This window comes from Cibotium barometz, chromosome 14 (assembly GCF_041138505.1).
Source record: "Cibotium barometz isolate CiBa-2024 chromosome 14, ASM4113850v1, whole genome shotgun sequence".
NCBI lineage: Eukaryota > Viridiplantae > Streptophyta > Polypodiopsida > Cyatheales > Cibotiaceae > Cibotium > Cibotium barometz.
The window spans coordinates 38225277-38369455 of record NC_141059.1 but is presented as its reverse complement, the minus strand read 5'-3'; the positions used below and the strand labels follow the sequence as shown (position 1 = coordinate 38369455).

Here is a 144179-nt window from a genome sequence, read left to right as displayed (position 1 = left end):
GTGCACCCAATGATGGCTTGTGAAACTTGTTGTTGTTGTGGTGGCTTATCATTTACGTTCGTACGCTTCGGTTAGTATGCTCGTGGCTAAGGTTGGTATAGGCATACGTCTAGGATAATATGCCCGTGGTAATTTTGTGAAATTTGAATTTGAATTTTAAATTTGGAGGAAAGTAGTGTGAGACAACTAAGACTCCCTCATTAATTCTAGGCAGGTGGAAAAAGGCTAAAGTTAGAGGCTACCTCTAAACTAGTGGATTTAGAGGTACTCTAATTTAACTAATGATTAATCTTCTTAATCCTATTGTTAATCACTTTTTAACCCTATTCTTTGCCCTCTACTTACTCTTCTTGATTAGTGAGGAGTTTAAGCATGGGGATTTGATAGGTGGATTAGCAATGTTTAGGCTAATCCAAAGATGTGATTATCCCTAAATAATCTCACTAATTAGGTCTCTAATTAACCCACTCAAAAGAGAGAAAATTAGATAAAAGAGACCTAATTAAGGCCTAATGGGAGTGGAATAAACATAGATTTGGATCAAGGCAAGTGTTTAGAACACTAATGCCACTCCAATCAGTCCTCAATTAATCTAATTACAAGCAGTTAGTCTAATTATTCTAATTACAAGAAATTAGTCTAATTATTGTAGTTACAAGAAATTAGTCTAATTATTGTAATTACAAGCAATTAGGCTCAAATTTTTGGTTTTTTACTCTCTTTAAGTCCACTAATCACACTAACTAGTAGATTAGTGATAATTAGTGAAAATTAAGAGATAGTTTATGGTTTTTTTAAGGTTTTTTGATGGATTAATATTCTATCTACTAACAATGCTAACCTACCTATGCAAAGGAATTAAGCAAAAGAAACAAGATTGAGCTAAAAACTAAGAAAAATAGTCTAGGTTCAAGCAAAAACCCTCTTAATTAGGATCTTCAATCACCCAAATCTCAAGCTTTTTCACTCAAACAAGTAGTAATCTTACTCTAAACATAAAGCTATACATGAATCACAACAAAAACCATGCAAAACATCAAAATACATTAAAAAATTTAAAAAACTACATGTCAAAGAGCTTACTTGGCATTGGGCTATGGAGACTCCGTCGGATTCGAATCAAAGATGGCGTAGATAAGTAGCTGCTCCCCGGCAACGGCGCCAAAGATGTCAAGGAAACCCTATCCTAATGTGTCATGGGAAGTTGCCTATCCACCAAGCTCTAGCTAGGCTCAAGAGCACTCCGGAATCCTGTCTGCTTTATATCGCTTGGTACCGACCCCATTGTCATAATGTTTTTCGTGGAGTCAGTACCAAGCATTTCGAAGCCCTCTAGAGTCCTATTTGTTTTATATCGCTTGGTGGTGACCCCATTGTCATAATGTTTTCCATGGGGTCAGTACCAAGCAATTCAAAGGCCTCCGGAATCCTATCTACTTTATATTGCTGGTGACCCCATTGTCATAATGTTTTCCATGGGGTCAGTACCAAGCAATTCAAAGGCCTCCGGAATCCTATCTACTTTATATTGCTGGTACCAACCCCACTGTGATAACGTTGGTCATGGGGTCAGTACCAAGAGATTCTAAGCCCCCTGGACTCTTGTTTGTTTCATATCGCTTGGTTCCGACCCCATTGTCATAATGTTTGTCGTGGGGTCAGTATTAAGCGATTCAAAGTCCTCTAGAGTCCTGTTTGTTTTATATCACCACTGTGATAACGTTGGGGTCAGTACCAAGCGATTCAAAGGCCTTCGAAATCCTATTTACTTTATATCTCTTGGTACCGACCCCATTGTCATAAAGTTTTTTGTGGGGTTAGTACCAAGCAATTCGAAGCTCTCTGGAGTCATGTTTGTTTTATATCGCTTGATGGCGACCCCATTGTCATAATGTTTTCCATGGGCTCCGGAATCCTGTCTACTTTATATCGCTTGGTATCGATCCCGCTGTGATAACGTTGGTTATGGGGATAGTACCAAGCAATTCTAAGCCCTCTAGACTCTTGTTTGTTTCATATCGCTTAGTTCCAACCCCATTGTCATAATGTTTTTCGTAGGGTCAGGTACCAAGCGATTCGCAGCCCTCTGAAGTCTTGTTTGTTTTATATCGCTTGGTATCGACCTCACTGTGATAACATTGGTCATGGGGTCAGTACCAAGCAATTCAAAGGCCTCTGGAATCCTATCTATTTGAGAGCCAATAATGTACTTGCAAACTGCAGCATATACTGTATAATCATACATCGTACTTTATAATTGATTAGGGTTGGGAGGAAGCGAGCTTGATGAGAGGAGGTAGGCTTGATCTTCTTCAATGGTCTTCTTTCTTCTTCATCTTCTTCTTCAACTTCATCTGTGGGGAGATCTATTCTTGTGGGCACTTGCACCTCTAGAGGCAATAGTTCTAGAGAAACACACTGGCTCTTTCTTGTCCTCATTAGATATCTTTTCCCATAAGGAGGCAATGTGTCTGGTTCATTAATTCCTGCTGCAAGAGCATGGGTTGTGTATGATAGGTGATAGGGGCATCAAACACCCACCATAATGCAAACTATTTCTCCACCAGCACCACTTTCTTAGCATTCAAATGCACATCATATCCACCACAAAACCTGGAGAGTACTTTCAATGTGAATAAAGGAAATTTTGCGTTGTCTTTTGATAACTCTTTATGAAATATAATGATCTATGCATCAAAATTATAATCATCATGATTCAAGTAAACTTAGTGTCAATTAGAAGCAAGTGTCATAAATTGTATGTACCTTTTGATGATTAAAATGCCTTATTTATTCAGCAAGACCAGCATCCTTTCGATGACCTGTTGATTTTGAACTACTAGCACCGGATCATCTTGAGCCTCTTGCTCTCTTCAAGAAATCATCATCATATACAAAAACCTGTAAGAAATGTAATACATTTAATCGACAAAATACATGTAAAACGAATACTAATAGCTTTAAAAAAATTCAGTATTGCTACCTATTGATTTTCATCACCCTCAAGCATTTTTCTTATCCACAAAGGGATCGTAGACTTACTATCTTCATGTACGGTAGCAACTATATATTTGCCCATATCTACCAAACCAAGATGGTCTGCATTTATTGCAGCCTCCTCCTCAGAAGGCAATTGGGTTTTTATATGTCCTAGCTTCATTGAACATGTCCTTTAATATCTCCTTTCCAAGAAAATACTCGGAATCCTGGACTACAAAATCAACTAGGAGGTGTTTGTCAACTCCTTGCTCTACCCACCCCATGTCTGCTTCACTATGATTTGCTAAAGTAGCCAAGCAATAGTCTTCACGAATATTAAAACGATGCATAATGTCTGTTAATAATATAAAATCAAATTGGTCAGGCATAGTAAAGCTGGGCAAAGAAGGAAGTGACAAGTCCTTTGCTCATTGTCATTAGGTGGACTGGCTTCCAATGTGATTATACTCATAGGTGCTGTTGCATCGACACCAACAAGGGATACCTGCTTTGGCAATGGCGACGACAATGGCGGCAGGGGATCTCGACACCAAGGCAATGGGGCAAGGCAGAGGTTAGACAGTGGCGATGGCGATGCAGAGGGATGGGTAGAAAGCTCGATGTCCCCAAGGAGATTCGGGCCGTTTTAGACCCACGTGGTGGTCTTAGCACCACGGGTGTGGTGTGTCCTGATCATAAGTGGAATTATAAGGTCTCACGCACATTTATAAGCCATTTTACCCTTCATATAAGGCTGCCAAAAAATTCAAGGGTGAATTTTTCAAAATCCCCTTGTTACATATAGGGAAAAAAAGGACATAATAGAATTAACCCTTCAAATAAATGTTTCATCCCATGCCTTAAAAAATGAGCATACATCACAGTTTACAAGACTATGGTTCATTAAAACATCACATAATTTTTTTCTTTCTCTGTAAGGTTGTTGGAGACGGAGCAGAATTTTTTTCTTTCTATAAGACTGTAAGGTTGTGTCTATGTGTGCGTGTTCAGAATGAATATTGTGAGTGTTTAAGTGTGTACATTAATTAGAGAGAGAGATATAGAGAGAAAAGCAAGCCTGTAGATTTGATTAAAAGCTTCAGTTTGCTTCTAGAGATAGCAGAAGAAGAAGGGGCGATGGTGATGCATAGGGATGACACGAAGGGCGATGGCAATGAACTCGACACAAATGAATGAAGCTCCTGAGGGAGATAGAGGCCATTATAGACCAACATGGTCCCGTCCCACGTGGTCTTAGCACCACTCATGTGGTGTGTACTAATCATAAGTGGCATTTATAAGATCTGACGCATGAATGACATGTTAATATGGTAGGTACTCACTCCTCTCCTCTCCTACATGTGTTTGATTTATTTTAGGAAACGTTATCGTAGTGCCCTATTGCCTTTGCCTCGTGTGACTACTATTGCCATTGCCTCTACATACATCACATCTAGAGGTATTTTGAGATTTTTTAACCTAAACATAAGGGTTCGTTCAGGGGTTAGTACCGTGTGATAAGGGGCTCGCATACACTCCGCAAGCTCTTTATCACCCGGTAGCGACCTTCCGATAACGACCTTTTCTTAACATATTACGATCTGTCAGGGTAATGTTGCTAACAAGATCTACACTAAGAGATAAGGGACTCATTAGCATCCTACTAGCCCCATATTGCTTGTTGGTACCGAACCCCCTTAGGGTCATGCGACTCGCGAGGTCAGTACCAAGTGATATGAGGCTCATTGGCATCCTTCTGGCCTCGTGTCACTTGGTACTGACCCCCTTGTGGTCATTTTGCTCACAAGGTGAATACCAAGCGATAGGAGGCTTGTGGGTATTGTGCTGGCCCCATATCACTTGGTACTGACTCCCCTTGGGACACGTTGCTCACAGGGTCATTACCAAGCAACACGAGTCTTATTGGAATCCTCCAGGCCCCATATCGCTTAATACTAACCCCCTTTTGTGGTCATTTTTCTCACGGGGTTAGTAAGTTAAGCGCGATATAAATTTATTTTTATTTCAAAAGAGTTATTCTCATCAATTTTCATTTTATGCATAGGAAGATGCATAAAGAAATTTATTTTTATTTCAAAAGAGTTATTCTCATCAATTTTCATTTTATGCATAAGAAGATGCATAAAGAAATTTATTTTTATTTCAAAAGAGTTATTTTCATCAATTTTGATTTTATGCATAAATAGATGCATAAAGAATTTATTTTTATTCCAAAAGAGTTATTCTCATCAATTTTGATTTTATGCATAGAAAGATGCATAAAAAATTTTATTTTTAATTCAAAAGAGTTATTCTCCTTAAAATTGAAATTATGCATAAATAGATGTGTAAAGAATTTATTAACTCTCTTGGGACTTGTTACTCACGGGGTCAATACCAAATGACACAAGTCTCATTGGTATCCTGTGAAAAGATGCAGGGGAGAAGAGAGCTTGAGCTCTTGCAAGCACACACACACTCACAAAACCCTAAAAGAGAACACACAAGGTGAGAGGCTGAAAATCTTCTTCTTCTTCACACAACATTCAACACACCATATACAAAAATAAGGTACTTAACCAAATACATGCTAGGGTTCTCTATAGTGTGAACCCAACTAAATGAGCTGGTGCTATAACTATGCCAATCTCTAGAATGGCTGTCACCAGCCTGTCATCCCACTGGCCGCATATCACCCATGATCTCACCAACCATGCCAGTGGTGTAAGTGTGGGGCCTATCCCCTAAGCGGGTCATCAGTGTCCACTGCCTCACTAGATGAGCTCGATATCTCAATACTCCCCCTCGAGCTCAACTCCATCTCATGTACACCAAGCGAAGCCCTGAATCTGCGAAGCTTCTCTGTACCCAATGCTTTGGTGAAGATGTCAGCGACCTGATCCTGTGTGTGCTGACATAAACAAGGTCAACGTCTCCTGCCAAAACCTTCTCTCTGACAAAATGGTAGTGGACCTCTATATGCTTCATACAAGCATGAAAAACTAGGTTCCTGGCTAACTGTATACTGCTAATGTTGTCACAGAAAATGATAACTTGTCTATCCACTAATAGACCCAAATCTGCAAGTAGCTTTCTCAACCGAGCTCCCTCACATGCTGCCATAGCAGCACCTACGTACTCGGCCTCTGTAGTGGATAGAGCAACCGTAGGCTGCTTCTTGCTGCTCTAAGTCACAGCAGCACTCCCCCCCAAAGAAAACATGAAGCCACTAGTAGATCTTCTATGTGAGATACTACCAGCCCAATCAGCATATGTGTACCCACGTACACATATCTCTATCCCAGTTTCATAAAATAGTCCACAATGCAAAGTAGAGCTCACATACCTCAGTATGCATCTCAATGCATCCAAATGCGGCTTCCAAGGAACCTGCATAAACTAACTCACCAACCCAATAGCATAGCTCAAATCTAGCTTGGTGATCGTCATGTAGATCAAGCTTCCTACTATGCACCTATACATAGTAGGATCCTCCAAAATCTCTCCTAAATCTACACTCAACTTGCCATTCTGATCCAATGGCACTGAGATAGGCTTACAGCCTGTCATACCATACTTGGACAACATGTCCATGCCATACTGTCTCTATAGTAATTCAATACCATGTGGTGACCTAATCACCTCAATGCCCAAGAAATATCTGAGCTCCCCAGATCCTTCATCTCAAACTTCTGTCTAAGCAATATCTTTACATCAAAGATCTCTGCATCATGGTCCCCCGTAATGATCAGGTCATCTACATAGATGACAACAAGCACAACCCCTCTATCACTATGTCTCACATACATCGAGAAATCTGCATTGGCTACATGAAAGCCAATAGTGACAAGATATTCAAAAATCTTGTCAGACCATGCTCTTGGTGCTTGTTTTAAGCCATACAAGGCTTTCTTCAACCTGCAAACATGCTCGGGGTGACTCACATCCTCATAACCAGGTGGTTGCAACATATACACCTCTTCCTATAAATCCCCATGCAAGAATGCATTCTTTACATCCATCTGATGTAAAGACCATTGTCTTAACGCAGCCACTGCTATCACAACTCTCATTGTTGCCATCTTGGCTGAAAGTTTCCTCATAATCAATGCCATATGTATGTGCATATCCTTTGGCTTCCAATCTAGCTTTGTACCTGCTTATGTTTCCATCACTGTTATGTTTTACTTTGTACACCCACTTGCATCCAATGGCTTTCTTGCCTTCAGGCAATTGCACTAAATCCCAAGTCTCATTTTCATATAGTGCATCCATCTCCTCATCCATAGCTTTCTCCCAACATACATTTCCAATAGCCTCATCAATGCATGTGGGCTCTACAACCTACACAACTTTTGCCATGTATGCATAGTGATGTGCCACATAACCTCATAGGTAAACCTCTGCACAGGATTCTTCACTCTCCCAGATCTTTGGAGCTTTGCATTCATGGCTTCCATAGCCTTCTTTACACCAGGTGTTCTCATAGCTGGTATCCCAAGATCCTCATCAAGGCTCATCTCTGAGCCACTAGACTCTCCATCAACATGAGAATGCCCTGCAGAAATGTCAGGCATACTAAGGGGCTCAACCACTTTCTCTTTGCCTTATGTGATGTACTAATCACATCACAGGACTGATATTATGACGCAGCCTTCCACTCCATGGTCTATCAATTGAACCACTAGATGAGGACTCTCCTGGTCCACTCAAAGACTATGATTGCTAAATTGTATTCTGTGCAACCACATTTCCACTCACATCAGCCCCAACAGCTTCTTTTTCAGCAGTATACCGACTGCTCATCTCATCAAAAACAACATCCCTGCTTACCCTCAACTCACATGTAGCAGGGTTATAACACCTGTATCCCTTTTGCTCAAGGGAATACCCAATAAACACACATTTTTCAGTTTTTGGATCTAGCTTAGTTCTCAGCTCATCTGGCACATGCACATATGCAATACATCCAAAGACTTTCAGATGAGACAAATCAGGTTTTCTGCTAGTAAACCTCTCCTCTGGTGGAGTTACATCATGTATGGCTACAGTTGCTCGCGCAATCTCAGCAATGTGCCTGTTTTTCTGCTCAGCAACTCCATTTTGCTACGGAGTGTATCTGCATGTAAACTGTCTCTGAATACCATTCTTCTACAAAAATTTAGAGAACTCATTGGAGAAGTACTCTCCCCCTCCATCTGACCTTAGGCACTTTACATGTTTCCCTGTTTGCTTTTCAACCATAACTTTGAAATTCTGAAAATGAGTGAACACCTCACTCTTCTCCTTCATGAAGTATACCCACACTTTCCTTGTGTGGTCATCAATAAATGTCACATAATACCTGCAAAAGCAACCTCCCATAGACATGGTCTTCGTAGGACCTCATACATCTGAATGCACAACATCTAGTGTATTTATGCTCACATTTCTATCACGTGGAAATACATGCTTTGTTTGCTTTCCAAATTTGCATGCTCATACCTAGCATTAGAATCCATGGTCTAGTAGCCCAAATACCTATGGCGTCTTCATGTCCCCACATGAGATGGTGATGTGAGTGGATTAATGGTGTAGAGACAACTTTGGCACAAATTTCTAGAATGGACATTACCTCATAATAATTCACAGATAGGATTTGTATACTTTTTTGTTAGATATTATGGTTTGGGGGGGGGCACAAACAAGATCCTATATGGTTTTTAATGGTCCTAAAAGCTATTGGTACCAAATGGTTAATACCAACCAATTTGCACCTACCAATGATTGAGGAGGGCAATCAAGGCCAAACATATGTCACACAACATAGTCACACTCCACTTAGCAATTATCTACATTACAAACAATTGCACCTTATCTTCTATTAGTATTACAACCTCTATCTCAGTAGCTCTTAACTAACCATCAATACTCCCATAGAAGCATACACATGTGGGTCTTAACCATCTATGATATCACATCAATAATACAATATTATTCCCCATCTTTACTACTATGTGAAATTTGAGTCTAATTTTTGTGATATAAAATATCCCACTTCTTACATTGTAATTTATAACCTCTTACATGTTATCATAGATTTGGCTTGGTATGTAGCTACTTTATACTACTTGTTATCTAGTAGAAAATTAGTGTTGATAGAATGCTCAATGGTACTAAGCACCCTCTATGGAAGTTCAAGCTCAATGGCACTAAGCATCCTCTATGGAAGTTCAAGCTAAATGCTATTCTATCCATTAAGACTTGTTATATTGATGATGATGTTCCTCCACCAACAGCAGCTAATTTGCAAAGCAATCTAGTACCAGCAATTGTTTATCTTGCCTTAGCTTTGGAAACAATAAAGACATATTAATGCTTTACATTCCATCATTGATAGCATGGAAGATAGCATGGAAACAACAAAGACATATTAATGCTTTACATTTCATCATTGATAGCATTGAAGATAGTATGGTTATGTATATATAACACTAATAGAAAATTTAATATCTAGCTTGGTATTACAAAACAATATTAGACTCCTAACTATATTTTTATATAAAGTCTCACATCCTTAAAGGTATAAAGTTTGATGAACGATTTCAGGTCAACTTTTCTCAAAGTACCATCTACCCTGCAGTCTCAACCATGTAAAAAATGCTTTATCTCCATTGCATAATTTTGTTGAAAATTAAAAATGTTGCTTAGATTTTGCCACACCTCAATCCTATAATAATGCATAAGACTAGGCTAAATTGTCTTGATATAAACTTTACACTACTCATGTGTTATATTTGTGAGATCTTTTTTTAGTGACCCCTTATCAAAATAAGGTCATACACATAGAGAACAATGATCATATACATGACTTTATCACAAAAAGAGATACAACTTCTCATATAAATGGTAGCATGTCAAGTGTCTTTTTGTATCTTGTATATCTTACTTTTGGAATTGCAAGTTATGAAGCCTAGTGGGGGCTACTCCATGTATACCTCCTTCTTGGAGTTTTCATTGAGGAAATAAGATTTTACATCCATTTGCTATACATGCCATCCCCTTGCTACACTGCCAAGACTAGATGGTGTGAATTTAGTGAATCTCTCGATAGCTATAATACCATCTAGAGCGACTAATGTTCTTAATTGATTTATATGCTCACGATTTGCCATTACCCATTTTTGGCGATTGGTCTACCATATGGAGCTTGGATGATGTGACTCATGTTTTCTAGACACTCCCTTTCTCATTTTTTTGGGAAAGTAGCTCCCCAGAGCTCTACATGTATGTCAAAGGTGATATCTAGAGTGACTCACTTTCTTAATTGATTTATATGCTTAGAAGTTGCCATTACCCATTTTTGGTGATTGGTCTACCATGTGTAGCTTGGATAATGTGTCTCATGTTTTCTAGACACTCCCTTCCTCCTTTTTTCGAGAAAGTAGCTCCTCAGCTACATGTATGCAAAGGTGATCTCTTTTACTTGCCTGATTATATGGATTTCGCTCGTTGGATGATTTCGCTCATTGGATGATATGGCTCGTGTTTTCTAGACACTCCGAGCATTTTCAATGAGGAATCTTGGTGGAGAGAGCTTTTATTGGGTACATCTCTCTCTTTCTCTAACTCTCCCCACCACCATCTCCTCTGTTAAAATCCTAAGATCTCTCTAGATAATTGTTATGCATAAACATGCATAAATCAGGCATAAACCCAACCACCCCCGAGCCCAAGGGATGCACACATGAATAATAATGAAATACATCATACCTCTACCTTGATGTCCCATACCATCAAGAGGTATAACTCCAATCCAATAGCATATAGCTATAGTGTGAAATGGTAGATGAGTAGATATGAACCTCTACACACAAGAGAGCATAACATAGCCTTGGCCTCATAAGCCCAAGCCTCCAAGCCTCCCTTGAGTGTGCCCCATGCCCCTATTATATAGGAGGACCCTCAAGTGACTCTTGACTCTCCATTTCCCATGTGTGACCCTTGGATGCCTGACCCTAACCTTAACCCTTAAGGTTAGTCCTAACCCATGCTCCACTAGAGCGTGTTCCCATGCTCCCATGCTCACAAGCCTAATGTGGGTCAGCCTCCTAGTATATGCACACATAATGTGCATATAACATAGCACATATAATGTACATATAACATACTTCCCCTCTCTCAAATCATTCCACTCTTGCAATGAAAAGAAGGAGAACTGCACTGAACAATCTCAATCGACTCCCAAGTCGAATCCTCTATTTTCCTATCTTTCCACCTAATTTTAACCTCAAGGATTAGTCAATTACAAAGTTTTCTTTCCTTGAATTCAAGTACCTTATCAGGTTCATGTGGAACATAGGATAATTCTTCTACTTCAACGAGTTCTTGAGGAGTAACTGTGTTATCCTCACCTCCCAGTTTTCCTTTCAATCTATTGATATGACAGACTGGATGAACTCTAACATGTGGAGGTAGTTTTAAGTTCAAAGGCAACCGTGCCAATCCGATGTATAACTCGAAAATGGACCACAATATCTAGGAGATAAATTCGAGCATTTTTCTATTGACAAAGTTTGAGAATCTTTAGGAACATTAAAATAAACCAATGCTACTGGTTCAAAAGACCGAGATGAGCGTCCCCTATCAGTATAAAATCGTGCCCTATCTTGAGCACTCCTACTGATAGAATCCCGAGCTTCGGTCAAAATTTCTTACATGTCACGCAAGAAATCCCTCGATGCATCAAGCTCGATGTCCTTATTAAGACCGACATCAATAGGTGCCCTGGGTTAATACCCATACATAAGTATGCACGGACTAAAACCGATAGCCATATATTTAAAACTGTTAAGCAAATTCCATCATTGGAAGATATTTTTTGCAATATGATGATTTTCTAGAGACATATGCACGAAGCATATACACTATAATCTGATTCATACGCTCTGTTTGCCCATCAGACTGCGGATGATCAGAGCAATTCACATTCAAAGCAACTTCCTCATTTTATAAACCATTTGGAATAAAGTAGGAAAACATGGCATTTTAACAACAGAAACCAGGGATTCATCGGTGCCTCGACATACCCACATCTGCATATGGAATAATCGATGTCCCGAATTACCCATATCACCATGGAGACTCATCAGCGTCTCGATGAGTCACATATGTCGATCCGTAAACCATTAGGTTGACTTTATAAATCACCTAAAGTACAAAACTAGAGAAAGAAATGCCAACAAAGGAAGAATCCAAATTTCCTTATCTTAACACAACAAGATAAACTTGTTTGAACTCTAAAGAAAGAGATTTCAACAAGTGAAAATGCCGATGAGATTACCCTCATCAAAACATGCAGGCTATAGATAAAAGAAGTTTATCTAGAGAATGCCCACACTATAACTTCTAGTGAAATTAGAAAATGAGATTGTCTTTGAATGTTGAGGTCAACATTCTACTTATACTCTTGTATATATTCCAACTCGGATACCTAGTTGTTTATATATCTAGGTGAGTTATTTTTCTACCCTAATTTTATTGTGTTTTGGGTAGTCATCATTAGAAAGGCGCCAATAATTCAATTTCTTTTCTAATGATGTACTCAGAAGGAGTTATTCCTTGATGTAGTCCCTCAAGTATATAGAGACAGGTTTTAGTATGTGAAAGTCTAGATAAGGCCATCTTATTCCTTTTATACAGGATTTTATTCGTATTTCCTAGACAGCATACTAGGGAGTTTTCAAATTGTTAAGGTATGTATGGGTGGTATCATGGTGGTATGGGACGCTAGTGATCCCTCACATATATTATCTTATGGGATAATTTGGGCTCAAGATTGTTGCTTTGGTTACATCACTTAGAATGTTGACCTCAACATTCAAAGACAATCTCATTTTCTAAATTCACTAGAAGTTATAGTGTGGGCATTCTCTAGATAAACTTCTTTTATCTATAGCCTGCATGTTTTGATGAGGGTAATCTCATCGGCATTTTCACTTGTTGAAATCTCTTTCTTTAGAGTTCAAACAAGTTTATCTTGTTGTGTTCGGATAAGGAAATTTGGATTCTTCCTTTGTTGGCATTTCTTTCTCTAGTTTCGTACTTTAGGTGATTTATACAATCAACTTGATGGTTTACGGATGGACATATGTGACTCATCGAGACGCTGATGACTCTCTATGTTGATATGGGTAATTCGGGATATCGATTATTCCATATGCAGATGTGGGTATGTCGGGGCACCGATGAATCCCTGGTTTCTGTTGTTAAAATGCCATGTTTTCCTACTTTATTCCAAATGGTTTATAAAACGAGGAAGTTGCTTTGAATGTGAATTGCTCTGATCATCCGCAATCTGATGGGCAAACAGAGCGTATGAATTAGATTATAGTGTATATGCTTCGTGCATATGTCTCTAGAAAATCATCATATTGGAAAAAATATCTTCCAATGATGGAATTTGCTTAACAGTTTTAAATATATGGCTATTGGTTTTTAGTCCGTGCATACTTATGTATGGATATTAACCCAGGGTACCTATTGATGTCGGTCTTAATAAGAACATCGAGCTTGATGCATCGAGGGATTTCTTGCGTGATATGTAAGAAATGCTGACCGAAGCTCGAGATTCTATCAGGAGGAGTGCTCAAGATAGGGCACGGTTTTATGCTTATAGGGGACGCTCATCTCGGTCTTTTGAACCAGCAGCGTTGGTTTATTTTAATGTTCCTAAAGATTCTCAGACTTTGTCAATAGAAAAATGCTCGAATTTATCTCCTAGATATTGTGGTCCATTTTCGAGTTATACATCGGATTGGCACGGTTGCCTTTGAACTTAAAACTACCTCCACATGTTAGAGTTCATCCAGTCTGTCATATCAATAGATTGAAAGGAAAACTGGGAGGTGAGGATAACATAGTTACTCCTCAAGAACTCGTTGAAGTAGAAGAATTATCCTATGTTCCACATGAACTTGATAAGGTACTTGAATTCAGGGAAAGAAAACTTTGTAATTGACTAATCCTTGAGGTTAAAATTAGGTGGAAAGATAGGGAAATAGAGGATTCGACTTGGGAGTCGGTTGAGATTGTTCAGTGCAGTTCTCCTTCTTTTCATTGCAAGAGTGCAGTGATTTAAGAGAGAGGAAGTATGTTATATGTACATTATTTGTGCTATGTTATATGCACATTATGTGTGCATATACTAGGAGGCTAACCCACATTAGGCTTGTGAGCATGGGAGCATGGGAACAAGCTCTAGTGGAGCATGGGTTAGGACTAACCTTAAGGGTTAAGGTTAGGGTCAGGCATCCCAAGGGTCACACATGGGAAATGGAGAGTCAAGAGTCACTTGAGGATCCTCCTATATAATAGGGGCATGGGGCACACTCAAGGGAGGCTTGGAGGCTTGGGCTTATGAGGCCAAGGCTATGTTATGCTCTTTTGTGTAGAGGTTCATATCTACTCATCTACCATTTCACACTATAGCTATATCCTATTGGATTGGAGTTATACCTCTTGATGGTATGGGACATCAAGGTAGCGGTATGATGTATTTCATTATTACTCATATGTGCATCCCTTAGGCTCGGGGGTGGTTGGGTGGTTGAGTTTATGCCTGATTTATGCATAACAATTATCTAGAGAGATCTTAGGGTTTTAACAGTGGTATAAGAGCAATCTCTATTTAATTCTTATTGATTTTTTTTAGTAAATTTTAATATTTACTAATAAAAATATTATTTTGTTGATTTGTGTTGATGAATTTTACGTGGATTGTCGATATGGTGATTGGAATGCGTGTTACTACAATTCAATGGACGAATCGACGTTGATGGGAAATTTCGTGAGTTTAATGCTATTTTTTTCTTTTTTTATGGTTTAAAAAAAAGTATTAATGGTTTTTTTACAAAAATACCACATATTTTATGGTGGATATTTTTGGTAGAATGGATTTCCTGAATTTCTAGAATTTTTAGAAAATTTTTCTAATTTTTTTGAGCATTTTTATGATTAAAAATGTATTTTTTATACATTTTTGCAAGTTTTTTCCGTGTGTATGCGATCAAATTTCTATCTATTTTCTGTTGAAATGCAGTAGGGGACAGCATGTTGATGCATGAAATGCTCTCCTGTGTGCGTGGGGTCCTCTCCGCCTCTCAAATCTAATGTTTCCTTCTTTTTTCCATGAGAAATTCTCTTAAAAATGATTTTTAAACATTGATCATAATTAATGTTAATTATGATTAAGTAATGTTTAATTAAAAACTTTAATCAAATGATTAAAGTTAACCCCTCTATTAACAGAGAGGGGAGGAGAGAGAGAAATGAAATTAAGTAGGAGAGGAGTGAAGGAGTGGAGATGGAGAGGAAATTGTTTTTATTTTCCTCTCCCATCTTTTCTATGCGCAGGCGGGGCTGCGCTGCCACAAGCCGGCGAAAAATCGTCCCCCCCTAAAAAAATCAAAAGGTTTTAAGCTAATAAAAGCTTATTCTTTTTATTTTATTTTTTAATAAAAAAGAGTTTTTTATTATAAAAAAAGCTTTTGATAATATTTCAAAAAAAGCTTGAAAAAAGCAAGAAAATGTGAAATTTGGGATAAAAATTCTCTAAAATTTTTTTGAAAATTTCTTTTTGAAACTTTTTGGCTTTTCATCTTCCGAAAAACCTTTGGCTTTCCGTTTTCCCAAAACCTTTTGGCTTTCCGAATTCTGAAAAAACTTTTGACCTTCCGTATTCCGGAAACTTTTGACCTTTCACATTCCGATTTTTTTTGTCTTTTCATTTTTCCAAAACTTTTGGCTTTCCATATTCCAGAAAAACCGTTGGAATTTGGAATTTTTTTGACTGTTCGTATTCTAAAATGCATTGGGATAATTTAAAATTTTTTAAAAATTATTAAAAATTAGTGGAAAATTAGACAAAGCTTATTTTAAATTTCAGAAAAATGTGAGGTTGGTTTTTGGCATGTGGTGTGTTCATTCGGGCGCCCGTGACCATTCAAAATTCCTTTAAAAATATATTTTTTGACCTAAAAATTTAGACAAATCCATTAAAATTGTAAATTTTCATTGGATTTGAGAATTGTCGGGCGCAATTGGAAATTTCGTGAACGATGGGATTCTCAGGAAAAATTAGAAAATTTCTAGAAATTATTTTTAAAAATCCTAAAAATTGGTATTTTAAAAATATCAATGGTATTTTGGCAAAATTAATTGCTATTTTTTTTGGAAAAATATAGGTTTGGAATGCCATAAGATAGGTTTGGTGGAATTCAAAATTATCATATTTTGAGGCTCTAGAAAATTAGAAAAAATTAGAAAAAAATCATGATAATTCTTTTTCTCGAGAATTTAATATTTTCGAGGGTTATTTAATGTTGAAGTACGTTTTCTCATGCTGACATTAGATAGATACGGGTTATTCGCATATTATTAATATGATTATACCTCGTATTAATGGATATTTATGTTTGGATTAATTCTTAACGATGTATTCATGATTTTTTACCATTGTTTAGCCATTCTTTTTGGACATGTTCCTTAATTTCTTTTGATGGCTATAATATGCGTTCAAAGTGTGTTTCACCTTTGACACTTTTCCATGATAATTTATTTTGCACTTATTTAAGTGTGGTTTGTGCTTAATTTCTTAAGCCTAAAACAAATTCTATCATGGGTTAGTTGATCGGTTTGTTTTGGTGGATTTTTATTGGATGTTTTTCAAGTTTTATATGGACTCATCAGGTTCTGCCTAGATCACTTGTGTCTAGGGGTTTTTTAATTGAGTGCTACACACATGTGTTTCACTTGCTTACTTTGGAGTTTTGCTTGAACGACACAATGTTCATATACTCCGGAGGATTGATGAGTTGGCCACCAATTTTAATGCTTCTTTTGGCATGATTAATGACCATTAGATGGCATGCATTGATTTTTATGATCAACTATGGCCTTTATGGATTCGAGGAGCTTCTATGCTTTTATCCATGGTTTTATAAGGATCTTTTGATCTTTTGAATAATTACATGTGCTTTGAAGGTAGCATTTGCCTTCGTTTTTTTGCACGTAATTTTGGAGTATATTTCTTATACTCTTGTATATATTCCAACTCGGATACCTAGTTGTTTATATATCTAGGTGAGTTATTTTTCTACCCTAATTTTATTGTGTTTTGGGTAGTTATCATTAGAAAGGTGCCAATAATTCAATTTCTTTTCTAACGATGTACTCAGAAGGAGTTATTCCTTGATGTAGTCCTACATGCACTACACTCAACCCCCCCCCAAAAAAAAACTACCCCTTCATAGGCCCTTTTAATTTTTCCTAGACAGCATACTAGGGAGTTTTCAAATTGTTAAGGTATGTATGGGTGGTATCATGGTGGTATGGGACGCTAGTGATCCCTCACATATATTATCTTATAGGATAAATTGGGCTCAAGATTGTTGCTTTGGTTACATCACTTAGAATGTTGACCTCAACATTCAAAGACAATCTCATTTTCTAAATTCACTAGAAGTAATAGTGTGGGCATTCTCTAGATAAACTTCTTTTATCTATAGCCTACATGTTTTGATGAGGGTAATCTCATCGTCGGCATTTTCACTTGTTGAAATCTCTTTCTTTAGAGTTCAAACAAGTTTATCTTATTGTGTTCGAATAAGGAAATTTGGATTCTTCCTTTGTTGGCATTTCTTTCTCTAGTTCCGTACTTTAGGTGATTTATACAGTCAACCTGATGGTTTACGGATGGACATATGTGACTCATCGAGACGCTGATGACTCTCTATGTTGATATGGGTAATTCGGGACATCGATTATTCCATATGCAGATGTGGGTATGTCGGGGCACCGATGAATCCCTGGTTTCTGTTGTTAAAATGCCATGTTTTCCTACTTTATTCCAAATGGTTTATAAAACGAGGAAGTTGCTTTGAATGTAAATTGCTCTAATCATCCGCAGTCTGATGGGCAAACAGAGCGTATGAATCAGATTATAGTGTATATGCTTCGTGCATATGTCGCTAGAAAATCATCATATTGGAAAAAATATCTTCCAATGATGGAATTTGCTTAACAGTTTTAAATATATGGCTATCGGTTTTAGTCCGTGCATACTTATGTATGGGTATTAACCCAGGGCACCTATTGATGTCGGTCTTAATAAGGACATCGAGCTTGATGCATCGAGGGATTTCTTGCGTGATATGTAAGAAATGCTGACCGAAGCTCGGGATTCTATCAGTAGGAGTGCTCAAGATAGGGCACGATTTTATACTGATAGGGGACGCTCATCTCGGTCTTTTGAACCAGTAGCATTGGTTTATTTTAATGTTCCTAAAGATTCTCAGACTTTGTCAATAGAAAAATGCTCGAATTTATCTCCTAGATATTGTGGTCCATTTTTCGAGTTATACATCGGATTGGCACGGTTGCCTTTGAACTTAAAACTACCTCCACATGTTAGAGTTCATCCAGTCTGTCATATCAATAGATTGAAAGGAAAACTGGGAGGTGAGGATAACACAGTTACTCCTCAAGAACTCGTTGAAGTAGAAGAATTATCCTATGTTGCACATGAACCTGATAAGGTACTTGAATTCAGGGAAAGAAAACTTTGTAATTGACTAATCCTTGAGGTTAAAATTAGGTGGAAAGATAAGAAAATAGAGGATTCGACTTGGGAGTCGATTGAGATTGTTCAGTGCAGTTCTCCTTCTTTTCATTGCAAGAGTGCAATGATTTGAGAGAGGGGAAGTATGTTATATGTACATTATATGTGCTATGTTATATGCACATTATGTGTGCATATACTAGGAGGCTGACCCACATTAGGCTTGTGAGCATGGGAGCATGGGTTAGGACTAACCTTAAGGGTTAAGGTTAGGGTCAGGCATCCAAGGGTCACACATGGGAAATGGAGAGTCAAGAGTCACTTGAGGGTCCTCCTATATAATAGGGGCATGGGGCACACTCAAAGGAGGCTTGGAGGCTTGGGCTTATGAGGCCAAGGCTATGTTATGCTCTCTTGTGTAGAGGTTCATATCTACTCATCTACCATTTCACACTATAGCTATATCCTATTGGATTGGAGTTATACCTCTTGATGGTATGGGACATCAAGGTAGAGGTATGATGTATTTCATTATTATTCATGTGTGCATCCCTTGGGCTCGGGGGTGGTTGGGTGGTTGAGTTTATGCCTGATTTACGCATGTTTATGCATAACAATTATCTAGAGAGATCTTAGGGTTTTAACAGTGGTATCAAAGCAATCTCTATTTAATTACTGTTGATTTTTTTAGTAAATTTTAATATTTACTAATAAAAATGTTATTTTGTTGATTTGTGTTGATGAATTTCACGTGGATTGTCGATATGGCGATTGGAATGCGTGTTACTACAATTCAATGGACGAATCGACGTTGATGGGAAATTTCGTGAGTTTAATGCTATTTTTTTCTATTTCTTATGGTTTAAAATAAGTATTAATGGTTTTTTTTACAAAAATACCACATATTTTATGGTTGATATTTTTGGTAGAATGGATTTCTTGAATTTCTAAAATTTTTAGAAAATTTTTCTAATTTTTTAAGGAATTTTTTTGAGCATTTTTATGATTAAAAATGTATTTTTTATACATTTTTGCAAGTTTTTTCCATGGGTATGCGATTGAATTTCTGTCTATTTTCTGTTGAAATGCAGTAGGGGACAGCATGTTGATGCATGAAATGCTCTCCCGTGTGCGTGGGGTCCTCTCCGCCTCTCAAATATGATGTTTCCTTCTTTTTTTCGTGAGAAATTCTCTTAAAAATGATTTTTAAACATTGATCATAATTAATGTTAATTATGATTAAGTAATGTTTAATTAAAAACTTTAATCAAATGATTAAAGTTAGCCCCTCTGTTAACAGAGAGGGAAGGAGAGAGAGAAATGAAATTAAGTAGGAGAGGAGTGAAGGAGTGGAGATGGAGAGGAAATTGTTTTTATTTTCCTCTCCCATCTTTTCTACGCGCAGGCGGGGCTGCGCTGCAACCAGCCGGCGAAAAATCGTCCCCCCCCCTAAAAAAATCAAAAGGTTATAAGCTAGTAAAAACTTATTCTTTTTATTTTATTTTTTAATAAAAAAAAGTTTTTTATTATAACAAAAGCTTTTGATAATATTTCAAAAAAGGCTTGGAAAAAGCCAGAAAATGTGAAATTTGGGATAAAAATTATCTGAAAAATTCTTTTTGAAACTTTTTGGCTTTTCATCTTCCGAAAAACCTTTGGCTTTCCGTTTTCCCGAAACCTTTTGGCTTTCCGAATTTCGAAAAAACTTTTGACCTTCCGTATTCCGGAATCTTTTGACCTTTCACATTCCGATTTTTTTTGTCTTTTCATTTTCCCAAAACTTTTGGCTTTCCGTATTCCGAAAAAACCGTTGGAATTTGGAAATTTTTTGACTGTTCGTATTCTAAAATGCGTTGGGATAATTTAAAATTTTTTAAAAATTCTTAAAAATTAGTGGAAAATTAGACAAAGGTTATTTTAAATTTCAGAAAAATGTGGGGTTGGTTTTTGGCATGTGGTGTGTCCATTCGGGCACCTGTGACCATTCAAATCCCTTTAAAAATATATTTTTTGACCCAAAAATTTAGAAAAATCCATTAAAATTGTAAATTTTTATTGGATTTGAGAATTGTCGGGCGGAATTGGAAATTTCGTGAACGATGGGATTCTCAGGAAAAATAAGGAAATTTCTAGAAATTATTTTTAGAAATCCTAAAAATTGGTATTTTAAAAATATCAATGGTATTTTAGCAAAATTAATTGCTATTTTTTTTTGGAAAAATATAGGTTTGGAATGCCATAAGATAGGTTTGGTGGAATTCAAAATTATCATATTTTGAGGCCCTAGAAAATTAGGAAAAATTAGAAAAAAATCATGATAATTCTTTTTCTCGAGAATTTAATATTTTCGAGGGTTATTTAATATTAAAGTACATTTTCTCATGCTGACATTAGATAGATACGGGTTATTCGCATATTATTAATATGATTATACCTCGTATTAATGGATATTTATGTTTGGATTAATTCTTAACGATGTATTTATGATTTTTTACCATTGTTTAGCCATTCTTTTTGGACATGTTCCTTAATTTCTTTTGATGGCTATAATATGCATTCAAAGTGTGTTTCACCTTTAATACTTATTCATGATAATTTATTTTGAACTTATTTAAGTGTGGTTTGTGCTTAATTTCTTAAGCCTAAAACAAATTCTATCATGGGTTAGTTGATCGGTTTGTTTTGGTGGATTTTTATTGGATGTTTTCCAAGTTTTATATGGACTCATCAGGTTCTGCCTAGATCACTCGTGTCTAGGGGTTTTTTAATTGAGTGCTACACACATGTGTTTCACTTGCTTACTTTGGAGTTTTGCTTAAACAACACAATGTTCATATACTCCGGAGGATTGATGAGTTGGCCACCAATTTTAATGCTTCTTTTGGCATGATTAATGACCATTAGATGGCATGCATTGATTTTTATAATCAACTATGGCCTTTATGGATTCGAGGAGCTTCTATGCTTTTATCCATGGTTTTATAAGGATCTTTTGATCTTTTGAATAATTACATGTGCTTTGAAGGTAGCATTTGCCTTCATTTTTTTGCACGTAATTTTGGAGTATATTTCTTATACTCTTGTATATATTCCAACTCGGATACCTAGTTGTTTATATATCTAGGTGAGTTATTTTTCTACCCTAATTTTATTGTGTTTTGGGTAGTTATCATTAGAAAGGTGCCAATAATTCAATTTCTTTTCTAATGATGTACTCAGAAGGAGTTATTCCTTGATGTAGTCCTACATGCACTACACTCAACCCCCCCCCCCCAAAAAAAACTACCCCTTCATAGGCCCTTTTAATTTTTCCTAGACAGCATGCTAAGGAGTTTTCAAATTGTTAAGGTATGTATGGGTGGTATCATGGTGGTATGGGACGCTAGTGATCCCTCACATATATTATCTTATAGGATAATTTGGGCTCAAGATTGTTGCTTTGGTTACATCACTTAGAATGTTGACCTCAACATTCAAAGACAATCTCATTTTCTAAATTCACTAGAAGCTATAGGGTGGGCATTCTCTAGATAAACTTCTTTTATCTATAGCCTGCATGTTTTGATGAGGGTAATCTTATCGACATTTTCACTTGTTGAAATCTCTTTCTTTAGAGTTCAAACAAGTTTATCTTGTTGTGTTCGGATAAGGAAATTTGGATTCTTCCTTTGTTGGCATTTCTTTCTCTAGTTCCGTACTTTAGGTGATTTATACAGTCAACCTGATGGTTTACGGATGGACATATGTGACTCATCGAGACGCTGATGACTCTCTATGTTGATATGAGTAATTCGGGACATCGATTATTCCATATGCAGAAGTGGGTATGTCGGGGCACCGATGAATCCCTGGTTTCTATTGTTAAAATGCCATGTTTTCCTACTTTATTCCAAATGGTTTATAAAACGAGAAAGTTGCTTTGAATGTGAATTGCTCTGATCATCCGTAGTCTGATGGGCAAACAGAGCGTATGAATCAGATTATAGTGTATATGCTTCGTGCATATGTCTCTAGAAAATCATCATATTGGAAAAAATATCTTCCAATGATGGAATTTGCTTAACAGTTTTAAATATATGGCTATTGGTGTTTAGTCCGTGCATACTTATGTATGGGCATTAACCCAGGGCACCTATTGATGTCGGTCTTAATAAGGACATCGAGCTTGATGCATCGAGGGATTTCTTGCGTGATATGTAAGAAATGCTGACCGAAGCTCAGGATTCTATCAAGAGGAGTGCTCAAGATATGGCACGGTTTTATGCTGATAGGGGACGCTCATCTCGGTCTTTTGAACCAGGAGCGTTGGTTTATTTTAATGTTCCTAAAGATTCTCAGACTTTGTCAATAGAAAAATGCTCGAATTTATCTCCTAGATATTGTGGTCCATTTTCGAGTTATACATCGGATTGGCACGGTTGCCTTTGAACTTAAAACTACCTCCACATGTTAGAGTTCATCCAGTCTGTCATATCAATAGATTGAAAGGAAAACTGGGAGGTGAGGATAACACAGTTACTCCTCAAGAACTCGTTGAAGTAGAAGAATTATCCTATGTTCCACATGAACCTAATAAGGTACTTGAATTCAGGGAAAGAAAACTTTGTAATTGACTAACCTTGAGGTTAAAATTAGGTAGAAAGATAGGGAAATAGAGGATTCGACTTGGGAGTCGGTTGAGATGGTTCAGTGCAGTTCTCCTTCTTTTCATTGCAAGAGTGCAATGATTTGAGAGAGGGGAAGTATGTTATATGTACATTATATGTGTTATGTTATATGCACATTATGTGTGCATATACTAGGAGGTTGATCCACATTAGGCTTGTGAGCATGGGAGCATGGGAACAAGCTCTAGTGGAGCATGGGTTAGGACTAAACTTAAGGGTTAAGGTTAGGGTCAGGTATCCAAGGGTCACACATGGGAAATGGAGAGTCAAGAGTCACTTGAGGGTCCTCCTATATAATAGGGGCATGGGGCACACTCAAGGGAGGCTTGGAGACTTGGGCTTATGAGGCCAAGGCTATGTTATGCTCTCTTGTGTAGAGGTTCATATCTACTCATCTACCATTTCACACTATAGCTATATCCTATTGGATTGGAGTTATACCTCTTGATGGTATGGGACATCAAGGTAGAGGTATGATGTATTTCATTATTATTCATGTGTGCATCCCTTGGGCTCGGGGGTGGTTGGGTGGTTGAGTTTATGCCTGATTTATGCATAACAATTATCTAGAGAGATCTTAGGGTTTTAACAATGGTATCAGAGCAATCTCTATTTAATTGTTGTTGATTTTTTTAAGTAAATTTTAATATTTACTAATAAAAATGTTATTTTATTGATTTGTGTTAACGAATTTCACGTGGATCGTCGATATGGTGATTGGAATGCGTGTTACTACAATTCAATGGATGAATCGACGTTGATGGGGAATTTCGTGAGTTTAATGCTATTTTTTTCTATTTTTTATAGTTTAAAATAAGTATTAATGGTTTTTTTAACAAAAATACCACATATTTTATGGTGGATATTTTTGGTAGAATGGATTTCCTGAATTTCTAGAATTTTTAGAAAATTTTTCTACTTTTTTAAGAAATTTTTTTGAGCATTTTTATGATTAAAAATGTATTTTTTATACATTTTGCAAGTTTTTTCCGTGGATATGCAATCAAATTTCTGTCTATTTTCTATTGAAATGCAGTAGGGGACAGCATGTTGATGCATGAAATGCTCTCCTGTGTGCGTGGGGTCCTCTCCGCCTCTCAAATCTGATGTTTCCTTCTTTTTTTGTGATTAAAGTTAACCCCTCTGTTAACAGAGAGGGGAGGAGAGAGAGAAATGAAATTAAGTAGGAGAGGAGTGAAGGAGTGGAGATGGAGAGGAAATTGTTTTTATTTTCCTCTCCCATCTTTTCTACGCGCAGGCGGGGCTGCGCTGCAGCCAGCCGGCGAAAAATCGTCCCCCCTAAAAAAATCAAAAGGTTATAAGCTAATAAAAGCTTATTCTTTTTATTTTATTTTTTAATAAAAAAGAGTTTTTTATTATAAAAAAGCTTTTGATAATATTTCAAACAAAGCTTGGAAAAAGCCAAAAAATGTGAAATTTGGGATAAAAATTCTCTGAAAATTTTCTGAAAAATTCTTTTTGAAACTTTTTGGCTTTTCATCTTCCGAAAAACCTTTGGCTTTCCGTTTTCCCGAAACCTTTTGGCTTTCCGAATTCCGAAAAAACTTTTGACCTTCCGTATTCCGGAAACTTTTGACCTTTCACATTCCGATTTATTTTGTCTTTTCATTTTCCCAAAACTTTTGGCTTTCTGTATTCCGGGAAAACCGTTGGAATTTGGAATTTTTTGACTGTTCGTATTCTAAAATGCGTTGGGGTAATTTAAAAATTTCAAAAAATTCTTGAAAATTAGTGAAAAATTAGAGAAAGGTTATTTTAAATTTCAGAAAAATGTGGGGTTGGTTTTTGGCATGTGGTGTGTCCATTCGGGCACTCGTGACCGTTCAAATTTCTTTAAAATATATATTTTTTGACCCAAAAATTTAGAAAAATCCATTAAAATTATAAATTTTCATTGGATTTGAGAATTGTTGGGCGGAATTGAAAATTTCGTGAACGATGGGATTCTCAGGAAAAATTAGAAAATTTCTTAAAATTATTTTTAGAAATCTTAAAAATTGGTATTTTAAAAATATCAATGGTATTTTGGCAAAATTAATTGCTATTTTTTTTGGAAAAATATAGGTTTGGAATGCCATAAGATAGGTTTGGTGGAATTCAAAATTATCATATTTTGAGGCCCTAGAAAATTAGGAAAAATTAGAAAAAAAATCATGATAATTCTTTTTCTCGAGAATTTAATATTTTCGAGAGTTCTTTAATGTTGAAGTACATTTTCTCATGCTGACATTAGATAGATACGGGTTATTTGCATATTATTAATATGATTAATGGATATTTATGTTTGGATTAATTCTTAACGATGTATTCATGATTTTTTATCATTGTTTAGCCATTCTTTTTGGACATGTTCCTTAATTTCTTTTGATGGCTATAATATGCATTCAAAGTTTTCCAAGTTTTATATGGACTCATCAGGTTCTGCCTAGATCACTCGCGTCTAGGGGTTTTTTAATTGAATGCTACACACATGTGTTTCACTTGCTTACTTTGGAGTTTTGCTTGAACGACACAATTTTTATATACTCCGGAGGATTCATGAGTTGGCCACCAATTTTAATGCTTCTTTTGGCATGATTAATGACCATTAGATGGCATGCATTGATTTTTATGATCAACTATGGCCTTTATGGATTCGAGGAGCTTCTATGCTTTTATCCATGGTTTTATAAGGATCTTTTGATCTTTTGAATAATTACATGTGCTTTGAAGGTAGCATTTGCCTTTGTTTTTTTGCACGTAATTTTGGAGTATATTTCTTATACTCTTGTATATATTCCAACTCGGATACCTAGTTGTTTATATATCTAGGTGAGTTATTTTTCTACCCTAATTTTGTTGTGTTTTGGGTAGTTATCATTAGAAAGATGCCAATAATTCAATTTCTTTTCTAATGATGTACTCAGAAGGAGTTATTCCTTGATGTAGTCCTACATGCACTACCCTCAACCCCCCCCCCCCCAAAAAAAACTACCCCTTCGTAGGCCCTTTTAATTTTTCCTAGACAGCATACTAGGGAGTTTTCAAATTGTTAAGGTATGTATGGGTGGTATCATGGTGGTATGGGACGCTAGTGATCCCTCACATATATTATCTTATGGGATAATTTGGGCTCAAGATTATTGCTTTGGTTACATCACTTAGAATGTTGACCTCAACATTCAAAGACAATCTCATTTTCTAAATTCACTAGAAGTTATAGTGTGAGCATTCTCTAGATAAACTTCTTTTATCTATAGCTTGCATGTTTTGATGAGGGTAATCTCATCGGCATTTTCACTTGTTGAAATCTCTTTCTTTAGAGTTCAAACAAGTTTATCTTGTTGTGTTCGGATAAGGAAATTTGGATTCTTCCTTTGTTGGCATTTCTTTCTCTAGTTCCGTACTTTAGGTAATTTATACAGTCAACCTAATGGTTTACGGATGGACATATGTGACTCATCGAGATGCTGATGACTCTCTATGTTGATATGGGTAATTCGAGACATCGATTATTCCATATGCAGATGTGGATATGTCGGGGCACCGATGAATCCTTGGTTTCTGTTGTTAAAATGCCATGTTTTCCTACTTTATTCCAAATGGTTTATAAAACAAGGAAGTTGCTTTGAATGTGAATTGCTCTGATCATCCACAGTCTGATGAGCAAACAGAGCATATGAATCAGATTATAGTGTATATGCTTCGTGCATATGTCTCTAGAAAATCATCATATTGGAAAAAATATCTTCCAATGATGGAATTTGCTTAACAGTTTTAAATATATGGCTATTGGGTCAGCCTCCTAGTATATGCACACATAATGTGCATATAACATAGCACATATAATGTACATATAAGCACGGACTAAAAACCAATAGCCATATATTTAAAACTGTTAAGTAAATTCCATCATTGGAAGATATTTTTTCCAATATGATGATTTTCCAGAGATATATGCACGAAGCATATACACTATAATCTGATTCATACGCTCTTTTTGCCCATCAGATTGCGAATGATCAGAGCAATTCACATTCAAAGCAACTTCCTCGTTTTATAAACCATTTGGAATAAAGTAGGAAATCATGGCATTTTAACAACAGAAACCAGGGATTCATCGATGCCCCGACATACCCACATCTGCATATGGAATAATCGATGTCCCGAATTACCCATATTAACATAGAGAGTCATCAGCGTCTCGATGAGTCACATATGTCCATCCGTAAACCATCAGGTTGATTGTATAAATCACCTAAAGTACGGAACTAGAGAAAGAAATGCCAACAAAGGAAGAATCCAAATTTCCTTATCTGAACACAACAAGATAAACTTGTTTGAACTCTAAAGAAAGAGATTTCAACAAGTGAAAATGCTGATGAGATTACCCTCATCAAAACATGCAGGCTATAGATAAAAGAAGTTTATCTAGAGAATGCCCACACTATAACTTCTAGTGAATTTAGAAAATGAGATTGTCTTTGAATGTTGAGGTCAACATTCTAAGTGATGTAACCAAAGCAACAATCTTAAGCCCAAATTATCCCATAAGATAATATATGTGAGGGATCACTAGCGTCCCATACCACCATGATACCACCCATACATACCTTAACAATTTGCAAACTCCCTAGTATGCTGTCTAGGAAAAATTAAAAGGGCCTATGAAGGGGTAGTTTTTTTTGGGGGGGGGGGGGGTTTTGAGTGTAGTGCATGTAGGACTACATCAAGGAATAACTCCTTCTGAGTACATCATTAGAAAAGAAATTGAATTATTGGCGGCTTTCTAATGATAACTACCCAAAACACAATAAAATTAGGGTAGAAAAATAACTCACCTAGATATATAAACAACTAGGTATCCGAGTTAGAATATATACAAGAGTATAAGAAATATACTCCAAAATTACGTGCAAAAAAAATGAAGGCAAATGCTACCTTCAAAGCACATGTAATTATTCAAAAGATCAAAAGATCCTTATAAAACCATGGATAAAAGCATAGAAGCTCCTCGAATCCATAAAGGCCATAGTTGATCATAAAAATCAATGCATGCCATCTAATGGTCATTAATCATGCCAAAAGAAGCATTAAAATTGGTGGCCAACTCATCAATCCTCCAAAGTATATGAACATTGTGTCGTTCAAGCAAATCTCCAAAGTAAGCAAGTGAAACACATGTGTGTAGCACTCAATTAAAAAACCCCTAGACACAAATGATCTAGGCAGAACCTGATGAGTCCATATAAAACTTGGAAAACATCTAATAAAAATCCACCAAAACAAACCGATCAACTAACCCATGATAGAATTTGTTTTAGGCTTAAGAAATTAAGCACAAACCACACTTAAATAAGTGCAAAATAAATTATCATGGAAAAGTGTCAAAGGTGAAACACACTTTGAATGCATATTATAGCCATCAAAAGAAATTAAGGAACATGTCCAAAAAGAATGGCTAAACAATGGTAAAAAATCATGAATACATCGTTAAGAATTAATCCAAACATAAATATCCATTAATACGAGGTATAATCATATTAATAATATGCAAAAATTCGTATCTATCTAATGTCAGCATGAGAAAATGTACTTCAATATTAAATAACCCTCGAAAATATTAAATTCTCGAGAAAAAGAATTATCATGATTTTTTTCTAATTTTTTCTAATTTTCTAGGGCCTCAAAATATGATAATTTTGAATTCCACCAAACCTATCTTATGGCATTCCAAACCTATATTTTTCCAAAAAAATAGCAATTAATTTTGTCAAAATACCATTGATATTTTTAAAATACCAATTTTAGGATTTCTAAAAATAATTTCTAAAAATTTCTTAATTTTTTCTAAGAATCCCATTGTTCACGAAATTTCCAATTCCGCCTGACAATTCTCAAATCCAATGAAAATTTATAATTTTAATGGATTTTTCTAAATTTTTGGGTCAAAAAGTATATTTTTAAAGGAATTTGAACAGTCACACGGGCGCCCGAATGGACACACCACATGCCAAAAACCAACCCCACATTTTTTTGAAATTTAAAATAACCTTTGTCTAATTTTTCACTAATTCTTAAGAATTTTTTAAAAATTTTAAATTACCCCAACGCATTTTAGAATACAAACAGTCAAAAAAATTCCAAATTCCAATGGTTTTCCCGAAATACGGAAAGCCAAAAGTTTTGGGAAAATGAAAAGACAAAAAATCGGAATGTGAAAGGTCAAAAGTTTCCGGAATACGAAAGGTCAAAAGTTTTTTTGAAATTCGGAAAGCCAAAAGGTTTCGGGAAAACGGAAAGCCAAAGGTTTTTCGAAAGATAAAAAGCCAAAAAGTTTCAAAAAGAATTTTTCAGAAAATTTTCAGAGAATTTTTATCCCAAATTTCACATTTTCTGGCTTTTTCCAAGCTTTTTTTGAAATATTATCAAAATCTTTTTTTATAATAAAAAACTCTTTTTTATTAAAAAATAAAATAAAAAGAATAAGCTTTTATTAGCTTATAATCTTTTGATTTTTTTAGGGGGGGGACGATTTTTCGCCGAAGCGCAGCCCCGCCTGCACGTAGAAAAGATGGGAGAGGAAAATAAAAACAATTTCATTTCTCTCTCTCTCCTCCCCTCTCTGTTAACAGAGGGGTTAACTTTAATCATTTGATTAAAGTTTTTAATTAAACATTACTATATCAAAATTAACATTAATTATGATTAATGTTTAAAAATCATTTTTAAGAGAATTTCTCACGAAAAAAGAAGGAAACATCAGATTTGAGAGGCAGAGAAGACCCCACGCACACGGGAGAGCATTTTATGCATCAACATGCTGTCCCCTGATGCATTTCAATAGAAAATAGACAGAAATTTGATCGCATACCCATGGAAAAAACTTGCAAAAATGTATAAAAAATACATTTTTAATCATAAAAATGGTAAAAAAAAATCTTTAAAAATTAGAAATTTTTTCTAAAAATTCTAGAAATTTAGAAAATCCATTCTACCAAAAATATCCACCATAAAATATGTGGTATTTTTGTTTAAAAAATCATTAATACTTATTTTAAACCATAAAAAATAGAAAAAAATAGCATTAAACTAAGCCCAAGCCTCCAAGTCTCCCTTGAGTGTGCCCCATGCCCCTATTATATAGGAGGACCCTCAAGTGACTCTTGACTCTCCATTTCCCATGTGTGACCCTTGGATGCCTGACCCTAACCTTAACCCTTAAGGTTAGTCCTAACCCATGCTCCACTAGAGCTTGTTCCCATGCTCCCATGCTCACAAGCGTAATGTGGGTCAACCTCCTAGTATATGCACACATAATGTGCATATAACATAGTACATATAATGTACATATAACATACTTCCCCTCTCTTAAATCATTGCACTCTTGCAATGAAAAGAAGGAGAACTGCACTGAACAATCTCAACCGACTCTCAACTCGAATCCTCTATTTCCCTCTTTCCACCTAATTTTAACCTCAAGGTTAGTCAATTACAAAGTTTTCTTTCCCTGAATTCAAGTACCTTATCAGGTTCATGTGGAACATAGGATAATTCTTCTACTTCAACAAGTTCTTGAGGAGTAACTGTGTTATCCTCACCTCCCAGTTTCCCTTTCAATCTATTGATATGACAGATTAGAGTAACTCTAACATGTGGAGGTAGTTTTAAGTTCAAAGGCAACCGTGCCAATCCGATGTATAACTCAAAAATGGACCACAATATCTAGGAGATAAATTCGAGCATTTTTCTATTGACAAAGTCTGAGAATCTTTAGGAACATTAAAATAAACCAACGCTCCTGGTTCAAAAGATCGAGATGAGCGTCCCCTATCAGCATAAAACCGTGCCCTATCTTGAGCACTCCTCCTGATAGAATCCCAAGCTTTGGTCAGCATTTCTTACATATCACGCAAGAAATCCCTCGATGCATCAAGCTCGATGTCCTTATTAAGACCGGGTGCCCTAGGTTAATACCCATACATAAGTATGCACGGACTAAAAACCAATAGCCATATGTTTAAAACTGTTAAGCAAATTCCATCATTGGAAGATATTTTTTCCAATATGACGATTTTCTAGAGACATATGCACGAAGCATATACACTATAATCTGATTCATATGCTCTGTTTGCCCATCAGACTGCGGATGATCAGAGCAATTCACATTCAAAGCAACTTCCTCGTTTTATAAACCATTTGGAATAAAGTAGGAAAACATGGCATTTTAACAACAGAAACCAGGGATTCATCGGTGCCCCGACATACCCACATCTGCATATGGAATAATCGATGTCCCGAATTACCCATATTAACATAGAGAGTCATCAGCGTCTCGATGAGTCACATATGTCCATCCGTAAACCATCAGGTTGACTGTATAAATCACCTAAAGTACGGAACTAGAGAAAGAAATGCCAACAAAGGAAGAATCCAAATTTCCTTATCCGAACACAACAAGATAAACTTGTTTGAACTCTAAAGAAAGAGATTTCAACAAGTGAAAATGCCGATGAGATTACCCTCATCAAAACATGCAAGCTATAGATAAAAGAAGTTTATCTAGAGAATGCCCACACTATAACTTCTAGTGAATTTAGAAAATGAGATTGTCTTTGAATGTTGAGGTCAACATTCTAAGTGATATAACCAAAGCAACAATCTTGAGCCCAAATTATCCCATAAGATAATATATGTGAGGGATCACTAGCGTCCCATACCACCATGATACCACCCATACATACCTTAACAATTTGAAAACTCCCTAGTATGCTGTCTAGGAAAAATTAAAAGGGCCTATGAAGGGGTAGTTTTTTTTGGGGGGGGGTTGAGTGTAGTGCATGTAGAACTACATCAAGGAATAACTCCTTCTGAGTACATCAATAGAAAAGAAATTGAATTATTGGCGCCTCTCTAATGATAACTACCCAAAACACAATAAAATTAGGGTAGAAAAATAACTCACCTAGATATATAAACAACTAGGTATCCGAGTTGGAATATATACAAGAGTATAAGAAATATACTCCAAAATTACGTGCAAAAAAACGAAAGCAAATGCTACCTTCAAAGCACATGTAATTATTCAAAAGATCAAAAGATCCTTATAAAACCATGGATAAAAGCATAGAAGCTCCTCGAATCCATAAAGGCCATAGTTGATCATAAAAATCAATGCATGCCATCTAATGGTCATTAATCATGCCAAAAGAAGCATTAAAATTGGTGGCCAACTCATGAATCCTCCGGAGTATATGAACATTGTGTCGTTCAAGCAAAACTCCAAAGTAAGCAAGTGAAACACATGTGTGTAGCATTCAATTAAAAAACCCCTAGACGCGAGTGATCTAGGCAGAACCTGATGAGTCCATATAAAACTTGGAAAACAACCAATAAAAATCCACCAAAACAAACCGATCAACTAACCCATGATAGAATTTGTTTTAGGCTTAAGAAATTAAGCACAAACCACACTTAAATAAGTGCAAAATAAATTATCATGGAAAAGTGTCAAAGGTGAAACACACTTTGAACGCATATTATAGCCATCAAAAGAAATTAAGGAACATGTCCAAAAAGAATCGCTAAACAATGGTAAAAAATCATGAATACATCGTTAAGAATTAATCCAAACATAAATATCCATTAATACGAGGTATAATCATATTAATAATATGCGAATAACCCGTATCTATCTAATGTCAGCATGAGAAAATGTACTTCAACATTAAATAACCCTCGAAAATATTAAATTCTCGAGAAAAAGAATTATCATGATTTTTTTCTAATTTTTTCTAATTTTCTAAGACCTCAAAATATGATAATTTTGAATTCCACCAAACCTATCTTATGGCATTCCAAACCTATATTTTTTTCCAAAAAAATAGCAATTAATTTTGCCAAAATACCATTGATATTTTTAAAATACCAATTTTTAGGATTTCTAAAAATAATTTTTAGAAATTTTCTAATTTTTCCTGAGAATCCCATCGTTCATGAAATTTCCGATTCCGCCCGACAATTCTCAAATCCAATGAAAATTTATAATTTTAATGGATTTTTCTAAATTTTTGGGTCAAAAAATAGATTTTTAAAGGAATTTGAATGGTCACGGGCGCCCGAATGGACACACCAAAAACCAACCCCACATTTTTCTGAAATTTAAAATAACCTTTGTCTAATTTTCCACTAATTTTCAAGAAGTTTTTGAAATTTTTAAATTACCCCAACACATTTTATAATACGAACAGTCAAAAAAATTCCAAATTCCAACAGTTTTCCTGGAATACGGAAAGCCAAAAGTTTTGGGAAAATGAAAAGACAAAAAAAAAATTAGAATGTGAAAGGTCAAAAGTTTCCGGAATACGGAAGGTCAAAAGTTTTTTCGGAATTCGGAAAGCCAAAAGGTTTCAGGAAAACGGAAAGCCAAAGGTTTTTCGGAAGATGAAAAGCCAAAAAGTTTCAAAAATAATTTTTCAAAAAATTTTCAGAGAATTTTTATCCCAAATTTCACATTTTCTGGCTTTTTCCAAGCTTTTTTTGAAATATTATCAAAAGCTTTTTTTATAATAAAAAACTCTTTTTTATTAAAAAATAAAATAAAAAGAATAAGCTTTTATTAGCTTATAACCTTTTGATTTTTTTAGGGGGGACGATTTTTCGCCGGCTGGCTGTGCAGCGCATCCCCGCCTGCGCGTAGAAAAGATGGGAGAGGAAAATAAAAACAATTTCCTCTCCATCTCCACTCCTTCACTCCTCTCCTACTTAATTTCATTTCTCTCTCTCCTCCCCTCTCTGTTAACAGAGGGGTTAACTTTAATCATTTGATTAAAAGTTTTAATTAAACATTACTTAATCATAATAAACATTAATTATGATTAATGTTTAACAATCATTTTTAAGAGAATTTCTCACGAAAAAAAGAAGGAAACATCAGATTTGAGAGGCGGAGAGAACCCCACGCACACGGGAGAGCATTTCATGCATCAACATGCTGTCCCTTACCCTACTGCATTTCAATAGAAAATAGACAGAAATTTGATCGCATACCCACGGAAAAAACTTGCAAAAATGTATAAAAAATATATTTTTAATTTAAAAAAATGCTCAAAAAATTCCTTAAAAAATTAGAAAAAATTTCTAAAATTTCTAGAAATTCAGCAAATCCATTCTACCAAAAATATCCACCATAAAATATGTGGTGTTTTTGTAAAAAAATCCATTAATACTTATTTTAAACCATAAAAATTAGAAAAAAATAGCATTAAACTCACAGAATTCCCCATCAACGTCGATTCGTTCATTGAATTGTAGTAACATGCATTCCAATTGCCATATTGACGATCCACGTGAAATTTATTAACATAAATCAACAAAATAACATTTTTATTAGTAAATATTAAAATTTACTAAAAAGAATCAACAACAGTTAAATAGAGATTGCTCTGATACCACTGTTAAGACCCTAAGATCTCTCTAGACAATTGTTATGCATAAACATGTTTAAATCAGGCATAAACTCAACCACCCAACCATCCCCGAGCAGCCCAAGGGATACACACATGAATAATAATGAAATACATCATACCTCTACCTTGATGTCCCATACCATCAAGAGGGATAACTCCAATCCAATAGGATATAGCGATAGTGTGAAATGGTAGATGAGTAGATATGAACCTCTACACAAGAGAGCATAACATAGCCTTGGCCTCATAAGCCCAAGCCTCCAAGCCTCCCTTGAGTGTGCCCCATGCCCCTATTATATAGGAGGACCCTCAAGTGACTCTTGACTCTCCATTTCCCATGTGTGACCCTCTGACCCTAACCTTAACCCTTAAGGTTAGTCCTAACCCATGTTCCCATGCTCCCATGCTCACAAGCCTAATGTGGGTCAGCCTCCTAGTATATGCACACATAATGTGCATATAACATAGCACATATAATGTACATATAACATACTTCCCCTCTCTCAAATCATTGCACTCTTGCAATGAAAAGAAGGAGAACTGCACTGAACAATCTCAACCGACTCCCAAGTTGAATCCTTTATTTCCCTATCTTTCCACCTAATTTTAACCTCAAGGATTAGTCAATTACAAAGTTTTCTTTCCCTGAATTCAAGTACCTTATCAGGTTCATGTGGAACATAGGATAATTGTTCTACTTCAACGAGTTCTTGAGGAGTAACTGTGTTATCCTCACCTCCCAGTTTCCCTTTCAATCTATTGATATGACAGACTGGATGAACTCTAACATGTGGAGGTAGTTTTATGTTCAAAGGTACCCGTGCCAATCCGATGTATAACTCAAAAATGGACCACAATATCTAGGAGATAAATTCGAGCATTTTTCTATTGACAAAGTCTAAGAATCTTTAGGAACATTAAAATAAACCAACGCTCCTGGTTCAAAAGACCGAGATGAGCGTCTCCTATCAGCATAAAATCGTGCCCTATCTTGAGCACTCCTCCTGATAGAATCCCGAGCTTCGGTCAGCATTTCTTACATATCACGCAAGAAATCCCTCAATGCATCAAGCTCGATGTCCTTATTAAGACCGACATCAATAGGTGCCCTAGGTTAATACCCATACATAAGTATGCACGAACTAAAAACCAATAGCCATATATTTAAAACTGTTAAGCAAATTCCATCATTGGAAGATATTTTTTCCAATATGATGATTTTCTAGACATATGCATGAAGCATATACACTATAATCTGATTCATATGCTCTGTTTGCCCATCAGACTACGGATGATCAGAGCAATTCACATTCAAAGCAACTTCCTTGTTTTATAAACCATTTGGAATAAAGTAGGAAAACATGGCATTTTAACAACAGAAACCAGGGATTCATCAGTGCCCCGACATACCCACATCTGCATATGGAATAATCAATGTCCTGAATTACCCATATCAACATAGAGAGTCATCAGCTTCTCGATGAGTCACATATGTCCGTCCGTAAACCATCAGGTTGACTGTATAAATCACCTAAAGTACGGAACTAGAGAAAGAAATGTCAACAAAGGAAGAATCCAAATTTTCTTATCCGAACACAACAAGATAAACTTGTTTGAACTCTAAAGAAAGAGATTTCAACAAGTGAAAATGCTGATAAGATTACCCTCATCAAAACATGCAGGCTATAGATAAAAGAAGTTTATCTAGAGAATGCCCACACTATAACTTCTAGTGAATTTAGAAAATGAGATTGTCTTTAAATGTTGAGTTCAACATTCTAAGTGATGTAACCAAAGCAACAATCTTGAGCCCAAATTATCCCATAAGATAATATATGCGAGGGATCACTAGCGTCCCATACCACCATGATACCACCTATACATACCTTAACAATTTGCAAACTCCCTAGTATGCTGTCTAGGAAAAATTAAAAGGGCCTATGAAGGGGTCTTTTTTTTGGGGGCGGGGGGGTTTGAGTGTAGTGCATGTAGGACTACATCAAGGAATAACTCCTTCTGAGTACATCAATAGAAAAGAAATTGAATTATTGGCGCCTTTCTAATGATAACTACCCAAAACACAATAAAATTAGGGTAGAAAAATAACTCACCTAGATATATAAACAACTAGGTATCCGAGTTGGAATATATACAAGAGTATAAGAAATATACTCCAAAATTACGTGCAAAAAAACGAAGGCAAATACTACCTTCAAAGCACATGTAATTATTCAAAAGATCAAAAGATCCTTATAAAACCATGGATAAAAGCATAGAAGTCCTCGAATCCATAAAGACCATAGTTGATCATAAAAATCAATGCATGCCATCTAATGGTCATTAATCATGCCAAAAGAAGCATTAAAATTGGTGGCCAACTCATCAATCCTCCGGAGTATATGAACATTGTGTCGTTCAAGTAAAACTCCAAAGTAAGCAAGTGAAACACATGTGTGTAGCACTCAATTAAAAAACCCCTAGACACGAGTGATCTAGGCAGAACCTGATGAGTCCATATAAAACTTGGAAAACATCCAATAAAAATCCACCAAAATAAACCGATCAACTAACCCATGATAGAATTTGTTTTAGGCTTAAGAAATTTATTTTAGGCTTAAGAAATTAAGCACAAACCACACTTAAATAAGTGCAAAATAAATTATCATGGAAAAGTGTCAAAGGTGAAACACACTTTGAACGCATATTATAGCCATCAAAAGAAATTAAGGAACATGTCCAAAAAGAATGGCTAAACAATGGTAAAAAATCATGAATACATCGTTAAGAATTAATCCAAACATAAATATCCATTAATACGAGGTATAATCATATTAATAATATACGAATAACTCGTATCTATCTAATGTCAGCATGAGAAAACGTACTTCAACATTAAATAAACCTCGAAAATATTAAATTCTCGAGAAAAAGAATTATCATGTTTTTTTTTTATTTTTCCTAATTTTCTAGGGCCTCAAAATATGATAATTTTGAATTCCACCAAACCTATCTTATGGCATTCCAAACCTATATTTTTTTCCAAAAAAAATAGCAATTAATTTTGCCAAAATACCATTGATATTTTAAAAATACCAATTTTTAGGATTTCTAAAAATAATTTCTAGAAATTTCCTAATTTTTCCTGAGAATCCCATCGTTCACGAAATTTCCAATTCCACCCAACAATTCTCAAATCCAATGAAAATTTACAACTTTAATGGATTTTTCTAAATTTTTGGGTCAAAAAATATATTTTTAAAGGAATTTGAATGGTCACGGGCACCGGAATGGACACACTACATGCCAAAAACCAACCCCACATTTTTTTGAAATTTAAAATAACCTTTGTCTAATTTTTTACTAATTTTTAAGAATTTTTTAAAATTTTTAAATTACCCCAACACATTTTAGAATACGAACAGTCAAAAAAATTCCAAATTCCAACGGTTTTCTCGGAATACGGAAAGCCAAAAGTTTTGGGAAAATGAAAAGACAAAAAAATCGGAATCTGAAAGGTCAAAAGTTTCCGGAATACAGAAGGTCAAAAGTTTTTTCGGAATTTAGAAAGCCAAAAGGTTTCGGGAAAACGGAAAGCCCAAGGTTTTTCGGAAGATGAAAAGCCAAAAAGTTTCAAAAAGAATTTTTCAGAAAATTTTCAGAGAATTTTTATCCCAAATTTCAGATTTTCTGGCTTTTTCCAAGCTTTTTTTGAAATATTATCAAAAGCTTTTTTTATAATAAAAAACTCTTTTTTATTAAAAAAATAAAATAAAAAGAATAAGCTTTTATTAGCTTATAACCTTTTGATTTTTTTAGGGGGGGACGATTTTTCGCCGGCTGGCTGTAGCGCAGCCCCGCCTGCGCGTAGAAAAGATGGGAGAGGAAAATAAAAACAATTTCCTCTCCATCTCCACTCCTTCACTCCTCTCCTACTTAATTTCATTTCTCTCTCTCCTCCCCTCTCTGTTAACAGAGGGGTTAACTTTAATCATTTGATTAAAGTTTTTAATTAAACATTACTTAATCATAATTAACATTAATTATGATTAATGTTTAAAAATCATTTTTAAGAGAATTTCTCACGAAAAAAAGAAGGAAACATCAGATTTGAGAGGCGGAGAGGACCCCACACACACGAGAGAGCATTTCATGCATCAACATGCTGTCCCCTACTGCATTTCAACAGAAAATAGACAGAAATTTGATCGCATACCCACGGAAAATACTTGCAAAAATGTATTAAAAAATACATTTTTAATCATAAAAATGCTCAAAAATTCCTTAAAAAATTAGATAAATTTTCTAAAAATTCTAGAAATTTAGGAAATCCATTCTACCAAAAATATCCACCATAAAATATGTGGTATTTTTGTTAAAAAATCCATTAATACTTATTTTAAACCATAAAAAATAGAAAAAATAGCATTAAACTCACGGAATTTTCCCATCAACGTCGATCCATTGAATTGTAGTAACACGCATTCCAATCACCATATCGACGATCCACGTGAAATTCATCAACACAAATCAACAAAATAACATTTTTATTAGTAAATCTTAAAATTTACTAAAAAAAATCAACAACAATTAAATAGAGATTGCTCTGCTACCACTGTTAAAACCCTAAGATCTCTCTAGATAATTGTTATGCATAAACATGCGTAAATCAGGCATAAACTCAACCACCCAACCACCCCCGAGCCCAAGGGATGCACACATGAATAATAATAATGAAATACATCATACCTCTACCTTGATGTCCCATACCATCAAGAGGTATAACTCCAATCCAATAGCATGTAGCTATAGTGTGAAATGGTAGATAAGTAGATATGAACCTCTACACAAGAGACATAACATAGCCTTGGCCTCATAAGCCCAAGCCTCCAAGCCTCCCTTGAGTGTGCCCCATGCCCCTATTATATAGGAGGACCCTCAAGTTACTCTTGACTCTCCATTTCCCATGTGTGACCCTTGGATGCCTGACCCTAACCTTAACCCTTAAGGTTAGTCCTAACCCATGCTCCACTAGAGCTTGTTCCCATGCTCCCATGCTCTTAAGCCCAATGTGGGTTAGCCTCCTAGAATATGCACACATAATGTGCATATAACATAGCACACATAATGTACATATAACATATCCTCCCATCACCTCCTAGCCCAACCCAGCTCCTTCCCTCCAACCTAGCTCCTCCCTTTCTCTCTCTCTCTCTATTTATTACTCTCTCTCTCTCCTCTCTCTCTCTCTCTATTTATTACTCTCTCTCTCTCTCTCCTCTCTCTCTCTCTCTCTCTCCTACCATCTCTTTCCTTCTATCTCTCTCTCTCTTCTCTCTCTCCTACCATCTCTCTTCTCTCCCTCTCTTCTATCTCGCTCCCCTACCATCTCTTTCCCTCTCTCTTATGTCTTCCTTTTAGCACACTCTCTTCTCTCCCTCTCATCTCTCTCTCCAACCATTTCACATCTCTCCCCTTCTTCTCTCTCTCCTACCATCTCTTCTCTCTCCCATCTCTCTTATCTTCTCTCTCTCCTACCGTCTCTCTCTTCCTTCACTCTTCTCTCTCTCTCTCTCTCTCCCCTACCATCTCTTTCCCTCCCTCTCCCACCCTCATCTCTCTCTACTACCTTCTCTAAATCTCTCCCTCTCCTCTCTACTACCTTCTCTAAATCTCTCCCTCTCCTCTCTCTCCTACCATCTCTCTCTCTCTCTCTCTCTCTCTCTCTCTCTCTCTCTCTCTCTCTCTCTCTCTCTCTCTATATGTATGTGTGTGTGTGTGTGTGTGTGTGTGTTTCTCCCCTACCATCTCTCTCTCTCTCTCTCTCTCTCTCTCTCTCTCTCTCCCCCCTACTCTCTCTCTCTCTCTCTCTCTCTCTCTCTCTCTCTCTCTTTCTCTCCCTTGTCTCTCTTCCCTCTTGTCTCACTCTCCCCCCCTCATTCTCTCTCTCTCTCTCTCTCTCTCTCTCTCTCTCTCTCTCTCTCTCTCTCAGTATATTAACCTAGTACTTCATTTTGCCATCCTGCATAGACAATGGTACCTTACCAACATATGCAATAGGATGCGTAGTATCATCACACCTATTTTCACATACCTACATAAACAATGGCACCTTACCAACATCCTGCATAAACAATGGAACCTTACCAACATATGTAATAGGATGCGTAGTATCATCACACCTATTCCCACATACCTTGGTTTTTTCATTTTTTACATATCTCTAAACCACTCTCCATGCCTAGTTATGTGGTTAGAAGCACCCAAATCAACATACCATACATATCTCTAGGATTTCGTGCATCTACAGCCATGGAACTAAGCATATGAACACTTTTATCTTTATCTTACTTGCTTGAGGATGCATAGTTCTTTGTTGTAACTTTCCACTTTTAATATCATTCTGCCTTTTATAACAAAATGACATTCTGCTTTTTATAGCAAAGGACTGCTTTTTATAGCAGTCCTTTACTATATAACCTGGTTTACCACAACTCCATGATATTTTTACTTTAATTTCTTTGCTATCCATCTCGGTCTCTATGGCTGCCGTCGCTACCTCTAGAGTAGCCTCTTCTACCTATTTGTGCATTAGATTCCTGTTGTTGCTGACCATGATTTTTGTTTCCAAAATAGCTAAAAAACGGTATGCACCTCAACCTCTACCCGCGTCCGTGTGGAAGGCATGCTCCCGCATAATTTTAAAAGATGATTTATTCCCAACATTCATCTCCTTAGTGATAAGAAAGGCTATAAGGTCTTGAAAGTTTGGGAAGTTTTCTTGAGTTCGAACGTAAGTTCAAAACTAATCATAGTCTTTGCCAAGCCCATTCAATGTGATCCCAAGTCATCATCATTAACTAGAACTCCAATAGAGGCAAGGGCATCTACAAGTCCTTTCACTATCGCATCTTATTCCTTTGCACAATATGCAGCTCTTGCTTCAACTACATCTTTCTTACCTTTGGTGCTTGTGCTATATAACTTAACGAATGTATCCCATACATCCTTAGGTGTCATTGCGTATCATGTATATGGTCGATCGTAGCATCCAACATGCCAATAGAAAACCAATACATCACTTTGCTGGCTTTCTCATGCCAAGTCTTAAAGGCTTGTGCTTGTTGAGATGAGTAATATTTTCTTCAAGAAGATTCACTCCTTCTCGTCACCTAAAACAAACTCTCAATATCCTTTTCCTGTAAGGAAGTTTCTCAGCTTGAACTTCCATGCTTGGAAGTTATTCTTATCCAGCTTCTCACTCACAATTTGGGATAGATTATCAGATGATTACCCATATAAACTTACCACACGGTGCTTGCAAAAACTTTATACACTTTACAAACAACAAACCTATAGTGTTATGTGCACATTATATGTGCATATACTAAGAGGCTAACCCACTAGAGCATGTTCCCATGCTCCCATGCCTAGGGTGGGTTAGCCTCCTAGTATATGCACATATAATGTGCACATAACATATACATGTGCACATTATATGTGCATATACTAGGAGGCTAACCCACCCTAGGCATGGGAGCATGGGAACATGCTCTAGTGGAGCAAGGATTAGGTCTAACCTTGGGTTGAGGTTAGGGTCAGGCAACCAAGGATCACACATAGAAATAGAGAGTCAAGAGTCACTTGAGGGCCCTTCTATATAATAGGGGCATGGGGCACTCTCAAGGGATGTTCTCTTGTGTAGAGCATTGTGTCTACTCTCTTGCCATTTCAAGCTAGAGCTAAGTGCTGTTGGAGAGTGAAGTCATATCTCTTGGTGGTATGGGACACTAAGGTAAGATATGTCATACTTCATTGTATTTATATGTGCACCCTTGGATGGATGAGTATAGGCCTGGTTTATGCATGGTTATAAGCTAGAGAGATCTTTAGGGTTTTAATAATGGTATTAGAGCGGTCTCTAGTTAATTTTTGATGTTTTTCTACTCTTATTTTTCTCTCATTATTCCAAAAATTTTAGCATTTTCTTAAGTAAATTTTAACATTTATTAAACAAAAAATATTATTTTTTGGTTTGTTTTGGTGGTCTATGCATTGGGAACGTCCATATGGTGGTTGGAATGCAGTGTTTCTCGACTTGGATGAAGTATCGATGTTGCGGGGAAATTTCGTGAGTGGAAATGCTATTTTTTCTTTATTTTTATGGTTAAATAAGCATTTATGAAATTTTTAAACCAAAATACCACACATGATATTGTGAATATTTTGCTAAAAAGGGATCCCCTACATCATCTCAAATAAATTTATGATTTTTTTCCTAATTTTTAGGACATTGTTTAAGCATAATATGGTAATTTTAAGCATTTTTAATGGGTTTCCTGAGGGCATGCTATCAAATTTCTGTCGATTTTCTACTGAAATACAGTAGGGGATAGCATGTTGATGCATCGGGTTCTCTCCCATGTGCATGGCATTTTTTCCATCCCTCAAATCCGAATTTTCCTTCATGTTCTTCTCCAATGTGTGAACACCTCTTAGGTGGGGTAGACTTGATTAATATTGATCTTTATTAGGTATTAATCATGATTAGTAAAAAATAGGATTAAGACTTTAATCACACAGAGAATGGAGAGTGGAGAAGAAGAATTGAAGGAAGAGACAGTGGAGATGGAGGATGAAGTGGGAGAGTGAGCTCTATGCTCCTCTCCTCTCACTCTCAATCGTGTGCTATTGGAGGGGGGGGGGCTTTTTTTTGCAAGCTGTTGCCGCACACACCCCCTTGGGGCCAATTTTCTTTAAAAAAATTAATCTTTTAAAAAATCTTAGTTAAAGCTTTTAATAAAGCTTTATTAGCTTTTAATTAAAGCTTAATTAATCTTTGATTAAAGCTTTAAAAAGAGAAAAAATCTTCATATTTATTATATTTTTTTGAAAAAAAAATCATGTTGAGCCCTTTGACCTTTGGGGTCCAATTTTTTTTTGACCTTCCATATTCCGGAGTTTTTTGTCTTTTCATTTTCCCGTGACCCTTGACTTTCCGTATTCTGAGATGATCTTTCGAGTTTTGATTTTTTTAACCATTCGTATTCTAATGCGTTTGGGGTGCATTAAATTTTTTAAAAAAATAAAAAATTCATGAAAAATTAGACAAAAGGTTATTTCAAATTTTTGGAATATCCGGGTTTGGTGACAGGCATGTGGTGTGTTCGTTCGGGTACCCGTGTGACCGTTCAAATTCCTTTTAAAAATCTTTTTTAAACCTAAAAAATTAGTAAATTCATTAAAATTACAAATTTTATTTGGATTTGAGAATTGTCAGGTGGAATTGAAAAATTTCGTGCTCGATGGGATTCTCGGGGTAAATTTTTTTTAATAATTACCAAAATTTAGAAAAATTCTAGAAATTATTTTAGAAATCCTAGAAATTAGTATTTTTGAAATATCAATTGTATTTTGACAAATTTTATCACTAAAAGTTTTTGGGAAAATTTAGATTTGGAGTGCCATAAGATATAATTTGGTGGATTTCAAAATTAGTAAATTTTGAGGCCCTAGAAAAATAGAAAAAATTATGAAAAAATCATGATAATTCTTTTTTCTCGAGAATTTAATTTTTTTGGAGGTTATGTAGTGTTGAAGTACGTTTTTTACGTGCTGACATTAGATAGATGCGGATTATTCGTGTCTAAGTGCCTTGTATTCGTATTTGTTTTCGTTTGGTTAATTTTAGACAGTGTTTTCATGATTTTTTACCGTTGTTTAGCCACCAAATGCTAATTAAAGTATTTTTTCTTATGTGCAACCAGTTCTAGCGAATTGATTTGCTAGATCATTTTGGCCAAAAGAGGGCAAGTGAAGTTAAATTCGAGTGAATCGTGATTTTTAAAGAACTTTATTACCATGGCTCATATTGACTTTTTAATCAATGATAATGTTGATGAGATGAGTGATCATCCCAACTTGGGTGGGGAAGATCTAAAATTACAAGTTGAGGAAGAGGAGGCTGTTGTTTTGGAAAAAGTGAATTTTTGGAAGTGGAAAAAGTGAATTTTTGGAAGTGGCAGAGCGTCTAGAGGCCACTATTGCCAAATGCTATGACGAGATGGAGTCACTATAGATGTAGATTTTGACTTTGCAAAAAGCTCTTTTGGCGACACCTCCTGCTCCTACCAAAGCAGTTGCTCATCGTTTGCACCAAAAGTGTACGACAGTGAGAAAAAGGAGAAGACTCATGAATGTGTAGATGCCTGGCTCAATAGGTGGACTACACATTTTGTCTTTCATCCATTCTCACAGATGCGCAAAAGCTGTAGATGGCACAGGGTTTATTGAAAGAAAAGGCATTAACTTGGTGGAAGGATCTCAAAGATGATTCCATTCCCACCACTTGGCAAAGTTTTGATAAGCTTTTAAAAAAGAGTTTGTCCAACTAGAGGATAAATTCGAAATAATTGCCAAGCTTGTTAAAAATAGCATGAGAAATTACTCTTTTGACAATTATGTGTAGAAATTTAGACAATTGGCTGCCAAAGCCAAATTTGATGTGATCAATGCAAGGTCAAAACAGCTGAGGATGCTATTCAAGCAGCTCAGCTTTTTCATAAGACTATGGTTGGCACCAACACTTCAAAACAATTGTCTAATGTGAAAAGAAATCCACGTTCACTTTTTCAAATAGTGGACAAAAAAGAAAGTTGGTTTTCATACCAAAACCAAAAAAATTCCGACAACGCCAACAAGAAGCAAAAATTTATGAGCAAGGATAATATCACATGTTTCAAATGCAAGGAAAAGGGACACATGAAGAAATTCTGTCCTTTGAATGGAGCTACAGCACTTTCGGTGGCCTGGACAAAAGGCGGCATTGAAGAAATTCATACCAATGAAATCTATACACATTACAGAACTTCAAGGTAAATTTTCTGAAGTCAATATTACGCATCTTGAAGGAAGCCAATGTTCACATTGTACTTTCAGTAAAGATGCTTTTGGTCCGAATGAATTATTTTGTGTTTATGGATCAATAAATGGACATATTTTGTTTGATCCTCGTAGTACTCACAATTTTATGACAACATTGTGGTACAGAGGATGAAGCTGGAAACCACACAGAATGATCACATGTACAATGTCAGGATGGCTGGAGGACAAGTCCAATTCTGGGACAAGAAGGTGTCAAAACTACATTTAGACATCTAGTTGTACTTAGATAAACTTGATTTTCATGTCATGACTTGGGTCATGTAGATATCATTCTAGGGATAGAATGGTTTCATTAAAAAAAATAAGGATTTTTCTACCCAAGGAAACTTTTATTAATGAGCTTAAGTTAATGGAAAATCTTTTTAACTATGAACTTTTCCAATTGGTTATGGATCCAGTGTGTCTTCATGTGTTCATTTTGATGTAAACATTGTTTCTATTGATGTTTGGGAAAGTAAAGTGTTAAATTCCATTAAGAGCAAATTTCAAGATGTATTTTCTCATGAGTTACCTCATGGATTACCTCCTAAATGAGAGGTGGACCATAAAATTGAGCTAGTGCCAGGCATAGAACCTATTAGTATTCCTCTATATAGGCTTAGCCAGACTGAGGAAGATGAGGTAGCAAAGAAACTAGTTGAATACTTGAGGATGGGTCAAATTAGACCAAGTAAGTCTTCTTGGGGTACACCAGTTCTCTTGGTTTAAAAAAAAGATCAAGGTACCTGGCGGATGTGTATTGATTACAAACATCTTAACAAAGTTACAATTAAAAACAAATACCCATTGCCTAGATCAGGTAATCTTATTGATAGATTGTAAGGAGATAAGTATTTCACAAAGCTTGATTCACGAACCAATTATCATTAGATCCGTATTACTGCTTTTATGACACGTTATGGCCATTATGAATTTTTAGTGTTACCCTTTGGTCTCACTAATGCACCAGCAAATTTCCAACAGATGATGAATGATATATTTCGGGATCTATTAGGAAAATGCATAGTGGTTTTCTTAGATGATATTTTGATATACAATAAAACTTTGGTTGAGCATGTGAAAATCATCTTAAAGAGGTTATAGGAAGGCTCAAGAAGGAGAAACTGTATTGTAAATTATCTAAGTGTGATTTATTTAAAAAGGAATTGTTATACTTGGGTCATAAGATCTCTCGAGATTGCTTAAGTATAGATTTGAATCGCATCAAAAAGGTTTTGGAATGGTCAGTTCCATGTACGGTCAAGCAATTAAGATCTTTCTTAAGTATAGATTTGAATCGCATCGAAAAGGTTTTGGAATGGTCAGTTCCATGTACGGTCAAGCAATTAAGATCTTTCTTAAGTTTCGTGGTATTTCTTTGGAAATTTGTCTAGGATTATTCGAAAGTTGATAGTGCTTTTTACCAACCTTCTTAAGGGTCAAAATAAGAAGTCTAATTCTTTGATTGAGTGGAATGAGAAGCTATAAGAAACTCTTGATACTTTAAAATATAAAGTTCGAGATGCTCCTGTGTTAGCCTTACCAGATCCTAGTAGGCCTTACATTGTAGAGATTGATAGTAGTGATTTTGTGGTAGGTGCAGCTTTGTTCCAGGATGGGAAGCATGTGGCCTTCGAGAGTAAGAAACTCAACGATGCACAGACTAGGTACCCAGTTTAAGAGAAAGAGTTGTATGCAATTATTTATGCTTTAAAGGAATGGAGACAATATCTCTACGGGTCTCAATTTATGGTCTTGATAGATCATCAGTCTTTGCAGTTCATTTGTGATCAGCCGGACTTGAAAAGGTAGAAAGGCTAGATGGCCTGAATTGATACAGGACTTTGATTTCATGATTAAATATAAAAAAGGTAGCTTGAATAGCGTTGCTAATGCATTGAGTCGAATTGGTGAAGTTAATGAACTTAGTTTCATAGAAATTACTTCTAACTTGTATGATTCACTCGGGAAAAATGTAGTACATATATTTTCTCTAGAAAATATTAGAATTTGGCAAAATCAGGGTCCAACTCTGAGGTAGATCAAAACCTCGTGAATCAAGAAAAATCCAAACAATTTTTTATTCAGAATGGTCCTTTATTCCGAAATGATAAAGTTTGCATATCGAATGTGTTGGAAATTAAACTGAGGAACCTATTTTAATGTTATGATGCACCATCGGGCGGGCAAGACATTCGGCCATACAACGTATCTTGGCTTTGGTTAGAAGGACTTTTTATTGGCAAAAAATGAAGGATAAAGTTTGCATACCGGATGTGTTGGAAATTAAACTGAGGAACCTATTTTAATGTTATGATGCACCATCGGGGCGGGCAGGACATTCGGCCATACAACGTATCTTGGCTTTGGTTAGAAGGACTTTTTATTGGCAAAAAATGAATGATTTTGTTCAGAATTATGTGGTCAAATGGCATCAGTGTCAAATTAATAAGGCAGAACGCCTTAAATCTGCTGGGTTATTACATCATTTGGATATTCTATCTCGAAAGTGGAAAAGTATTTCCATGGATTTCATAACGAAACTTTCATGTACCAGCAGGGGTCATGATGCCATTTGAGTAGTCGTGGATAGATTGACAAAGATGGCTAGGTTTTTACCCATAAAGACAACAGTTAAAGCTTCAAAATTGGCTTACCAATTTGTCGAGAAACTATTTAGCCTGTATGGTCTACCTTCTGATATTGTGATCGATTGGGACTCTAAGTTCACGACTCATTTTTGGTAGGAAGTTTTTAAGAAATTGGAAACTACTTTGAGTATGAGTTCCTCTGATCACCCGATCAGTTTGATGGGCAAATAGAGCGTGTGAATCAGATTATAGAGGATATGCTTCGTGCATGTCTTTGGAAAACCATTGAATTGGAAAAAATATCTTCCAATGATGAAATTTGCCTATAACCATTCTAAGCATTCGGCTACTGGTTATAGTTCGTTCATGCTTATGTATGGGTATCAACCAAGGGCACCTATTGACGTTAGTCTTAAGGACGTTGAGCTTGATGCATCGAGGGATTTGTTGCGAGATATGTAGGAAATGCTGACACAAGCTTAAGATTCTATCAGGATTGCTCAGGATAGAGCACGATTTTATGCTAATAGGGAATTCTCACCTCGGTCTTTTGAGCCAGGAGTGTTGGTTTATTTGAAAGTTCCTAAAGATTCTCAGACTTTGTCAACATGAAAGTGCTCAAAATTATCTCCTAGATATTGTGGTCCATTCCGAGTTATACGTTGGATTGGCACGGTTGCGTATGAATTAAAACTACCTCCACATATTAGAGTTCATCTTTCATGTCAATAGACTGAAAGGGAAGCTAGGAGGTGAGGATAACACAGTTACTCTTCAAGAACTTGTCTTATGTTCCATGAACTTGAAAGGGAAGCTGGGAGGTGAGGATAACACATTTACTCCTCAAGAACTCATTGAAGTTGAAGATTTGTCTTATGTTCCATGAACCTGAAAAGGAACTTGAATTCAGGGAAAGGAACCTTCGTAGTTGCCCAATCCCTGAGGTAAAAATTAGGTGGAAAGACAGGGAAATTGAAGATTCGACTTGGGAGTCAGTTGAGAACGTTCAACGCAATTTTCCTTCTTTTCATTGCAAGAGTGCAATGTTTTAAGAGAGGGGAAGTATGTTATGTGTGTATTATATGTGCATATACTAGGAGGCTAACCCACCCTAGGCATGTGAACATGGGAGCATGGGAATATGGTCTAGTGGGGCAAGGGTTAGGTCTAACCTTGGGTTGAGGTTAGGGTCAGGCAACCAAGGGTCACACATGGAAATGGAAAGTCAAGAGCCACTTGATATAATAGGGGCATGGGGCACTCTCAAGGGATGTTCTCTTGTGTAGAGCATTGTGTCTATTCTTTTGCCATTTCAAGCTAGAGCTAAGTGCTGCTGGAGTGAAGTCATATCTCTTGGTGGTATGAGACACTAAGGTATGATATGTGATACTTCATTGTATTTATGTGTGTACCCTTGGGCTCGAGGGTGGTTGTGTGGGGATGAGTATATGCCTGGTTCATGCATGTTTATGCATGGTTATTAGCTAGAGAGATGTTTAGGGTTTTAACATACAGTTTATAAATCAATCACCTCCTATAGTACTATAACTATATATGAACGAGTCACAAAAACAAACATCTATCAATAACCTATAAATCTGATGCACTTATAGCAAACCTAGAATCTCCAAATTAGTCTCCTCCTACGATATTGTAAACCTGTTATTTTGCAACTATATGTGAACCATTCACAAAAACAAACATCCATCAACAACCTCCAAATCTCATATTAGATTGTCCTATGACTAAATTTATACCACACCGAACTATAATTTTTGCTATAACTATACACTGAAATCAAAATGTGAGCATACACAATCAAAATTGATACTTTCACATAGTGTTTACGAAAAATTACAAAGTCAAAATGGGCCTCGAAATGGTCCACACAATATATTGCCCCTCTGCAAAGGTTGCTCAAGATGGTGTACCTTATTATTGTGCCTGTAAAGCTAAAATGGGGCTCGAAATGGCTCACATAATAATATAATGGCCCTTTGCTTCATTTCAAAGGGCATCTCAAGATGTGGTAGTGCACCTTACTATTGTGCTGACCTATTGCACTTGACTAGCAACTACCTATAGAGATTTTCTCCCAAATCAAAGGGAAAGAGATTTGCTTCCAAATCAAAGCCCGCAAAGAGATGGTATTACCTTTACTCGTGTATCGCTTCATTTGCTTACCTCTTGAGCTCTTCATGATGTGACTGATACCATGAGAAGAAAGCAAGGGAGAGGGTGAGCTTGAGCTCCTTGCAACAGTAAACACACACGCATAAGAGTGGACATGCACACAAGAGAGATGGATGACTCAATTTTCTTATATTCTCTTCTCTTCTCTACAATCATAACATAAGGATAAGAGTACATACAATAAGGGAAAGTACTCTCCTACTATGCCATATAAGGTCGATCCATAGTGTGAACCCAACTACATGAGTTGGTACTATAACTATGCCATAACTCTAGTGAACCAAAGTGCTATCACATAGCCTGTAAAACCAATGGTGCCATATCACTCAACCATGCCAGACTCCAGTGGCATACGTGTGGAGCTATCATCCTAGTGTGTCACCCATATCCGCACTAGTTGAGCTGGATATCTCAACAAGAGAGGGGGACATAGTGCTTAAGAGAAATCTCCACTCACCTTGGGAAAGGGTGGGAGATGTGCGAGCCATGAGTATCCTAGCCTAGGGTGGCCATGCACATTGTGAGTATCCTAGCCTAGGGTGGCCATGTACATCGTGAGTGCACATGGCCACCGATGGAGTAGATGTTAGAGGGCACCGTTGATGACAATGACTAGAAGTCGATGGTGGGACAACATCCAAAGGTGTCGGAGAGCTCCAATAGTGACAATGGTGGCTAGAGAGGGAGAGGTTAGAGAGCTCCAACAGTGATAGCGCCTAGAGGGCTTAGAGAGTCGAAGATTACGGAGGGGTCGGAGGAGGCGATGAACATTGAGGTGACATCCCGGGTTAGAGGCAGAGACAAGGGACTGAGTGTGGAGGACCTAGCTACCCATCTACAGGTGCCCTCAAGCTAGAGTGTTTGTTTAGAGAGCTACAAGCATCTGAAATCCTCCAAGAAGAGCTTAAAGTGGGCAAGTGAAAGAAGTATAAGTAGTCAAAGTTGGTGAGTTAAATTTTAGAAGGCCATGAAGTAACCATGAAGGCAACCGAAGAGGCAACAAAAGCTCTAACATTTTAACAAGATTATGAGCAGGCCCTTGCTAAGTGGATGACTAGAGACAAAACCTACCAAGATCTCCTCCGATAAAAAGAGGATACCATCATTGAGGCCCACATAGAAATTAAAAAGTTGACAGCAACAGTCATTGTTGCAATCATAGAAGGGACGATGCTGGAAGACCTTAACTAAAAGAATCTAGATCAACTTTTCAATCTCATTTTTGACTTTGACACATTGCCAGCAACTTAAGAAACAATGCATATATGTAATGTTAAATTATCACAAGCAATGTTGCATTAATGAAGGGTGGTGTTTTTGTAAGTAATGTATGGTATTATATATTTCTCAAGTGCACTACAATACATGGAGGCTTAGTTGAATGAGATAATCTACATGTTGGCCCCTTCCTTTATATAGTTTTTTTATGTAGGAGAAAAATCTTGAGAAAAGCATAGAAAACTTTAAAGCAAGTGAGTAAAAATCTTTTAATATCTTTAGATCATTCAATAATGTGTGGCCAAACATACACCTTTATTCTCATAAACTAAGAAGTTTGAGCTCAATGTGAGGCTTAATCTAATCATCAAGCTAGCTAATATTATACTTCATCATCAAACATGCACCTTTATTGTCAACCCCTAAATTTTGGCCAATAAGTTATAATATGTACATTATTCATTGGGTAGACCTATTGTTGAAGTGCCTACACCATGTGTTTATTGATTAGATTGATCCCCACACTATATCTCACATTATTTTGGTTGAGTGAACTTGTTTTACCAACCAATTTTCTTATTAAACTTACTAAACTATATTTACAAATGGACTTGAAGATATTCTCATTTCTACCTATAATTTTCATTTTCTCAACTCTTCAAAATTGCAAAACTCTAGACATTCTAGGTTACATTTTTGCTCCATGATCTGTAAGAAAATGTACGAAAAAATGAAGTGCAAGTATTCTATGATTAGTTAAGAGAGTATTCTATGATTAGTTGAGAGAAAGTGTGGCGATAGCTGTGATGCCTTTTTTCAACAAAACGAGTGACCACCACCCTGTCCCTTCCATCATGGCTGTGGGCGTGATGTGACTCCTAAGGCCTTGCTGCTTGGTTATGGCGAACAAAACTGGAAAGACTAGATTTTGATGAGATGCTCACATGTTGTAGGTGCCACAAGTCATCAAAATTGGAATGTGTTCGAGTGTTTGCCAATTCCACTCACTAAAAGGATTGTGATTCTAATGACTCCACAACAATGATGATATGCAAGGCACTTTAAGTGCTATTTTATTTTAGCTCATAAGGAAGAAGACCTACAGATAACATTTTGATTATAGAATTAAGAGTGGCTTTTTTGACACTTAAACATAAACATGTACTTTTAATAGTATATTTGAAAAGAGAAAGGGCATGTCTTTTTATTCCCAAATTTCCCTCCCCCTTTCCCTGTCGTTTTTCAAATCGCGCACTTCTCGTTTTCTCAAATTCTTTTGTCATCATCTCTGCTTCGCCTGCAGCTCCGGTATCCGCCATAGCCACGAGCTGTAAGCAGGAAAAAAAACTCTAGAAATCTCCAGCAGGTCGACGTCTCCCCCTCTTTGCTTTTTCCCTTTTCATTTCGACGCCTCGCCAGCAGCCTCCTGTTTTAGGGTTTTCTGCAGTTGTAGACGAGATTCGGATCGCCATAGTCAGCCAGGAGATTTGCAAAGTTTTATCGCTTCTTGAGCAGAGTCGCTAGTATGATAGCCTCGGGCCTTTACTGCCTGGAGCAGGCGATATTGTCACCGCCATAGCTAAGATCGCAGGAGATGTTGGCGACGATGCTCGGTTGAATCACAGCCGATTTCCTGATGCCTCACATGCAAGGATCCAGCGGTTCCTGTGGTGCTCCTGCAGTGAGAACATGCGTTTTTTTGTTCCTGGTAGGGGTCACGGCCTTTCTTTACTGGAAGGTGGTACAAGGCATAGCTGCTTCCAGAGACACGAAATACTGCCCCCCTTGCATCTGCGATTGCCCTTCTCTGCTGCCCCAAGGTACTTTATTTCCAAGATAGGGCTGCAATAGTTCTCCTTTTCATGTCGTTACGGCTTTGCCTTCTCCGTTAAGGCTGGATTGCTGTGCTTCATATGCCTTAGCTGTATGTTATCCATGAGAATGACGTCTCCATGGCATATTGTGACTAATCAAATGTGTCCAGTCCTGCTTTTATGACAAGGATTGTGATGAATGAAATGCTCATTCTGTTTTGTAAACTGTAGTGGCATGATTGGATTTCCAGTCGTGACATGCTCTACTCTGAGATTTATAGAATTCTAATCTTGCCACATTTGTCCCAAATAGATCAAGTTCTTTTCTATATAGAAATCTGATATGCTTAAGGCACCATTTTCTGGTGGTAGCCATCATATTCTCAGGTATAGCTCAGATGTCTCATTACACGATGAAAGCTGAAGAAAAAACAGCAATGCTTGTTTTGGGGGGGGGGGGGGGGGGTTGTAGAGTCCAGAATATCAGGTGCACCTCAGATGTTTCACTACAAACATCAATATGGAAGGTGAAGAAAAAACAGCATGGCTTTCAGCGTGTGTGTGTGTCTCCTTCAGTTCCAGCCTTCATCATGTCTTATTCTTCCCTCCCCCTTAAGTTTATTGTCCCACTAAGGTCGTGAGTGGGGTCACTGTAGCATGAAGTCATGCTATGCATGATGGAGTTGATGATTTGGACCTTTGTCAATAGACATTTATGGAGTTAAGATCACACTTAGATTTTAATTTTGGGAATTAATCCGTAACTTTCCATCGGTATATGACTTAAGACTATTATCACTATGATAAGGAAGGGGTGAGTGGTGAGAGAGCTGGGTGGTGTTTTTATCGGCTGCTTTCCCATCATTCCAATCGCTAATTTGCACATTGTTAACATTGAAAATGAGGCAAAGACTTGACTTGGGGGGTTTCCTTCTAGTTCCAAGGCATGACCAATATCATCTGCAGTAGTTTAAGCTTTCAAGATTTTGGAGTCCATTTTTATCTTTGTAGTTGGACCATTTAAGTTTATGACCAAGCAGGTCGGTGATTAAGAAGCTAAAGTTGATTTAAGGCCATGTTGCAGATAACCACTCTTTCCAAGGCCAATGACAGAAAGATGTGCTGTTGACATGGTAGTTTCTCTTCATTCTGATGTTAGCATGTATCAGAGTAAAGATCTTGCACTAATATATCATCCAGTGCCACTAATAATGTGTACTTCATCTGTTCTATGAGTGATCATGTACGATTGCTTTATCCAGCAGGAATCTTTGAGCTTGCCTGTTCCCTTTATTCAGAGAGATGCTTTTAATTATGGAAATTAGTATAGAGATTTCAGAAGGAAACTGTTTCATCTTCATATGTTTTAAGGTAGGTGTTTTTTAGCTTACTAGTAAGCACTCGGGTTCAGAGCTCAACGTCTTGTTCCTATAATCTATTATCAAAACTCCTGCTAGTTTATCTGCAAGCATTATGCAATGGCTCTGGTTCTTATTATGCCTCAAAGCAACAACCTCATTAGTATTGGTTCTATAAACCTGACTTTTCTTTGATTGGTTTGCATATTTTTGTGTATACTGCTTGTATTCTTCTGATGACATGCTTGAACTGTGTTAGTGCTTTCCTGATTCCCATAGATGTGAATACAAAGGCACTGATAGTCTTTTCCAATGTATGCTGCAGGTTCTAGCAACAGATCGACAGGTTGGTGTTTCAAACTGGATTATACAGGCATAGAAGTCTTTGATTCAAGCTACGATCTATTCTGTGCCAGACCTCTCATTGAATGCTCTAACAGATTAAATTTGTCTATTGAAGAAAACTGTAAAGAAAGTGACTATTCTTGTTCTGCTACCATCCTTAACCCAAATGATTAGAAGCAATGTCTTGCATTCCTCTTCAAGGACTGTGACCAAGCGTTCATGTTGCAAGTAGTTTTATTTCCACACAATCAGCAAACACAACCAAAGACTGCTATGTTGTCTCATCTCAGCAGGAATGATCTCATTCTTCCACTTGCTAGTAGTGCCCCTTTTTGATGCCAGTTTTGTTTGTGGTTTTTGTGGTGCAATTGTACCTTTGTGCTCTGTGAAGTTCTAATATTCATGCGTTTTAAGCTTTGTAAAAATGCTGCACTAAAGTAGTGATAGTACTAAATGTTGCTTTTGAAACTTGTGAACCGTCAGATTGCACCAAAATCGATCCAATGATGCGTGAAGAAATGGACAAGAATTTTGTTGATTTGTTGACAGAAGAGCTAAAATTACAAGCAGTTGTAGCTGATGATGCTGCTCGAAAGGCGAACTCTGTGCTCCATGACTCCAAGAAGCTGAGCTCTCAGTATCAGAAGGAGGCTGAAAAGTGCAATCTTGGGATGGAAACTTGTGAAGAAACCAGGGAGAAAGCAGAGGAAGATTTGGTTGCAGAAAAGAAGATCTCAGCGTTGTGGGAGCAGCGGGCCAAAGCTTTGGGATGGAAGGCTGAGGAGACTAAGGACAGTGGATGAAAAAAAGCATTGTAAGGCTTTAATGCTTGTTGCTTCTGCATCTGTCTTAATAATATCCGTTATGAATTGTGGTTCAGTCGACAACTCTACCTTACAGTCTAGAGAGATTTGGGTCCAATGCCATTTGCATTCAAGTGTAACATCAGGACCTTGCAAACAAGAGATAGGAAAGTCAAATATGAAATTTCCTAAACACGCAGAAAAGGTTACTGGCCCTTGCACAAAGATTTCACTGAGATACATTTGAAATGCTCACTGAAGGATCTGAACCTTCATAAGAGAATTGTGGAAGCTAATGAGGCCGGTGCTTAGTGTCATTTTGTCAATCCAAATTGTGATAAGTCCTTCCTGCATTCAGCAGTATTGTTAATATTTTGGCACTTCTGTGAGCATTTTACCCTTTCACCGAGTCATTCATGTTCAATGTCTTGTTAAGAATTAGTGCTAGAAAATTTACCACTCGATCCAAAAAGAAGAGGTTTATGTAGACTTTCATACTTCACTGTTTGCAGGCACTGGCAGAAATTACAAGTCTGAATTTGTTGAAGAATCTAAAGTCAAAGATACTCTCATTGAAGTACTACAGTTTGCTTGGTTCTTTGCACTGAGTAGTTTTCTTCAAAGGTACACACAACACATTGTAGAGATGGGCAACTCTTATTGTGTGAAGATAAACTTTTTAAACCTCACTGATGAGCACTCAATTGCAGAAGATTAAATCCAGGAAACTAGCCAGTCTGGCTAACTTTTAAGTCCTCGATGGACCAAACCAAGTGCTCTTCAAACCACTTTGGCAATGTATGGGCAGGGTAGCTATACCAAGGAAAACATAAAGCTACATGACTTTGTAGTGTAAGTCTAATAAAGTGGTTCAAGCATGCAGGTAACAGGCAAAATCTGACTAGTCAACATTGTCATGGCTCTAGTTCACTGCTTTATTGCTTTTAATGCAGAATGTAATAATGCTCAATTTTACAGGAATTCTTTGTGATCTCCTTTGATCAGGACAAAAGTTCATGAAGATGGGTGTATGATGTGGGTTAGCAAGGCTTTTACTAAGCTGACATCTAAAACAGGCTATTAATCAAAGCTAAGGGGCTTACATCTCACGGTATCCCAGTGCATACATTCATCTGTGATTCACACTGGTGATGTGTGTGCTTGCCAGTTTTCCAACAGCTGATGAACAAAGTGTGCCTACTACACACTGACAAAGTGTTCAATCATCCGATCCAATACGTTCTTGAAGTCAGTTTGTTTTCATCCAATCAGCACTATGTTTTATGTATGAATTGTGGAATATTAATAGGTAACTCCAACATAGAAGAGTCCCCCATCTGAATTGTCCCATCAACCCAATGTGTTGAGCAGCTAAATTTACGATAGATCATATGTTGAGCTCTCAACCATCAGATCCATACTCTTGTACACCCCGGACAGAACCTAGAAGATCATCTGATAGCACCATAGCAGTCCAAAGTGCTGCTTTGGGCGGCTCCTTATACCAGATGAAAATCTGGTAGTTGAAGCAGCCTGCAGTAGTCGGTTAGGGTATTGAACTTAGAACATGAGAATAATAATACAGGTCAAATAATTTACGGTTAAGATCAAAAAATAAAAAATAATGCATACAAAGGTGAATACCTTAGATTTACTAAGATCCATCCTAGTAATAATTAATCGCGGGCGGAATGTACATTATCATTAGTCTACACTACTCTACTCATAAGGTCAGCATAAAGTTATTCGAACGTTACTCTCTAATGTTGTAATAAATATTATATTGAGAGTATATTACAAACGTGAAGTAAAAATTCCACGACGTTTTCCGAAACGTGCAAAAGTACATTTATGTTCATATAAGAATATGTATTTTATTTATTTATTTTTTACCACCAAAAAAGGTATGTGAGCAGAATTGGAAAGTGGATTGAAACCCTCAGCTTGCTGTTTGTACGTCACCTACAGGTGTTCCTCTACGGAGCTAGAGGAAAATAGAGGCCTCCATTCTCTAGAGCTCTTTTAAAGCCCACGCGATTGAGAAATTGGGAAGAGGGGATAGTTCACAACACCCCATTTTTCGGTGCCAAGATGTTGTGCTTGGCAAAAGATGTTGGTAAGTTGTAGTACACGATGTTTCTCATAGTGTCTTGATCACCTATTGTCTTACTTAATCTCTTGTGTGTATCAATGTCAAGTTGTAGCAGCATGTTCGAATTGTTTGCAATCAATATTACTTACATTAGTTGGTTGGTACGGCTTGTATAATGTGATGATCGAGAATAGTGTTTCGATTTGCATTTTAATATAGCCACTGAAACAGACATCTACTTGGTAGTTCCCATGTTCAAAGGGGAAAAGGAAAAGGAAAAATTGTAGTTTTAACAATGATATCAGTAAATTTGGATTGGTTGTAAGGCAGGCCATTATATTCAAATGTTGCAGTTTGTTCCACTAGTGTTGCAGTATCATGTGATTGTATCGAAGCAAACTCGTGTTTGTCAGATGTACAAAAAGCTCTTCGTTTTGAAGGCTTCCCTAAATTTTGCATTAGTGATACTTTACTATGCGTCTTTGCTTTTGTCATAAGTTGAAGTGGATCATCTTGTACATGGTTCGTGATGATGATGGTTACAGTGGAGAAAGTATACACAGGTCTTGCCTTGTGTGAGGACGTTCCGTACTTCTTTATATTTGGATTATTCACTATATTGTATGTAAGTATACTTGCAACAATTGGTCTGGAGGCTAGATCTTTTAATATGCGAATCTCGTTGAAATCAGTTAACCAACAAATTAGGGGGTTGTCTAGTATAAATCTTCTCTCCAAAATGTCTCTTGTGATGACATTCATTGTGAAAGTGATGCTTATTGACACATCTATGATGCCAAGAAGTTAGGTATGTAGTTGGTTGCATGTTAGCAACCGACGAATGTGAAGTAGGGACATTATACTTGCTTGCCTAGTCATATTCTTTTTGTAGTTGTAGCAAGCACACCAATGTACTTTAAAATCATATTTGTTTATAGCATCCAGTAACACTGCACTTGCTAGCTTCACATTAGTCGCGCACTTTCAGTATGATGTCGCCTTGTCATAAATGAACACACATCGCATCCAGGACATCGTGCAATGTTGTGAACGCCATTGCTTATATAACATCTCCATGTTATACCATGTGGAAGCATTTGGCATCAATAGTTGTTTTCTTTTCTTCCATGTCCTAATTTTTGCAGCATGTCTTCTTTGTAGGCGTGTGTTTTCCAAGTTTCAATTTGCCATGTTAACTATAGCATTTTTTTTTTTGGTGTGATTTTGTTTGATATATCTCGAAGACACAGTTCAAAATTAAGAAACATAAAACCGTGCACTTTTACTTAAGTATAAATATCTTGAAGTGATCGAGCGAGCATGAATCTGTAAACATACTTGAAAGGGTACTAGAGGCACATCTGTTATTGATGAACCGCATGCCTACACTTATGATGGAGATCTTGAAGCACCTTGCAAAAAGGATAAATTACAAATTGGTTAGTACATCTGAATTTGAGTTACATGTCGTTGTTTAAGTCATACGAATTTTGTGCTTGTTTGAAAAAAAAAACCATACATAAAGTATGGTAGGGAGTTGGCATAGTCCTTTCCAAAATTTTATAAACATAGAGAACACGTCCTTCCCTCGTTTCCCAAATAACACTCAGTATTGAAAGTGGACCAAAGATACACCTTCAGTGTTGAAAGTGGCCATTAGTTTGTTTGAATATAAAAGAGAAAAATAGGAATACCTTTGACAGCCTTCGATACTGAAGTTGATGATGCGATGAGTCTCGTGTGATATTGTTTCACGACAATCATTGATTAATGTAGAGCTATAACTGTTGTTGGTGCGCACGAGTTATCTTAGGCCTCATAACCAAAGTCGTAATCTACAAAAAAAAACATTCAAATTAGGAACAAAATTAAGATGTAGGCAAAGAGTGGCTATCAAGGCAGCTTGATCAAATAGCTAAGCCTAAAGAGGACATGCTTAAGGAGCTTCTTTCTCAGGATGTTGTCTCTTGGAGTGCACTGATTACAAGATATGTACAACGCCACCAAGTGTGGTGCGTTGGTGAGAGAGAGCACCCCACTTGGCATACATATCAAGCACAATCCTCTAAAGTACCATTTGCCATACATGCACACAAGGGCGGATCACACAAAAACACAACCTAGCTCAATGTAATAGTAAATCTAGCTTTCGGCTTTGTGGACTGGGTTTGTACTTATGACGTGGAATTGATATGTATGAGGTCTTGCCACCACCTTTTGGATTGGATATGTTGTGAGCTCTCTCTCAATTGTTCGCGAATGATCCACTTTTTTGTTTGCTGTTGTCGAATCTAGATTATGATATACTTTTGATGGTTATGTTGCCACGATAGTTACTGGCACTATTGGTTCTTCACATGGACTGTGCCTATTGCCATAACACCTGTAGAGGTTTCTTCTTCTTGGGTCAACATTGAGAAAGGTCTCAACATGGCCTTCATTGCCTATTGTTTTGATTTCTTTGTTTTTTCTTTTATGTGTGCAAACATGTTGCTCTATCTTACACTGCTTGGTTGGTTAAATCTAGCTCTCATCACTTTGGAACTCATACTCCTTCCAGTTGCGGATTGGGTTTGTGCTTATGATGTGGAATTGACAAGTATGAGGTCTTGGCACCACCTTTCGGATTGGATTTGCTACTTGTCACACTAGGGTAATTTACGATGGTTTTTATCCATGCATGGAGGTAGGGGCATTGGGTTTTCTCCGGCTACAAGCCACCCAAGGTTTGGAAGGCATCAATCCAGGGTATGAAAGGGGAAAGGGCGATGTCAATAAGGCCGATGCTGTTCCCATTGAAATAGGGGGCCGCATAGTGAACTCAAGCAACTTCTCTCTTGCCTTGTTGCCTTGCAGCTTGCTAGATAAGATAACCATGCGGTTATAATCTTTGGCTTACCCTTCCTCACAAGTTCTCCTATCTTGTATATTGCTTGCGCACTTTAGGGTCTCCATGTCCACTAATGCAAATCGGAAGAATGAACTATATAGCACAAATCCATGTAATGAATAACGTAGAACAATCTAATGAATGTGATATGTTGGAAAGCTTGGACAAAGTTAAAACATACTTGCAACATTTTGTGCCAATCATGGGTTTCAAGGCCATACAATTGTTTTGAGCTTTGCTGTTGGTTTTTGTGAATGCACCCTTCAATGAACGGATGCATCCAGTTAAAGTAAGAAAGGAGGCAGTTTGTTCTTTTACTCTCTTCTCTTCCTTCTTTGTTAAGGTCCATGGTGTTACAGGAAAGGTCCTTGCCATTCTCATCTTCTCTTGCCCAAGTGTGACGGAAACAACCAATGGATCTCAAGTCATCCCACACCCCAACGAGTCTCGAGCACTAATCAAGTGGTCCCAAATGCCCGATAGCACATTCTTGAATATGTGCATGGGATCTAGAAGGCGATTAATCTTTAGTTGAGTCCAATATGGGAGACGAAAGAATTGAGTACCTTGTCATCCCCTTTGGTGGCTGGGGGGACATCCACACCTCTCTGATACACTTGCCAATGCTCCAATGATTAGTGGGTGTGGTGGCCAAGATGGAACAAACTTGTCATGAGCATATGGAAGAAAAAGGTGGTGGTTTTCATACACCACTTTCTTGAGATGATCCGGTCTCGAGGTAACAAGTGATGGCCCACATGTTGGGGCAAGCATAGTGGCCAGAAGTAGTGAAACCTAAATATTTCAAACAAAACACAAAAAGTGAAATATGAATACAAGCTTCGCAAAGTGAAACCCCAAATATTATAATTGAGGGGAGTAGAAATCACATCGGAGCACTTGCCATATTCTGAAAAGTCATGCATCATCCACATTAGAATAGCTTTCACCTCAAATCACGTTGGGCAAGTGGTCGAGACATATCGTGAGCTTCTATGCCATGCCATAGGTTTTCAATGTCTTCGATCAATGGTTTGAGATGGTACACATCCATGTTCTTGACCTTATGTTTCTCGGGCACAAGGCGTGATAGCATTAAATGGCCTTTCTTTGTTGTCTTCCATGGAGGGAGATTATAGTTCACAAGTACCACCGGCCATGTAGTCCATGAGGTTGATTTCACACCAGAAGGATTATATCCATCCATCCCCAATCCAAGGCACGTGTCGTGGCTCTTCTTTGAAATCCGATCACCTTTCTTCCATGTGTCCCCAAGCCAATGAAATCCATGGGAATCCTCATCTTGCCATCAGTTGAGTGATTTTTGGCATGCCAAGTCATGAGGTCGTCGGTAATGGACTTGCATCGAAACAGGTATTGAATGCGAGGTATGATAGGATAGTTCCTAGAAACCTTGTGAGAAACCATCGTACCTTGCACATTTTCTCAGTAACAAGACTCACCACAATGCGGACAATGGGTAGCATCATTGTGAACATCTCAAAAGAGTACACAATCTTTCACACAGATGCTCTTGTAATCCATACCAAGGGCGGTCACCACTCCTTCCTTCCTTTCTTGTTGCAAGCATCTTGTTGTCCTTGGGAAGCATCTTCTTATGAGCCTTGATGAACAATGTATCAGTCGTTGTCATACAACAATGTAATGAGTTAATAAAATGCAACCATGATACTAAAGAATTGATTACCTTATGAAGGAGCCCTCACCGAAAGAGGGTTATCACACTAGTGTTGCTCCATCCATATGTTTCTTGCAAATTGAGAAACTCTACAGTGGCATGAAGGATTGAATATGCATAACCCTCATATAGTGGAGTCCTTGAGAAACTCTACAGTGGCATGAAGGATTGAATATGCATAACCCTCATATAGTGGAGTCCTTGAGAAACTCTAGAGTGGCATGAAGGATTGAATATGCATAACCCTTATATAATGGAGTCCTTGTTGCTTCTCTTAAGAGTGCTTCATTGAGCACGACACGTTCTTCCCCCTCCTCTTGTACCTCTTCAAAGAAGTTGTTGACCAGTTCCAGATTCCCCATTGCCATTACATCTGGTGTCATATCATCATCAAATTCATGCAATATTTCTTTGATTGTGCCATGCTTGTGATATGTCGATGGATGCTCAACTGAGATCCTCTCTTGGTGGAGTCTATGTTGCCTCCCTAATCAACCACTTGTCATTGTGAGTACTCGAGCATTCTCCGAGCCACTTTTTCCTTATCTTTATCCTTCAAGTGTAGCACATTTTTAAATTAGGCATACTTGGAATAAATGCATGCCATTAATTTGTGATCCACCTTCTCAAAACTCACCAAAGAGTGACCTCGTCAAGATGGACTTGCCACACCAAAATCATCCACATGTTCGATTGTGATCCGATGAAGGCACACAATTTCATGTTTTCATCTCTTGCAAGTGCAGGAAGGGTATCGAGAGGCTCATGTTCACCCGAGGACGTTGAGGTGGTAGCACCTTGTGGCAAAAAACAAGCCCTTAATTCTGGAAAAAAACAAGGAAAAAATATCAAAGCAATTAAAGAAAAACCCTTATTTTTGCTCTCTATTTTTTTTAAAATAGTGGGCTATTAACCTGATTACTAGCCCAACCTGGCGAGTAGCCGAGGTCATGTCGCGTTTGAAACTTTACTCTTGGGACTTTCAGCATAAAGGTGAACATCTCTTCACCTCCTACTCAACCCTCACCTCATCCCGCATTTCTCACCTTATCTCTTTATCCCTCATCTCCCTCTTCTCATATCTTTGAACCCTTATTTTCCTCTTCTCACTTCCCTCCTTGGCAAACCCAGCTCATATCCCTCTTCTCATTTCCCTCCTTGGCAAACCCTAGCTCTCAAAGTCATCTCCCTCCTCTCATCAAAAGCTAATGATTCCTCCACTTACTAATAAGCTTAGCAAAATATGGGTTTATATTGTATCTTATTTGATATTTATGTTTTTTTATTATGGCAGGATATTAGAGGTAAGTAACCCTTTCCTCCACATAAGGTTAGCCATCTTCTCCTCCTCATAAGGTGAGCAACCATCACCTGTTTTCTATGCATAAAGCTCCATGTTCTCCACTATACTAATGGGTACTTGTACTATTCAAATGTAGGTTCTCTATTGACAAGCTATTACTTGAGGTAAGTCCCATGCACTCATTCTCTTTTTTTAATATGCATAAAGCTTTATTTTATATGCATATTCTTTATTGGATTTTCTATACTTGTGCTTATGCATGAAGCTTTATGCATTATGGGATTTTCTATGCTTGTGCTTATGCATCAAGCTTTATGCTATGCATAAGCATTAAGATATGTTTTTTCCACAAGGTTTATACTTGTAAATTGGCACTTAACCTTAACCTCAACTTCTCAACGAAAACTCAACTTATCAACTTCAAGGTAAAAGAGCACTTGTCTTTTATAATCTCTTCATTTACTCGTTTATGGTGCACTTGGGAGCATTTTTTCTAATGCACAAAGCTTTATTTTCTATGCATATACATTATGGGATTTTCTATGCTTATGCATCAAGCTTTCTGATATGCATAAGCATTAAGTTTATATATATAACCTTAACGTTAAGGCAAAAACATTAAGGCTTATTCTTGGAGATTGGCACTTAACCTTAACTTCAACTTCAACTTCAACTTCTCAATGAAAACTCAACTTCTCAACCTCAAGGTATAAGCACTTATCTTTTAGAAGTCCTTTGTTTACTTGTTTCTGGTGCACCAACCTTGCATATGTGTTATGCGTTAAGTAAGACATCTATATTTTGGCCTCAACCTTGTGCTAAATAGTTATCTTTAATTTCTCTATGCTTTGGCCTCAATCTTGTGCAAATTTGTTGTCTTCACCTTCGCTTGCAAACTTGCAAATGCACAAGCAAAAAAACAAGGGGCTCCCCTTGCATGCACTTGTAGTTTTTGCAATGCAAGCAAGGGAAGCTCCTTGTTTTTTTGTCGCAAGCCTGTTGCGAGTACTGGCTTGTCTACTGGCCCATCTAGCACCCGTTAACAGGGTTAATAGTTGGGCCAATAGATAGATGGCGATTTTTTTGAAACCTACGAAAATAACACTAAGTTGTTAGCATGGCTATATCTCCATTCTGTTGTAGTGACACTTCCTGTTTGGTCTTAACTAAGCTAAAACACTACTTACCCAACTATCTCTATATTGCCAACCTAAGATCTCTAACTCATGTTGATCTCGAGAACACAAAAATCTCACACACCTACACAAAAATCTCCCTATCTTGATTATCTTCCCCACGAAAACTAGGTTCTCTTTGTCTACCTTACACATGCCATGAATGAACTCATACCTACTACATACACCTCATCACCTTTGTCATCATTTTCAGTGTAGCGTGTGGATGAAGTGGAGCTACTAGTTGACACTAAAAAACCATAATGCACCTTGCATGCATAGCAAACATAAACATTTCATTAGACACCTCACATGGACATAAAAGGGCTAGTCCCTGAAACCCAATCATACATAGAGAAAAACTGTGATTCAGTAGGAAGACATCTACCTTGTTATGAAATTTTCTAGCTTGTTATTTCCGTTGGTGGGGATTGGTGGCGGAATTTATTGGCCAGCTTGGCTGCTCAAATTACGTGTGGTGGCCAAAACTGTTTCACTGCTGCAAGAAAACAGCCTCATCGTTTGGCTATGACATATTTTGACTGCACATCCCCAAACTCTCAAAATAATAAGCATGTGCCATGAACCTAGAGGTTGAATCTAGCATGGAAGCCCAACTGAATAACATAAGCTGAGATTCTTGCCGAGAGACCCCATCCTACAGTAGGTACAAGCGGATGAGCCACCACATAAGTTTTTCTTATGGTTTTTTTCTTTTTACCTATTCAACTACACCTTTTGGAAAATTTAATATCAATTCCATAGAGTGACAGCTGGCTCAACTGATGTGATACCATCAACTCACATGGCATGACCTTGGTGTGACAGACTCTGCACAGAAGGCCTACATCCATTACATGGCCATCAAAAATGAAAACAGGCTAAGGATGTCATTTTCAATGGTGTACAACAAAAAGGCTGTGCCTTGTAGAGGTTACAAGATGTGTGAAGCAAAATCATGAATACAACACTTAGGCATTCACAAGTACTAATGATATGGTATTATATTAATGATGGTTCCATTTTTTTGAACCACTTGACTAGACTACACCAGACACTTACAGGGTCGTGCTTGAGACCCCCAGTTTCAAAACTGCACCTTCTCTTTCAATTCAGCCACAGCTACATACATCAAAGATCCACAATCATGTGCCGCAGTTATTGTTTCTTGCAGGAGTAACTTGAGCCTTTCAACTTTTAGCTGTGCCTCGCCTAACATGGCCATAGCTGCTAGCCAACAGTCATCTTGTGCTTTTATTTTTCCCTTGGAGACTGTAACTTCATTCCTTACTTGAGAACTGTCCACTGCTCTTGTTGCCCTGATGGATCCTAAGGAATGCTTAGCCCTTGCTTTGGAACGCTGCACCAAGCCTTTCTTCAAAGCTGCAGAGCGCACATTCTTGAACCAAACATGTACCTGCACACATCATCATTGATACATCAGAAAATGTAAGCAGAAAACTAGGGTAGAGAAGCTTCAATTGATAATGAATTTTCAAGAAACCGCTTGCTGTTTCCCTCCACCTATCCCCCAAATAGCTGCAAGTTTGCATCCGTTCTCTCCATCATTTGTCCCAAGCGCTACTGCCCACCAGCCTGCTATGCCCTGCTTCTAAATCATCTGCTGCCCACCATCAAACCTCCCCCCACCTGCTAGTCTCTCTGCAAGTTGGGATGCAAACATCTCAACGTGGTTGGCAATAGCTTCTGGTTGGAGAAAACAAAAGACACGGGTTGTTGACAGCACCAAGATTTCAGTTTGATTCTCTATGCTCCATCATTTTGAATACACCATCCCAATTCTTTTGAAAGTAGATAACTAAGCATCTACTTGAATTAATACATCACCCCAATGTTTGACTAAACATCCAGCCAAGGTCCATGCTAGTGGGCAGGTTTCGAATATACTCATCTCTAGTCCCCAACCGCCATTACCTTATATGTGTCAGGACTAGGACATTGTGCTAGCTCCCCGGTCTATGCATGGCAGACTATCCTGCATTAAAAAAATGGAGAACTAGATGCACTGAGGCCCTTCGTAGCACCCAGACCTTCCATATACAGTCCATCACTATTATGTGGCCAGATACTGTTCACATAGTCTTCCATTTGGAAGAGATTGCACAGATCTTCCACACACACGTGCATGGAGCACACGTGTATGCTCTGACATGCACACACACACACACACACACACACACACACACACATAGGCACGCACACGTACTCACAAAACTTACTTTTCCAAATGAAAGGCCAAGTTGCTTGGACAAGCCCTCCTTGCAAGCCTTCGAAGGTAGTGGGTTCTCCTTGAACACCGCACGCAGCTTCTGGAATCATAAGACAACATATTTTAGCATACACAGTATCTAGTAAAAATGTCCATCGTGGTATCAGCTATTTGCATCACTTGATATTCAGAAGTACAAGAAATCATAACCTTTAGTGGTACTAAACCTCGGGGACCTAACTTTTAAGGCTGGGTTCACACCCATCCTGCCATCTCATGGGCACCCAGAAGGAATGTATTTCCCTGGGGAATGGTTCCATTCTGTTTACAAGAGGTATTGACTTAAAAAAATTCCTCCCCACTATCAACCAGTGAACAACATTAAATTTTTGACAGAAGTCTTCCGATCTTCTGAGCCATGGAAAATTGGTGGGCCTGAACCAACCGCTTCTGCCCATGCCGTGAACACCAAGTTCACCAGACATCTTCTTTTACATTTTGCCTCCTCAGCAACACCCCTACCTGTCGACCCAGCTCTGAACCTAGCCTAAGCAAATCCCATATCACCTGTGTGTGCAGTGTAAAATAGATCTTTTTAAAATGTTTTTAAGAATCTAACGATCTTCTCCTGGATCTGACACATGGAAATGGCACTTCTCTAAAGCATGGTTGCATGAAACAGAAAAGAAACAGGAATTGTCAACGTCTATGCAATGGAAACTACCTGAAACTAGGAATCAAAAACAGAGGAAACAACAAGATTTTTAACATTATATAGTATACATGAAAAGTAAAATTGTAGAATTCTTAGAATTGAGGAAAAGGTCCAGAGGAGTGGATCATAGTAGATGGCTAAGAAATTTGGGAAAAATTAAAACTTACAAGGAGATCGTGAGAAGAGACTAGGAAACGGGAAATAGAAACAGAAACGACGACTCAAAGAAACTGTGCTTCTGCATATTTGGCTACAAAATGGCTGTTTCATGTTAATGTGCTATTAAGTCACCTTTTCCATTTTGGTTTCTCCTCTCAATGCTTTCCTTGCCAAAAAAAAATCCACTTGGTTTGCACTCACGTGTAAGTAGACCTAATAAATAAACCATCCTTTGTGATGCCCTGGGTACCGAACTGCATCTCAAAGATGGTTCCCTCCCTGTTCAGATAAATTCAGACACACTGATACCACCTTTAAGACCACCATAAAGACAAACAATCCATGCAAGTGTGTGAAAGTGCACAAACACATACCTCAACAGCAAAAGGCGGTAAGCAAACTCGACTCTGCTTCTTTTGCAGACCACTGGAGGATTTTGTCAAAACGGGTTTCCCCGCATTGCCATTAGAGTCTGTCTTTGTGTGATTCTCTTTTGATTCGCTTCGAGAGACTTGCCCTGGCTGTCTCAACTTTTTCAATCGTTTCCGTGGTCCCCATTCCTCATCCTCGCTGAATTCATCTGCTAATGAACTCTTTCCGAACATTTCCTTCAAATTTTGCATTCGAACACAAATAAATCAGAAAAAATCACAGCCAGCCAAGAAGGGTAGCAAGCACACTTGCAAGGTTTCTACCAACAAAGAAAGAGCACTAAAATGAAGCATTATGACAACCTTTAAAAAAAAAAAACCAAGGGGTAGGGGTCAATAAGTATAAATGAAAGGAGGCTTTCTAGAACCTTGTTGATACATAAGAAGCTTTGAAAAGGAGGTAGAATCTCACAGGCACTCACTCTACTCAGAGGTGCACTAAGCAAGTTTGTGCGCCTTATTTTAAGGACAATTCACCAGTAGCCATGGGGGAAGGCCAGGGTAGGTTATCCAATAGAAAGCCCCACATAGTCAGTCAGTGCGAAGTCCTGTGCAGTTTTGTAACCCACCAAAATTTAAAAAGGTGTACAATTGTCCAGGCAATTTAGTAGGCCAAGTGCCGGCAACCGGTCATATTTAGACAAGTTGCAACAGACCGGGCAATGGCCGGACAGATCTGGATAGTCAGGGCACAAGCCAAGCAGCTGGCAGACCATCTGGACAGATTTGGACAGGTTATGGCAAGTCTAGACAGATCGGGCAGGTCAGGCAGCCAACCGTGGTCCCACATCCTCGTTCGCTCTGCTAATGTACTCTTTCCACACATTTTGAATTCAAACACAAATAAAGTCAACAAAAAGCACACTTTCAGCTAAGAAGGGTAGCAAGCACACTTTTAAGGACACATGGGTTTCTACCAACGATCAAAGTGCACAAAAGTGAAGCCTCTTTGTCACGATTGTGACGTATTTATGTACCAGATTCTCTCTTCATTGCTGATTCCTGTTGCAGATGCAAAGAGTAACCAGCCAAAGGGAACCCCTACCCTCGATTGGTTGCGACTCTTCGCCAAAGGATGTACCTCTTCATCGAATAGCCACATCCCTTCGACGAATGGTTGTATCCCTTGATGAATGGTTGTGCCTCTACATTGAATAGACACATCCCTTAGCCTAAAGTTGTATCCTTTCGTCTAAGGTCATGTCCTTTCATCAAAGGACATGCCTCTTCAAATGTGTCTCTTCATCTCCTATATAAGAGACCTATTGTACTCAGTTTGAAACAACAAGTCAATTCAATCTTCTCTCAAGTGTTCTCCTGAAGGTTCTTGTTCTAAGTTAAGTACTTAAGTAGTAATTAGTACACAATATGAGGGATTAACAACATAAGCCTCACAGTGGTATTAGAGCAAATTTTTTTCCTACCCGTGGGTTGTGAAGCCCTCACCCTCTCTGCGGCACTCCCTCATCCACCCCTCTTCTCGGTGTTGTATGGAAGAAGCAGAGCGATGGTGGACTTGGCGTAAATCCTTGCTCAAAGTGATGTAAACAAAAACAAAAGGTCTCACACCCATACACATGCATTGTGTGTATAGCAGAGAGGGAACCCTTGCTGCATATCCGGACTACCCTCCCTCCCTGCTGACCGGTGGTGTTAGGCATTCGCAACATGGCGGGAACTGCCCCTCTCGTTGCCGAAGATGGACTTCCCCCCTCTCTTCGCCTCGTTCGCTGCCAGCGTGAGCCCTTGCTTGCTGGGAGCAGCTGTGGGTCCTGAGCCCTCGTTGATACATGCAGCGGCGCACCCTCCACTCGGCGACGTGATCTAGCCCTTCGTAGCAGCACACCTCCTTCCATCCAGTCGGCGAGGCGTCCAGGCCTTCGAAGCGGCGCACCCCTTCCAATCGGCGACGCGTCACCTTTGCACCTTCAAAAACAATACAAAAAAAATTTAATACGTGCATTGCCATGTGGGTCTCTCTTTAAAAAAAGCAAAAAAACAAAAAACCCACCGGGCGCGCGTTGAGCGTGCGGTGGTGTGAACCGCCACCCCTTGGCGATTCGGCAACCACCACCGCCCCCCCCCCCGGCGCGGCTGTCAGGATGCCGCCTCATTCATATTCGCCTCCCTCTTCCCAGCGAATTGGCGACCACCCTCCTCGCTGTTCGTGGGTTTTCCTGGCTTTGTCCACACCACATAATCTGCGCGCTCTCGCCTTCTACGTGCATGCTTCATGGATAACTTTCCGGAGGAACCCGACATGCACATCTCTTACCTGAGTTATATCGACGAGATCCCCGAGGCTCTTCTTCCTGAGCACAGCCCTCCTCGTGCCCCCACTCTGGACTCAGTGCCACTTCCCGCCGATGCTGGGTGGATTCCAAGTCTTCCGGCCTCTCCTATCCCAGCATCCCCGGCCTCACAGGTGTACCGCATACATGTTAGCAGCCCGCATGTAACCGAACCCGGCACTTGGGCAATTTGGACTATTTTCCTCACCTGCGAGCCACTGCATCTTACTCATTTCAAGTATTTTCTATCACGGTACCCGCAGTTTGCAAACTTTCTTCCAGAGTGCAGTGTGGATGGCCTTCACAATATCTCCTCCACGCGCCCTCCTGTGACATTCTACTGCGAGATCTTCGTCCCCGACTATACTCCATTATCTCCGGTGCCCAATTCTTTGGCAGAACCAAACGCAGAAGCAAACGCAGTAACCTCCGAGGACGATCCCGAGGAAGTGGAAGACCCCGACTTCGAGTACGAGGATCCTGTTACTGCCTCTCCAGCAGCTGTTCCTTCCATCCTACATTTCGGGTGGACCTTGCTTGCTTCACCTCAGTACTCTCTCTGAGTTCTCCAGATGTCGACTTCGCATGACAACGTGCCACTCGCCGATCCTCAGATGGAGGACTTGCAAAAGGCCCTTTTCGACGGTATGGCATCAATGAGATCACAAATGGAGGACATGCAACAACGGCACCAACATCAACGCGAGGGATCCAGGAAGTCACAGCGAGCGCGTCGTTCGCGTTCTCCAACATCATCATCATCATCATCCTCAGTGGGCTAGCAGGACGATCCCTTAATTCCTCCTGATCCCACTGCCGAGGTAGACAATGTTGAACTTAAACTTTTGTATAAATTAATGACCACAGCACAAACACGAAAGATGGATATCAAGTTACCTGAGCCCTACAATGGCTGTTGCGATAAGCGGTTAATCGATCACTGGCTCTACCAGATGGAGGTTTATTTCTCAAATACCGAATTGCCCGAAAATAAAAAGGTGGCATTGGCCAGTACCCTCTTGAAAGATACCGCCTTTCTTTGGTGGCAACGTAGGATTTCAGATGGCAAGTCTACTCCAACGTGGGATAAATTCCGGCGTGCTCTTCGCAAGGCTTTTGAGCCTGCAAATGCGAACTTTCATGCCATGTCTTCTCTCCGCCGCCTAAGTCAAACTGGCTCCGTAGCCGCGTACATCTCAGAGTTTCAAAAACTGGCTCTGGAGATAGAGACACTTAGCTCCTCTGACCAGCTTCACAGCTTCATTGACGGGCTTGAACCCACGATCCAAGACGAAGTCCATAAGTACAATCTTGCCACCCTGGATGAAGCAATCTCGTATGTCGAGCGCATTAGTGATTACAGGCGTCCTCCCAGGCACTTTTCCTCCGGTGCCCGTTCTTACCAGCGGAATCGATCCAATGTGCCTAGCCAACCCCAGCATCCCAATTCTGGACAACCCAACTCTCGGCGACCATATTTTGGACAACAGTCCTTCCGGCTGCGCTTTTCCGGGCAAGCTCCCGCGTCAAACGCAGGATCCTCTCAGACCGAATCCTTTGGCAGCAGAAACCGAGATCGGTCTCGATAGGACCGTCGCAGCAATGATCGGCACAACTTCAAGCGAGAAACCTCTTGAGGACAGTAAACCTCTTCATCAATTGCCACTTCATCCCAACCTAGTCGCCAAGGCCTCTGTACAATTTGTTCTGGCGATCACCGGTGGTATGAATGTCCTCACCGCCCTAAACCCTCCAATACTCGGTGCAATTCTCAGGTGGACAGTTGCCACCATGCTGATCATGACCCGCCTCCTGTGAAAGACAAGAACAAACAGATAGCTTGTTATGTTCGTGTTTCTGAGTTTGTCAGTACCCTGATGCTTAATGGCCAAAGTACCAACCCTGTTCCGGTGGATCTTTCCAAGCAAGTCCTTAGTCTTCTGGGTTTCATTGGCGACCATCCTATCAATGTGCTGGTAGACAGTGGCTGTTCCACTAATTTTGTGGGCACTTCTTTGGTTCACGAGCTTTGCCTATAGACCCGACATTTTGTGGATGCTTTTCAAGTAGAGCTTGCTGATGGTTCCTTTCTTAATTGTAACAAAAAGGTGCAACAGCTTCAGTTCCAAATTCAAGATTACCAAGATCACCTTAATTTTTCAGTGATGCCGTTGTCACATTATGACATGATATTGGGACAATCTTGGCTGTATCGATATGATCTAGTGATCAGCTTTCGTTCTCATTCAATCCGGTTATATCATGATGGTCGAGAGCTGGAACTTCATGGCCTTTTCAGTGCCAAACCCATCACTGTTGTTTCTGCCCTGCAAGTCAAACGCCTCGTCCGTAAACGGGATTGTACAACATCCCTGGTCATGTTACGGGAGATTGAAGCAGAAACTAGTGAGCAGTCTCAAGCCTCGTCATCATCAACAACTGCTTACTTGGAGCAACCCTTCTTCAGGCCTTTTCAGGATTTGTTTCCGAATGATCTTCTGACGACATTGCCTCCTCGTCGTCCTATGGATCACCCGATTGATCTTATCCCACGTCAACCTCCTCCAACCCGAGCTCCATACCGTGTTTCTTACTCTGAATCTCAGGAGATACAAAAGCAATTATAGGAATTGCTAGACAAAGGTCACATCCGTCCCAGCAAAAGTCCCTTCGGAGCCCCGGTTTTGCTTGTCAAAAAGAAGGATGTATCAATGCGGCTTTGCATTGATTACCGTGCTCTCAACAAGCTGACAATCAAGAACAAATTCCCTTTGCCTCGCATCGATGAGTTGTTCGACCAACTGCTTGGTGCTAAGGTGTTTTCCAAGATTGATTTGAAGTCCGGCTATCATCAAATTCGTATCCGTAATGGTGATGAATACAAGACAGCCTTTCGGACAAAATATGGCCGTTATGAATTCTTGGTCATACCTTTTGGGTTAACCAATGCCCCGGTCACTTTCATGACCCTGATGAATGAAATTTTTGGGCCGTACTGGGACAAGTTTGTGATCGTTTATCTCGATGATATTCTCGTTTTTAGCCGATCTATGGTCGATCACAAAGAACATTTACACATTGTCTTTGAAGTACTACGCATCAATGTGCTGTACATCAACAAAAAGAAGAGCGAATTTTTCAAGAACCATGTGGAATATCTTGGTCACATCATTTCTGCTAATGGGATTGCAGTAGATCCTAAGAAGATTCAGGCGATTGTGGATTGGCCTTTGCCTCTCACCATTTCAGATGTTCGATCTTTCTTGGGACTTGCTAACTTTTATCACAACAATGTGCATAAATTTTTAGAGATTGCTACCCCTTTGATAGAATTGACAAAGTTGGACAAACTTCAGTGGTCTTCGGAAGCTGAGCAATCCTTCAATGATCTCAAGCATGCCTTGACGACAACCCCGGTCTTAGCCATTGCAGATCCCACTCAGCCCTTTGATGTAATGACAGATGCCTTAGATCGTGCTTCTGGTGGAGTTTTGATGCAGAATGATCGTGTCATTGCTTTTGACAGCAGGAAGTTTTCAGCCATTCAAAGCAGGTATCCTGTGTATGATAAGGAGTTTTTGGCAATCGTGCATGCTTATCGAACTTGGAGACATTATCTTCTTGGAGCAGATTCAGTTGTACGTACAGATCATCAATCTCTGACGTACATTTTCACTCAGCCTGTTATGAACTCTCGACAAGGCAGATGGATTGAATTCTTGGCTAATTTTCACATGATTATTCAGTATGTTCCTGGTCTTGAGAATGTGGTTGTAGATGCTTTAAGCCGCATGCCTCGAGCCATTAATTTTGCCATCACAGATGTGCAAATGGAAATCCTTGCTTGTTTCAAAAATGAGTATTTGACGGATAGAGATTTTGGAGATGCGTTCCGTGCTCTCAAATCTTCTAATCCCAGTCCTGCAAAAATGAACATGTTTGCAGCCTACATTATCATGGATGAGTTGCTGTTCTTTTCTGATCGCATTTGTGTGTCTCACAATACTTCATTTCGGAAGATTCTTATTCAAGAGCATCATGAAGTTCCTTATGCTGCTCACCCTGGTATCAACAAGATATATTGGCTTTTGTCTGCTACATACTTCTGGCCTTAGATGCAGCAAGATGTTATCAAATTTGTCAAAGCTTGTCATTCATGTCAGATAATGAAAGCCTCTCGACAACTTTCTCAAGGGTTACTTCAACCGTTGCCAGTTCCCAACGAGAGATGGGAAAGTATCAGTATGGATTTTATCACCACCTTGCCTCGTTCATCCAAAGGCAATGCTTAGATTCTTGTGGTGGTTGATCGATTTTCCAAAATGGCGCATTTCATTCCTTACAAGAAAGTTGCTTCAGCCCCAGATGTGGCGTCATTGTTCGTGCAACATGTCTTCAAATTGCATGGTTTGCCAAAGACCATCATCTCTGACAGAGATCCAAAGTTCACTGGACATTTTTGGACGTCTTTGTTCAAATCTCTTGGCACGAATTTGTTGTTCAGTTCAGTTATCATCCTCAAACAGATGGACAGACTGAAAGAGTCAATCAGATTTTGGAAGAAATGATTCGACATTACATTCAATTCCGTCTGGCATCATGGAAAGATTATTTACCACTTGTGGAATTTGCTTATAATAATTCCCATCATTCAGCAATTGGATTAACTCCATTTCAAGCAGCATATGGGCATACTCCTCTTGTGCCTTCAAACTTTGTTTTACAACACAAAGTGGCGTTGGCAGATCAATTGGTTTAGGAGATGCAAGATGTGCTTGTGCAAGTTCGAGATAAATTGATCCATGTGCAACAAAAATATCAAAAACAGGCTAACAAGTATCGTCGACATGCAGATTTCCAAGAAGGAGATTTGGTCTTGTTATATGTGGCACCTCACCGCTACAAAATAGTGAAGTCAGTTTTTCCAAAGTTGCGACCTCGCTTCTATGGACCTTTCAAGATTCTTAAGAAATATTCAGTTGTCAGTTACAAGTTGGAACTTCCACCTTCATGGGGAAAGATTCATCCGACTTTTCACATTTCTTGGCTCAAACAGTATGTTCAAGGAGATTCGCTTGTTCCAGACTTATCTTCATATGTACCAGAAATTGAAGATGACCACATTACCCTTGTTCCGGAAGTAATTCTTGACGTACGACAGAAGGAAACAAGAAGAAAGTTGACTACAGAATTTCTTGTGAAGTGGATGGACTTGGATGAGTTTGATTCCACTTGGCAAACAGATGAAGAAATGCAGCATTACCCTAACCTTCTTCAGGAGTTCTTTGACAAACGGATGTCTATCATTTAACACAGGGATTTTATTTTAAATGGGAGGGAATGTCACGATTGTGACGTATTTATGTACCAGATTCTCTCTTCATTGCTGATTCCTGTTGCAGATGCAAAGAGTAACCAGCCAAAGGGAACCCCTACCCTCGATTGGTTGCGACTCTTCGCCAAAGGATGTACCTCTTCATCGAATAGCCACATCCCTTCGACGAATGGTTGTATCCCTCGATGAATGGTTGTATCCCTTGATGAATGGTTGTGCCTTTAGGAAGAAGGCAGAATGTCACGTGTACCCACTGCACAACTATTGGCATGCTCTTTAGGAACAAGGTAGAATGTCACGTGTACCCACTGCACAACTTTTGGGATAATCTTTAGAGTTAGAGATGTGCACTGAGCAAGTTTGTAAGCCTTGTCTAGGGACAAGTCGCCAGTAGCCATAGAATGTCATGTGTACCCACTGCACAACTTTTGGGATAATCTTTAGAGTTAGAGATGTGCACTGAGCAAGTTTGTGAGCCTTGTCTAGGGACAAGTCACCAGTAGCCATAGGGTAGGCCAGGTTAGGTTAGTCACTGCAGAGTCCTGTATAATCAGTCAGTGCAAAGTCCTACACAGTTTTGTAATCCACCGAAGTTGAAATGTGTACAATTGTCCAGGAAACTAAGTAGGCCAAGTGCCAGGCACCTAGACAGCTGCAGGCAGACCGAGCAGTGGCCAGACATAGATGTGCACAGTCAGCACACAAGCCAATCAGGTGTGCAGCCCGTCTGGACAAATCTGGACAGGTTTTGACAATTCTAGACAGATCAGGCAGGTCAGGCAGCCAATCGTGGTCCCCATTCCTCATCCTCACTGGCTTCATCTGCCAATGTACTCTTTCCAAATATTTCCTTTAAATTTTACATTCAAACACAAAGAAAGACAGCAAAAAGCACACTGTCAGATAATAAGGGTAGAGCACACATGCAAAGACACATGGATTTCCACTGACAATGAAAGAGCATTAAAGTGAAGCCTCTATAGGTGTACATGACATTTTGATTTTTTAAAGAACCACGGTATAGGGGTCAGCCAGTATAATAGGTTAAAGGAGGCTTTCAAGAACCTTGTTGATACATGAGAAGGTTTAGCAAGGAGATAAAATGTCACATGCACCCACTGCACTTCGGTAGCACATGAACAAGTTTTGGGATATCTTTTGGGTTAGAGATGTGCACTGAGCAAGCTTGTGAGCCCTCGTCTAGGGACAAGTCACCAGTAGCCATAGGGTAGGGTATTCAGTGCAAAGTCTAGCATAGTCATAGTCAATCAGTGCAAAGTCCTGTATAGTCAGTGATTGCAACATCCCGTGCAGTTTTGTAAGCCACCTGAAGTTGAAGTGTGTGCACTTGTCCAACCAGCTTAGTATGCCAAGTGCTGAGTGCCGCTGACTATGTGGACAATCAGCGCACAAGCCAGACAGCTGTGCAGCCCATCCGGACAGATCTAGAGAGATTTGACAAGTCTCGAAAGATAGGGCAGGACAGGCAACCAATCGGGCAGCTTGGGCAGGCCAACCAGCATGCAAGGGTCCTCTCCCACTTATCATGATCTGCAAATTAAGCATCAAGCCAGCATCTGAAATCAAGTAATCATCTAAAGAGCAGTCAACAATCAAAGCAAATCAGCCCAGCCTCCAAGAAGGTGCCTGCGTTTGTGATCAGCCTGCTCGATTGAATGCTGTTCATCCTGCATTAGTCTTCTTGATATGCACTGTTCAGAAGGCAGCCTGCTCATGCACAGATGCTGCTTGGGTGTGCAAGCACTCAGTTCGGCAGAGAAGAAAGGTGGTCTACACATTGTACGTAAGTTCATATTCAGGACAGGTCAAGTCCTTTTCTTTCTACTCATTTCCATTTCAGTACTAAAGCAAATACACCAAAAAAGGGGGCCCTTGGTGGGTGGTCAAGACCCAATACTGTGTTGGTGCTCTCTCTCTCTCTCTCTCTCTTTACTGCTGAGATGGTAAGGAAAGCTATTGACAGGATGAGGACTGGGAGAGCATATGATCATGATGGTTTGGTAGCAGAGCACTTTATTCATGCCAGAGATATGCTTGCAGAGCTTATTGCTATGATGTTTAACCGAGCCATGTGTGAGGGTTTTCCTGAGACTTGGAATATGTCCACGATTGTGCCTATCTTCAAGTCAGGGGATCCCATGCTTCCTAGGAATTATCGTACCATCATGATTGGTCACACATTGGCTAGATTATATGCATCTATTCTTGAGTAGGAGTTGAGTAGATGGGCAGAGAGAGAGGGCATACGTGCATTAGGGCAGGCAGGGTTCAGGAGAGGTTTCTCCACTCTTGACCATATCTTGACACTCAGAGCTATTATTGAGGAGGGCAGATTATATGGCAGGAGGATTTATTGTTGCTTTGTGGATTTCCGCAAAGCTTTTGACACAGTACCGAGAGCCATTCTGATGCACAGACTACAGGAGATGGGAGTGCCCACAGAGCTGATTTGGGGAATCGTAGCTTTATACAGGACAGTTGTGGGGCAGGTACGTACTACTCAGGGTATATCTGAGATGGTTCACTCCACTATTGGGGTGAAACAGGGCTGCCCCCTTTCTCCCACCTTATTTGGGATGTATGTGGATGACTATGTAGAGCGAGAGGGTGACAGAGGAGCACAGCTAGCAGGGACATGGATTCCATTGTTATTGTATGTTGATGATATTGTGCTGATCTCAGATTCTCCAGAGGGGATGTAGCATCATTTGGATGCATTGCACACGTTTGCACAGGACAGTGGATTGTCTGTTAACCTTGGTAAAACCAAGGTGATGGTGTTTAACACCACAGCAGTGGGTTAGGAGGTCACTACCCACCTTTGCATATGGTCAGGAGACAGTGGAGATTGACCAGAGCTTATGCAGCATTGGGGAGACTAGAGAGGATGTGTTCGCAGGTTCAGTTTCAGGAACCTCGAACAAAGCTCTGGCTCTTTGACACTTCAGCCATGCTGTATGGAGTGGAGATATGGGGACCCTCAGTGGATCACCACAGCCGAGCTGGTAGCATTCATGGATGGAGATGTATGGAGAGGCCCTTGGTTTCTATGATTTCCCGGATGATTAGGGCCAAGGCCTCCGTACCACACATGATATTATCCGTGCAGAGATGGCTGCCTCCCCATTGGTAGTAGAGGCACTCACTCGATCAGTCTCCTTTATACATAGCACTTGGGCTCTCCCTAGAGACAGATATGATCGCTTAGCCCTGGAGTCTTCACGATAGTTGGCATCACAGGGAGACGGATCATGTTGGTATGCACAGATGACAGCTTGGTTCCAACTGCATGGCTTTAGTATGGACAGGCTACCTCCATTTCAGTACTCCCTGGATGCACCCTCCCTCTCTCTCACACGGGCAGAGATTACCAGACTTATCAGGAAGGACTTGACTCAGCTGGACACTAGGAGGACATGGATACAACCGACACACAAGCTTGGTACGAAGATGGCTTTCTATAGAGATCATCTTCTCCAGCTCACGGAGGATGGGTTTGTGATTAGACCCAGCTACATGGATACTCATCTTTCTCATGGGGTACGGTGTGCTATTGGTCAGATGCGCACATCCTCACACCAGCTAGAGATTGAGACTGGCAGATTCAAAGGAGTACCAGCTGAGGCTAGGATTTGTCACTTGTGCCAGATGGAGCCAGAGACAGAGTTACGTTACATATGTCACTATCCAATATATTATGAGATACGAGGCCGTTTTCACTGCCTGTTCAGAGAGGGTTTCGGACCACTTTCCAGAGTCATGAGATACCAGGATCAGAGATGCCTCGGATTATACTTGCTGGAGCTGTGTAGACATAGAGAGGCTCTCTTGAGAGGGAGGGGATCAGAGAGGGAGAGACACCTACAGAGGCAGATTACAGACTTCTTTCGACCAGAGATTGAGTAGTCAGGCCAACAGGCATTGCAGCTAGCCCCAAAGTATAGCCGCACCAGAGGTACACTGATTGATCGGGCTATAGAGCTGGGGCGGTCCAAGCGCCCCAAGATGAGAGGCCCATCCCGACACTGGTGGAGACTACAACAGAGGGTCAGGACCATACTAGCACGGCATGGGAGACGTCCAGTCAGAGTACTCACCATGGAGGACATTGAGGATATCCGCCATTGACCGATGAGAGACATCTATGGATAGTGATGTATATGATGCTTACCTTTGTTGCTGGAGTTTTCCTTCCCAGATGTTATCCATTAGGAGCTCCTAGTACCTTACTTTTCCTCATAGTTGTTGTTTCAGTTTCAGTTAGTTGTTTAGTTGTTTTAGCTTTTCTTACACAGACATTGTATCAGATCCACCAATTGTTGTAACCTTTTTGGTCTCATAAGTCATTTTGGCCTTTTGAGGACGTTATATATCATTTCATTTCATTTCATTTCTCTCTCTCTCTAGCAAGCAACAACACACAGCAGCCAGAATCTGGGTGCAGCAGATTGCTACCACACCATGTGTTCTCGAACGAGAGGCTCCCAATGATCAGGTGATGCACAAATGCATAGCTTTATGATTGCAACTTACATCATGTAGTTTCTTGTAGTCTACTTCTTTCCGTTGTCTTTTTCCATTAGCCAACACCACATTGTCCTCATCCATAAGAACGAGCTCTTCTAAACAATTCTTTCCCTCTGATCCATCTGCTACATCAAATCCACTTTCCATAATCCCAGCCAGTTCATCCAGAAGAGATACTTTTGAGTCTCCATCATCACTTGAATCAGAATCCAAGTCCCCCTCTTCCCCACTTGTAGCAGATGCTGACTCATCGCCAGAACCTTCTGGGTCCTTGCCGTGTCTTTTCCTTTGGTGGTTATCTTGATCTGGATTGTAGTCATCATCTTCTGAATCTTCCGAAGGTAGCTCTTCGACTGCTGCAGCCAGCTTCCCATCACCACTTGCTAACGCTGCAGCTTCAGCAAAAATGTTCTGAACAAAATTGAACTACATGTATATTAATCCAAAACAACATTGCAGAAGAAAGTCAACATATATATACACTGCCAATTTGGTATCCATGTTAAAATACCTGCCAATGATCCTCCATACAATAAGAGGTTCCCAGATAAGCATTAACGACATCCAAGCATTCCAACTTGCACTCACATACGGGACAAAGCCAACCTTCATCATCTGGCGGGACTGCCAAAAGGACAACATTATACACAGATCCATCCAAGAAGCGCCAAGAACCCTACAAGCACACAAACACAAGCATGCATGCACACACATGCAAAAAAAAGTATTCAAAAAATCATTTACAGCATAACCATTAAAAAAAAAATCTTACTGTCATCTGTTCTTAGAGGGGGTGCCAAGCAGAGTTGGTGGAATGCTCTGTCACAAAACCCATCACATAGGATAATATCATTATTCACTGCAGCATCTTGGCGTTTACATTTTGCACAAAATATCTGCAGCAAAGCATGCAAGAAAAAACTAGATTAATTATGAATGTGTGTGTGTGTGTGTGTGTGTGTCACATCACCTTTTGTACTAGGGTGCCTTGTCAACATAATGCTGCATTCATACACTCAAGACACCGTTTTAACAGGCACTCTGCAAGTTGTGAGCCCTTATCCATGGACGTGTCGCCAGGTGCCATCTAGGTCTCGAGGTCAAGCCAATGTGCAAGTCTTGCACATAATGATGCAACCCACTTGCAATAGGTAAATGATGTACACTGCCGTTGGACACTCGTTAGACCCATGGTCCAGTTCCCCAGACAGCTAATCTAGAGTCAACAGGACAAGGTTAGAATAGTCAATTACATGCGAATCGCATGTACATTTGTGGCACTAGCAATAACCAAAAAAGGGACCATGGATACCTTGCAGTGGACACCCTACAGCTATATGGTTGAGGCCCCCCAAAAATGGGGAGAAGGGCACCCAGATCGATCTGGGGACACCTTTTCATGCAAACACATGGGCAACTCTAGACCTTGCGACAGATATGTTACTTGAAATGTATATTAGGCATTAGTATTAGTTTGGTGGCATTTTGCCTAGAAACAAGTGTCACTTAAAACTATAATTTAAGTTTATAACATGACCATTGAAATAGGTGGACTACAAAAACATTCTCAGAGAATATTGAGTCCGTGAAGGAGTACCTAGCCAAAGCACAAGAAGCTTACACTAGGCAAGCCAACAAGTCTAGATGAGATGCAATTACATGCTTAATGCAACAACGTGCACTTGATTTTAAAGGGAACTTTTACGATCAAAGGACACATCTATGTCCAAAGGACATAACTATTCATTCAAGAGTCACACCCTTTCATCAGGGATGTGCCTCTTCATTTGTACCTCTTGAAGCCCTATTTAACAAGGCCTTGCATCTCAATGCAACAACACATAGCTTTCCACTCTAAGCGTCTTACTTTCAGTGTTATGTCTTTGTCTTATAAATCACTAATAGGCTGAGAAGTCCTCATAGCGATATCAGAGTAAACAAACTCCAACCTGTAGGATGCCATGCCCACAGCCAAACCCTAACCCTAAAAATCAGCCAGCCTTAACCCTAAATTTAGCCTTAGCAAGGTTTGTATGGAAGAGCAGGAGAGAATGCTCCATTCAATTTTGGCCCCTTTGCCAAAAAAAACAATTCCAAAAAAAGCATTAATTTGTTACATCTTATATACCTTAAATTGGCTCAATCAAAGCCATGTGGCAAGCCCAACCTCCCCTCCTTTCTACCAACCAACGTGCGTACCATAAAAAAAAAGGTGCCCAATGCCCCACCATACTGTTAACAGCCAGCCCCTAAACAACGAACCAAAAAGAAAAAAGCGAATTGGCTAGCCTTGTATGCACCCCCGAACACATTTAAAAAAAATTGTGCTGCTTTGCAACACATGAATCAACCTCGCTGCCTCCTACTGTACGACAGCCCTTGGTTTTCTCCTTTCTACAGAATTTTTAGGTGTGTTCGTTTCAAGCATTTTGTGCTTGAAAAATCTCCACCAAGCAATATAATAGCACAACACACAACAATGTGGTCCTGCTTTATCTCGGACACCCGTCACTTCATAGTCTTACGGACAAGGCACACCTCTGCCAGCAACATTACTTTTTGTGGGCTGAAGACACCTACTTGCATTCGGTGGACACATCTCACCATTTGGCAATAAAATCTTCATCTAAGGTGGCTTATGGTCGAGGAGACTTGCGACTTGAGCTATCTTCAAGAAACTCCTCCTCGGGCAACCTCCCCTGCTCCTATATCTGTTCTTGTTTTCCCAACACCTTTCCACATTCAAATAGCCACACCCACTTCTCACGATCGAGAATATGACGTGTGGATATTCGGGGTTCAGACCTCGGAACAAGATTTACCCCATTATACCTTTCCCTTGGAATGTCATCCTTATCTTGGCCTATAACCAATCTCGCACTCACCTGCAATAGCTTTGTCTTCTTGTAAGGGCAACCATAGATGGCTTGAATGCCCGAAATGACTCAATGCTTCTCAAAACCGTGATGTGGAACCTTCAACTTCAGAAGACTGCTTCGATAATTCAAAAGGAAAACATGCAGTAGCTCATGCACTTCATGCTAGTGCTAGCCTTGCTTCAATCATTTCTTCAAAGAGTTCACATACTGACATGGAACAGATTTGTGAAACTAAAGTTGACTCTTCTAACCTTGACACATCTATGGCAAACTTTATTGAGTCATTTGATGACAACATCGAGGATTCATGACTTCAAAAGAACAACAAGATGATATTGAAGAGTCCTTGGATTCTTTATCTCAACATGATGAGTCACCAACGATGGACTTCTTTGAAGACAGAGATTACCAAAACGGATATAACACTTGTTTCAACCGTACCCACATGGGATGACACAGTTGACATCAAGCAAGAGGGGATAATGTTTTCAACATTGTAGAGAATTTCACACATTCTTCTAACAACTTGGATGAGTACTTCACTACTATGAAGCAGAACACTTCAACAGATACTATTTAGGTATCATTGAGAGAATTCATGGTTGAAGGTGAGAGAATTCATGGTTGAACCTTCAGATGCTTCTACACCACAACATAGCCAAGTCAACTTCAAGCCCAACATTTGGAAGCAGACAAAGAAGAAGACATTAAAGAATGATGCTGACGACTTAGGATTTAGCATTTAAAGCATGACAGCAAGACAATAGAGGAAAACTTTTCAATATTTCTTAATGCAAGCTTCACCACAAGCATAAATGGCCTAATGACAAAGACCTTCTGCAACATCAGAAGTCTCTTATTTAGCCGGAGTTTTATTTTAAGTGGGAGGGAATGTCACGATTGTGACTTAATCTCTCTAAATTACTCTTAATCTCTCTAAATTACTCTTAATCATTGAAGGGATACCAATGAAGGGTCACACCCTGTCACATGGGTCTTCACCAAAGGACACATCTATTGATCAAAAGACATCTCTACATCCAAAGGACATAACTGTTCATTCTGTATCTCTTTGTGTGTACCTCTTCAAGCCCTATTTAATAAGGCCTTGTGTCTCAATGCAACAACACACAGCTTTCCACTCTAAGCATCTTACTTTCAATGTTATGTCTTTAATCGTGTCTTATAAATCACTAATAGGCCGAGAAGTCCTCACAATGGAGATAGGAGGGAGATTGAATATTTTTTTGAATTGTAAAGTAAAGGTTGAAGCAAGTAGGCAAGTATTGTCCCAAGCTTTCTATTTGAAGCTTTGGTCCATTCCTATTGTGAAGAAGCTCAGTGATGGCTCCATGAAGTTGAAGTTACCTGACAGTTGGGACTATGCATGATGTCTTCAATGTCCCATGGTTAAAGCCTTATATTGGACCATCTTTGCAAGAGGTTCAGAACGAGCAACAACCTGAAGTGGTTGATGAGAAAGAAGTAATCGAGCCCAAGCAGATTCTCCTCCACAAGTGGAAGCATGGTTCTGGTTGAAGACTCACACAATTCTACACCAAGTACAAGGACTGAGACACTTGGGAAGCCATTAAGCACGACAAGGATTTTTTCTGGGAGTACCCATAGATATTGGCGAACTACTTGGAAGCCATGCAATTGCTGCGAAGCTAAGCAGGACATGAACCCATGCACTAAGGTGCTATGTGATACAATCGCTCATCATCAGTGCTATACTTGTCCATCATTAGTACCTTTTTAGGGATTATTTGTCGTACATCATGACCGCAGTCCTACAACTATCTGGACTTGCATCAGTGGCCCGAAGAGTCTTCAGCAAAGCCTCGGATTTGGTGGATACTTAGATGTACGGTCTTCCTCGTCCTTGCATTGGGCATTCATATCGCTTGTTTACTCAAGCATTGTACAACATTCTCCAAAGAATAATATAATCAAATAATCCTGCTTGCAGGGGGGGCCCTTCAGTGTGGATATTTGGGACCTAATACTATGTCGTCTTCTTCATTCTCATTCTCTTCTCTCTTCTACTCTCTGAATTGGATGCTAAAGATTCTCACCACATAAAGGTATAAAGAAGGCCCTATTGTGCATTAGCTCAGTGCAAGAAACATTGGTATGAATGCATCAGGTTGGTGACCCAACTCGGCTATACCTAAAGAAGTGAGAGCATCCGATGGATGGTAATACTGCGGTCCGGGAAAAACACCCAAGCCTTAGGCCTCCACCATGTTGGGAGAGAAATCACATCAAGAAGAAAACCAACAAGAAGTGATGGAGGCACAAAGCTTCCAAACAGAAAGCACGCTTCCGCCAAGCACAGAAGAGCTCCTAATAATAATGATGGAGCAAATAAATTCTCTAAAGATGTAGCTTGCTGTTGAAAAAGAGATCCTTCTTACTATGAAGGAACAAAGAAGAAAAGACGAAGATCGACGTGAAGAAGCAAAAAGAAAAGAAGAAGCAAGACGTGAAGAACAAAGAAGAAAAGACGAAGGAACTGAGATGTGCGAGGAACAAAGAGATAAGGAAGCTACACACAAATATGAGGAAGACTAGCACCGTTGAGAAAAAGCCGACTGCGAGTTCCAACAAAGACTCGACGGGGAGGCTATGCAAATCCAGCATCAACAAACAATGGCACAGATTCTGGCGGCCCTCCCTCAACAGGCTCCGAATTCCTCGTCCTCCACCGCCCCTACCACCACTGTCATACGAACCTCTCCAAATTTTAGTAAGTATGATGGTAAGTGTGATCATGCTGCTGTTACTCAATTTATTCATCAATTTGAAGCACATTTTCCTTTAGCTAAAATTACAAGTCCACAAGACAAAGTCCATGTAGCAACATCCCAACTCACTGGGGAAGCTGTTACTTGGTGGCAGCACTGGTCACAACTTCACACAAACCTCATCACAGGCCAATTCCACTTTCATTGGACCACCTTCGTGGCTGACCTCAAAGCCCATTTTCTTCCACCACAGTACATGACCAATCTTGAGGACGAGTTTTACAAACTCACTCAAGGTGGTTCCCCTGTTTTGACCTATTCCTACAAGGTCATTACAATGGCCCAACAATTGGGCATATCAGAAGAAGATAAGCTCAAGCAGTTCATTCGAGGTTTATACACTACCATTAGGTACCTAGTGAGGAATTTTGAGCCTTGGACTTATGCATGGGCACTGACCCTCGCTCAGAATCAAGAGCCGATGTTGAACCGAGGTAAGCCCAAGCAAGTACAGTCTTCCCCAAAGGCCCAATAGCAATCATCTACCCAGGGTAAGGGGGCTCAGAACAACAAAGACCAAAAGGACCAAAAGAAAAACTCTTCGGGTCCATCAGGCAATAGAAAAGATTCTATGCCCAAGAAGACTCCTAAGGAAAAAGTTGAGGAGGGCAACATTGGAGGTTATCTCCAGCCGGATGAATAGACATGGTACAAGACACATAACTGTTGTTTCTTCTGTCACACTGTGGGACATGAGAAAGATTACACCAAGTTTCAAGCTGAAAAGTTTGCTAAGGCATCCACTTCCACAATAGCAACCTCATCCACACCTCTGCCATCAGCCTCGAATGCTGTTCAGCTTTTGCCCTCTTTGAATTCAGTGCCACCACTGGTATTTGATGATAAGCAGGAGGGTGAGGGTGAGGGAAAAACAAAGGCTCTCATTCGTGCCAATGGTACTACAAAGGGACAGCAGTTCATTGTCCTCTTTGACATGGGCGGTTCTGAGGATGCCATCTCTCCGCAGTTGGCCACCAAGATGAGCTGTATCTTGATCCAGAGGGCCACATTCTAGCGGGATTTTATTGTCTCCCCTCTTTTAGGGTGCGACATGATCCTCGGGATCAAGTGGTTTAGACAGTATGCACCCATTCCTGATTGGAGGTAGGACACTTTCACTATCATTGAAGATTTTCCTGAGCCTCGCATGATTTGCGAGGATCTGAGCATTCTTGGAATTTCACTCATTTTCCACATTCAGGCCCAACAAGCCATCCGAAAAGGAGCAGAGAGCGTGTTACTATATGTCCGCTCTCACTCTAATGCAATTCAAATAGCACCCGCAGGGGAGCAGCAGATGGCTGGTCTTTTGTCTCAATACAGCAACATCATGTTGCGAGACAACCTCCCACCCTATCTCCCCCCCACAGTAGACCTGAGGACCATTGCATAGAGTTGGTTCTTGGTTCAAAACCTCCAAGCAAGTTCCCCTATCGCCTTTCTAAGGCATTGGAGAGCGAGCTGGAGCAGCAGTTGGCCCAACTACTCCGGTCTGAATTTATCCGACCGCCTTCCTCACCTTTTGCCGCTCCCATTCTATTTGTTCAAAAGAAGAATACGTCACCACGCTTATGTGTGGATTACAGGGCGTTCAATCAGCTAACACTTAAGAATAGATTCCCCATGTCCAGAATAGAGTACATCCTAGAATGACTCAATGGTGCTAAATTTTTCTTTAAGATAGATCTTAAGAGTGGCTACCATCAGGTTTGGATCTTTAAGGCCGACATTCCAAAAACCGCCTTCAAGACTGAGCGCGACCACTATGAATTCCTGGTGATGTCCTTTGGACTCACCAACGCACTAGTGACATTCAACAAAATGATGTCTTGGGTCTTTCGGGATCTCATTGGCAAATGCGTCTTCATCTTCTTAGATGACATTCTAATCTTCTCAGGGACTGCAGAAGAGCATGAGCGAGATGTGGCACAAGTTTTGCAACTCTTGTAGGACAATGAGTTATTTATCAATGCCAAGAAGAGTGAGTTTGGAGTAAAGGGAATCCATTACCTGGGATACATCATCAGTTCATTAGGTATTAGCCTCGACCCTGAAAAGGTCCAGGCCATTCTCAGTTGGGATGTTCCCACTATAGCCCAGGAAATCCGCTCATTTGTGGGTTTTTGTCACGCCTACAACACAAACATGGATAATGTCACATGCACTCTGCACTATAATGCATGGTGACAATGTGATAAGCTTGTGTCCACAAGCATTTTCAGCCATGGGACGGGAGTCTCTAAAAGCTACAAAGGCATCTGATTTCATTTTTAAACCATACACCCAATAAAACCGAGTGTAGTCATCAATGAACGTGATGAAGTATAAGTGTCCTCCAAAAGATGGAGCCCTCATGGGACCACAAAGATCACTATGAATAAACTGTAATGGACGGACAGCTCTCATAGCACCATCTTTAGGAAAGGAATTCCTATGCATCTTTCCAAGGATGCATCCCTCACATACATGCTTGAAGGGAACCTACATAGGAGGAAGCTCATGCACCATACCTTGCTTCTACAAGCGTACAAGAGATGGAAAATTCAAGTGACCAAACCACGCATGCCATAACTTAGTGCATAGTTGTCACGGTACGAAAATACGATACGGTACGGTACGATACCGTACGGGAATATTCGGTACGATATGAAATTTTGGGATACGGTACGATAAAATACGGTTTTTATTTTTTACACTTACAAGCTATGGAGCTTCAAGCTTGAATGTGAGGGAAGGTTGGGAGGGGAGGAGTCTACAGTGCTTGAGAAACCAGTACATGGATATGTGTCTCTCCCGGTTGGATCTCCCGATTGTCTCCAAAAAAGAACCTGGATGGGTAATGCAATACCAAAGGTCTCCCAGTGTAGCGTTTATGACTAAGGGACCATCCTTGCACAAATACGAGGAGTGCATCTAGGGTGATAAGTTTAGGGACTCCTCTCTAGATCAAAATGGCCATGTCCAAATGTTCTCCCTTGTGCATAACTTGAGAATCTAATTGTCTAGCCTACCTATACCAGGGATCCCCAAGTGATGTAGCAAGATTCTCTCATCCTACCAATCAAGTGTACACTACCAGTCTACCTCGCCAGATTTTTTAGGTCTCTCCACAACCCCATATGGAATACTGAGTGGACACGAAAGTTGCGAAGTATTGCGAGCATTTGGGATCTTCGTACAGCAGGGTTTCTATTTTTTTTTAGCATTTGGAATTTTTTTTTCAAGGAAAAAAAATTTGGGGAGAGGGGGGAGGGAAAAAAAAAAACTAACTCGTACCGTACGATATCGTACGGTATCGTACCGTACGACTCGTATGTACGAACAGGTTCGTACGCGTACGAGAAACAACTGTTAGTGTCACTCAACACATGGGAGGTGCATGTAAGCATAGCATCATGAGAAGTACTCCTGTCATACATGTCAAGCTTATACAAGCCACAGCATAATGTCCTAGAAAGCATAAGAGAAGTTGAATCTCTGCTGACATACATTGAGCAACAATGGTCAGAAAACTGAACCTTAAACCCAGATAACGCAAGGGCTAAGACAGAAATGAGATTCTTCTTAATGCCTCGTACATATAAAGTGTCACAAAGAGTAAAACTATCCCCATTACATGCTGTTAGCTCCACATTGCCAATGCCTTTAATGGAGTAAGAGGCATCATTGGCACACATAATTATGCCACCTGGAGGTGAATCCTGCAAATTGGCAAATAGATCTCTGCAAGAAGTGATGTGCTTAGAAGCACCACTATCAAAGTACCAATCTCCAACTAAGATAGACATACAAGAAGCAGGCAAACTGCATGTAACCACTAATGCATATCCCTCATGAGCAAAGTTAGCCTCTTCTTTAGTGTCCACAGTAGCAGCCAAACCTTACTGCTTCTATTTCTTTTCACTCTCAATGCGCTTCCTACATTCCTCAATAAGATGGCCAGGTTTTCTGCAATAGTTACATCTCTTCTTTTTCTTGGTTTCACCCTCTTTAGACGAGGTAGAATCTGAATGGGCATGTGGGTTGCCCTTAGGCTTACCACTAGATGCAGCCCTAGATTTGACTTTGTTTCAATCAAAAGCACCAAATGCCTGATCAGCAAAAAGTATAGTAGTCCTGTTAGAACGAGATTGCTCGTCTTGCAATAAGAGAGTCACCAACTCATCAAAGGTATACAAGTTCGGATTATCCTTCATGAGTAGACGAAGAGTAGTAGCAAAACCGGATAGGATTCTAGCAAACCCTGAAGCATTGTAGATACAAGTGAACCATTTGGAATGACCTCATCAATGTTGATGAGCTGCTCTCGCAAATCCTTGATGTGGGTAAGGAACTTGTCCATTGAATCATCCTCATCCATATGCTCAGACTCAATCTTCTTGCGAAGATAGGTAACACGAGCCTCATCGCGAACTTGATACAAAGATGCAACTACATACCATGCACCCTTAGTAGAAGTGCATGAATAAATGTGCGGTATAACATGCCTTTTGCATGAAAGAGCAATAATCAAAACATGTGTCTGAGCATCCTTAGCATCCCATTTGAGCTGTTCTGGAGTAGGTGGCAAAGGTGCACAAGATGTAGCACCACCTAAAGATACATCATCACTTGCATCAATGGTTCCTGAAGTAGGTGTAGCCGCAAGTTTACAATCTTCAAGATTAAACCTCTTCAATAGCTTCTGTATATATTTAGACTGTAACATAACAATGCTATCATTGCGCTGGATAAACTAAATCCCCAAATAGTAATGTAAGGATCCCAAATCTGACATCTCAAACGATGACTGTAAATCAGCGTCAAAGCTGAAATCTGATCTATATCGAGTCTCGTGAGTAGCATGTCATCAACTAATAGAACGATGACCAAAAATGTGTTCTTACTCCTCTTCACATAGAGGGTACTCTCTCTGTTGGACTGTTGCAAAAATCATTTGCAACCAAGTATGCATGAATCTTCTAATACCATACTCTAGGAGCTTGCTTAAGGCCATAAAGAGCCTTTTTCAACCTGCATACTTTAGACTCTTCTCCTTTCACAACAAAACCAGAAAGTTGCGATACATACACCTCCTCATGTAAATCACCATTCAAGAATGCAGTCCTAATGTCCAACTGATGTACATTTCACCCATGATGTGCTACCAAAGCAATGAGACACCTAATGGTAGTCATACGAGATGTGGTGCAAAGGTCTCATCATAATCAATGCCCTTTTGCTGGGCATACCCCTTTGCAAAACAAGTTTGGCCTTGTAGCAATCAATGCTACTATCTGGTTTGCATTTTAACTTGTAAACTCACTTAGTACCAATGGCTTTCTTGCCATGAGGTAGATCTGTCAAATACCAATTTTCATTCTTGAGTATAGAGTTATACTCATCCTACATAGCATGCATCCAATGATCATCAATCATCATGTGCTTCCTCAAAGGAAACAGATTCCTCCTCATTACATAAAGTAGAAATAGGAACATAATCCACATGAGAATAATCTGCATGATGAGAACCTGCACGAGTTCTGCTAGGTAAAGGAGCTGCCAACTTACTATCCCTCATATCTACACAAGCCATTTTGGCATACGCCTAGATTCTTCTATGGCTGCTCTCTCCTCATCCACTACATCCTCAATAATTGCCTCATCAAAAGGTTGATTTTGCACCTGCAAAGGCTGAATTTCAACACTTGGTTAAGCATTCAATTGCTCTTCATATGGCTACCCTCCATTAAACAAAGTGTAACGAAGTAGATTTGGTGTCACATGCACATAGGGGATGGGACCTAGGCACTTGGGTTTAGAGTCATTTACATATGTGCCTTTGGAAGCCTTGGGTTATAAGATACATTGGGCTTATGGGCATTGTACACACAACTTATGATCATTTTTTGACTATTACTTTCTTGGAGCTTTCATGGTGAACTTCTCCCATATGAGTTGTGAGGATGGTGGCCAACACCCATGTTGTCACTCCATGCCTTGAGTGGCCAACCCTAGTTTCTTGCATTGGTATCAAAGCTTTGTCTTTGATCCAATTGTTTGAAAATTTTTAAAATTTCGGTATTTTCTTGATTTTCTTGAATTTTCTTTATTTCTTGATTAAGAAATGGAGCATGGGGAGTGTGGGATGCTAGAAATCTCCTTGATTTTTGAATTGATTAAAGTTTTAATGAGCTATGGGTCACTGTGGACCAAAAATTGGGACAGCCACTCCAAATTTGAGGGACAGGACCAAAATTGGGAAAAATTTGAACTAATCATGATTAGTGACCTTAATCCAAAACGTTTATGCTTTTCTCTTCTTCTCCACATGTTTGATTCTGAGGGAAAATAGAGTTGAGTAGCATTGATCTAGAGTTTTGATGGAGCATCTCATGAGCTTTCCAATGATCTACTCAATGTCGTACTTCACGTTTTTTTCCATGGAGAATCAGTGATTTGTTCGCGCGCCTTTCTGTGGGTTTAAGCAGCCGTTTCGCTTCGATTTCATGGCCGTGGAGCAAGCATAAGCTTGCTTAAGCTTGGCATAAGTGTAGCCAAGCTTAAGCTTGGCAACAAGGGCTTCAAATAGCTGCGATTTTTACTGTGCATGGATGTGGGACGTTGCCGTGAAGAAAGATGCCATTCAAGCTGCGATTTAGCCCGTTGGTGATCATCTCCTTCAAGTCTTCAACACTCAAACAACTATGCATGCAGTAAGGATTTTGTTTATGCCTTTGAATGCCATTAATGAAAGCATTGTATGATGGCATTTTCAGCTCTTTGAACGCTATGGTTTCAAGTCTTTTGAAAACTTCTCTTCAAGCTATTTGAATACCATGGATTGAAGTTTTGATTACCAATGCTCCAAACATTTGCATGCTACATGCAATGGTGGTATGCCCATGATATTTGGAGGCTTTTGCATGGCCATTATATCTACCATTGAGGTGATTTGGGAATGCATTACATGAGCTCTTGCTTAGCATTAAGCAAGCTTTTGCTTAAGCATTAAGCAAGCATCACACTTTTGGTGGTCATTGTGCCATTGGAATTTCTACTTGCCATTCGGATGATAGCTTTGCTCATTGATGATAGCTATGAAGTAAAGGCAAGGGGCTGAAGTGATATACATGAAAAAGTGAGGTGTGGCTTCATATTGTTGCCAAATATTAGCCTAAAGTAAGCACATGCATGTGCCTACATGAGCCAATGATTGCATTGATCTTGGGAGTTCCTACTTGAAGCTAATCCTTGTGATTCATTTGCCTTGTAATTCACATGATGTTGGATGCTATTTGAATGTTGTTTTTGTGGTGATTTGGTGTATCGGAGCTACTTTGGATGATTTGAGAGAAAGCATGAGTACGTGCTCTTTGTAATGAATAAAAATGAAAATAGCATGAGTCATGCTAAACACATTGTAAGTACTCCTACCTTTTCTTTTTGAAGCTACATCCACATACATCTCACTTGTACTCTCACTTCAATTCCTAACATCTAGTATGCTTGTGAGGGTACGGGCCCGGGGAAAGCATGGCATGAATCTTCCTTGCCGTGAGTGCCATAATAAAGCGGTAAGAAAGAGGATTAGGTACTCGGAGTAAAGAAATGGCCCCAACCCTTGCCATTGGACTCTAAACTTTGGTAAGAGGGTGGGAAGGGTTGGCTAGGAGATTAGCAAGCAAAGCTCTCCATCAACAATCAATCTTCATCGGCTCAAAGATCACATGTATTATGCCATCGGTCAATGCATTATGCAATGAAGATATGCCTTGATGCTATGCCAATCCAAGAGAACATTGGTTGTGTTTTGAGTACATCAGAAATTTGAGATTTGGTCACTAATACAAAGGATTTGGAAACAAAGGGTGGTACATGTGGAACATGCAGAAGGTAAATGGGCACCAAAGGAGTGTTGGTCATGACCAATCCCGGCTAGTTCAGGTGTGAACACAGCTTACTCACGGGCACTTTTTCCCTGTGACTGGACACAGGTTTTTTCCCCCCTGTGAACACACTTATGTGTGTTGGGCACTTTGCCCTAGGCTTCTTCGTGTACTCACATTGTACTTTCCATATCATAATTGAGTACATCTTTTCCAGCACTCTTAAGCTTCACAAGTTCTTCTCTCTCTCTTGCATTGTGTGTGTGTGTGTGTGTGTGTGTGTGTGTGTGTGTGTAGGCTTCTTCTCCCATACCCAACATTGGTATCAGAGCTTGGTTAGGGTTTTCTTGGTTAGAGTTAGGGTTCTGCTGCATTAGGGTTTTGTTGATTAGGATTAGGGTTCTCCTGCATTAGGGTTTTGTTGTTTAGGGTTAGGGTTTTGCCCTCAACCGCCTCTCTAGGTCGCCGCCCTTAGTTGCATGCTGCCACCGCTCAGATCTGCGCCGCCCTCTGTGTGCGCCACCGCCGCCGGCGCTCACATCTGAGTCGCCCATCTATAGATCTGCCTTGCGCCGTCGTTATCATCTGCCTTGCGCCACCGCCGGCCAGATCTACCATCGCCACTGCCTGTCAGCACTGTGCGCAACGCCGTCGCCGCCGCTTCCATTGCCGACGCCAGATCTGCGCTCGCCGCCTTGTCTTGCGCCGCCTCTACGGCTGTGCACCGACTGTACCATAGTTTCCACGAGTTTCGGAAACGAGGGTGCGGAGCACGGCGGGAAACGGAGTTTCGGAGTTTCGGCCTTCGGGAAGAAACGGGGAAACGGAGTTTCGGTTTTAGGGTTTAATACATACATATATAATTAATAAAAACATTACAAAGCTTCAAAAATACATCTTTGCTCAAGTTCAATGTCAAAGACTCAAATGATAGATCAGAATGGCGGAAATAAGCGCGCAGAATGGCGGCGAAAAACAGCACGCGGGTTTCTAAACCCTGGAAAAACAGGGCCTTGGAAACGCCGTTTCTGGAAACGGAAACGTTTCCGAAACGTGGAAGGGGCCAGAAACAGCGTTTTTGGAAACTATGGACTGTACCTGTGCCGTACGCCGCCTGATGCCCTGCTGTGCGCCGCCCCTCTCCTCGAACTCAGTGCAAACAGTAAACAGTAACCAGTTTACTATTTTTTTAATTTCTTTTAAAAATTTCAGATATTGTTAAAAACTATTAGCGAATTGGGTGCATTAATTTTGCGGCTTTTCATCCTTGAGCTCAAAATTGCAAAATTGACATACATTGGCACTGATTTTGCCTGATTCGGTACGTGATTGCACTGAAATTCGGGGATTTTGCAAAAATTGACACCATTTGCAGGTTCTTTATAGACATTTGCAGGCATTCTGGGTGTTACAGGCAAATTCAGTTGACATTGGAGCATTTCCCCCAAATTTTTGGGTGTTACAGCATTATTGCGGTATTACTACTAGTTTGTACACACTTGTGACCGCCATGTCTGGGAACACTCGTGATTTATTTGGAATGCTTTCCGTCGAGGATAAGTTGGATGGCATCAACTATCCTATGTGGGCATACATGATGAAACATGTACTTGTTGCAAAGAATTTGTGGGTTTATGTATCAAGGGCTGATGTCAGGCCCATTGCTCCTGCAGGACCAGCAAGTACTTCAGGAACCATTGATGCAGGTGATGATGTATCTTCAGGTGGTGCTACATCTTCTGCACCTTTGCCACCCACTCCAGAATAGCTCAGATGGGATGCCAAGGATGAAGGGTAATCTGAACTTGTATACCTTTGATGAGTTGGTGACTCTCTTATTGCAAGAGGAGCAGTCTCATTCTAATAGGACCACTATGCTTTCTGTTGATCAGGCGTTTGGTGCCTTTGATGGAAACAAAGGTAAATTTGGGGCTTCATCTAGTGGTAAGCCTAAGGGCAAACCACATGCCCATTCAAATTCTACCTCGTTTAAAGAGGGTGACAACAAGAAAAAGAAGAGATGCAACTATTGCAGAAAACCTGGCCATCTTATTGAGGAATGTAGGAAGCGCATTGAGAGTGAAAAGAAAAAGAAGCAGTAAGGTTTGGCTGCTACTGTGGACACTAAAGAAGAGACTAACTTTGCTCATGAGGGATATGCATTAGTGGTTACATGCAATTTGCCTGCTTCTTGTATGTCTATCTCAGCTGGAGATTGGTACTTTGACAGTGGTGCTTCTAAGCACATCACTTCTTGCAGAGATCTATTTGCCAATTTGCAGGATTCACCTCTAGGTGGCATAGTTATGTGTGCCAATGATGCCTCTTACTCCATTAAAGGCATTGGCAATGTGGAGCTAACAGCATGTAATGGGGATAGCTTTACTCTTTGTGACACTTTATATGTACCAGGCACTAAGAAGAATCTCATTTCTGTTTCAGCCCTTGCATTATCTGGGTTTAAGGTTTAGTTTTTTGACCATTGTTGCTCAGTGTATGACAGCAAAGATTCAGCTTCTCTTATGCTTTCTGGGATATTATGCAATGGCTTGTATAAGCTTGATATGTATGATAGGAGTACTTATTCTCATGATGCTATGATTGCATCCACCTCCCGTGTGTTGAGTGACACTGAGTTATGGCATGCTCGGTTTGGTCACTTGAACTTCCCATCTCTTGTACGCTTGCAAAAGCAAGGTATGGTGCATGAGCTTCCTCCTATGCAGGTTCCCTTCAAGCATGTATGTGAGGGATGCATTATTGGAAAGATGCACAGGAATTCCTTTCCTAAAGATGGGGCTATGAGGGCTGTCTGACCATTACAGCTTGTTCATAGTGATCTTTGTGGCCCCATGAGGGCTCCATCTTTTGGAGGACACTTGTACTTCATCACCTTCATTGATGACTACACTTGGTTTTGTTGGGTGTATGGTTTAAAAATGAAGTCAGGTGCCTTTGCAGCTTTTAGAGACTTCCGTCCCATGGCTGAAAATGCTTGTGGACACAAGCTTGTCACATTGCGTCCAGATCGAGGGGGGGAATATTTGTCAAATGAGTTCACAGCTTACATGCAGTTACATGGTATTTCTTATCAATGTTACTCCTCAGCAAAATGGAGTTGCACAGAGACGTAATCGTACACTTATGGAGATGGCACGTTGCATGCTCAAAAGCAAGGATCATCCCAGTAAGTTTTGGCTTGAGGCGGTTATGTGTGCCAATTATGTGCTTAACCGTTGCCCCATTAAAGCCTTGAAATCTATGACTGCCTATGAGGCATGGAATGGCAGGATTCCAGTGGTGACTCATATGAGAGTCTTTGTGTGTTTGGCATATATGCATGTCCCCACACAACAAAGACATAAGCTTGATGCAAAGGCAATCAAATACGTTTTCATTGGTTATAGTACTGAGTGTAAAGGATACAAACTCTATGTGCCTAATACAGGCAAGATCATTGTGTCAAGAGATGTTATCTTTGATGAATATGCATCTCAACCACTTGTCTCATGTACCAAACATCCGTCTATTGGGCCCGAAGATGTCTTTGATACTTTGTTGTCTTTATTCAATTCAAATGTGGACAATGTAGAGCCAATTTCAGCTCACCCACCTATGCCTGCTGAAAACCAGTAAAATCAGCAGCTGAACATGCCCCCAAATTGATCCTGAAATGCCTCAAATTGATCAGGATACCTTGGGTGATACATTGGCAGAGGAAGATGCAGATACTAGGAAGTCAAAAACTGTTCCTAGATGGCTGGTTGACACTTTGCGTGATAGCAAATAGATTTATGCCAGGTCGTACACATGCTGCTTCTTGCCATGCATCTTCACATTATGTGGATACAGCTCTTGTTGCCACCGCTTGCAATGAGGAACCCATTTCTCATGTTGCCACTGCTTGCAATGAGGAACCCATTTCTCATGTTGATGCATTGGAGGATGACCATTGGGTGGCAGCCATGCGTTCGGAGTTGGACTCCATTGACAAAAACGGTACTTGGGAGTTATGTGACTTGCCCCCGGGCAAGCGTGCTATTGGCACAAAATGGGTTTTCAAACTTAAGCGTAAGCTTGATGGTTTAGTTGATCGCCATAAGGCTCACTTGGTCGCCAAAGGGTATGCCCAATGTGAGGGCATTGACTATGAGGAGACCTTTGCTCCCACTTCACGTATGACTACCATATGTACTGTTATTGCATTGGCTGCCCACAAGCATGGGCATGTACATCAGTTGGATGTCAAAACTGCTTTTTTGAATGGCGATTTGCAGGAGGAAGTTTATGTGTCTCAGCCTCCTAGCGTTGTTCAAAAAGGTGCAGAAAGTAAAGTATGCCGTTTACATAAAGCACTGTATGGTCTTAAACAGGCCCCTCGTGCTTGGTACCACAAAATTCACGCATACTTGACTGCCAACGGGTTTCAGAATAGTTCAGCTGAGAGTACACTTTATGTACGCCACATTGGAAACAATGTTCTCATCCTTATTATTTATGTGGATGACATGCTCGTCACTGGCCCTGAAGAGGGTGATATTTCAGCTTTTAAAGCTGATTTGCAGCATGCATTTGATGTCACAGACATGGGGCATTTACATTACTATTTGGGCATACAATTTATACCTTTTGAGGGGGGTATCATGTTATCTCAATGCAAATATGTTGAGCAGCTCCTTGAGCGTTTTCACATGACAGATTGTAAACCTGTTTCTACTCCTGTGCAACCAGGTCTAAAACTGTCACTTGAGCATGTTGGTGAGCCTTTTGATGTTGCCACCTATCAGCAAGCTGTGGGATGCCTTATCTCAGCAAGCTCGTTTGGACATAAAGTATGCTATTTCTCAGTTGAGTAGATTCATGCATTGTCCGAGCACTATGCATTGGCAAGCGTGTAAGCATGTCTTTTGCTATCTTGAAGGCACTGCAAACTTTGCCTTGTTTTATGGCAGTTCTTCTACACTATGATTGCTTGCATTTATAGACAATGATTGGGCAGGTTGCTATGACACGCGAGTGTCAACCAGTGGTAATTGTTTTCTTCTTGGTGACTCATGCATCTCATGGCTCAGTAAGAAGCAACCTACAGTGGCCACTTCTAGTTGTGAAGCTGAATACAGGGCAGCCTTTACAGCTACTGTGGAATGTGTTTGGCTACGACGCCTTCTAGCCGATCTTGGTGTTGGACAGCAGTCCCCTACCACCATTTACACTGACAATCAGAGTGCTTTCGCAGTTGCACGAAACCCAGTATTTCATGCCCGCACAAAGCATATTGAGGTTCACTATCATTATGTGAGGGAAAGGCTCCATGCAGGAGAGATTGGCTTGGCTTATGTGTCTACACATGCCAATATAGCAGATGGGTTTACAAAGCCTCTTTTGAGGGAAAAGTTTGAAGCTTTTCGCAATGCTTTGAGCTTACAGCCTCTTCCATGGTGGTCTGCTACACCCTATCCCCGTTCACACCATTCACTTGAGGAGGGTTTGTTGGTCATGACCACTCCCGGCTAGTTCAGGTGTGAACATAGCTTACTCATGGGCACTTTTTCCCTGGGACTGGACACAGGTTTTTTCCCCGTGTGAACACACTTATGTGTGTTGGGCACTTTGCCCTAGGCTTCTTTATGTACTCACATTGTACTTTCAATATCATAATTGAGTACATCTTTTCCAGCACTCTTGAGCTTCACAAGTTCTTCTCTCTCTTGCATTTTGTGTGTGTCTGTGTACACGCTTCTTACCCCAAACCCAACAAGGAGCTCTTGAGCAAAATCTGCAGATTCACAAAACTCTAATTCAGTAAAATCACATTAGGACTGGAGCTTGGGTGATTATATAGGCTCTTAGTACTCCCTTATACCTTCCCAACAAGCCTTAAACCTCTCCGTTCCGAAATCATTTGAATCCCCAACTTGCCAATTTTCATTGGAGGTCAAATTTGTGCCTAGTCAGAAACAACGAGCTATTTGGGACAAATGACATCATAGGATGGATGTACATCATTAGGGCTTCCCAACAACCCATAGTACACCCGAATCCGATGTCGTTTGGGGAGTCAAATCTGTTGGTCAAGTCCACTCCCGGCTAGTTCAGGTGTGAACCCAGCTTACTCACGAGCATTTTTTCCCTGTGACTGGACACAAGTTTTTTCCCCGTGTGAACACACTTATGTGTGTTGGGCACTTTGCCCTAGGCCTTTTAGTACTCACTTGTACTTTCATATCATTATTGAGTACATCCTTTCCAGCACTCTCACGTTTCTCTGTGCGTGAGGTTGTGTGTGTGTGTGTGTGCAGGCTAGCTTCCCTCCTACCCAACATTGGTATCAGAGCTTGGCTAGGGTTAGCATTAGGGTTTGCCCCCTGCTGCTCGTCAGAGCTTGAGCCTATTGCACACATCTGGAATTAGGGTTTTGTTGCATTAGGGTTAGGGTTAGGGTTTTGCCTTCAGCCACCCTGCCGCCGCCGCCTCTGCACGCTCCCGCTACGCTGTCCGTACACCATACTGCACGGCTCTTCCGTCGTCGCCGCCGCCGCCCTTGTGCACTAACGTCGCTGTCGACTCTACCGCTGTCGCCGTCGACCTGCGTCGCCTCTGCCGTCGCCCCTGTGTGTCATCGCACCCGGCCGTCCCAGATCTACTTCGCGCCGCCTGCACCGCCCGTCCACTGCGCCTCAGATCTGGGCGCCCAGCGCTAGCTGCGACAGTACTTGTCTGCGCCCGTACTTGCCTGAGCGCCGCCGCCTGCACCTACTGCCCTGAGCGCCTGTGCCGTCACCCACCGCCGTACGGCCGTATTGCACCGCCATACGTCCGTACCTGCGCCTCTACCGGACGGTTGTACCTACAACTGTGCCTACTCTGCACTGCCCAAATCAACCTCAAATTCTAGATTAGCAAGGTTTGACCTGAAATTGCACACATTGCCTGTTCAAATTTGGGGCTTTTTACAATTGAGCCTGCAATTGCAACATTGGCACACATTGGCATTGATTTCAGCAGATTTGGTGCATAATTGCACTAGAGATTTGGGGATTTTGCAGAAATTGGCACTATTTTGCAGAAATTGACTCGATTTTGCAGAAATTGGCACTATTTGCACGCAATTTTGGGTATTGCAGGCACATTTGGTTGGCATTGGAGCATTTCCCCCAAATTTTTGGGTATTACAGGCACATTTGGTTGGCGTTGGAGCATTTCCCCCAAATTTTTGGGTATTGTAGGCACATCTAGTTGGCATTGGGGCATTTCCCCCAATTTTTGGGCATTGCAACACTTGGTACAGGTGACAATCGCATTAGCAGATTTACACGTGCAGATCCGGTTCAGATGTGGCCTAACTGGTTGCCTGAAAATTAGGGCTTTTTTACATTGAGCCCATTTTTGGAGCATTCGACCAATTTACATTTGATCTGCCAGGATTTGAGCACTTGTAGCTCTTACAGGTATCAGCTGATTGTGTTTTTCATGGCACATGTATACATTTGTGGTTTGCTGCAGTATATGTATGCCATTGTGGACACTTTGACATATTTGCATCATCGTGCAGTACACTTGCAGTTTTGGGACATGCATATGTATTTCTCCTAGTGAAGGAGCTCCCTTTCAGTCCATTGGTTATCCTGCTATTTATCTCCCGCATTCTTACGGTTTTGCTGGACATTGCATACTTGTGGTGACTTGTGACACATTTGCTGTCCTATCATGGCCAACAGTAATAATGACCTCTTTGGAATGCTATCTCAAGAGGCCAAGCTCAATGGGGACAACTACCCTATGTGGGCTTATATGATGCATCATGTTTTGGTTGCCAAAAATGTATGGTTGTATGTGGATGGCACTGAGGAGCGTCCTCTTGCACCTGCTCCAACGGAAGGTGAAGTGATTCCCGCTCATCCTCCTGCAAGTCCACCTCCTCGTCTTCCTCCTACTCAGCAGCAACGTACTTGGGATGCTATGGATGCTCAGGCCCATGCATTGATTACTCTCTCGTGCCGCAGGCATATCACCCCGCACATTCGATCTTGCACCACTGCAAAGGGTGCTTGGGATACCTTGGCGGCATTGTATTCAGGTCACAATGAGACTCGTGTAGCTTACCTTTGGGGCAAGCTTAAGACTGACCGCATGCTTGAAGGTGACTCTATCGATCAGTACCTTACGCATGTGAAGGACCTACGAGAGCAACTCATTAACATTGTGGACACTTTGACATATTTGCATCATCGTGCAGTACACTTGCAGTTTTGGGACATGCATATGTATTTCTCCTAGTGAAGGAGCTCCCTTTCAGTCCATTGGTTATCCTACTATTTATCTCCCGCATTCTTACGGTTTTGCTGGACATTGCATACTTGTGGTGACTTGTGACACATTTGTTGTCCTATCATGGCCAACAGTAATAATGACCTCTTTGGAATGCTATCTCAAGAGGACAAGCTCAATGGGGACAACTACCCTATGTGGGCTTATATGATGCGTCATGTTTTGGTTGCCAAAAATGTATGGTTGTATGTGGATGGCACTGAGGAGCGTCCTCTTGCACCTGCTCCAGCGGAAGGTGAAGTGATTCCCGCTCATCCTCCTGCAAGTCCACCTCCTCGTCTTCCTCCTACTCAGCAGCAACGTACTTGGGATGCTATGGATGCTCAGGCCCATGCATTGATTACTCTCTCGTGCCGCAGGCATATCATCCCGCACATTCGATCTTGCACCGCTGCAAAGGGTGCTTGGGATACCTTGGCGGCATTGTATTCAGGTCACAATGAGACTCGTGTAGCTTACCTTTGGGGCAAGCTTAAGACTGACTGCATGCTTGAAGGTGACTCTATCGATCAGTACCTTACGCATGTGAAGGACCTACGAGAGCAACTCATTAACATTGATGAGGTTTTGACAGATAGCTATCTTGTTCAGACAGTTTTGCGCAACTTGCCTGACTCTTATCAGACATTTGGCACCACTTTGCGGTTGTTGGCTCGCAATGCACCTAATGCGGTCACTTTTGACAACCTTGTGACTCTCTTGCTTAGTGAAGAGCAATCTCATTTCAACAGGAACAACATGATGTCTGTTGAGTCAGCAATGGCTGCTCCTTTTCGTGGGAATAGATCTGGGCCTAAACCTAGCCCATTGAATCCTCCCAAGACAGAGGACAAGCCTGAAAAGAAAAAGCGTTGTAACTATTGTAGGAAAACAGGGCACACCATAGAGGAATGCAGGAAGCGTATTGAGAGTGAAAAAAAGAAAAAGCTGGCATCTTCTTCCACAGGTGCAGATCAGGCCAATTTGGCTACACGTGTCAGCCTTGACACTTACATCTTCATTGCCTGCAGAGATGTCTTCTGATGCCATTGCTTTTGATGACTATGCTCTATAGTCTGTACTCCATGGTATGCATTGTCTGGCAGATGCATTTCAGGGGGCCATGCATGAGACTTGGGGACAGTTGCTTGGCTCTCCCAGTCCGGTCCGCCGCTTTTTTATGAGGGTTGTGGTACAGATTTTGCTATTTCATTCGTAGAGGTATTGCCCAGCATGGTTTATTGCAGGATGTTCCTCACTCTGATTATACACCTCCCAGACAAAGGATTGACACCAGTTGGGAGATTGTTGCCAATATTACAGCATGGCAGATCTAGAGAGCTAGATGCACGGAGGCTATTGAGGGTGTCCAGATTTTTGGGTCTCAGTGCATTAGTACCATATGGGGTGATATCATCCATACTCTTATGGCTACAGTCTACTTGGGCTTGCATTCAAGGGCCCTCTCGTTCTGCGTGATATTTATGCGGGAGTGGAACCATGGCATCTTCTTTTCCTCTAGTGCCACAGGTCTTACATGGCATCATGATGCTCCTCAGTGATTGAATCACCTTACATATTGGAGTGATTCTATTCTTTTCCGGCTTATAGCTATGATTGTTGTATGTTTTTCTCATACTTCATAGAAGTCTCTTTCTGGGAAAAAAAAAACAATAACCAAATGAGCTCTATGCTCTTCTTCCGTCTTCGAGAAGACTAGGATGTAATCAAAGAAGAGACCTGTAAATTTCCTGTACCCACGGAATATACGATCCATCATTCTATTGAATGTAGCCAGGGCATTTGTAAGACCAAAAGACATAACAAGATACTCATAAACCCCAAAAGTTGCCCTGAAAGCAGTTTTATGTACATCCTTAGGTACCATACGCACTTGATGATATCCACTCTTGAGATCAATTCGGCTAAAGCATGCCGATCCATCCTGCTTGTCAAGGATGTCGTCTATGCGTGGAATCGGAAACCAATTCTTAATGGTAAGCTTATTCAAAGCTCTATAATCCACACATATATGAAAAGATCCATCCTTCTTTTAAACCGAGAGGACGGGTGAACAATATGGAGAAGAGCTTGGCTGAACCAGACCCTTCTCAAGAACCAGACCGAGAGGACGGGTGAACAATATGGAGAAGAGCTTGGCTGAACCAGACCCTTCTCAAGAAGCTCATTTACCTGCTTCATGATCTCCTCTTTTTTGGGATGCACTCACACGATAGGCTAGCCTATTAGGTGGTGAGCTACCCAGCACAAGATCAATGCGATCTTCTTCCGGTCGTACGGATGGAAACTCATTTGGTAACTCGTCAACAAATAATCATTGTCCTCTTGCAAGAATTTCAGCCTATCATTACTAAGAGTATTTACATGCACATTATTTTCTCCAACATGATCCCGTACAAAAAATCAAGTATGCAAAAACACTCTTTTTCATTACTTTCTTAATTTGTATATGAGATACAAGGGAAATGGTATCACCCTCTTCACCAACATCAATCACATGCTCTCGAACTTTATGCATGAACGTGATCCTGTTGGTCTTGTAAGCCTTGCATGGATCAACGTGTGTATGCCAAGGCTTTCCAAGCAATACATCACAGCCATTCAAAGGCGCTACAAGAAGTCCTCATGATCCACATAGCCTTAAATGTGTATGCGCAACTTGCCAATAATAGACATAACCTGCACTTCTCTATCAACAAAGGCAACCCCTGCTTCAATTTGAGGACCCATGTCCTTCACTTCAATACCCAAAGCAGCTACCATCTGTGTAGGTATGAAGCTCTCCGTTGCACAATCATCAAACATGAACAAAGTGGGCTGATCCTTAAGTTGTCCCCAAGCTTTACATACAACCTTGTCTTTGCTATCATGTGAAGTATTGCCCTGCACATCCGGAACCATATGCACATTGGGCTTTGATGCATTTGCATTATCACGCTTCTTCTTGTTTGGGCATGCATTTGCAATATGCTCAATGCTACCACAAGTGAAGCATTTCCCCTCGCTCATATACTGCTTCTTTTGCTCCGGAGTGAGACCATAGTCTCTTACTTGGAAGGGACGCTTCTTAGTAGACTTATTTTCAGCCTTTGGACCATTTTTATCTTGGTTTTGGTCCTTTTTAGGTGGCTGTCCATCATTTTGCAAGTTTTGGATAGTCCTCTCTTTGCCTTGAAATGAGGGTTTAGCGTTATTGGATTGACTCAACTTGAGTTCCAATTGCTCGGTAGCAGTGGCGGCTGCGATTAGTTAGTGTAAGATGTGACCAGGATACATTTGTAGTCCCGCTTTGTATATGGGTTGCAATCCCGATTGAAACCTTCTCTTTCTTTCTGCCTCGGTGACATGCATAAATGGAGACACGTCCAAAAGCACTTTCCAAAACTTTTGCACATATGCATTCACTGTTTCCCCCTCATTCTACTTTACCCAATCCCACTTAGTTGTTATTTCATTCAATGCATTGGGAGGCAAGAATTAGGCATAGAACCTCTTCTTGAACTCTTCCCATGATCTAACAGGATTTGGTGAGAGCTTCTCCATGAGCCACCAATGGGCAGCAGTGTCTTTCATGAACATGCTTACATGCCGGATCATGGATTTCTGAGTGAAATCCTCATCACTAAAAGCAATATCAAACTAGGCAATAAAAGCAAGTGCCTTAGATGCATCATATTCCCCATGTTATGCGTCAAACTTCACAAATTTGTCTCCGACTTTGAAGTCACGAGATCTCAGCATGTTTTCCCGCATGTTTGTCCATTGGGACAGCCCCTGTGATTGGCATCATTTCAGGAACAAAAAGTGATGCATTAGGTATAGATACATGTGCCCTATAAGCATGAGGCATGGCTGGCCCCTCAACACACATTGGCGCATTTTCACCCATAGCTTCTCCCTCACAAGCACACTCAAAGGCATGAGTAGCATGAGAGATACGCGGAATACCTGGACCAACAAAAAATTGCAGCCCATGTTGCATGTGTTGTGCATGCACATTTTTAGCTAGCAATGGCATTTGACATACATTTTGCCCACTTCCATAAACATTGTATCCTTCACAGGCTACATAAGGTACTCCTGCATGGCGTGAAGTCGCCGATGGTTCCTCTCCAATATCATGAGAATTCATCCTCTTAGATGTTCGGGCACCTGTGGGGATACCAAGTGTCACGTGCATTCCACACTTGGATGTCACGTAGACATATCTGAACAAGAAGGTGCAGGACTTTTAGTGGAAACTGGTCCCATGTGAGCCCAGTCCAGCACGAGTCAGCCATGGTTCCACTCTATGTGTCCAAGGTCAGGTGTGCATTGTCATGCACATGAATCAGTGCCAGACCGCACTGTGAGTCTCCCTCAAGAATGATGTCAAAAGATCTGTGTATCTGATCTACGACTGGGTGCCAGACATCTGTAGAGCAAGTAGGATTTGCATAAGAAGCCAGCCCATAAGGCTACCCCAGAACCATAGTCACATGAAAACGCATTTCTGGAGTGAGAAACCCCGAAACGCAAGAAACGTTTCAGAAACTCCTAATTTTTTTGGTTTCTCAAAAAAAAAAGTTTCTCAAAATGTTAAAAGTTCCTATTGTTTGGAACTTTAGCAATGCAAAATTATATAGAAAAAAAACCGAAACCTTGGCGTTTCTTAGCTGAAGGCCGAAACGTTTTGCCCCAAAACCCCGAAACGTTTTTGGTGACTATGCCCAAAACCGAGCCCAAGGCTCATGTAGTGGGCACGGGGAGGTTTAGAACCACCCCTAGGGGCCAGGAGGGCCCCATGCTGAGCCCACCAGCCCTAGTGTGGGCCGGGAAGGCTATCGGCCAGCCCTAGGGGCTCTGGCTAGGCAGCCGACAGGGCCCAAGGCCGTGTGTGTTGCCCCCCCACACTAGCTCCAATTGGCTGCCCAGCAGCCTGGACACCCAGCCAGGCCATGCACAGGCTGGACACTGGACAGCATTGGACAGGTGTGAACACGAGGGATTTTATGAGCATTTAAAGCTTATTAAATCAAGTCGTGGAGAGTTTGTTGCTCGCCGACTTCAGTAAGCTAGCTGACTAGCATCCTAAGAGAGTATAAAAGCCCAGCCAAGAAAACGATAGAAGCATCTCATAATTCACTATAGATATATATATATGTTTCTGCACATCTACTTCAGTTTTGTGCGTTATATTCGTTGAATTTTGAGCATTGAAGTTACCAATTCGACCTCGAAGCTTCCACTTGTTACATTGGTATCAGAGCCTTCTTCAAGTGTGAAGATTCAGCTAGAAAAACCAGAAAAAAAGAAAGAAAATTTTTCTCTCGCTTGTGTGATTGGTTTCTAGACTCCGGTGGACCACCCCCTTTCAGTGTGACTCCTGTCCCTCGAAGGACGGTTAGTTTTAGCCTCCGAAAGTCTCCCACACACATAGTGGATCGTTAGATTGTGCTTCAGAAAGAAAGTGCATTTTCTTGCTATAGCGAGCCACAATGACGAGAGAGAATGACAACCTTGGGACCAAAGTGCACCAAGCAGTCCTTCTAGAGCGGCAGGCATGAGTGTACAGGAGATGTTCCAGCAGATGATGTGAGCAATCGCAGAACAGGGTACCAAATGGGAAGAGAAGAAGGCACAAATCTTGGCCCTGGAAGAACGCACCCATTCTCCAGCATCTCTTTTTCCATCTCCTCCCTCTCCTTCCGTTTCCCAGATTCCAGATCCTCTACTACATGACCCTTTTGAATGGGTACGGCTACAGCCGAGTTTGGTGCTCGAGTTGCAGATGCGAGCAATGGAGATTCAACAAATGGAAGACCGTGCGGCAGTAGCCCGTGCTGCTGCACAAGACGACGCCAGGCGATGCATGGAACACGAACGATACCTTGCGGCCTTGGACGCAAGAATGACACCAACGGCTTCCTCGAGTCATTTTTTCGAGAAAATGAACTTTAGTAAGTATAATGGTAAACTCAACCCCATAATTCTTTATTCCTGGTTGCATCAGTTTGAAGCTTATTTTCCACAATTAGAAAAAGTGATACCAACATAATGATCTTCGCTAGTTGGTATTTGAAAGGTGGAGCCATTTCTTGGTGGACCTAGTGGACTCATGCCCACACTATATAAGGTATGGTGGCTTATGTTTGGGACGAGTTTTTCCTCGACCTTAAGCGACAGTTTCTCCCGCCCATTACCTTGAGTGACTTGAAGAGGAGTTTAGGGGAGCGCAAGAAAAACACGCAACCAGTCCTTCAATTTGCCAATAAGATTTCAAACTTATGTTTGCAGCTAGACTTATTTGACAAGGACAAGAACGGGCAATTCCTTTTTGGCTTGGACACGCAAATCCAATGGGAGGTGCATATGTTTAGGCCAGCCACCTTCGAAGACGCACTCTCGCTTCCGCAGAGTGCTAAAATGAAGCACAATGGCAGAAAGCCAAAGACTTCCCAACTTGCAACTCCCAAGGCAACTGCCTCAGGGGGGAAAGGGCCAGAACTAGACGGAGTCTTCCCCAGCACAGAGCACAAGAGCCTCTGGCTCCAAGAACTCAACCAATGCACCCAAGCTTACTCCACACCAAAAAGCTCGGGCAAGCAAGACCGGTGGTAAGTTGAGTGCTGAGGAGACATCTCAGTACAAGAAGGAGAGTAGGTGTTTCTTTTGTCATACAAAAGGACACACTACTAGGGAGTGCCCTAAGAAGAATACTACTCCATAGACAACCATCCCAGTCTCCACGGCTTCCGTGGTGAGCCCAGCTCCCACATAGACCCCAGCGACGGCCCCTAGTTCTTCGAATCCCAGTGCTTCGGTTGGTGCAATCGTTAGCCCGAGAGCTCGAAGATAAGCAAAAGGGCGCCCATGACCAGGAGTATGAGCGCAACGAATTGCTCAAGACCTTTGGCTACATAGGTGGCTAAAGAGTCGTCGTCTTGTTTGACAGTGGCAGCACGGAGGACGTGGTCACGGAACAGGCCGCTCGGCGAGCCCGTTTTGTTTTGACTTCGGTGGACAAGAAAGTAGAGGGATGTAGCACAGGCATGATGATGAGCATCAAGTTTGAAGCTCAGAGTGCTAAGTTAGTCATTCAGGGCATAGAGTTTGTGCGTGATTTTATGGTTTCCTCTCTTGTAGAAATTCAATGGTTTCACAAGTTCCAGTGAGATATCAAGTGGAACAGGCACACTTTCGAGATTAGTCGGAATCTGTCTAACGCCCTAGTGACCATTTAGTGTGAGCCAAGAACCCCAAACTTTTCTCTCATAAGCCATTTACAAGCTAAAAGAGAAATTAGGAAAGGTGCATAGTGTGCGATGATTTACACCTAGACTACCCAAACGGTGGCCAAGGCTTCACAGAAGCACCACATTCTCCATGACAAGTTCCAAAAGATTTTTCTTCAGGACAATCTCCCTCCCCAACTCCCCCTGTCTAGACCAAAGGACCACAGAATAGACCTCCTAGGCTCGGATCCCTCGAGCAAGTTTCCATACCGCCTTTCCAAGGCAATGGAATCGGAGTTGGACCGCCAACTCCAACAACTGTTGCAATCTGGCTTCATACGTTTCAATGTGTCGCCATTTGCAGCTCCGATCCTGTTTGTCAAGAAAAAGGATGAGTCTTCTCGATTGTGTGTCGATTATCATGCACTCAATAAGCTGACTATCAAGAGCAAGTTCCCGATGCCTCGAATAGATTACATTCTCGAGAGGCTGAATGGGACCAAGGTGTTCTCGAAACTAGACTCGAAGAGTGGGCACCATCAGGTGAGGATTGTTGAGGGGAGACATCCCCAAGACAGCCTTCCATACGGAACAAGCCCACTATGAATTTGTGGTTATGCCTTTTGGCTTGGCGAACACCCCAGCCACATTTAACCGCATGATGATGCGTGTGTTCAGGAACTTAATAGGAAAGTGTGTATTCATTTTTCTAGACAACATACTAGTATTTTCAGCTACCGTTGAGCACCATGACATTGATGTGAAGAAAGTCCTGAAGTTGCTAGAAAGCAACGTCTACGTCAATGAGAAGAAGTCGGAATTTTATTTGTTTGAGGTTTACTACCTTGGATACATTATCAATGCCGAGGGCATCCGACTTGATCCAACCAAGGTGGCCGAGATTGTCAATTGGGAAGTACCACAGACTGCTTATGACATCAGATCCTTTGTGGGTATATGCCAGGCATACTCCACCCACATAGACAAGTTTTTTGACCTCTCGGCAAATCTCATTGATCTACTAAAGGGTTAGAAGAGAGCGGATTCGAATGACTCCACAGGCGTTGGAGGCATTCAAGAACCTCAAGGTGGCTTTGTCAGAAGCACCTTGTCTAGCGCTTGCCTCGTGGGACGAGCCGTTCTAAGTGATCATCGATGCGAGTAACATCGCAATTGGAGGTGTATTACAACAAAATGGCTATCCAGTAGCTTATGTATCTCATAAGTTACTGCTTGCAGAAAAGAATTACTTGGTCTACGATCGGGAACTCCTAGCAGTCATTCAGGCCTTGAAACATTGAAAACATTTCCTTTATGGCCGAGAGAATGTGACGTTCGCACTGACCATCAAGCATTACGCTGGATTCATACAATGCCAAGTACACAGTGGAGTGACCGACAGCACCGTTCGAGCTGGATCTTCCAGCAATTTGGTGGTATGATCGAGTACCTTCCAGGAAAGGCCAACCCAGTGGCCGATGCTTTGAGTAGGAAGGGACACGTGACTTTGATTTAGACCACTAGACTCAACCTCGTTGGTGCGGGACTAGATGACATGAAGGCTTGAAGCACACGTATGCAGATTCCAAGGAATTCGGTACAAAGTGGGAACAGGCATTGGATGCCACAGGACCATGCCACTTTTTGATACGTGATGGTTGGCTTTTCTACAAAGGCCGACTTTGTGTCATGAAGTCGTTTAGGGAAGCTCTTCTCCATGATGCCCATGACGCCATCACTGGTAGTCATCGGGACATGAATTCGACTCTGGAGAAGTTGGAAAGGCAGTATTAGTAGCCAAGAATAAGACGAGATGTGTTTGCACATGTGCAACAGTGTGACATTTATCAAAAGTGAAAGCTCCTCGTGGAAAGAAGATAGCCTTTACCAATTCCCAAGGGACCTTTCCAAGATATCTCGATGGATTTTGTCACGAATCTGCCTCCCAGTCCGGATAAGCATAATACTCAGTGCTTGACTATTGTTGATAGATTTAGCAAATTTGTTATGCTTATCCCATGCAGGATCAATGTGACCACCGAAGATGTTGCCCATTTGTTCATTCGGCATTGGTACCCAATTGGCGGGATCCCTAGGACCATACTGTCAGACCGAGATGCCAAGTTCACCAGTCATTTTTGGAGAACATTGTTTGATAACTTTGATACTAAATTGAATTTTTCCAATGCATTTCACCCACAGACTGATCTACAACCAGTTGGCATTTGATATGCTGAAAAGTTATGTCCACGATAAGCAAGGTAAGTGGGATTCGTATTTGCCTTAGTTCAAGCTGCTTTGAATGATTCCTTTTCTTCAGCTACTATTGGCAGGACTCCATACAAAGCAACGTTTGAAAGACCATTCCAGTTGCTATTGACCAGAACCTCATCTTCAGTACCTAAAGCGAACAGAATGACGGAGTCTTACCAGGAGATCTTGGAGTCATTGAAGGACAAGTTGGCTAAAGCACAGGAGGCCTACACTTGACAGGCCAACAAAGACCGAAGGAATATGAAGTTCTCGGAAGGGGATTCGGATCATGATGGCTAGACAAAAATCTACAACCAGTTGGCCTTTGATGTGCTGAAGTGTTATGTCCACGATCGGCAAGGTAAGTGGGAATCGTATTTGCCTTTAGTTCAAGCTGTTTTGAATGATTTCTTTTCTTTAGCTATTGGCAGGACTCCATATGAAGCAGCGTTTGGAAGACCATTCCAATCGCTATTGACCAGAACCTCGTCTTCAGTACCTGAAGTGAACAGAATGACGGAGTCTTACAAAGAGGTCTTTGAGTCAGTGAAGGACAGGTTGGCCTACACTCGACAGGCCAACAAAGACCGAAGGGATATGAAGTTCTCGGAAGGGAATTGGGTTTATCTTCGGATCATGAAGCAAAGATTGGAATAGGTGGGTAAGCGATGCCCAACGGTATCATTCAGGAGCTTCGGACCTTTTCCCATCCAAAGAAAGATTAACAAGGTTTCAATGAAGTTGAAGCTACCTCCGAGCTGGACTATCCATGACTATGCATGATGTGTTGGCTAAGACCATAAGTAGATCCAATCCCTTCAAAAGTGAAAGAAGAAGCGGAACCAGATATAGTTGATAAAGTTGAAGTGATGATTCCAAAACAGATACTTTTGCACTGCTTCAAGCATGGCTCCGTTGACCGAAGACAAAGACGGTTCCTCACGAAGTTTCAAGACCGAGGGACCCACGACGCGGTATGGCTTGACAAAGAGTTCTTCAACCTCCGGCTTTATTGAAGAACTATTTGGAGACTATTTAGCTTCCATCAAGTTAAGATGAAGGGGATGTCACGTACATCCCACACTTGGATGCCACATAGACATATCTAAACAAGAAGGTGTAGTGGAAACTGGTCCCATGTGAGCCCAGTCTGACACGAGTCAGCTAGGGTTCCACTCTGCGTCCGAGGTCAGGTGTGCATTGTCCTGCACATGAAGCAATGCAAGTCCGTACTGTGAGTCCCCCTCAAGAATGATGTCAGATGATCTGTGTATCTGGTCTGCGACGACTGGGTGCCGGACATCTGTAGAGCATGTGGGATTTGCATAAGGAGCCAGCCCATAAGGCTACCCCAGAACCAAGCCCAAGGCTCATGAAGTGGGCATGGGGAGGTTTAGAACCACCCCAAGGGGCCAGGAGGGCCCCATGCTGAGCCCACCAGCCCTAGTGTGGGTTGGGCAGGCTGTCGGCCAGCCCTAGGGGCTCTGGCCAGGCAGCCGAAAGGGCCCAAGGCCCGGCCCAGCCAGTTGGCTGTGTGTGGGGCAGCCCCACACTAGTTGCAATCGGCTGCCCAACAGCCTGGACACCCAGCCAAGGCATGCGCAGGCTGGACAGCATTGGACAGGTGTGAACACCAGGGATTTTATGAGCATTTAATGCTTATTAAATCAAGTCGTGGAGAATTTGCTGCTGGCCAACTTCAGTAAGCTGGCCGACTAGAAGCATCCTGAGAGAGTATAAAAGCCCAGCCAAGAAAACGATAGAAGCATCTCATAATTCACAAGGGATTGCTGCTTCCAAGGGCCAGGACAGCCAAGGGGAAAAGCTTCAATCAAGGTGAAAAGTACAGGTCAAGATTTCAGTCTTTATTTTCTGATTTGCATCCTTCTAATAAAGCAAATACACCATTCGTGATGGGGGCCCTACAGAGGGTATTTGGGACCCAATATTGTGTCCTCGTCTCCCTCTCTCTCTCTCTCTCTCTCTCTCACTCTCTATTTTTTTGTACATCTACTTCAGTTTTGTGCGTTATATTCATTGTGAAAGATTGCTGAATTCTGAGCATTGAAGTTACCGATTCGACCCCGAAGCTTCCGCATGTTACACCAAGGCATGTGGGATGGTTGCCTTTTCTGCATAGGCATCCTCGGTACGAGCCAAGTATGCACGTGTTGCATCCCTTGGTTGCATATACAACTCTTGAGCAATCATTGCCATCGCATGATCCATATAAGATTCAGCTTTCTTGGCCTTCAAACAATCATGTATCAATGGATCCTCGCAACGGGTAGAGCTTCAATTCTTCTTGTTGTGCATAAAGAAGAGCCTGCATACGAGTAACTTCAGCCCTTAAGGCTACAAGAAGAAGAGAAGGGGTGGAGGTTATTGCTCATGAAAAGATGTGGTAAGGAGAGGTTTGTGCAAGACTTTTGGATCAAAGAATGGCTATTAGCAAAGTAGCAACTCGTGTAGCAAAAAGAGAAGGAAAAGTTTACTTTTTATCTTTTTCTTTTGAGTTAACTAGCTTGCATGACTTTTTTGGAGAAAAGTGAGCTTGCATGATTTACTTTTAAGTAAAGTAAGCTTGCATGGCACACTTTTAGGTGCATGAAGAGATAAAGCATTGCATGATGCGGCACTGTGGGCATACTTGCAGGCTCCTCGTTTTCAGACCACTTTCCAGTGCTTCTCCAGATTGAGGACCCTATGAGAGGAGAGCGGGGCTAGAGCGTCCGGATTCCAGATTGTCTCACAGAGGAGCCCGAGATTGCGATCAGAGTTGAGCAGGTCTGGCAGGAGCTGCAGTTCAAGAGAGGATCGGCAGCCAGCGATCTTGCCAGTGGCTTGCAGGAGATCAGTCGGATGCTCAGACAGGCTGCCTTGGACCGCCTGGAGGCCTTCAGAGAGCAGGAGAGGAGCCTACGGAGGAGTCTAGCGTCCCTCCGGAGACTCCAGGAGAGGGATCCTACGAGCCCTTGGATCTCAGAGCAGATGGAGTCAGCTCGCACTGAGATCAGATCCATCGAGGAGAGGAGGGTGGAGTTCCGATTCCATGCTCGGGCTTCTTTTTGGACACAGGCTGGAGACAGAGTGACTCGAGATTTCTTTGAGGCGACAGGGCCTCGCTTCAGACGAGAGGGTCTCAAGCGTCTTCGACAGGCTGATGGCCAGGTTGTGGTGGATCCCCCCAGGGTTCAGGCGATAGCCACAGATTTTTACAGGGATCTTCTCTCTGCTGAGCCAGCAGATGACAGGGTGAGAGAGGCTTGGGAGGCAGTCTGGAGCTTCACGAGACCGGTTGTGCCGGCCCATTTGCAACAATCCCTTCTCTCCCCCTTCTCGGATACGGAACTGGAGGAGGCTCTTCAGGCATTACCTCGGGGCAAATGCCCAGGAGAGGACGGTCTCTCAGTGGCTTCCTTCCAGAGGTACTGGGGCCTCTTACATAGGAGCTTCAAATTGGCATTCCAGGAGATTATGGAGTCGGGAGTCATGCCGGACAGCATGGCAGAGGGGTTGATTCACTTGATCCCCAAAGAGGGAGGAGACAGACTGGAGATTAGACAGTGGAGACCGATCACCTTGCTAGGCACGGCCTACAAGGTCCTAGCTAAGGCGATCAGCAGGCGGCTTCAGCCTCACCTTCCGGACATCATCCACTCCACGCAGACAGGCTTCATCCAGGATAGGAGCATTCTGGATAACATTTTCTCTTTCTGGGAGGCTACGGCTTTGGCTAGATTTCGGCAGGAGGATCTGGCAGTGCTCCTTCTCGACTTCGAGAAGGCATATGATCGGGTGGACTGGGCCTTCTTGGAAGGCACTATGGAGAGGATGGGCTTCCCCCCTCAGTGGATCCGTGGGGTCTCTGCACTCTACACATCGGCTCATAGCCAGGTGCTGATACAGGGCGTGCGCGGAGAGAGGTTCCAGCTCTCGCGCTCGGTGCGGCAGGGGTGCCCCTTGGCGCCCTTTCTTTTTCTTTTTGTGGCGGAGGCCATGAGCACTTTTTTGACGGCACAGGATACAGGTTTGCGGGGCCTCCAGCTTCCCATCCGCACCTCGGAGGAGCTCCTAGACTCGGAGTTTGCGGATGACACTGCTGTCTATCTTCAGGGAGGTGAGGAGAACCTCCGCCGCTTCGCCTCAGCCATGGACAGGTTTTGCAGAGCTTCAGGCGCTTTGATCAACTGGCACAAGTCGTGTGGGTTGTGGGTCAGTTCTATGCCCCCCCCCGACTTGGAGGCCAGTTGATGGTTTTCAGTGGCTGCCCCCCGGCACTACAGTGCATTATTTGGGATGCTATGTGGGCATTGACATATCTCCGGAGTAGCAGATAGCCCCCCTTCTTCTAAGCATTCGGAAGAAGCTTCTGTATTGAAGTACCGCTCGTTTATCTCTGGCTGGCCGAGTAGTTGTGGCCAACCAGGTTCTGCTTGCTACCATGTGGTACATCACTTCTTGTTGGGCCTTCTCTCGGGCGTGCATTGGCCAGGTGCAGAGGCTCATCAGGAACTTTCTTTGGTCCGGTGGCGACGGGCGGCCCGCCAAGGCCAAGGTGGCATGGGCTGTGATCACTTAGCCGAGGGAGAGAGGCGGCCTGGGCATTGTTGATCCTATTTGCCAAAGCCGAGCTTTGCTTGGCAAGTTGGTAGTTCGTGGCCTCCTGCCAGGCGCTGAGCCGTGGAAGGAGTTTCTTGTTTCCAGGATGCTCAGCCGCACTCCTTCTCTTAGCGGCCCCTGGACCCCAGCATCAGGTGGATCTTTACAGAGAAGCGATCCAGAGGAGTGGGCCTTGGCTTCGAGGAGCGTTTTGCAGCTAGCCTTCTGAGGGCCTGGGCGCATCTGAGGCCGTCACTCTTCCAGACTCCCCCGGGCACCGATGAGGAGCGCCTGAGGCAGCCATTGATCTGGAACCCCTTGATTCGACTTCCCAGTGGCCATATGGTTGAATCGCGGTCTCATGTGTCGTGGGGCCCGCGCCATTGACCGCCAGGCGACTCCACCGGCAGAGATCATACAGGCCCTCTGGGTGGACATCATTCACACCTTGAGAGGACACTGGGGGAAACTCCAGGGCGACTCGGATCGCATGAGAGGGCGCCGCAAGGCTTTCCTCCGCACTTGGCAGCCTGGCCCTTTCCTCACCGCGAGGGGCGAGGATGTCACTTGGCACTATAGGCCTCCAGTTTGGCTTTTCTCACCTCCCACATGTACTACTAGGTAGCCCCCCAAGAGAGCGGCCAGCCACGGGGGTGGAGCTCAGGTGTTCACTGTGTTTTTTATCCCTCCTTGCGAGGTGAGCTTTGTAGCCTTATGGCGTTTTCTCATTAACTAATAGAAGGATCGTTTTTCCAGGAGAAAAAAAAAAAGCATTGCATGATGCATGCATGTAGCTGAAAAAGCTTGCATGTCGCATGCATGAGGGTTTCTGGCCATGCATGTCGTATGCATGAGGATTTCTAGCCATGGAATTCAAAATTGAAAGTCTCTATTCAAGTTAGAAGAAGAAGAAGAAGAAGAAGAAGACAAATTCTAAAGATTGAAGCTGTGGAAGAATCATCTTGTCTCCGGTTGCTACAGTTCTACGCAGGAGAACCCTTGGGAAGTGCTCGGTATTTTCCTAAGGTTGATTTTCAACCACTAGATGGTTGATCTCATTGAGGTTAAGCTACATTTGCAGAAATTGGGATTGCTGGGCAATCTTAGTGAAGGGTGTTGGGCACCATATTACTAGCTTGTAGCTGGGCTACTTGTGGCCAAATATAGTTTTTGTAAGTTGTTTTCATGTTCAATCATTTTGGAAGGAACAGTGGTGTATGACTGGGCCAATCCACCCGTTTTATATACTTGTAAAATTCTTACTCCCTTAACGGTGGTGTATGACTGGGCCAATCCACCCGTTTTATGTACTTGTAAAATTCTTACTCCCTTAAGGCAATACATATCCTCTAAGGGGGGGGGGGGAGGGGGGAAGGGACCAGCCCATCTTCTGGTCCCTAGTGCAGTATCATTTCTTTTCAGTACTTCCACATTGTATAATCAATTGTTATGGCTATGTATGTGGGATATGGCATTGATCAAAGGATGATAAATCTTGTGATTTCAGTACTTAATTCTAACCACGCCCCCATTTGTGACACCCTCCACCACACAAAGACAGATTCGTGAGGTTCTCCGCTGACATGACACGCTCCCATCACACAGAGGCCTGACATTCACTACACCATCAGATCGGTTTTGGCCAACGTGGGTGTCGTCATTAGCTGATCACAGCATATCTCACTCTACACAAGGTCATCTGTTGATCACATGTACTGTCAAATGTTTTCATTTTACTTTTTCTTTCAGTTTTCCATGGCTCAATATATCCATGGTACCATTGTATTACTTTTGGTCTCACAGGCCCTTGGGATCTTCCGTAGACGTTAATATAACTTTCTTTCTTTCTTTCTTTCTTTCTCTCTACTCTCTAAACTGGATGGTAAAGATTCTCACCACACAAAGGTATAAAGAAGGCCCTGTTGTGCGTTATCACGATCAAGCTCAGTGCATGTAACATCGGGAGGATCCATCCTTCTTTTTAACAAAAAATGGAGACACACTATGTGACATAGCGGAAGCCTTCATGTCTTAATCACAACCCTTAAGCACCCTGCTCGCCGGTGTTTGGCTGCCTAAAATCTGGCCACCTTGTGTCTCTGCCCATAAGGCTTGGCCGTCTTGTTGTTGAAAGCCCCCCAGGCCTGGCCAATTGTGGCCCACGCCTCCGAGAGGCTCGCCAACTAGGCCTATGCCCTGTAAGGGTTGGCCGACAAAGCTGTGGGACTTGTGTGGGCCATGCCATGGCCCATGGGTTGCCCCAACTGTGACCAAAGAGAGAGGCAACATGGATAATACTGCTGGAGTTGAGAATGGAACTCTGGCAGAAGGCCTTGCATGAGCTCCACTATAGCAGTGGCATTTCTAGCTTCCCTATGGCTAGTGACTTCAGGAGGTGCTAGGGAAGGGTGGGGTTTTGGTTCAAATCCCTTTACTAGGTTCCAGGAATCTTAGGAAGTAAAAACTTGTTCCATAAGATTAGCCCATGTTGTATAATGAGACCCTTTTAAAACGAGTCTTTTCTGTGAAAGCATTTCTGGACATAGAAACATGAAAGGAAGATGGTGGGGGAGTCCAGAATGGCTGGTGCTCATATCCAAAGTGTAAGGTTTGAGGAGAAACCAGAAAATCGAATACCTGGTTGAGGCACAAATCCTGGAGAGGGCACATAATTAGGAAAAACACCAGTGCCAGAGATGGGTTGGTAAACCCCCTGATACCCCAGAATGCTGGGTGGCACCGCAGTGCCAGAGGACATAGTGTTGAAAGATACCTGGGATGGATAGAGCCCATACGCAAAACCCAAAGGAGGTGCAGGCGGTGATGACTACACGCCAACACTAGTAGGGAGAGATATGGGTTGGGTGGGAGGATTTTGTGCTTGAAATTGAGCAGTATTCCATAACCCATTAGGAGTAGGGACAGAAAGTGAACCAGAGGAGAAAACAATGTTACCTCCTTGAACACCAGAAGTCGAAGAGTGAATTATACTCCTGGACCCTCCTCTGTTTGGGTTCACAAAATGCCAGGGATCAAGGGTAGTTGATGGTACCGTTTGTTGAACCTGTGCTACGAGTTAGGAACATACATACTAAAAGGCACATACGAACCTGACGCGGTCACCGGCAAGGATGATGATGGATCTCCGAACGACCGAGGAGGTACGTGTCCTTCCTGAGAAAGAGTCCCATACCGAAGTCCATTTGTCGGCTAGAATGAGAAGCAGGGCTCTCTAGTTGAGGCTGAATACCTAGGTCCAATACTGGCACACTGGCTGTGGGCATGTATCCTCCTCTGGAAGTAACAGCTGATGAGCTCGGAGAAGAAAAACCATATGCCAAGGGTGTAGAGGGTGAGTAGGTAAAAATAGGCTGGTCGTCTCCCAATGAAAGACCTCGAACAGGGCTCTCAAGTGAATGAGGAGTCCCATCCTCCATGTGATCTATATCTGAATAAGGAGAGTCAATATCTAGTATGAAAGGCTGATCCTCTGGAATCGAGGGTAGACAATCCATGCTGTGTACTCTCAAGGTCTTCAATCCTTTTGCTCACGATAGCTCTGATACCATGTGAGGGCAAAAAAAGACCAAAGGACCAAATATATGAAAGATCAGAGCAAATCACACAGCATGCAATGGTGATATGTATATAAATGATGAAGTCCAGTACAGGAGCTCTATGTGAGACTCCGAACGAGCAGAGAAGGCTGTTGTCCCAAAAACGCAGATAACAATCCCGAAGTAAGCCTAATGTAAGTGCCGATATATGCCTGATGTAGGGCTGAGATGTAAGCGCTGATGTAAGTACAGATGTAAGCGCTTATGTCATGATGGCTGCTGATGTAAAAACGCAGAAGTATGCTGAGGTGAAAATGCAGATATATGCGGCTTGTACCAGCAGCAGCAACTCGTGAGAAAAACGCTGATGATCACTGCTGATGTAGGCGTCCAATTCAGCAGCAGGGAAAGGTTCCACCTGTTGTAGGCGGCCTGTTCCAACAGCAGCAGCCGGATCAGAAGAACGCAGAAGTGCAGTCCTGAAGCAGGCAACCAATCCAGCAGCAGAGAGGAGTAAAACGCTGCGGTGCAGTCCTGAAGTAGACGCCCAGCAGGGAAGTACTCGTGGTGGTGGTGGAGATCATTAGGAGGCGCCTCATATTTATATGAAAGGCAGGGTGCTGGTCGGCCAGCATAGGCAGTCGGCCAGCAGATAAAAAATAAAGTGTAAATGAGTAAATGGCCCTTTTTGGGCTGGGTTAAATACCCTTTTGGGTATATTTTCACACACCGATTGGCATTGTTCTATGTGCGGGACTTGCACACCTGACTAGGATATGTATAGGACTTGTACACTAACCCTCGACACTTAGATTGGAACCCTAGCTAACTCGTCCTAGACTAGGGGTCACAAGGGACCAATTACCACTCCAGGTCTCGCACCTGTTGTACAAATATATCCACGTGGCATCCAAGTGCAGGCTGCACGTGACCATAAGAGAAGGGAGAGTGAGAGCTTCAACGTGTGTACTCATGAGAGAGAGACTTGGAGATATCGTTGTTCATGAGAGTAATATGGTTGTGTGTGTTCTTTTCATGTGCATGCACATGGACATGCTCATACCACAACTAATCCCTGAAGGGTAGCAGATAAACAGAGGAATCAGGGCACTGGAGGACACCAGAAAGGCATCCTCTGGATGCAAGAATAGGTCGGCACGTTGCTCAGCGGTCAACAGGCGTCATTGACAATAGGCATAATATTTGTTGTATTTTTGTTGCTAGGCGACTGCTGTGTGTTGCTTAAGAACTTGAAGCATAACAAGAGATTCGGGGTCTATGCTTCTCCTAAATTTAAATGCAATTTGAAGGTTTGTGTCTTGCTTGGGAGATGACGATGATGGCAAGCACTCCTTTGATCTTGGAGATTAAGGTGTTTTTTAAAGCATGCATAGACTATGTGGAGCACATCATAAACTAAGTCAAGCTTGGAGTATGATCTCAATAGCAGCAAGGTGGCAAGGACGCAGCAAGCCAAGGAGAAGGAGAAAACATCACTGCCGTCCATATTTGGAGATCAAAACACTGGAAAAATTGGCACATATATATGTATAGCATGGCTCACTAGACAGCAAGAGAGCCTTAGCGCGGTGGTTTAAAGTTGTTCTCTCAACAGCGTGGGGGCGCAGGATTGAGTCTCGGGCATGCTGTGCTTTTATGTGATGCTTTAAGCCTGACTACCTTGGGTAAGACTTGTGGCCTTTGCGACCTTGCCTAGTGTGGCTAGGCAATGTGGTCCTTTGTAGTCGGGCTAGTTCTTGTTGTGGCTAAGCTCGCGTAACGCGCAAGTGGTTCACATGGTGTTATTCCATGGCCACACCGAGCCCGAGAAAGCAAACATCCGCATGGCTGCTTTGTTTTAAATCTATATTATTAAAACATTGTTTTTCCCAAAAAGCAAAAAAGTTAAAGGCTTTATCAGCTTTTTAGAATCCAAGAAATCCTCCCATGAGGGGATTATTTTTTCAAGGAACCAAAGACCTCTTAAGTCCTCAACAATGACTTTTTGCTTGAAAAGCGTCCCTGCACACTTGGCACTTGTGTGTGGAACCTTTCAGATAACGCTTTTGGTGGACTATTGAAGGATGGGACACTATTGGTTGTGGTATACGTGCAAACTAGTTGAGGCAATACCCTCTTGACGCTTGCATGAACACGAATTGACACATTTACACGGATCCTCATACGCATCACTATTGTGATGAGCGCAGAGACCTCTCTTTGATGCGGATTGCCGACTAATTTTCGGTGATTTCTCTATCTTTTTCCAGTATGGATGGCGATGTGTTTTAATGGTTCTTTGTCCGTGGATGTGTTTCCTGCAAAGTATATGCGTATGAGTGTCAAAGACAGATGGAGTGTTTAAAAACACATCCAAAACTTTGAATTTTGACTTGAGAACGATGCTCGTTATTGGTGCTTTTCGTTGCCCCAAGCCATTCATCAAGATTGGGACGCTATGGTACAGGCTTTTCGCACAAGGTTTGGGCTGGTTTAGAACCTTACAACCCGCAGTGGCATCTCCAACGAAGGGAGGTAAGTGGCACATATGTGTTGATTTTCGACCTCTTAATATTTGCATCAAAAGGAATCATCATCCTCTTCCTTTCCAAGATAAGATTCTTGATCATGAGTGTGTGATGGGTATTCGGGCTACTTCCGAATTCGTTGTCACATGCGGAAGCTCTAGGAGTCTTCTTTCAGCCCTAAGCACTGCATAAGAACAATCAGCAAAGACAAAGAAGAGAGAGAGAGAGAAAGATGGTCGTATATTCAGTATATTCAATAGACATTAAAAAAGTTACAATATCTTTGGCCTTAGGCCTTCCCAAAAAGGGTAAAGAAACCCTACTCTAGACCTATCTTCTATAACTTGTCTGGCCTTGGCATGAGCCTTAATCTAGCTGTTTATTTGGTATCTATCAGGGTTCGCCTTGATTTGTGAGCCATGTATATGTGTGCACATCACATCCCCTCCTGCTAAACTTGATGACCGGACAAAGTGGAACCGATGCAAAGATCTCTACATCAGACTTGGAGTGGATTTAGAGACCTAAGGCAAGGTTTTCAGTGAAACGGTTGCTAGGAAGGGAGGGATGATAGGTATGGGAGACCATATGTGGAGACAAGGGACGATGATAGTCATCTAGGGTCAGCCTAGTCCCTAAACACAAACATGAATCCTTCTTCTTGAAACTGATCCAGGCACCCTTGGCTCCACCACTTGGATGAACTTCGTCCCTTGGAGTGCTCCATAAAAGCTTCTCAACAGGTAACCCCAACTAGCTACCAACTCTCATGAAACTCTTCCCTTACACACCAACCAGCTTATAGGGGTCTTGACACATGCTGCATTTTTCTCCTTAGACCTGTGGGACACAAACAACACTTAGCATAGCTTGATACAATGTTGCCTGGTCACCACACCACCAAAAGAACAAGACACGGGTGATGGTTTCATCCTTGCAAAATCTAGTAAGGGTGGGTGAGACATGGGTAGCAACAATATCTCGTAATCAACTTGAAGCTCTGATACCAATATCACATGTAGAAGCTCTCAGAGTCTTCTTTCAGCCCTAAGCACTGCAAAGGAGCACTTGATGCAAGAACAATCAGCATAGACAAAGAATAGAGAGAGAGAGAGAAAGATATGGCTGTATATTCAGTATATTCATAGTACATTAAAAAGGTTATAATATCTTTGGCCTTAGGCCTTCCCAATAGGGGTAAACCCTAGACCTATCTATTGTACCTTGTCTAGCCTTGGCAGCGTTAATCAAGAACACGCTTCCGCAACCCATGTTACATTGGTATCAGAGCTTAGGCCAATCTTGCATGAGCTTAGATAGAATCTATGCATGCTGAAATTTAGGATTTCTAAAATTAGGGTTTGCATGCCAAAATTAGGGTTCTCATATTTTGCATGCGTTCAGTCCTAGCAACAGTGTCTTAAGTCCTAGATTGAATGTGGAAAGTGGAAAAACCAAATTAGGGTTTTCGTTTTTAGGGTTTCTGTCCATTTTTGCATATAGCATAGGTTGCATGTTCGGTAGAATCTGCACAAGACTTAACTTAGCCTAGGTCTAACCTAGGTAGGAAAAGACTTCTTTTTGCCACTCCCTCCACCAAAACCTCACCTCGATGGAGAGCAATGATGCTTGGAAAAAAGAGTTACGGCGTGAGTATGAGACTATGCAGAGTCGTTGGAGACAGGAAGATGAAGAACTATACAAAAGGGAACAAGAACGCCAAGCCCAGTACAAAAAAATCATGGCCGAGTATAGGCCACAACTCATAGAAGAGGACCGTCGGCAACGCGAGAAAGAAGCACATCAAGTAAAGCTTCAAGAAGAGACGCGTCAAGCCCAACTTATGAACAAGGTTGGGTACACCTCAAGGAAACATGGACACAGTTCACGGCAACATCAACAAAGGCCAAGGAGAAATCACCTTAGGTTGTGATGCAACCCAAGACTAAGAGCGTTGACACAACAAAAAGAGAGCTTCTAAGACAAGAGTTCTCGGGAGACGTGATCACAGAAAGAGGTGTTTCCAAGGAGGTGCCATTACCCAGGATGCTTGTGCCAGAGCCGAAACCAGAAACAGAGCCAAAGCTAGAGCCAAAGCCAAACCAAAACCAGAACCAGAACCGCAAATCAAGCGGGTGGATCTCTCCAAATCCTATTTAGAGGAGGATGAGATCATCCCAATAGTTTCAGAGGAGCTTCTAGAAAATCTCTCCAAATCTTGTGAGAAGGAGGAAGAGACTACATGTGATTCAGAAAATCTAGAGACCGAGCCAGAGAACTTGAAGACCAAGTTAGAGAGCTTGGGGATTGAGCCAATGGATATGAAGTGCAATCTTCGATTGGCCAGAAACGGAATCAGAGCAAAGGTGTATGGATTACCCGAATGCTCCAAGCTAAGCACAAGGGGATGTCATGTGCATCCGTTAATCCCGATGCTCATAGACATGTATATTCTCATTAGCAAATATATGGGCAGATTTAGAGCGGATTTAGCAGCCCTACAGGCTCTCGGAAGTGCCCAAGACATAGCCCAATGGTTGGGACACCTTTTGGGCATAGTTTGGACACAAAATATGACTTTTGGGGACAATGTTGTGTGGGAAAAAATAGGCAAAACCGACTTGATTACGAATTCATACCTTTTCCCTATAAATAGGATCATTAGGCATTCATTAAGATGATCATTCAAAGATCAAGAGGATCCATTTGTCAGAGTCTGCAAGGCAGTAAGGACACAGTGGTGGATCAGCAAGACCTTCTCTTGCCCGATTGCAAGTAGAGAGCCACAGGGATCTTTGGTATGCATCGTGAAGCTCTGAATCAATAAGATCATTTGCATGAAGCTGTGAATCAGCAAGATCATTGTATATATAGCATGTTTTGGCAATATACAATAGATTAGGTCTATCTCTCCTTCTCTTTTGTGTCTTTGCTAAACATAGAATTAACGTTAATCTTCTTTGCTTAGCGTTAATCAAGAACACGCTTCCGCAACACATGTTCTAATCATGAGCAAGTGCGATAAGATTGAGGAAGGACAATGAGTCCATGTGCAGACATGTAACAAAGTTTTGGAAAATCTACTTAGAGGTCTCGCTATTCTTGCTTGTGGGTGAGCCCAAGAAGAAAAGGAAGTTCAAGTCTAGACTTCAACCAGTCTACAAGTCCGGTCTTGATACTCACCACAATGCTACCTTGCAGGACAATATAGCAAATCCTCTTGCCACCGAGCAATTAGAGCATAAATTGCAACGTTCTTGTAAAGGAGACTATGCATTCAAGGGCAAAGAGAGGGCTGGTCATAACCAGCAAAAGAGTTTTGCGAACGATGTAAAGAGTGGTGAGAAGGCTGAAAATATGCAGCCCAAGGATGCCTCTTAGAAAAAGCACAACTTTAGCCTCACTCCTAAGCAAAGGGAGAAACATGCCAAGGAGGGTAAATCATGGGGTAGCAAAGATCACATGTTTAGGGAATGCCCACAACAAAAGAAGAAGGAAAATGAGAAGCAACCAAAGGTAAATGTGCATGCCATTCCCGACCTACGAGGGAATACAAAGCATGACAACAAAGAGAGAAAAGTATGTAAAGCATGGGGACAACTCAAAGATCAGCCCACTCTCTTTATGTTTGATGATTGTGCCACACATAATTTCATTTCTGCGGAAACAGCAGCCACTTTGGGTATTGAAATAGGGGACATGGGACCCCAAATAGACGCGGAGGCCGCATTTGTGGGTAAAGAAGTGCAAGTAGCCCCGATCATTGGAAAGTTGTACATACATATCCAAAGTTACCTTGATCATGAGAACTTTTTGGTTGCACCCCTCAATGGATGCGATGTATTGCTTAGGAAACCATGGCTTCACCGCATAGTGTGGTATAAAACCAACAGGATTACTTTTATGCATAAAAGCCACATGCATGCTATAGATGCTGGCCATGAGGGAGACTCCATCCCAGTTGTATCTCATATCCATATTAATAAAGCAATGAAGAAGAGTGTTTCCGTGTACTTGGTCTTTGTTCGTGATAAGGTTGAACGTAATGATGTATGTGTAGATACTCTCACAAGTGGAAGGCTGAAATTTTTAAATGCATACAAGGATTGCTTTGCAGATGCATTACCAAGAGAGCTACCTCCTGAGAGACCCGAGGATCATCGCATTGATTTGGTGCCGGGTAGCTCCCCACCAAATAGACCTCCATATAGGGTAAGCGGAACACAGCAAGAGGAGATTATGAAACAGGTGACAGAGCTTTTGGACCAGGGTTTGGTTCAACCAAACTCTTTGCCATATTGCTCACCAGTCTTGCTAGTCCAAAAGAAGAATGGTTCCTTGTTGGGACACGCACCCAATATTCATACCCATATTCTAAGGTCATTTTGGGGCACATAAAATCTTGGCTTTACTCTTGTGAAAGGGCCCATTTCTACCTAGAAGAAGGCGTCTATTTCCCATGCAATTAGGAGACCACCAATGTTGACTTTGATGAGAGATTCCAAGAGAGCATCTAGAGAGAATGCAGGTGATGATTGAGGAGGGCCATCCATGACACATTTCATGCCTTGTATTCAGCCTATTCAAAAGGCACATTATCATGAATGATACACACCTGATTACTCCTCCATTGATGTTGTAATTATGCTAATCCTAATGCTCATTATGTGTGTTTAACATAGTGCTCTTGATTTTCTCATACTCTCTTTTCATTATGTTCAACCATGAGCTTTCTTGTTGTGTATGAGCCTCCATGATTTATCAACATTTGGTATCAGAGCCTTGTCACTTTCCTAAGATTCATCATTAGCTGATTAATCCCTATTTTATTCATGATTAAGTCCTAATCAAGTTTTAGCTCTCTTTTCCCATTCTCTCAAACCCATCTACAATGGAGCAGTGATTCCTCACTCCACAAGGCACCATTGACCAAGCTATCAAGTGGAGAATCTTCCTGACTCAAGAGGAGCACACGGGGCTTGGAGGAATTGAAGAAAGTCGTCAAGAATCACCACCAGAAGTCAATTCAAGAAGGCAGTTTCTATCCCAAGAGAACGCATTTTCAGGTCAGTTATCATTTAGGGCAGATTCAGTTCATTCATTGTACTTGTCACAATTGCAGCAATAAAGCAAATACACCTGCAAAGGTGGGGGCCCTAAGTGCGTAAATCACTTCTCTCCCGTTCTCTCAATCTTTTCCAGCTCGGTAATTAACGCACGCCTCAATCATCATTAAAACACTTCTGCTACCACTATGTAACAGTGTGTGTGTGTGTGTGTGTGTGTGTGAATCTGTGTATAAGTAAATGCGTACTTCCATATATGTGTAACATACGTTGATGTGTCGGGGATCCCTACCTCTATAGCCCGTCCGAACCACACCACCGTGCACCACAACCCAACACAAACACCAAATGAAGGCACTAGTACACCCCGCTGATGTCCCTTTGATAAACTCTTCAAACAGTACAGTTGACTCCTCCAGACATCCTCCCAGGTTAGTTCTGACCCCCCACAGCTTGGATCTTTACTTACAAACCTTCAGCTGCCCTTATCTGACCACCAGCTACAATCACTTCCAGCTGACACCAACTTGTCAGATTCTGACTGTATACTCGATCAAGTTCTGGATGTTGACCCCAGTCCGAATTGAGTCCCCCAAGCTATTCTATAATCCTCCAGCATCAACTAACCTTAGATCCACAACCCCAGGGCCTCCCTGAACACTCTGCTGACCCTCAGCTAATACACAGCTAACACTTGTCTGACTGAATTTGGCTGAAACAGACCCGGCTGACAGAAATAGACTCAGCTGACTTCTGTGTCAGAATTCCTCTCCTCAGTGTCCGCTGACACTTCTAGATCATCCAAACACTCAAATCTCACAAGGATCCAGCACTATAAACACTCAACTGACACCAGCTGACACATAGGTGACACCGAATCACCTTTCAAACCACAAACTTGTCTGACTGCTGACTGCTAACAATCCTCCAACTGTTAGACCGACTCAAAAATCTCCTCTCTCCAACCGAGATAAAGCAACACTAGCCCTTTATACCTTCAACTGATCATTTCTGATGCTCAGCTGACCCGCAACTGACTACTGTATCCTCTCATCTGATACTGACTGAGTCAGCACTGACTCAGAACCAGCACCCCAGACAGCAAACCGACATACCCCAGTGGTCCATCTCCATCAACTAAATCAAAAACAACACACATACCACAACTAAAAACATCAAATACAAACTCTTTGCATCCATTCACAACCGAGACAAGCCAAACTCTCAGATTTCATCAACTAGATAAAAACAAATCATCGTCTCAACATCCTGAGACTTGGAGATTGAACAGATAAGAGAGGACCCCATGGAACCAAGGGACCTCCACAATTATACCCCAGCAACCCTTCAAAACTGTCTTCATCTTCACAGGTACAAACTTCAAAGAAGGCTGCAGCCACCTGCATATCTCCACCACGAACACAGAAAGGGAAAGTTGAGCTAAGCACTGGAACTAGTCCAAGTTCCAACAGAGTTGCATCTTCAGAGATCCTAGGGCACCAACCATCCTACAAGACTCTGTGTCACCCTTGCACCCTCTGCTCTGGACAGAACCAAGCTCTCTCACACCATTTCCCGCATCTCCATCCCAAACAAAACACCGTCATCACAACAACCTTCAATCTTAGCAAGGTATACACAAGCAAGCTTCCCTGAGCCGCTACACCAAACCCCAGCGTCTCTTGGCTTCTTCACGACTCTCCTCTCTGGTGGGATCTCTAGCCACACCTCCACTTGGAATCCCCGAAATCCTCCCCCAATTCCCCTTCTTGAGCTCGTCGCCGCCTCAATTCCTTCCAAAAAGTATCACCGCCTGGGTCCTTAGCTCGCCTATACACTTTCTTTTTTGGTTTCACACACCTGCGCTTATACTCTCGGCCATGCAACAGTTATCTATTTTCTAAGGTTTCAACCATATATCTACGGGCTTATTTCAGTTCCGGGGTTTCGATGTGAGGAAGCATGCTAGGTTGATGCTGATTTAATGAGGTTGATGCTAATTAAACGTTGATTAAGCTGCTTATTAACACTAATCACATGACTTCATTACTTAACTGCAAATATACAGAAGACAAGGCTGAATTGATCTGATCTACTACATATTGCATGAACGAATATACAGAATGGAAAAATGCACAGCTATAGGAGATCCAGCTGCATCCTACTGTCGTTACTGCTACCAATGCATGAACAAAAGGTTACTTGCCGTTCTGGCTATTCCCGGGTTGAAATTGGCTGCTTGCCCCTGCCTTCCTTCTAACCCACAACTTACCTCTGCTGCTTTAGGGACTGGCACTAGCAGATACTGGCATATCAATGACCTCATCTGTTTTTTTAACTACATACGACTGATCATTTTCTAATCAGTCATCACTTTTCACACCTAAAAATATTAACATGAATATCATTAATTGTGTTCATACTATGCGCAATAGATGTCCCATCTAGGGCACTTCTTGGCGCCTATTGGGCTGTCAAAATCTGATCCATTTTTCCCCTATATCTGCCTTTGAGTCTACTAATGCTAAGAATCATGTCCATGTGGCACTCAAGTAAGTGATGTATCTAACAAAATGTGTGTATGCATATATGTACGTACATACATACGTACGTATGCATGTGTGTGTGAGAGAGAGAAAAGAGAACTTACATCTTCATGGTAGATTTGACCCTGTGAATCAAAAATATATTCCTTCATTGTGCCTTCCAAACCCAAACAATCAAGTTGTTGTATTGTGTCGCGTATCCCGAGTTGGAATCGTAAAATCTGGGCCTTTGCTCTCTGCAGCTCCCTCTCAGGTCTTATCTTTTCCCGGCTGCCACAACAACAAAAACAGAGGATTAGCAAGGAGGCCCTTGCAAATTCTCAAGTACATATGTGAATGCCTGGTTCTGCAGCACAGACCTTTGGCCCTTCCATCCTTCTGCTGAGTATGCATCAATGAGATTCTGTTCAACATTCATCCGGTTGAGGAGATACTTCACCCGTTTTTTGATTCTAGACATGTCATCCTGATGAGGCTCGTCTGCTCTGCTCTTCCGCTTGCGCTGCCGTTTTTTGGTCTCTCTTGCTGGCTCTACCCTCTTGGGCTGCAACTTATTGGAGAGCTTCAGCCGTGTCCGGGATCGCAGCAACCTCGCCACATGATTCGCTGAGCTTCCTTTGTAGGCCTTCGAAGAGACTACCCATTTGTCCTTACCGTGCCTTCCAGAATCGGGCTTAGGGCTCTTCTTTGAAAACTTTGAGATCTCTTGCAAAGGTCCGGGTTGAGAGGTCCTTGTCACCACCTTTTTGGACAATTTCCTAGGTGTCTGTGGACCGCATGTTGAAGGGAAGCTTTCAGCTGACTGCAGATTTGATTTTGTAGTGGCTGTGTCCTCCTTTCTTGAGCGATGTCTTGTAAGAATAGAGGCGATTATTTGAGCCTGAGAATGATCCATAACCTTCCGCCCCTTGGCATTCTCGACCCTCGCAGGTACACCTTTGGAAGTCCGATTTGATGTTGACCTCTTTGCGGCTTCGCCACGAGAGCAGTTTGATGTGTTCCAGGATTTCTGAATTTTCTTTGACTCTGCTGAAAACTTTGATCCTTGAGCTTTCCGCATTGCTTTGAAAATTACTGGTTAGAAAGTTTCAGTGGCAAGTGAACAGATCATGCACATCAACATTGTGTTCCCTTGCCATTAAGAATGGCAATCGTACCACATGTTTGTCTTCAGAAAGTCTTAGTGGTGGGATATTCCTGATCCAAAAAAAAAAACACCCTGAGATGAGATCCGAATGTAATAAGCTATGATTACTTTGTTCAAAAAAACAGATTAAAGCAGCAGCAAGGCAGCAGCAAGGCAGCAAAAGCCATCTCCCTTGAAAGAGATATCAGATGCTCCAAATTTCTATATATTTTCCCCCTTTTCTTCTGATCTAAGCTTCGTTGAACCCTCCCCCCACCCCCAAAACACACACACACACATGCACGCAGACTCCAAAAAAAACAACCAAAAAAAAAAAAACTTACAAAGCAGTGAGGGCAATGAATCTGGTCAGAAAAGGCAATGTCGTACCATGTCGTACATCGTCGATGCAGTATCCAGAGCCCTTATATGCGTGGAGACTTCAATGCCAGACATGGGCAAGGCCAGTCATTCCAGTGCTACTTCAAAGATTGCCTTCTCTCACTCACACTTCTACTAAATCCAAGGTATTTGAAGGGTCTCTCTGTCTCTCTCACTCACACACACACTCTTTCACTCTTCTAAATCCAAGGAATTTGAAGAGTATCTCTCTCCCACACACAGTCAGTCTTACACACTTATAAATCCAAGGAATCCCATGACATTACGAGTAGTGATACGTATACTTAGAAGTCATTTAATATACCATTTGTGACATTGAGGGGATGCTTTGGGCATTTTCTTTCTTTCTTTTTTTGAGCAGTAAATATATATAATATTAACAAAACCAGCACTTTACAAAAAGTTCTCTTACAGTTCTTCTCTTAGAAACAACAAATTATAAAGCCAGAGGGATCCTCATCCACACCAAGATCTTCCAATTTACAATTAAGTAACATGCATATGAGGTCCCACCTTTATCTTCCCAAACAAAGGAACACTGACCCCAAGAGATATGCTACATGCAGGCAATCATCGTGGCTTCAGAAGTGCATCCCTTGGGAGACTGCTTCTCCAAGACCTCTCCTCTTGCCCAGATCTTCACAACTAGTCTGGTTCCCACAGGGTTCTCAATAAAGGCCGCAAAAGTGTAGATTGGTTGCTTCTCCTTTAGGTACCATCTTCTTGTCTTTGGCCCAAACTTAGGCAGCTTTGCTCTCATATCATATCCTGAGTATCCCTGCATGATGTCAACACTTAGGAAGACCTAGTATGTACAAGAGTCTGCCAGTCCGTGGAGCAGATCATCTAATCCCAGCCTGCAGGGTCTGGATTAACTGAAACATATCAGCAACATTCCACGTGGTCGAGTGGTGCTCCTAGCATTTGTGTGGGAGTGCAACATCATCCTATCCCTCACATGATGCTCGGATTGTCAGGAGATTTTTTTGGTGATCTCTTTCTGAAAGACTATATTGTTCCTGGAATTCCATATCTCCCACAAACAACAGAATCTAATGATGCCAAACACCAAATTTACCACTCTCTCAGCATCAACCTGCCTGCCAAGTAACCAATCTCCCCAAAATCCCTGAACCCCTATGTTGTTGGATACCCATTTCCCAAATCTACCCCATACCCCTCTAATACCTAGACATTCCTAGAAGGCATGCCCCCCATCTTCCAGAGCAATTCTACACCTGGGACAACAACCAAAGGTGAAGTTTCTTTGTAATAGCTTGAGTCCTAAAGGCAGGGCCCACATGCTTTGGGCATTTTCTATATGTGCACTATACCTTTTTGGTGTTATATGCCATTTTTGGCTTTTCGTTTAGGGTACCCTTCTAAAAGCCTCACAATGGCAAGCTACATCTCTAACGTTCATGAGTCGAGCTTACTAAGCGCACCAAATGATAGAGACCGATTTAAAACATACTCGTCAAGATGAATGGGGGTGCTAGTTGAGATACTATGGCTAGACTCATTCGTAGCTCCATTCTCTCACATTAGAACTTCCACCGAGCCCACTTGCCTCGGATTGTCAAATTATTTCACAATATACTTTGACACATTGCCCACGGCTGAGATTCACAATGCAAATTAGTGGATGACATTGCAAATGTTAAACATGTTTTTAGACACCAAACCTGTAATTACTTTTTAAACTAATTTGTGTGGTGGTGTATTAGACACTACCAGTTCCCGTAGATGGGTGTTCCGCATGATGTACTCAAATTTTGGTCTCTTGCACCTCTTTTGTCTTTCACAAATGTTGTTGAATCTCTCTCTCTCTCCTTTAAGGGGATAGAAAGCAACCATATCCTCATGCATTTAATCATTGGACTTCCTCTCTCTCTCTCTCTCTCTCTCTCTCTCTCTCTCTCTCTCTCTCTCTCTCTCTCTCCTTTAAGGGGATAGAAAGCAACTATATCCTCATGCATTTAATCATTGGACTTCCTTTCTTTCTACACTCTCTCTTGTGATCACCAAATGCTTCGATTAATTATTTGATTTCCTTGTTTAATTAGTTTGATGATAATCAAATGTTAATAATAGACATTGCACCAGTGAAACCCATATGCCACCGCCCATGAAATCATAAGGCTACTTTTCAATGAATATGGAAGTAGCCCAAGAAAGCGCAAGGGTATGCTTGTGAATGTGCATAGGCTAATACACTAATACAAAATGTTATAACTCAAGATAGTAAACTAAATGATATCCCATGAAAGCACAAGGGTATGCTCGTGTGAATGTGCATAGGCTAATAGACTAATACAAAATGTTAAAACTCAAGATAGTAAACTAACAGTAGTAGCATGAGAAAGTATAAAGTTATGCTCTTGAATGTGCTTAGGCTAATAAGCTAAAGTAGACATAGCATGGTAAATTGTGGTGCTTGAGATAATAAAAGGGTGTGCATGCCTATGGATGCACTTAGGCTAATAAACTAATGCCGAATGTATGAAATTATGATTATGTGAAGCTTTGGATTTGAGTACAGCCTCAAGGTTATCCCTTGGTTTTTTGCATACTCTATGTACATCCTAATAAGCTTATCTTGATTTTTCCTCTTAACCATTGACTTTGTATGTAATCATTACAATCAACTTGAGCTTTGCATTCTCCATTGTAGAGTTTCTATTAGATTTGATATAAGTGAAAATTTGTAATGTAAAAGCTTGGGGTTTAGCCTGGATTCCAATTAATTATTGTAATTGACATGGTTACCTTTTGTGAGATAGGTGATGTGAGCAGTGCGATGGCATTAATTGAGGTGTTACATTAATGATGGTCCATACATAGCACGTGAACACCCAACATGGTACGGAGTATTATTTGTTGAGAATCAATGTGCGACAAGGGTGCAACATTTGTGTAGTAGGGGGAGCATAAACCTTAGACATTTTATGTGATTGGGTTCCAAAGGTCAAAAGGAATGTAAATATAACAAGAGGGGTAGTATAAGGATCTAAAATTCACTAGAACTAGGCACCTACTACTACAAGTGGGCAAGTGGGGGTGCACAAAGTCTCCAATCAGCATTTATGAGAGGAAGGTGGAAGCTACATTCTCATGATTAGATTTAGGAGCAAATTAAACATGATTAGGTAGATTATTATCACTAATCCATAAGCTACTCACTTTGTATATCAAGCCTATAAAAGGAGGCCAATCTAATGCAAGATTTATACTTTTTATTCACACTCACATTGTGATATTATTGCTTATCATTTTCCTAATAATTGTTAGTAGATTATGTATTAAGCATGTCTCTAGTTGTGTTTGGTACACCATGAGCCCTGAAATCCATAAAATTTATCATGGTACCAGAGCCACCCCACCTCTCAACCTCTCTCCTAGCGCTCTTCAGCAAGCCTTAATGTCATTCTTAGCAAGCCTTAATGTCATTAGTCGTGTTTGATCCACCATAAACTCTCAAATCCATCAAATATGTCTTGGTATCAGAGCTGCCCCACCTCAACCTCTCTCTTAGCATTCTCAGCAAGCCTTAATGTCATTAGCATCAAATAGGACCAATTCCATCATTTAGCATCAAATAGGACTAATTCCATCATCGACACTAACCTTTTTTCCCCTGTATTAACCCTTTTTGAAAATCAACTCAAATTAACTATTTAGTTAGGTTCTACTTTAAATTAACTCAAATCAACTATTTGGTTAGGTAGTACTACTTCAAACTAAAGATATGGGGAGTATCTTCAAGCACTAAAGACTCATCTCAAGGCTTCAAAGCTCACCAAAGCAAAGTAAGCTACATCAAGCTCACAGTCCCAAAACAACATATGACGATGAAAATTGTATAATAAAGGGCAAGTTAGCTTGAAAGTGAGTTTTGTTGTTGTAATTGAATTGTAAATTAGCTTGAAATTGGCTTTTGTTGTTACAATTAAAGGTATACACACTTATTAAGTCTATGAGAGAGGTGCTCATCAAGTTTGAAGACTTAAAGCGAGTATTGAAGCTACATCAATCAAATCTCTCTCAGCTTAGTTAATAGTAAATTGTCAATGTTAATAGAGTGATTAGTGTTAATTATTCTTGGTTTGATGAGAAATTGGAGGTTCACTCTCACTATTTGGGATTGTTGAACACTTGTATATGTTCACTTGAAAACTTAAAAGTGAGTATTAAAGCTACATCAATCGAAACTCTCTCAGCTTAGTTAATTGTTAATTGTCACTATTAGTAGAGTGATTAGGGTTAATTATTTTTGGTTTATTGAGAAATTAGAGGTTCACTCTCACCATTTGGGACTTGCTAAACACTTATATATGCTCATTTTTATTTTCCCCCTTGATTTGATAGCTCAATCATTTACTTAAAAAATTGTTGCATGATACTTTTGATTTTATTAAGGTGTGCTAAGAGTAGATCAATATTTATTATGTGCAACCTAAAGAATTATTTCTTAATCTTATTTTTGAGTTCCTTTTTTTGGCCCTAAATAATTCTAGCGCATCCCAAACACCCTTGGATGTATTTTTTGATGCAATGTGGTGGATAAAACTATCTCCCAAGCCTAATGCAATTATGGCTAATCCCTTCTTATCCCTACTCAAAAAAATATTATTTTCATATCTATTAGCTTCTAGACATTTCTCCCTCCCACTTATAATTACCCATAATGTATCTTCCATAAGAAAAAAATTGACCTTCATTTGCCATGTATGGAACCCGTCTCCATTAAATTTCTCTATCACAATTAGCCATGATTTTTAATGAAGTGGAAAGATCTTAGCAAAAGGAGAGTCCAAATACCAATGTCTTATCCCTTAACTAGGTGCTACAAATGCAATAAGGAGGGTCACATTACTCTAAATTGCCCTGAGAAGAAGAAGACAACGTGGCTAAGCTGCACATGATCGAGGATGATGAGGACTAGGAATCTCTTAAGCAAGAGAGGATCATCTCCACATGCCTATTCCGACGATAGAGGTAAGTGTAACTCTCACTCTCTTTTTAAAATTAAAGGAACTATAAATAGAAAAGAAGTTATCTTACATGATGATGTTAGCATGTATGATTTCATTTTTAAAAGAGTTTTGAGATTACTTAACCTCTACTCAACACCCTCACATTACAAAGTCAAGGTAATGTCATGTGATTTCCCTCTTAAATATCATGGGGATGTCTAATTTATCTTGGCACCATGCTATTTCAAATACATAACATGGGTGATTCCATATTAATATTAAATACTTTTAGTGACCACAATAGTGTATGAGAGGTTGATTCCTTGGGTAGTTACATCGCTAGTAATTATTGATGATTGGTGTATAGTTTTTGCCTAATCAATACATTTATTAGGATTGATTAAATTTATAAATCAATTGGCAAACCACAATAGTGTATGAGAGGTTGATTCCTTGGGTAGTTACATCGCTAGTAATTATTGATGATTGGTGTATAGTTTTTGCCTAATCAATACATTTATTAGGATTGATTAAATTTATAAATCAATTGGCAAACTAACATTTGCATTTGTAAGATAGGTAAAGAGGAATGTGATTGAAGGCATATGTGTTTGTGAAATAAAGTGTAAAGCATTGCACAATAAATAAATGTGGGACATATGCACATTGGACAATAATTAATTTACCTTAGTCTAGTGTAGATTTTCATTTTTGAATAATACCCTTGTACACATTTAAAGGCTAAATTTCAAGCCTAAAATAAGTTGTTGTTATCTTTTCGTTCTTAGAAAAGCAAGAGCTGTGCTTGAACTTATAAAAGATAAAGCATGAAAGCCTCAAGTTTATGCATACAAAAGTGGAACTCATGCAAGCCACTCCTTTGTAAAAAATTTGTACGGCTTTGGCCTAAAGGGACTTAGCTTCAATAATATAAAAATGCCAATGCGTGGGAGAACGTTGCACACATAAGAGGGAAAGATTGTACCCATTCTTGTGTGTGTGTGGAGTTATTTTTATCTATTTTATCTCCTTGCTTTAGTTTATGTTGGATATTTAGAGCAATGAGTTTTATTGATATGCATGTATTTTTGTTTATGTTAATGTCTCTCTTCCTAGTAGATCCTCTATGTATCAGTGGTATCATAACTTAGGTTTAGGAAGGGGAGACCATGGGGCAATAGACAGCTTCAATTAATTTATCAAGGGCTTAAAGGTTTGAGAGTTTGGCAAAGACCAATTAAATTGGATAATACCCAATTCCAAAAGCAATTGGTTTTGGATATGGCAAACCATGTTGGGAAATGTGGTTTTGCTAAACTCTCATCCTCAAGTTACTCAGTTACCACCACAGATGGATTTAGCAAGTTCTAAAGGCTCCATATTCACTCTTGGTTGAAGGCTCTCCTTAAGCAACCGACAGTGTTGGCATTTCTTCTCTCGCCAGGTTTTCATTAATTTACCATTTTTGCTTCTTTTTTGCTAAAAGTCTTAACATTAAAATTGAAGTTATTAATCCTTAAAGTTTTAAATCACCTAAAAGCATTATAAGGCTTTCAAATATTCATCAAAAGTCCACATTTCAATTCTTTCTCTCATACAAGCCTTAACACGATGCCTATTCAAGGAAGGTTTGGATATATTTTTTGAAAGCTAAAAGCAAAGCTTCAACAATTCAAAGCAGAAGTGGAAAAACACAGTGGTCTCAAGATCAAAATCTTGAGAAAATACAATGAAGGAGAGTAAACGTAATGGGAATTTAACAAATACTTAAATGCAACAAGGTACCAAAAGGCAATTGACTCCAACATACACACCATAAAAGAATGGAGTAGCAAAAAGGAAGAATTGGCACATTGCAGAGATGGAAAGAGCCATGTTATATGAGAAAACATGACAGACTACTATTGGGTAGAGGCATGTAATTATGCAATTTTCTTAATTAATAAATCTCCAACATTTATTGATTTAAACATAACTCTGAAAGAGAAGCTCATAGGAAAAAAGCCTAATGTTCCAATCTTGAAGATCTTTGGGCCTTAGCATGCCTAATCTTTGTTCATCAAGCATTTATCTTGTGAGCTTCTACCCAAAATTCCATAAAGTCTCCTTACCTTTTTCTAAATTTCAAGAAAACTTTGCCTCATAGATTGGAATTCCATAAAGTCTCCTTACCTTTTTCTAAATTTCCAGATTTTTTTCTCACAAATCGGAATTCCTAAGTGCTGTCTCAAAAGAAGAAGAAAATAATATCATCAATAATTATATTTTTTAAAGAAAATAAAGGATTATGCTTTGGACTACCACTCAGTTAATAGCAGACAGGTTAACGGCAAAAACATAAATGAAGTATGACCAAAAATTTAACCTTCAATAAAAATTTTGCATGAGTCGAATTGAGAGCAAAAGAGCTAAGTCCTATTTTTACATTTTTATTAAGTAACTTGAATCTAGTTATTTATTTTTCTTAGACAAGCACAAATGGGTAGTAGGCCTGCACCACCCATAATTTAAGATCATCTTTCAAAATTGCAAAATCAAATTGCCGGTAGAAAAAGGGAACTTAGGCTTTATATAGAGTGTCAAATCTTGATGCATAAATGGAGATGAGATTCTTTTGGGTCTAGTGATGATAGGGGAGATAATCATATTTAATGTGTTATTAAAGAAACTATTCAGATTTCTAAAAAGGATGCAAAAATAAGCTAGAAGGATTTCTCCTTTCAAAACTATAATGGGAAAAAGAATGCTCGGGCTATAACTGCGTGGCTTAGCCAGCTAGATGACTACAAATTTCCTGAGAGGAATAAAATAAAGTGTGCAAGCAACCACTATAACATGAAAAAGAATGCTTGGGTTATAATTGTGTGCCTTAGCTAGCTAGATGACTCCTTCTCAAGTGAGATTTTTTTTAAAAGAGGAATACAATAAAGTCACTTGTGGAGGCTGTTGCTTTATGGTGAAATGTCATCAAGCAAGGTAACCCAAGGCTTGGAAAGAATGCTACTACAAAAACCTCCAATTGAAAACTAAAGAAATGTGTGATCGATCCCACAATTGCCATAAAGAGGAACACATAACATCTAGATGTCGTAGATGACACATGTGCATTCTATGGTAATATGATGAAGATGAGGAAGAGGATGAATCCTTGTCATAAAAAAGAAGAATAGAACTTTCCAAATGTGTATTTACTACTATGCTCTTAACAAGATCACAGTAAAAAATAGATACCCCATCCTTAGAGTAATTGACTTACTCTGATAAACTTAAAGGGGCTAGTTCAATTCTTCTTATAAAAAAGAAGAATGGAACTTTGACTACCCTACTCTTAACAAGATCACAATAAAAAACACGTATCTTATCCTTAGTGTAATTGATTTTCTTGAAACTTAAAGAAGCTAGGTTTTTTAATAAAAATGACCTCAAATCACTTTAACATCAAGTCGATAATGCCAAAGAAGATATCTATAAAATTATGTTCAGAACTAAGACAGGTCACTTGGTTACGCCCTTTGGCCTAACCAATGCTCTAGCAGCCTTTAGTTAAAAGATGAACATGTCATTTCTTAAATCTTAAAATTCTAGTCTTTATTAAGAATCATCAAGATTACGAGCAACACTTGGAAAAGGTATTTACTCTCTTGAAAGAAAATCAACTAATCCTAAAAACAATCACTTCTTTCAAACTTTGGGATAAATATATTCACCTTCTATAATTTGCCTACAATAACACACCACACTTGGATATTGTGGGCGAGGACCATTTGAGCTTATTTACGGGAAGGCTTTACCTATTTTGACTACATGCCTTTCTTGTAGAATCTAATAGAGCTGATGATTTTGTACGAGATTTTGATGCTGATGAGACAAGCAATATTCATTCTCAAGAGCATTATGCTAAAATAAGCAAATAATAACAGAAACGTTATATCATTTGAAGAAGGTGATTATGTTTTCTTATAATTGAGAAAAAGAGTGTAGAGAAGCATCTAGTTGTGAAATTTACACCATATCTACCATCACATTGTAACATACACAATTTCTTTCACATTAGCTTGTTGAAGCCTTTTTGTTGACCAGTTTAAAGGTACACATCCAATCTATGAAGAACCACCACTTATTGTTGATCAAGAAGAATTTACTTGAGCATGCTGACACTATTATTGATCATTAATACACCACCATACACTAATGTAATGATTGGTACATGTGTTGATAGGTTGGTATCGTGTGTGACACCACATAATACTAACAACTTGGTGTCTCTTGTAAGATGCTGTTATTAACCCATTTCTAGGGTTAACAAGAGCAACTACCATTATCTTACATCAAAGAGTCAAGGTGGACACACCAAAAGGTCATACATTCAAGTTATGAAGCAAAGGTGTCCAAATCTACAACTTGGACGGGAGCCCACCCATAATGGTCCTATGGAATACTTATGGCAATTTTTGCTTCAAGAGCGTGTGGTAGTAAGTTAGGATGAAGTCTCAAGTGATGTACTTCATGGATATATTATGAGAGTGTCATTGTAATAGCATTAGGCCTCTTATGAGTCTAAAGTGCCTGGTCGGCCACAATTTAAGTGAGTGTGAACACTTATGGCCATGTATATAAGTGAATATGTCTCATAATACAAAGAGCTATCCCATTGTGAGTACACGTAGTGCAATGCGGCGGTGTGACAACGCTCTCGGGAGATGCGGTGGAATTGCTTCTCAAGGAGTTATAGAGCTTGGAGATCTCAAGGAGTTATAGAGCTTGGAGATCTCAAGGGTTACGAGCTCGGCCATTGGAAATATTCTCATGACATTTGCGTTTCACTAGGTAATCTCTTGTTGGATATGTTTTAAGGGGGGTTAGGGGGGTAAGCTATAACATGTTTGGTGCTATTGCCGGGGAATCATCCCTTGGCTTTTTTCATTGTTGTCCTCTAATTTACGCATTATCCATTTTCCATTATCTTGATTAGTGGTTTACCATGAAAAAGATGTGGTTTTGATGGTGATTTGTGTGTGATTTTGTGAGAAATAGCTTTTTTTTTTGTTTTATAAAGAATGCCTTTTTTGCTTAATTTTTAGCTTAAATCATCATTTTTGTTATTGGTGGTTAATGTGGTTTTTAATGTTCCCAGGGCTTGCACATAGTGTGTGTTAGTTTTAGTTTGCATCCATTGCATCAAACAATGCTATAGAATGTAATTTTTAGTGATTTTCAGCTCTCTTTAGAGTTAAACATAGAACTAGAATCATTAGTTTTTGCTTGATTTGTGTGTTTTTTGTTTGAATTGTACATGCATTAGAGTGTTAGCAAGCATTAGGAGTAGCTTAATCCTTTAAAAAATTTCTCAAAACCATTAAAAAACTCTTGAAATCGACTAATCTATCTTAATTGATTAGTTTATATCATTAAGGGTGATTAATCCAGTTCAAGAGACAAAAAGGATTAGAAAATATGTTTTTTAGGGTCAAAATGGATCATGTAAGAGGTCGAAATTAGTGTTTTAAGAGCATTTACATGTATCAAAACACTTAATTACATCAATTGGAGGAATTTCTCTCTCTTTTGCTTAATTTTGCATAAAGAGGAGATTCAAATTAAGAGTTTAATTAATCTCTAATTATAGATTAATTTACACATTAGTTGATGAACATAGCTTAGCAATTTCATGCTCTATCCAATGATGGTGTGAATTAATTAGTGATTAGTGGTTAATTAGAGCCTGTCTAAAAGGAGAAAAGATTAGTGGAAGGATTAATCTTTGATTAATTCTTACGTACTTTTTTACATAACTCATTAAGGCTAATGAGCATTGAATGAAAAGATGCTAATGAGTTATCAAATTGTCCATTTTGGGGGTCATTTATGAAGGGTGTAAGGGGGTGTCATAAAAGGGTTGACTTTTTTTATTCCCACTTGCCTTTTTGGGGAAATGTCCATATCTCCCCAATTTAAAATTCCAAAAAATATTTTTCCCAAACAAGGAAATTTGAATTTCCCTTTAGATTCATTAAAAAAAATCGGACGTTTCACGCGTTAAGGTTTCATGCAAAAAAAAATGGATGTTTCAGGCGTTAAGGTTTCATGCCTTAAGGTCTCATGCCCAAATAAATAAATAAATAAATATCAAACATTTCACGCGTTAAGGTTTTACGCCTTAAGCGGTTGACACCTTAAGCAGTCACGTCTCGAAAAAAATAAAAAAATAAATTTGATAAAATCCATGAAGTCCATTTCATGTCGTGACCCGCACCCTGCTAGTTCACGTCGTGAAAGGGGGTCCGTCATCACAGCACACAAAAAAGAGTCTTGAAAATAGCCTTGTTTGGAGGCTCATATCTCCTAAACTGTGAATCTGATGAACGTGCTTTAGTGCCCATTGAAAAGCCGGCATTGAGCTCTTCGAAATTGGTCTTGAGTGTCCAAGGGCAAAATCCAGCATTTTGGTCTCTAACCAACATCCTTAAAATTTAACTCGGAAATCGAGGCAAAAAATAGCCCTTAAAGCGCTAAAGATCACCAAAAACAGCCCGAAAACGGTTGCGAACCATATTCAGGTTAGTTTTTTAGTGTCTGAACGGCGAAATCACGAAAAACTTAGAGAGACAAAGTTATAGTACTCCAAAAATACTACAACTTTTTCATATAGAGTCTTTCCAAATTCCTTTTGGAACACATTTGAAAATGGGCTACGAAACAGGGAAAATCTTTCTGGAAAAAAAATTGATCTTGAGATAGTGATGGAAAATAAGTTTTGAGACCTCCTCTTCCATTTGGGATGCTACTAGGATGCACTTTTTTCGAAAAACATCTTTAAGAGGTCGTTCACGTGCATGTAGCACCTAGACAAACGGACTATCGTTGAGTTCAACGGACTCTAAGATGACACAACGAAGGGAAGCCAAGCCTCTTGAGGTTGTAAACAAGCTATAAGAAAACCTAAAAAGAAAAAAAAATTGTGCTTGCTCATTAAGAAGCTATTGAGACAACATCATATATGACAATGATATAGAGATTACATGGCCTCACACCAAGACTGAACCTAATGGCTGATATCTTCGAGCCCTTGAGGTCCATGCCCCAAATGCATCTCCCCATTCCATTTACCATGCCCAGAATAAGCGTCATCGGGTTTTACACCCACTGTCACATCATTCCCTCCAAGATTTGGCCCCTTGCCTAGCACTATCACAAGTCCTAAG

The 144179-nt window shown here is 40.6% G+C and overlaps 2 protein-coding genes across 6 annotated transcripts; one reads left to right on the top strand and one right to left on the bottom strand.

Annotated features, from left to right (window-relative positions):
• The first annotated feature begins 52860 nt into the window (after nt 1-52860).
• LOC147631994 (uncharacterized) lies at nt 52861-57205 on the top strand. 3 transcript variants are annotated; one of them, XR_015267402.1, is made up of 5 exons: nt 52861-53454; nt 55132-55152; nt 55635-55965; nt 56467-56837; nt 56933-57205. XR_015267402.1 is itself a non-coding variant. In XM_086808542.1 (4 exons), exons 1-3 carry the CDS (start codon nt 53271-53273, stop codon nt 55952-55954), a joined length of 525 nt encoding a protein of 174 aa, XP_086664668.1. In that variant the 5' UTR covers nt 52861-53270; the 3' UTR covers nt 55955-55965; nt 56467-56935. The 3 variants fall into 3 exon arrangements, 1 of the variants encoding a protein (XP_086664668.1); XR_015267403.1 differs by having other exon boundaries at nt 56467-56578; nt 56665-56935; XM_086808542.1 differs by having other exon boundaries at nt 56467-56935.
• Nucleotides 57206-65948: 8743 nt separating this feature from the next.
• On the bottom strand, nt 65949-132274 carry LOC147631993 (pathogenesis-related homeodomain protein-like). Of its 3 annotated transcripts, none has more exons than XM_086808540.1 (9): nt 131990-132274; nt 130833-131670; nt 130578-130743; nt 81595-81718; nt 81334-81446; nt 80829-81233; nt 68592-68825; nt 67354-67443; nt 65949-66530 (listed from the first exon to the last, which is right to left on the bottom strand). In XM_086808540.1, the coding sequence occupies exons 2-9, from the start codon at nt 131531-131533 to the stop codon at nt 66201-66203; spliced, it is 2163 nt and encodes a 720-aa protein (XP_086664666.1). In that variant the 5' UTR covers nt 131534-131670; nt 131990-132274; the 3' UTR covers nt 65949-66200. The 3 variants fall into 3 exon arrangements, with proteins under 3 accessions (XP_086664666.1, XP_086664665.1, XP_086664667.1); XM_086808539.1 differs by having other exon boundaries at nt 131944-132259; XM_086808541.1 differs by lacking the exon at nt 131990-132274 and having other exon boundaries at nt 130833-131718.
• Nucleotides 132275-144179: the final 11905 nt, after the last annotated feature.

What these genes read in the sequence shown, in the direction of transcription:
- LOC147631994 (XM_086808542.1), top strand. Translation starts at nt 53,271, where the DNA reads ATGCCTCACATGCAAGGATCCAGCGGTTCCTGTGGTGCTCCTGCAGTG. An exon ending in CCCTTCTCTGCTGCCCCAAG is followed by an intron (nt 53,455 to 55,131) that starts GTACTTTATTTC and finishes TGTATGCTGCAG; the next exon opens with GTTCTAGCAACAGATCGACA. An exon ending in TTCTAGCAACAGATCGACAG is followed by an intron (nt 55,153 to 55,634) that starts GTTGGTGTTTCA and finishes GTGAACCGTCAG; the next exon opens with ATTGCACCAAAATCGATCCA.
- LOC147631993 (XM_086808540.1), bottom strand. Translation starts at nt 131,533, where the DNA reads ATGCGGAAAGCTCAAGGATCAAAGTTTTCAGCAGAGTCAAAGAAAATT. An exon ending in GTCAAATCTACCATGAAGAT is followed by an intron (nt 81,719 to 130,577) that starts GTAAGTTCTCTT and finishes GCTTTGCTGCAG; the next exon opens with ATATTTTGTGCAAAATGTAA. An exon ending in GTATGGAGGATCATTGGCAG is followed by an intron (nt 81,234 to 81,333) that starts GTATTTTAACAT and finishes AATTTTGTTCAG; the next exon opens with AACATTTTTGCTGAAGCTGC.